Genomic DNA, 144179 nt, shown 5'->3' on the forward strand with positions numbered 1-144179 from the left:
CGGTTCCCACTTCATCAGGGCCGCATGTGCCCCTGGGCTCAGTAGGAACCCAAGTAACAACGGTAGCTGAATTGCAAGAGCAATGGCTGTTTACGGGTTGGTTTAAGGCGATCAAAGCTGCATAAAGTAAGCACTTAAATGGTGTTTAAATAAGCGATGTTTAAGCTACTTTAAGTTTTTCAAACCAGTTCTCTTCCAAAAGCTGATAAACAAGCTTAATAGCGGATTTTTCTGCTAAACAATCTGCTTCTCAACAGCCATAAACATCAAATCGTTTTACGGCTGCTTAAAGGTGTTAAAATGTAGAGTGGAAGCTTTCATTAGGCTCACAGCTTTCAAACTGCTTTAAGGCTGCTTAAAGGTGTTAAAGTGGCTTTACAAACTTCTACCAAGTTTTTTTTCGGCTCACAGCACACTTACTGTCAGATCATAGAATTTCGCAATTCGGCTGACAGCAAAAGTTTGTCAGTTATCGACATTATCGATTGCTTCACGCTAGGCGGGCTAAGCTTCAGGTGTAAAGATATTCTCACTGCCTGTTCTGCAGATGCAAATGGGGCGGATCATACGGTGAGTGCCTATGGATCAAAAGATTGCGGGTTCAATTCCCGGAAAAAAGACATGCATTTATTAGCTTAGCTTACTTACTTGAACGAATTAAAGTTATTCGAAACTAAAAATATCGCGTTCACGGCAAAATAAAAATGACGCGTTTCATTTTTTTAAATTTAAAGATAGATTTTTTTTGCTGCATAAAGGTTGATGAAGCGTTGATTAAGCGACTGGAAAAGCAGATTGCAAAACTATTTCTCGTTCTAAAAATAGAATTGACAGCATTGCGCAAATTCGCTATTTAAAAGCGCAAAAAAGTTTCTATTAAGCTTCATTGTAGCTTCGAAAGCAGCTATTAATTAGCCTGAAGCTTGATAAAATCACCAGATTTAGATGTTTAAGAGCTGAAAAAAGGTTTTTATTTCTAAACCTAAACCATAGATCAGCCACAGGTTGAATAAAATCAGCTATAAAAGCGTTTGATCAGCCTGAAATTGTTACTTGGGAATCCAACTCCTCTTTCTCGGGTAGCATTTTCACCTCGTATGCCAGAGTAGAGCAAGACTTGCCCGGATGATGTCCTGTGTTCGCCAGTACCCGGCCAGCGGACCTCGCTCAGTCCCAGGATTTCAAGCTTCAGGTGGCTAGCTTCCCTTGCAAGTTGAGCCAGCTTGCCCTGCTGGGCAAGAGTCAGTATATTCCATGTTCCGATTCGTGTCCGTGTTTTCATGCTAAAAGTAGTTGCCAATAATCAGAGAGATTTCTTTTTTCATTTTCGGTAACTTTTTTGTGTTTTGGTATAGTAGGCTGTTAACCTACCTGTTAGCATACGACAACCGAAGTTGCGTACCCCAGCCGGCAACTCGTGGAGGTGGAAATAGGAGTTAATGAACAGAGGTTATAGAATGCACATGTTCATCCTTTGCCAGCCACTAAGTCGATTGCGATTCAAAAATCGAATAATATCGTGAAAAAAAAAACAAGGGCGAGCATAATTTATTCATATAAAAGTCCTGAAATCCTCAATATAAATAAATTTGAATATTTCGATGTAAAAACGGCTAGCCATTACGCATCTTTCCACATGGGGGCGAAAATGTAGTACATACGGGGGACAAGATTGAATAAGGAGGGCGAAGATTAAAATATTTCTGAAGATTCTAAATACCTAATTTCAAAAATAGGACCTAACTTATTATATGAAGAAAACGGACATCTTGGACAAAATGATTGACCTCAAAACTTTTCTCTGAGTAATTTACATGTTTTCTTTCAATTCTGTTATTTATCTGAATTGAAAAATTAACTGGGTAAATCGTTAGAAATGTAAAACGAAAACGGGAAATTGGACTATTTCTTACCTGCCGCTTCTCCAGATTTTTATTTATGCGTGAAACGTTGAATTTTGGTGTTTACACTCAAGTTCTTTTTTTATACGGTTTGTTTTTTCGATTATTGGGAGCCGGGCAATTCTATGATTACTCCCTTATTACTCAATGCATTTGGGAGGGTCCCGGCATTCGTCACGTATTTTGTACATGGTGTCTAAGTTGCACCATTCTTGATTAATCGAAAAAACCGTGTAAAAAAAGACTTCAGCTTATAAAGCCAATTATAAATAAACTTTAATTTTAATGTATGCAGTGGAGTTGTATCTTTTATTTCTAGAAAGGTTCAGTTGGAAAAAAAAATCAGAAGAGAGCTATGAGCCCTATTTCCAGCTACTTCGTATTCCCACCTGCCCCGGGGTACCTTATCATGTTTTTGCAGATTAAATGAAAGTTTTTCTGGTTATCCAAATGATTTCGTGGTTATAAAAATCAAACATTATGGCGTAGTTCCTTACATTTAATTTCAACGAGTTCATATTTTATCCACATTTGACTTATATTTATCTTACATTACATAAATTGTAAGTGCTTATCGCTAGCTATATATCACAGTTAAAATAATTATGAAATAAATTCAATTATAGCCGTGAATGAAAAACCAGTGAAAATTTTTATTTGTCGGCGTTGTAAATTTGAAATTTAATGCAGCGTCGTGTCTTGGTTCATAGACATTGTGGGTGACAGAGAGAGAGTACTCGCAACTGGGTAACTACCAGCAATGGCCGATATATTTTTGCGGTCAAGTCGCATCAAGATATTTTCACAGCTTTTATTAAGGTGTGAATAATCATTTTCGCACTGTCTGGATTGTTGACGCATTGAGCTGCCTTGAACACTACTGGTTGTATTGTGTGCTGTGGCTGAGTGCGCACCTATGTTTTGAGTGTGAAACGATGGAGAGTTTTCGGCAGACCGTGTAGTACGACCTGATGCAATTGGAGTGGCAGGAATAAGTGATTCGAGACAAGATTTAGGAATTATTGGAGATGATGGTGACTTATCAAACCTAAGAAATTGCACATTCTTTTGCAAGAGGTATCGATCGTGGGACGTACTTTTGAAACAGAACGGTCGCCTGGTGAACTTATCATTCTCATCGGGATTTGCAACCGGTGAAACAACTCTAGGTGTGATCGGAGGTGAAGTACTGTAATACGAATGAAAAGTATAAGTCTTCGGTGATTCTCTGTCTGATGATAAATTATCAGAAGAGTACTCTGTGCTGTTATCTATTTGGTTATGCAATGTGCCCTTTTCGTCACGATCTTTTCCTTTTTTACGCCGTGGTGAATATTCCCTTCGTTTACGTGATCTACTGGGTCTGTTGGTTGATGATGGTCTACAACGATTATTATTCGAGCAATCGTGAACCAATACCAGAGGAGTTTCGACATGGAAACTATCGAACTGTCTTAGAGATTTTTCCAAATTATGGATTGTATCGTTTATTCTATTAGACTGAACTTCCGAGTCGTGATCACACAGTCCATCGATTGCTTTTATTGAGCTCTCAATCGAAGATAAAGTAGCAGATAAATTAGCATTCGATTGCTTGAGATAATCTATCGTTTTGATTGTAGTTATGTAATCATCTCCTAACTTGATTTTCCCGTCTTCGATTCTTTTGATAATTGCGTCAGTCTTGGAACTTTTGACTTCATCAGGCATTTTTATCGTTTTCAATAGCTCAGCTTGAGCGTTTTTTATTATGATAGCTTCGTTTTCATCTCGTGTTGATATATTTTCAAAACGATATGAAAAATCAGAAGACCTGCTCAATGAATCTGGCGATTCTACTTTCAATTGCAGCAACTCATTGATTTCGTGGCGGCTTTTTCTTTTCTCAGCATTACTTTCAGCAGCAGCTTTAAATCTAGCAAGTTGCTCATCGGTTTTTTTAATAATCTCCTCAGTTTTAGATGAACAGGAAACCGACATTACGTCGATAAATGCTAATTCATCGTCAAATTGACGACTAGGAAATATTTTTGTAATAAACGGACTTTCGATTTTAATGCGTGAGATTTGCTCTTCGGATTTTTTAATAACTTCCTCTGTTTTACTGCACGGTTTTCTTTCAGCATGCTCTGTTCCACTTGAAATTATATCTTCTGGTTTAAAATCAATTAAAGAGAGTCGTTTCTCTAGCCGCTCTAAAACTTTCTTGTCATGATTTTTGAATTTGGCCAATTGTTCTTCTCCTTTTTTTATTAATTCGTCTGTTTTAGATGCTGAAGAAGACCTAGTGTCTATTGCAGCGAAGGTCATATTAACTTCAAAATTTTCAGAAGATGGAAGCTCATACAGATTTGTGTCTGCTGTCGCGGATGTGGCCTTTGACTGTATATCCATATCTGGTTTGTGACTAACTGTATCCTTTGGGACTGATGACTCCATCGTTGTGCCCTGCATCATTGTCTCACTTGAAACATTGTTTGAAGGAACAGTTAATGGAGCAACATTATCTTCATTTTCGGTCAATGGAGATTCTTTTTCCCCTTTTGGCGTAACGATTTCTCGAAAATTGTCTTTCCGTACATAATATACATTTTGTTCTGGGGCTTTAAAGCGTGCAAGTTGCTCTTCTGTACGTTTAATCAAAAGATCCGTTTTGGATATGGTTTGGTTGGACATGTTATAACAATCAATACCTTCGTTGTATGTTCCTGCTTCTTCGTCGTTTTCTTGTGAAGCCTGCCCGATTATTGTCTTGTGATTTGTAATAACCTTCGCAACGTTTTCAATTCCTGAATTGATAGTTTGAAAATCAGATAACTGTGGACAAACTAAATTCGATGGTAACCGTGTCTGTTCGTTGGTAACTATTGCACAAGTAGTATTTATTATTCTAGAATTAGTACTATCTAGAGTCTTGTTGGTATGATCAATAATTTTAGATTGTGATGACACATCGGTTGTGCTTAAATCTTGGTATTTTCTCTCGTGCACGTCCACGCTCTGATTGTCACCACAATTAGTTTTTTCTTCCAGGCAGCTATTATCATTTCTGTTAGGTTTTCTTATAATGCGATCTAAAATTAGCGAGTTTTCTTTTATGATTTCTGACATTTTACTGCATTTATACGAGTTCAAATCGGCTGCAACCAAACCTTCTGAAGCGGATCTTTTGGCGATGTCTTCTTGGAGGATTTCATCGTTTTTGACTGGATCATCCATTGAAAAGGACTTTTCTTTCAAGAATTTCACTCTACTGGTAAAAAATCCATTGTCATCGTTTGGACTAGTTTTGGGTGACGGAGTCGTGGCATCTACTATCTGATATCTATGACCCTTATGAGTAACTGGAGACAGTTTAGACGGAATAGTTGAAATATCAGTATTTAATGGCAGAAGTGGTGCATCGCTGTGCAATGCAGTTCCTATTGGTAATTCTAACATAAATGATGCGGATATTGAGGACCTATTTGATGCGTTTGTAAAGCTATAATTATCTAGTTTAGATGTGTTGTCACTGTGATCCATTATGCTTTCAGTCGTGTTAGTTAAAGATTCACTAACTTTCCTTTCCTTAATCACATTTAAATCTAATTTATTTGGACGCTCAGCTGCATTGATTCTTTCAAAAAGCTGATTAGTCACTCCTTCCTCATTTACGTTGAACTCCATGTTGCTTCTAAGAACATCGCTAGAAGTTTCATTTGCTGCGTTGTTCTCCAAAGGTATATTGTTCAGATAGTCAGAATATTCCTTAATTGAAGATGGGGTCCTTAGTGGACTTATCGTAGACGTACTCACATAATGACATATGTCAGGTATTGGAGACAATTGGCTCGTACTTGTAATCGCAATTGAGAGTGATTTGTCTTTCGAAGGGCTAGGTAATACCAAATCGGGGTATCTATGCTTCACAATGTTGTTAGAACCATTGATTTCTTGTCTTTGATTGTTTGGACCGTGTTTGACATTATCCGAATTATTTTGTGACTCGGAAAAACTTTCTTCTGCAATATCCGATAGAGTTAGTCCAGCACTTGGAATATTAGGAAGATTTGAGCTGTCGTAGATCAACGCATCATCAGCGACCACAACCATTTGTTCTTCGTCAGGCACTTCTTGGATGCTATCTGGCGTTAGACGTCGTTTCATTGGAGAAGCTTCAAGAGAAGAAGCACTGAATAATTGGTTATCGTCATCGCACAGTGAAGTACTGGTACTCGAATCAACATCAGATTCTTCACTGTAGGAAGAGGATTCGCTAGGCCGTTTGACTCCAGTTTCAGATAAGTTACTAATAGCTGAAGACGCACTTAATGATTTGATCAACCTTGATGGTTCCCTAAAAACATAAACATTAAAAAAGGCATTTTAGGAAGAAAGTGACATACTGTTTTGCCAAATCAGAATCATCTTTTATCGCTGTTTTTTTATTATCCTTTGGCATATCTTTCCAATTAATGCTACCGCGTCGCTGTCTCTCATCCATGTCCTTCCAATGCAAAGTTTCGGTTATTTTAGGAGTACTCAATTTGGGTTGCTTACTTGTTTTGGGAATACGTGCGGGAGGTACAGCACCTTGAGGTGGACCCAACCGTTTCCCCTTACTACTTAGTATAGCATTTTTACCAAGCAAAAGCTGTTGTATCTGCTGTGAGCTGCTACCTTGAGGGCTGGTAGTAGGTTGTCTTGCTACCGCAGCAGTCAAGATAATATGAGCTTGTCTTTGGCGCTCTCGCAATTTGACATACTGTTTCTTTAATAGAGATATATCAAGATTGATTTTCTCTTTTCCTTCAGCAGAGTTGCGTATATTGGTTGTGAAACCCAAAGAAGCCCTTCTACCGGAACGAAGACCCCATGCAGTTGCAGTCACTGTTAGACGGGATTCTTCGTCTGATTCACATTCATCGTCAGAGTAAAATATCCTGAAAGAAGAATCTGTTTAAACAATTATTTTTCATTATTATATACCATGTAAACATGCCTAAGATTAGAAGATTCATTCAATTGGGTTATACAAGTCAAATGTTTTTCACGCAGATGCTCTAAATCCGTTATTGGCCCGATATCAACAATTCTTTGGATGAGTCCATTACAGTTGATAAGATTTCCGTTAACAAGTTCAGATGAAAGTGCGCCCATTTTACAATAGAAGTCATCAGCAGTTTTTGTTTGTAAAATGCGACTGCAATAAATATAATTACGAATGATTTTGAACATGTGTATCACAAAACTTTTTGTTTACCTCTCCAATAAGCCCCAAATTGCTAAAGCAGCTCGCAGTAAAACGTCACTACCCTCGATTAAAATCAAATCCCATATGCGCAGTACTGAAGGAATGGGTAAGCAGGTACAAAATAATGTTAAGAACCATTGCATCGTAAATACGTTGGTTAAAGGTGGTTCAAAAGCACATTCAGGTCCTTGTAACTTTTGTAAATGACGGGCCAATTTAGGTAGCTTTGTTCCTAATAGGTCACGAAACACTGCCATATCCGCTTGAAGCCCGCCGAGAGAACCGCAAAAGTAACCAGTCGGAAGTAGTCCTTCTATTAGAAAAATCATTACTTTCATGGAATCCACTTCGTTTCTATCCATAACCTGAAGAATCAATGCACCAAGCATATTGAATCCTTGGCAATAACCGACTTCTGGATTAAATCTCGAGTATCCTAGTAACACTCGCTTTAGTTTAGCCTGATTCAGCACACCGGATGGACCGGTACATAAACTAGACCCTGTTCGATGGAGATCCTATGAAAAAAGTGTAGATATTAGTTAGGTTTACTTCCTAAAAAACTATTTCATACCTTCACTATTTGAATACCTAGTTCTTCATCATCTTCACATGACTGCTCACTCAGATATTTTTTACTCTCTTCTTCCCAGTCAATTCCTTTCGCTTGTAGATAACGATCCGAGAGGGCCAGCCAAAGCTAAATAGAAAAAGATAAAAGATTTAGGATTATACTTTTTAAATAAGCCGTTATATATAACTATTTCACAGTGTAATCTTCCAGAAAATTAAAAGAAGTGTGTCTCTTCAATTTGAATGAAGCTTTCATGTTTTCGTTGTAGGGGGTTATTTACAAAGCTGAAAAGAATTTGTTTTAGAAAATCAAATCAACTGTAATTAATTGATCTATGCAAGAAACATGGACTCGGTTCCGTAGAAGGGTAACAACTTACAAGAAACCGGTGGGAAAAAGGTAATATTCTCGCGCAACATGTGAAAAGGGCCTATGTGATAAATTCTCTTCGTGTCGTCTCTCTAACGTTACTTCAAATTTTAAACCATTTGAATTTGCACGTCGCACAGAGGAGTAACTAGGGCAAAAAGCTGGCCAAAATGAGAAAAACAATTTTTTCGGTCTTCTAATATAATATTTATTTTTTTGTATGCTTAAAGAGATGCTGCACAAAGTACTCTTAGTCAAAACACGTAGAAACATACCTGTAAGTCTTGGCAGGTGTACAAACATTGACAATATTTGAAACATTTTTTTTGACAATCATCAAGCAGCATCTTAAGTAAGTAAGTAAGTAAGTAAGCATCCTAAAAGAAATGATCATTTGGTCAGATCTGAGATCAAATATTGCTAATTTTTCTTCACAGAATTACCGTGAAAGCACCTAATTCCGATCACCTAAGGCATGACTCATCTTTGAGTCCCCACTGAAGAATATAGCTTTGATATTTGTTTACACGGTATGTATCTTTAGCAAGTATTTTCAATTATGTTTCATGGAAAAATACTAAAAAGTCTAAATTATTTACCGAAAGTTAAAAAAATGCATCAAAAAATGATGTATCAGTGCACCCAATTCCGATCATCAATTATACGGGGTGATTCTAATTCCGGTCACAGGTGTATCTAATTCCGATCACGTCTTGATGAGCTGTTAAAGTATAAAACTATTGTCAACTCGTACTAAATGGATGTGAAATGTATTGCATTTATGTAGTTTGACGACAATCCCCCTACCAGTCATCTTCTGCTTGCGTTAATGATCATTATTATCATTAACTTAATATTCATAAAATTTGTGTACTCAAAAGCTCGACAAGCGGATTATGAAACTTTCCTTTTCTTTTATCTTTGTTAAACTGTTACAATAACAATAAAATTGGGCCACATTCGATGTTTTCATAAAGCTTTGGTCATAAATAATAGTAAAAATCCAATCAGAAAGGTTGTGTTCCAGACATGACCGCGTAGTTGGCGTACAACTACATGAGGCTGGTTTTCGCGAAGAAACCTCGAATATTAAAGAAACCTTTTACACCATATTGGTATATGTATAGCGTAAAATAGCGTAAAGTGAGAAAAAACAAGCAATATAATAATAATATAATCTTGCTGTATCGTATTTCTGGTAGGTGAGCTATTTTATGATATCAAAAACGAATATTTTTACCAGTGTCAAAATTGGAGTATTTCAGTATAGAAATCTGCCTCACGCATCCAGTTATTAACATAGTTCTAGGAGAAAACTTAAGTCCTCACAATAACATGTTATTGTTGTATTAAAAGAACACGTATTAATAAGATAGTTCATAACTGCGCTGTCGCTGTCGCCTGTTTGCAGCGTTAGAAAAGCAAAACGTCTGAGCCTCTCAGTTGGCCTCGAGGTACGGCACTGGTCTAATAACCCGATCAAATGAATGTGTCAAATTTATAACAGGATGAGTTCTAATTAATAAGTATTTTATAACATGTTCATCACATGTTCGAATCTCGACTGAAAGAGTCAAAGTCTTTGTAGCACTACAATTGTCCCGTACTCTTACAGGCTGCGAAGTCTGTCGTTTAAAAACAGAAGGTCAAAATTCCAAATCGGAATGTAGCACCTGGGCTATATACTGCGTTCTGTAGTAAGCAAAAAACACGCAAGTTTATTTGGCTTCTTTGTCTTGAATCAGCAGTAGCCACAAACTTAGTGTGTGTAATGGTCGTCCGTGCCTGGGAATCAAGACTATCATACGCAAAATGTATGGAAATTTTTTAGCTAGAAAGCTTTCGTTAATTTTCACTATTTAACGATTGGCAAACAATCTTTTCAAGAAAGCCATATAATTGCTGCATCGTTTATGATCAAAATCCGTTTTAATTTGGAAGAGCTATTAGCGTTCAAAATCTTTCATTCTTTCGTGACTGTGGCTTGACTCCAAATTTTGGTTGACACACTGCCGTAAGACGTAGTTCTACGTCAAAAAATTTCGATACTCCTACCATGTTATCATGTTGCAATTAATCCTAAAATCCAAATAGCAACTTTGTTAGCTTGCATTTTGCCAGTTTATAACTTTGATATAGTGATCGGAATTAGAAGCAGAAAAAAAATTGTGTTCATAATTCCGATCAATCACTTTAATGCAATAAATTCCGCAAATTTAGTATTTTTTCAGCCAAATTTGATATAGAACGGTTATATATGCTTGTATCTATTTATTATCATAGAATACCGGAGAAGGTAATATGTTTTCACGCTGCTATGATCTTAGCAAATTTGATCGTGCGCTTAGCACTTCGACTAAGAAAATATATTTTGATGGCGTATTTCGCTACTGCCTGTCGAATTTAATTTATTTTGAAGTGCATGATGCCCTAAAGGCAGTTATTTTTCAACAACTGACACATAAACACATAGCACAATAACTAAGCATGCTCATTTACTGCAGATTTTGGCTCAATGTTCTAAAAATTGACCATTTAGGTTGAGTGATCGGAATTAGGAGCTGATCGCAATTATGTGCGGTCACGGTAGGGTTTTGTTTTGTTTTCAATAAGTTATGAGACTTTGACCAGCTAGTTTACAAAATACAGTAAATTTTTTAAACAGCCAAAAAAAATGGTGTTCATCAAGCAGTGTGGGTGAAACCGGCACCCCATGGGGGTAAGACCGGCACCTAATTTTGTGAATCAATTTACTCGACAACTACTGAACTGATTTGTAAGCGGCCACTACCAAATGAAAAGTGATAATGTTCAATACGTTGTTACTGAATTTGGTTGAATTCGGTCAACGAGCTTCGAAGACATGGGCAAAACACGGAATACGAAACCATGAATACAAATATGAGAATGGAAGCAATCTAAACCCATCGTGTGGCACCGTGAATCACACCAGAATTTAATGACAAGCACAATGAAAGTCAAGTCATGGACCTAGAAATTTAATGATCAGATCCCGAGTACCGTAAACCTCCGGGAAAGCGGCTAGTTTTCTGATTTGTTATTCAGACGATAACCAAAAATACGCTATACGTACGGCAGCCATAATGAGGGTTTACCACAACATTAGATAATATCTTTTTTATTTATAAATGACTTTAAATAAGTTCAAGATGATTCAGGGCGAAATAAACGCAGAATGAGCGTTGCTGGCGACCTGCAAGTAGTCTGTCTTACCCAGTTCGATGGGTGCCGGTCTTACCCCCACAGCACATGTTTTTTTTTCAGAAGGCGGTTTTCATACATTTTCTATTCTAATTTATTTCTACTGAAATCATACTGATGTCAAAAAACGCTAGTAAGAATATGTAGAATCATGAAACTTACTTTGAAACTTCTTCTTAGAATTGAAGCTTAAAAACTACTCGCGAAAAGTTACATCGAGCTACGCTTCGGTGGCACTTGCGTTTGTTGTGTTTATTATTTTGATATTCGACGATTCATGATAAGCTCGAACTGTTTTAAAATATCTTAAATAATGACCATCTTAAATAAAACACCTAATATGTTCAGTGTTAAATAACACAATTAATTAAAGCTGTCTAGTAAAACTCTAGGGGCGCCGGTCTTACCCCCAGTGCCGGTCTTACCTGCATTACCCCTAAGTCTTGGCAGGTGTACAAACATTGACAATATTTGAAACATTTTTTTTGAAAATCATCAAGCATCAGGAAACGGATTCCACCAGAAGTAAACAAAAAGATTTACAAAGCATATTTATCAAAACATAGGTTCATCATAAGTAATTCTAACTGGGTTGTAGGAAGAAAATTTAAACTTTTGAAAATACGACTTGTTTTGAATAGTTTTGGCAACAAACAATCATTTCTTTTGCAATTTTATGCTTTTTCAATGGTAAAAAAGTTATCAAATCTTGTAGAATCTGGTCATATATTCTATGGATGAATAAATCTTTGTGGTATTCTGAACAAATCGGTACATAAAGCTCATCCGGAAACGTCCGGACTGACATTTGCGGCCCTTTTGAAAATGTATGTTTCACATTGTTTTCAAGAAAATATCGACAATTCGTATCTAGTTGCGTAGTATCTTTTGTGCACCTTGAAAACAATGGGCACACCAGCGACACTACATGTCTAGGGATTATGAGGTCTGTTCCCCAGACTACTTGAATCAACATTCCCGTTCAACAAAATTCGCTGACAAAAGTAGTAGGAAAGATGTTAGCTGGGTGACGGTAAAGTATGTTATAGTATGTGTGGCGTGATTCATATTCGATAAATTGCAGTAAAGAGGCCATATATCACAGATGAGACACCTGCGTTCGTTTCGCAGATTAGGATGTAAAATTTACTTAACCGTTAGATAAAGAACTCACAAGTGTCGTTTATTGTTGAAAAAAAAAAATTAGTGTACATTTGAAAACGGTACGTAATCGGCTGTTCGACGAAGCTTTCGCTTGACGTCGAAACAGGAGCGTTGTACGGCCGTCATGTCAACTTTGCGAATGCATCTCTTGATTCTACCAATCAACTGTTTGCAATTCGTGGCTCTCCAGTTATTTTTGTACACCAAGGAACTCAAAATCCCGAAGAAATCTTCGATTGGGCGCACTGAAACAGATTTTACAGGTCGTGGTTTTTGGGTAAAAATGGGATCGAATGGGTATTCAGGAACGATCGTGTTTTTTTTGGCGTAATGCGATGATGCTCTATCAGGCTAAAACACGTATTGTCCATCTGCATGATGTTTTTGTAGAAAAAGGATGAAAATTTTGTTCAAACATTCATCTGGTGCATCTTAATTGATAGCCAAACAAGAGGGCTTGTTGTTGAAGAAACGAGAAAGAGAACGATGATGTCCTTCTGCGTCCATAATTTTTGGTGGTCTGCCACTACATTGCTTGCGAATAGTTGTTGGGCATCTTAAGATATGGTAAACAGTCGAAGCCGCAACATATCCGGTTTTTAAATGTTGTACCGTAAACTTTTTCCCGAGATTTCTGTGGAAATTCGTAGAAGTGTACAACGCGCTCGCGGAATGCTTCTTGTTTTGACGCCGGTTTTAGGCGGGTTTTTGCGAAGAAACCTTGACTTGTCTTTCGCACCATACGCACCACCGTGACGTAAAACAGCGTTAAGTAAGGCCATTACAAATATTTTAAAAAGTTTTTGTCTCTCCGGTGTTGGGCCACTGGAGGGGGGGGGGGGCGAAAAAAACAAAGAGAATTTTTTAATCGAGCAAAAAAACCCGAATTAATTCACCTAGCGGCGTGACCTAGCCTTTCTAGTTCTACTGCCACAATAATCAATATTTAATTTCTCAGGATCATTAATAATTAACTTGACTATATTTTTAAATATCCGTTCTGTATTCCTCAAAATCCTTATTTGCCAGTAAAATTCACAACGTATTGCGTAGAATAATTATATTTTCTTTCCTTCGGTGCGTAAATACTTATAAGCGTCATTTATGTTACTTATTCAGTTTTATGATATTTACGTGATTTATAGAAACATAATGTAAACACAAAAGATAATTTTAACAGACTTATATCGAATACAGACTTATACAGAATATATATAGAAAATTAGAAATTAACCCTCTAACGGGTCTATAGACGGCCTTAACTTTCGGGCATCAGAGCCACATACGAAACTTGTTTTGAATTGACAATATGAAATATGTGTTCATAGCAGATTTTTTGATATTTTGTTATCAAAATTAGCACACGTTATAGCGGTTTAATATACGGTGCTTATGTGTTAAAGTTTGAATAACTTTTGAATGAACCGTCCGATTTTAAATAACTCGGTTTCGTTTGATAGATCTCAGCAGTAATTTTCAAATAATAATAAAATATGTGATGTTTTTCATTAAAATAATGCTTCTATGTTACATAAATATGTTTTGAATACTATTTTTTCAAATTTTTTTATGTTTGCAAGGCTCCTCTTTCATATGCAATCAATTTTGTTCAAATCGGTTAAGAGACCTATGAGATAATGAAGTCCCATATTTTTCGTATTTTTATACATAACTTTTGAACCAAAAGTCCGATTAGTCAATAGCGACCTATGGGACACCTAGACCTTTCATTTGACATTAAAAATCGGTCCAGCCATCCCGAGAAAAATGAGTGAGATTGAAAGCGTCTCATATACACACACATACACATACACATACACACACACACACACACACACACACACACACACACACACACACACACACACACACACACACGCACACGCACACATATACACACATACACACACACATACACACACACACACACACACACACACACACACAAACACACACACACACAAACACACACACACACACACACACACACACACACACACACACACACACACACACACACACACACACACACACACACACACACACACACACACACACACACACACACACACACACACACAAACACACACACACACCCAAACACACACACACACCCAAACACACACACACACCCAAACACACACACACACCCAAACACACACACACACCCAAACACACACACACACACACCCGGATGGTAAATGGTTGAATAATGCGCTCCAGAACTATCACGAAGTTCCACAGCCTCTTATTTAGCAACTCCTATCTCTACCTCCTCGTGGTACCATCCGGGATACGCTCCTTAGTGGAAATCGGACAACCGGTGGAAACTAGGGTCGTATGCGGACAGAGAAGGGGGCACTCATGCGAAGGCTGAGTGTAAACTCTCCGCCTGCAAATGACGGATCTCGGTAGAAGCATGTTCGATGAACCTGAAAATACCGAGAACCTGAGCAGAGGGTCCAAAGCCCCCAAAGGAGGATGGTTTTAATAGCTATTATCCATGGCTAAAAGTAAAAACATGAATGGATAAACCCCTAATCCAAGGTGTCATGCGACCCGTGCCGAGGGTGGGGTGGTGGGGGGGGTTCTATAAATACTCAGCCTCTAACGGAGCCTGTGGAGTACCAGAGCGCCCTCCACAGTAATCAGCCCTTACCGCATCATGAGGGGCTCTGATGTGGCGGACTTTTCTTTCCCCTCAACTCGTGGGATTCTTATGGAAGACAAAATCAAAAATATAACAAGTGTGGATACGGTGGAAAACCCGTTCGCTAGAGGAGGCATCCAGCGTTCTCCACCAAGGGTGGAGAAGGATGCAACTAGGAGCGCTAGTGTGGGTGGCAAAGGCAGCGGTATGCCTACCACGCCGGACACAGCGATGAACGGCCCAGCGCTTATCAGGGCGATGGAGAAAAATAGAGATGCTGTACCTAAAGTGGTAGCAGCGTCACAGCAGCTCGAGGTAATAATCGAGTTCACGTCAGGTCGCGGAAATTTCTCCAAGGACCTGAAGCAGAGCTTGCTCATGCTTCGGAGAACCTTGAATGCAGCGACCAAAACGCACAACGACCTCGTGGCGCGTGCAGGAGAGGCTAAGAAGGTGACCGTGAAGGCGTCGAAGGCAGTACAAACGGACGCTTGCCCGTTGACGGAGTGTCGTAACGCGGCCCAGGAGGCTACGGAAGGCGCTACCAGCAGCGGTAAGGCATCCGCTAAGCGCCCGAGACAGTCCCCGGGGGATAGCACCCCTGGCGGACCGAAAAAACGCCTGATCGGTAAAAGCCCTCAGGCTAGCGGGTTGGCAGAGCTAACCGATGAACCAGCGGGAAGCTCCAAGACAGGTGGCCCGTGGACCGAGGTTAGGGCCAAGAGAAAAGGCGGAGGAGGCTCCAGTAAAAAAACTGCTCCACCTAAACCGGCAAGAAAGCGAGCGAAGAAGGGCGACGCTCTTATCCTGAAAACCAACGGGTCGAAATACTCGGAGGTTCTGAAGGCCATGAGAGGAGACGCCCTACTCAAGGATCTGGGCGCGGACGTACGGAGCATCCGCCGCTCACGCACGGGCGATATGATCCTCGAGTTAAAGAAGGACGCCACAAAGAAGAGTTCCGCATACAAGCCAATAGCGGAAGGAGTGCTCGGGGACGGAGTGAAGGTACGTGCTCTCACACCAGAAGTGACTCTCCAGCTTAAGAACCTGGACGAGATCACCGAAGTGCGTGAGGTCGTACAAGCTCTCAAAGAGCAAAGTGGAGTGGTGGTGGCAACCGAGGCGGTTCGCCTACGCAAGGGTCCGGCCGGGACCCAGGTAGCCACCATACGACTTCCGCTGATTGACGGAAACAAAGCCCTGAAAGCTGCTAGGCTAAAAGTGGGGTGGTCGGTATGCCCACTGAGCGTGTCCAAGCAGTCGGAAGCTTGCTTCCGGTGTTTCGAGCACGGACATAAAGCCTGGAACTGCAAGGGGCCAGATAGGAGCCAGTTGTGCAGGAGATGTGGCAGTGCTGGCCATAAAGCAAAGGAGCCTCCTAAGTGCCTGATCTGCTCCGGTAAACGGGACGCAAAGCACGTAACGGGAGGTCCAAGGTGCCCGGCCGGTGCGCCGGCGACTAAGCCACGTTCATAGTGCAAGTGACACAACTCAACCTGAACCACTGCAGCACAGCTCAGCAGCTGTTACACCAAGCAGTTTCTGAGTCAGCAATGGACATTGCCATAGTCTCGGATCCATATCGCGTCCCTGCCGGAAACGGCAACTGGGTCTCGGATAGGTCTGCGACGGCGGCTATATGGACAACAAGCAGGTTCCCGGTTCAGGAGGTTGTGTCAACTGCAGACGAGGGATTTGCGGTTGCCAAAGTGGGTGGAGTGTTCTACTGCAGTTGTTATGCTCCGCCGAGTTGGTCGATCGAGCAGTTTACGCGGATGGTAGACCGAGTATCAGTTGTGCTGACTGGTTTAAGGCCGGTGGTTGTGGCGGGCGACTTTAACGCTTGGGCGGTAGAGTGGGGAAGTCGTCGCACGAACCATAGGGGTCGGATTCTGCTTGAAGCTCTGGCAAAGCTTAACGTAGATCTGGCCAACGTCGGCAACACAAGTACCTTCAGTAGGAACGGTGCGGAGTCTATCATCGACGTGACTTTCGGCAGTCCTGGTCTGATAGGAGACTGGCGGGTAGATAATGGCTATACTCACAGTGACCACCAGGCGGTCCGCTATGGTGTCGGTCAGATAACGAGGCGGCAGGCGGCGAGTAGGGCCAACACTCCAACCACCCGTGGATGGAAGACATCATACTTCGATCCCGAAGTATTTGTGGAAGCGATCCGGAGAGAGTGCGGTGATCGCGGTATGCCCGATCCGAACGCTGATCATTTGGTTGAGGTACTGTCGCGAGCATGTGACGCTACCATGCCTAGGAAAGGTCATCCTAGGTATGGCAGGTCACCGGCTTACTGGTGGACAGATGAAATTGCGGAACTCCGCGGAGCGTGCTTTCGTGCGAGGAGAATTATGCAAAGAGCTCGTTCGGATGAAAGCAGGGCTGAATGTCGAGTAGCACTCGTTGCTGCACGCGCAGCGCTTAAGAGCGGGATAAAAGCTAGTAAACGAGACTGCTTTGAAAGGTTATGTGCTAGTGCCAATGCGAACCCGTGGGGTGATGCCTACAGAGTCGTAATGGCAAAGAGCAAGGGTGTGATGGCGCCCGCTGAGCAATCGCCAGAGATGCTGGAGCGGATCATCGAGGGCCTCTTTCCGCGCCACGAGCCAAGGCCCTGGCCCCAGGCCGCTGAGTCGTCCCACGGCCGACGTTCCAGTATCTCAGACCATAGCGTAGGATGGTCGGCCTCCCAGCCGAACATCCAAAGTAACGTGGGCGACGGCGGTTTGGAGGTCGGGGAGGAAGTGATGGTTACGAACGAGGAACTCATTGATATCGCTAAATCCCTAAAGGTGAGCAAGGCACCGGGGCCAGACGGTATCCCGAATATGGCCATTAAAGCGGCTATTTTAGAGGCTCCCGAATTATTCGGGGCAGTAGTGAATAGATGCCTGGAAGCTGGCCACTTCCCGGACAGATGGAAGCGACAGAACCTGGTCCTATTGCCGAAGCCGGGAAAACCTCCGGGTGTCCCCTCGTCATATAGGCCGATCTGTCTACTCGATACTGCCGGCAAGGTGCTGGAGAGGGTTATCCTTAACAGACTCGCACAGTACACGGAGGGTACAAACGGTCTGTCAAGGAACCAATTCGGCTTCCGAAAAGGCAAATCTACGGTGGATGCCATCTTGTCTGTCACTAAGACAGCCGAGGTGGCAATCCAGCCCAAGAGGACAGGTATTCGTTATTGCGCAGTTGTCACGCTCGACGTGAGAAATGCGTTTAATAGCGCTAGCTGGGACTCCATAGCCAGCTCGCTTCGGAACGTCCAAGTGCCGGTGTCGCTGTACAGAATTCTGGAAAATTATTTCCAGAATCGTGTGCTATGCTACAACACGGAGGATGGTCAGAAATGCGTTCCAATCACCTCAGGGGTTCCGCAAGGTTCCATACTGGGCCCGGTGTTGTGGAACGTCATGTATGACGAGGTGTTGAAGCTAAAGTTTCCGGTAGGGGTGGCGATTGTCGGCTTTGCGGACGATATCACCTTGGAAGTCTACGGTGAATCTATCAGAGAGGTTGAGTTGACGGCTGCTCACTCTATAAGCATTGTTGAAGATTGGATGCGATCCAGGAAACTGGACCTAGCGCATCAAAAAACTGAGGTTATCGTGGTTAACAACCGCAAGTCGGTGCAGCAAGCAAATATCAGTGTCGGGGACTGCACTATTTCGTCAACGCGGTTCTTAAAACTCCTTGGAGTCATGGTCGACGACAAGCTCAAGTTCGGGAGCCACGTCGACTATGCCTGCAAGAAGGCTTCCACAGCTATTTCGGCATTGTCTCGTATGATGTCTAATAGCTCTGCGGTATATGGCAGCAAGCGAAGGCTTTTAGCCAACGTGGTCCAGTCCATACTCAGGTATGGCGGGCCGGTGTGGTCATCGGCGTTAGGTACCAAAAGCTATCTAGCCAAGCTGGAAAGCACCTATCGTCTCATGTGCTTAAGAGTGGCGAGTGCGTACCGCACAGTTTCACATGACGCAATCTGCGTCTTAGCGGGTATGATGCCTATTGGTATCATCATCAGCGAGGACGTAGAGTGCTTCAACCAACGTGGAACTAGAGGCATACGGAGTACCACAAGATCGGCCTCGATGATCACATGGCAGCGGGCATGGTCTGATTCCACAAAAGGCCGGTGGACACATAGACTTATCCCGGAACTATCCGGATGGGTCAACAGGCGTCATGGCGAAGTCAACTTCCACCTGACACAGATTCTGTCAGGGCATGGTTGTTTTAGACAGTATCTGCACAAATTTGGGCATGCGGAGTCCCCCGAGTGTCCTGAATGCGCGGACGTTGAGGAAACTGCAGAACATGCTTTCTTCATATGCCCTCGTTTCGAGGGCGTGAGAAGCAACATGATGGCAGTTAGCGGACAGGACACTACTCCGGATAACTTAGTCCAAAGGATGTGTTCTAGCTCGGACGTCTGGGGTGCGGTCAATGCGGCTGCTACCCAGATCGTACTTAAGCTACAAAATCGTTGGAAAGCCGATCAACGGCGAATAAACAGCCTAACTACCATAGTCCAGTAGTTATCTAAGAGCGTGCGTTAAGCACAATAGCCCCTCCCTGAAGTAATACCGATAAGGTGGTTCCAGGGGGGATTGAGGCTGGAGACTCGAGTAGGGTTTTAGTGGGTCTGGATCTCCACGATCTTCACGGGATACCAAACCCCACTCCCTGAGCTGTCTTTTCAGGTGTCTGATAGCAGATTTCCCTACTCGTTAAAAAAAAAAAAAAAAAAAAAAAACACACACACACACACACACACACACCCAAACACACACACACACACACACACACCCAAACACACACACACACACACACACACACACACACACACACACACACACACACACCCAAACACACACACACACACACACACACACACACACACACACACCCAAACACACACACACACACACACACACACACACACACACACACACACACACACCCAAACACACACACACACACACACACACACACACACACACACACACACACACACACCCAAACACACACACACACACCCAAACACACACACACACCCACCCAAACACACACACACACACACCCAAACACACACACACACACACCCAAACACACACCCACACACGCCCAAACACACACACACACACCCAAACACACACACACACACCCAAACACACACACACTCCCAAACACACACACACACACACACACACACACACACACACACACACACACACACACACACACACACACACACACACACACACACACACACACACACACACACACAGAAAATGCTCAGTTTTCGAATCTGAGACGAATGGTATATGACATTCGGCCCGAAGGACCTTCTTTCCATTTTCGGTTTTCCAAGTGGTTTCTATACCTTTAAGTATACTATATATTTATATAGTAGAAAGGCAAAACATGGATTTTAGGTATTTTTATTTTAAGTTTAAACGTGAAAACCAAATCTATTCTTGCTTTTAATATATACGTTGTTAATTTCCATGCAAAAGTCTACGAAGAAATTATTTTTTTGGCTGATTTTCGGAGATTCCGCTGTTTGAATTTTCATTTCATGCTAGAAGCGTTAACTCAACTCGTACGCTCATTTTTCAAGCTTTTCAGGCTGTAGAGCCCACAGACAATTGATTTTATAACAAAAACTTAGCTCATATCCTACAAATTATTCCTACAAATCACCCCCCCCCCCCCCCCCGATTTTTCAAGCCATTTTCCTAGGGGAGGGGGGTGACAAAAACTTTCAAAATGATTTGCAATGGCCTAAATAATAATGCCTAATAATTGTATTGTATTTTTCATATGTATTTTGTGTAATTTGTGATGCCAAAAACCAATATTTTTACCAGTGGCAGAATCGGAGTACAGCCTGAATCCGTTAATTAGGTGACGACTGCACTTCAGCTGATTCGCTAATTGGACCGTGACAGTTGTTTGAAATTTTTTAACTCAGAAGTTCAATAGAATTTTGACCTTCAAGTTGGAGCATGGCCCAACTAACGAACACCCAATTAACGAACCCTCACGCACCCAGCTATTAACAAAATTCTCTCGTTAATATCAAACACTATTCACATATATATATATATATATTGTGATGCTAACCTACAAGTTGAGAAATCCAAATTTTTGCAAGTCGATAACATTAGAACCACTACGGATCCCTTCTGCCTTGTCTTCTCCATCATTTTCGAAAGAATTGACTATTGAATAGTAAAGAATTGCAGGCAACTAACTGACGCAAAGCAGCAATTGAAACATTCAAAACTATTCTCGGATAAAAGATTCGCCGATTTTCCTCACTTTGAGAATTGCTGCGTTACTTCACATGCACAAATATCTCTTCAGCCGTGTTTTCTTGTAAGACAACAGTTCCGAAAAAAATCTTGCAGTACCTATTCTCTAGAGTGACTATATATATTATTTTTTTGCAAACATAACTTTATTTGTTCAATAATACATCACATTTCTGTAACCTTAATATTACATTTCACAATTTGGATATAGTCAACAATATTCGTTACAGCTATATAAATTCTAAAAGAAAATCTAAGCATCTACTGTCAGAATACTATTTGCGTCTAATAAAAAATTTATATAGATGATAAATAATTTTAGAGCTTTGTTTCTGATGACGGTTCTCGTATTTTTGAACTCAGGAATTAGAAAACTACAGAACGTTATTCGTTTTTGTAAAATTAATTCTAGCTTCGCTTGAAGATGTGTCCTAAGATGACTAATTCTAGAACATTTTGCAAATTTGTGCTCAAAATTTTCAGCTATGTTTCTACGATTGTTCATACAATGCTGACAGAAGGCATTATTTAACCGGTTTTGTCTAAATAACAATTCAGCATGAGAAATTTTTGATTTATCAACAAATAATACGTTGATTTTTCTAATGACGTTAAACATTTGCATCGTATATTGGTCCAGACCTTCCGCCATGCTACATTTGGTTTTTCCTCCATGATTTTAGCTGTTTTTGATTCTCCTCTGATTATGTTTAAAATGAGCGATGCTGATGGATTTGCTACTATATTTGCTAGCGTCCTATCCATTTAAGTTTTTAATTTTTTCAGTCTTCGTGTTTCGCGCTTCGTTCGCCTTATCGTCGTGTGACTTGTATCGTCAGAGAAATCAGAAGAGATAATACCTTCAGTTTCTGATACATCCATGGAGATATGTGATGCTGAATGTCCCGCAGAAGTCGGGTGCTTAAACGAGCTTCTGCTTACGCATGGAGAGCGACTACGCTTCTCAGCCTCACCTTTTTCTGGGTTCTCCCTCGGCTTGATTGTAGACTCATCAATAGTCTCGTTTTCAGTCCAACTGGTGCACGGAATCTCTCTATCCAACCTCTTTGCGTTTGTAGAAGTTTCTCTCGTTGGTGTGCTATCCAAAGCAGAAGATGCTGGGTTGCACGAGTTATCCAATGTTGATCCAGGAATAGATCGCGGAACTTGACCAGATGATCGCATATGTTCGGTTATCGGAGATTCTGCGATGTCGTGATTTGATTGCATTTGAATAGATGCCCTTCCATCACGGTTTACATTATTAATATTTGTCATAACAGGCGTGATTGGTTTATCCGTTATTCGTTTCTTGAGTGCCTCTGCATAGCTGTCTGCCCCGTTTTTTACTGCATTTAATCTGGCGTTCAGGTCAGTTTTCTGACCCATCAGCCTCTTATTTTCCACACATGAGATACCAATATGAGCCAAATTTGTACAGTGACGACACGTTTAAGGTTGGTTCCTATACGTTATGAGAGTTTGTTCACCATGTATTACAACAAAGGATTTTATGTGGCGACGCAAAATCAGCTTAACCACACGTATTCCTGTAGAGATGCCCTGGTAAGCAAATCCATTTCCCCATGTGAGCTCCTTAATGCTAACCACTTCTCCATATTGTCGCAAAAAAGCGATAACCTCGTCATTGCTAATATTCTCCAAAAGGTCATAAACTTTGACTTCCACTCCTCCATCCTCCATCACTAGTCTAATCTTTATCTTGGTGTTATTAACCGCCAACTCGTGTTTTTCATTGTGCGTTGCTACTACATCCTGGGCAATCTTTAATTCCGTACACTTAACAAATGCGCAATTTTGCGCATGACTCATTTGAAGACGTTTAATCTGCTCCAATTGTAGACCCAACTGAAGATGCACAAATTTGTGGATGTCCTCGAACGACGGTCTCTTTGGAAAGTTGGATAAGTCAATTTTGAAGGTGTTTTCGCGGGATTGACTTGAGCCATGTTTGATACTGTTGCCGAAATATACGACAAAAAGGAACGATCTGTCGCCAACCTAACTGACGCTAAAAATTACGAACTTTGAACCGCCCGAAGGTATTCCCGAACTATTACCTAAGAACACTTCGTAACAACTGCTCACCACGAAGGCTAAAAGCAGACTATATATAGAGTGGCGACAATGTCAAAATTGGAATGATAATTATCTGTCAGTGTCATTCCAATCGAGCAGACGACCAATCCAATGCGTATGCAAGAAAGAGAAAGAAAACAAGCATTGCTAGAGCATTGCATACTTTTGGGATGACATGTCGCCACTCTGTATATAGTCACTCTACTATTCTCAACTGCGAAAGCTAAAGAGATTTTTAATCCTATTCGCACTTACACGAAAACCAAATTGTCAAAACTTGCGTGAAAACAAAAGCAAAAATACTTCCTTCACTTTTTTCTCACGCAAAAGCTAAACAAATATTAGCAACTTCGTAGTCGCGAATGTGGATACAATCTGGCAAAAGGAAAGGATTGCTGCTCACTTTTCTGTGACGTTTCACCTTCAGGACATCAATTTGGACTAGATTCAATGTTTAAAAATAAACTAGGTTGAAAGCAAGGGGTGGTTTTATGCTTTAACAAAATTGTTTACTTTCAGGACATCAAACTGGACTAGGTTTGTCGCAGTTAGGATTGGGCAAAATTCCCGAAAGTATCGATAATCGAATATCAATATCAAATCCGCCGCTTTAACGATACCGTCGATATATCGTTCGTGAAGCATCGATATTAGATTTATCGATACTATTTAAGGCGGCATTCTGGGATTAGGAAATGCTACACAAACAAAGGGATTCATAACAATTAATCAATAAAAACAGCTCTGCCGGGCACATCTCTTTGTACGAAAAACTGCCCTCGTGCACCACCTGCTCAGATCCCTGTCACGACAGTTGTCAGCTGAAGCCGCTTCCGATAGTGGTGGTAATAGAGGTAAACAACAAATTTTGAAACAAAATTTAAACGAGATAACGCATGTATTTAATGCTGCGCAGTATGACGAAAGCAGCGTGTTGTTTCCCTTTTTTTGTTTATCGTAAAAAATAATTTTTTCTATCTTATGTTGCCGATAACACAAAAAAACGAACATCGTTCATTATCTACATCCTACATGCAACATATTTTCTGAACCATAAAACCCTATGATTGCGTAATTCTTACAGATGCTGTCAAAATCGAGCCAGCAAGGCTGGCTCAAACGGCTTCAAGAAAAATGTATGAGAATGACGTTCGTGCCAGGGATGTGCACCTGCTACAGCTGTTCGCGCCCGACTGCATCGTATGCTGCCCAGGAATCCACAAAAATATGATGGGTTGTACTCCCGATACATCTGGATGACCTGCCGAAGAGTAAATATTTGATCGGTAGTAGCATGGGCCTCCATAAAGCCCACCTGGTACTACCCTACGAACTCTCCTGCCACCCGGGATAGACGACGCAAGACAATCTGGGAGAGCACCCTGTTGGTGGCTTTGATCAGCGTTATGCTGCGGTAATTACAGCAATCTATCCAAGATGGGACAAGCCACACCCTCAATTCACTCGTCCGGCAGCCCTCAAACCTTCCAGTGATGTGTCGTTACTGGCGGTTCTTGGCCATTTCTGCAGAGTTCCGCCAGGAGTGGCTCCTTTCCGGTTCTAGCTCTTCTCGATCTCTGTCCCACCCCTGCCACTTTCACCGGTATTATGACGCGTAAAAAGCTGGAAAGTCTTTGTTAATGCTGTCAACGCCCACTCTCCACACTCTCTGTGCACTCTGGTCAGTTCTGAATTGCTGAAAATCGCGTATCGTATGCACTTCACGGAGAAAAATGTATGGCAAAAACAACCATATTTTAGGTTGCTTCAACCAGCTTTTCGCTTTGAAATTTGCGTAAATATATACTTGGTTACTTTGACAAACCGCGATGCTTGAAATTAACTAAAATATTAGGTTGTTTTTACTTTAGGAATTAACTTCAATTCAACAAATATTTGCTTGAAATAACCAGAATCTTGGTTGTTTGGTTTTGACAGTTGATATCTTTTAGGTAATATAAACTAAACTTTATAGTTTGATCTAAACAAATTTTAGCTAAAAACAAACTGATTAAATCTTTAAAGGCAAACATTGAAACGTTTGAAACAAACTAATAGTCTTTTGAAATAAACCTAAAATGAACGTTAAATGCAACCAAAAATGTTGTTTGCAACAACCAAGAAATTTATTGAAACAATTTTTGCGGTTTCAAACATACATACGCATTGCCATTGCAGTTCAAAACCGACAGTCTACCAACGGCATTCGGTTTTATTCTTGTTCTGTACGTCGCAAGTTGTGGGCTATATAGCGCATCGCTGTGCGATTACACCTCACCGCATCCGACTCAATTGCGACACACAGAACAAGAATAAAACCGAATATCGCAGGTCGATTACTACGGTGTTGAACTGCATCAGCAATATCTTATAACTGTATTTTCGGAAGACGAGACAATTTCATGAAAATAAAAAGTTATAAATTATCACTAGTTTTAAATTGATGTCAGCAACTGTCGCTGATGACCCAAATCGACTGCTCCGGCTTCCGGTCCACCTTGAAATCATTTGGGTACGTCAGCTTGTACGGGTTCTGGGCGCCGGGACTTCGAACGCCGTAAAACTAGACATCGGATGATAAAAAAAACATACGATAACCATCAGGATGAACTGGCGAAAGGGAAATCCCAAATATTCCATCCGATCAATGGAAGTTCAAGTCCAAATAGTTCAATTGCTGGTGAAAGGATTTTGAAATTGTATGAATAGTTGCTAATACTCTGGCTTTTGAACTCACACAAACTAAAAACGATGATGCCGAAACGCGACGCGTCGGCCACATAGGCAAAGGCATCGTTACACTGACCATCCTGGATGTCCACCGCCAGATTCATATCCAACGAGTCCTGCCTGACTTGATCCGGTAGCAGAACGTACGACAACAGCACCTTGTCGGTGTGGAGGTCGAAGGTCAAACAATTTGAGAGTACAAATTTGCTGCAGAATTGTTAGTGTGTCGATAACTCCGGCATCCAGAACCCACAGCTGATCGCATTTATCGACGTCAATTCAGTACAATGAAACCAACTTGCTACAGTCCGAGAATCCGATTGTGGGGAGTGGTGAAGACGCTCCAGTCCGGATGTGGACTACAAGGAGCGCTGGGATTTTCTATCGGTGACGGCATATAGGATAAAGTCGCAGGAACACCTGGATTCCAGCGGGGAGTAGTGATGAAGACGCGATTGACATATCGTTCCATGACGGAATATACATCCATCTGCATGACACCGAAAAGTCCTATGGCAAATCATGTAAGAAAACGTGACAAAACGGGTTGAATAATCTTTAATGAATGTTATTTTTTTCGGAACCTACCTCCGAGTATTCATACACGACCTAGGACCAACCATATTTCCCACAAGAGGTTTATTGTTTCAGTTTTCCTCTTGTGATGTGACGACGAACAGACCGCGAAAACGCTAGCGACGCGACGATCTACACGGCAAAAAATAATGACATCACCGCAATTTAAATTTTGGTTGGAATAAACATGTTTATGGTTGAAAATAAATAAACTTTTAGTTTGGGTCAACAGATATTTAATTTGAAACAATGCGAATTAATCCAGTTGAAATAATGTGTAAATGTCGTTACTTTCAACTAGATTTGTGGATTTAATGCAAACAAATTTCGATGTTAACGTAATCAAAACTTTAGTTTGGCTGCAATCAAATTTATGGTTGTTTTAAACTAGCCACATTTGTAAACGCAAACTAAGAACAAGTTTGAAAAAAGCAAACTTTTAGTTTGGATCAACTGATACTTAAATTGAAACAATGTGAATTAATAAAGTTGAAATAATGTGGAAAAGTCATTTCTTTCAAATAGATTAGAGAATTTAATTTAAACAAATTCCTATGTTTACGTAATCAAAAATGTAGTTTAGGCTTCAATTAAATTTATGGTTGTTTTAAACTAGCCACATTTTTCTCCGTGTTACTGTACAATAAGCGTTAAACATGTAAGTGACATTGTTCAAGGTTTTGCATAATAGTCAATTCTGATAAAGTAAATTTGAGAATTCAGCTTAGTAGATACCTGAAAAGAAAACAGCACCAGAAAAAATCCTTAAAATATTGCTTTCTTCAGCATTTCCTGGCCTAGTTTTAGCTTATACGTCGTAAGTATCGATGAAATATATCGAAATATCGGGTTTCCAGTACCGATACGGTATCGCCCAATACTAGTCGCAGTCCTAAGAAATCTTGTTAGGACGAGAGGGCTTGTTCACTCTTTCTGGCATACTTTCCAAGCACAGATATCAAATTAGTATAAGTCTAAACGTCGTGAAGAATCTTCGACCTATTGGGACGAGGGGGTTTTGTTACTTTTTGCCTTTCTACTATATAAATATATAGTATAAAGGTATAGAAATCACTTGGAAAACCGGAAATGGAAAGAAGGTCCTGCGGGCCGAATGTTATATACCATTCGACTCAGTTTCGAAAACTGAGCATTTTCTGTGTGTGTGTATGTATGTGTGTGTGTGCGTGTGTGTGTATGTGTGTGTGTGTGTGTGTGTGTGTGTGTGTGTGTGTGTGTGTGTGTGTGTGTGTGTGTGTGTGTGTGTGTGTGTGTGTGTGTGTGTGTGTGTGTGTGTGTGTGTGTGTGACGCTTTTAATCTCACTCACTTTTCTCGGAGATGGCTGGACCGATTTTAATGTTCTTAGTGTCAAATGAAAGGTCTAGGTGTCCCATTGGTCGCTATTGAATTTCATACTGATCGGACTTTTAGTTCAAAAGTTATGTATAAAAATACGAAAAATATGGGACTTCATTATCTCATAGGTCTCTTAACCGATTTGAACAAAATTGATTGCATAAGAAAGAGGAGCCTTGCAAACCCTTAACTTCCAAATTTCATGACGATTGGACTTGTAGTTTGAAAGTTACATAAAGAAATGTGAAAAAATAGTATTTAAAACAAATTTTGTAACATATAAGCATTAATTTAATGAAAAACATCACACATTTTATGATTATTTGAAAATTACTGCTGAGATCTATCAAACGAAACCGAGTTATTTAAAATAGGACGCTTCATTCAAAAGTTATTCAAACTTTAACACTTAAGCACCGTATATTAAACCGTCAAAACGTGTGAAATCAAAACATATCAATCAAATGTTGATTGTATTCAATGTATGAGATGTGTGTGATGTATGTGTGTATGTATGTATGTATGTATGTATGTATGTATGTATGTATGTATGTATGTATGTATGTATGTATGTATGTATGTGATGACAATTTGCAATTTTAAAATTTGCAATGAAATTCAAGAAAAGTGAAAAACATGTCAATTGTCTGAAGTTTTTGAAGCCTCTTAGTGGAATACGAACTCTGAAATTAAAGAAAAGAAAAAACTTTTACCGACTAAATTCCACTATTTAATATTTATTCGCGACAGATACGTATACGCTTTGAAATAAGACACTGATGAAGCCTGCACGTCGTAGGTGAACTACGTATCAGTTGCAAATAAATATTAAATAGTGGGATTCAATCGAAAAGTTTTTTCTTTTCTTCGATTTCAGATTTCAATTGTCATTTTCTTCACTTGCTGTTACTCACAATTGTACAAGAAAAGCAAAAAGCGAAGAAAAGCAGTTTATTTAACCATGTAGGTATAGTGGTGTATAGAATCAAAAATACTAGTGAGTTGATTTTTCCAAATAAATTTGTACAAATTCCAAACAAATTCTGCGCATCAATAGATGCTCTTTTCAATCAATAGATACTAGAGCTTAGAAATGTTATATGAAAAATAGGAAGTAAACGTTGCACGGTAGAAATTTTGTAAGATTTGTTTTCGTTAGTGATATTTTAAAGGACAGATGTCTTATGTCATGTATCATGTTTTAATAAATAAATCAAAAAAAGACAAGCACTGGGAATCATATCGATCGTATTTCCCATTCTCAAGCATGTTTATGGCGTAGCTTTGGCACTATTTTTCGACCTCATCTTGTTTTCCTAACCCTCTAACATTGTAAAAACGATGCGATCAAGCTAATGACTATCTTTTCATGAAAGTACATTCAAAAGAAGCTTAAGTTTTGATTTTCATGCAAAAATAATTATCTGAAGGAGCGCTAGCTAAGAAATAGTTCCATTTCTCGTTTTCATATCTAATGCTCTATTCAGTAATTTTTTTCTAATTCAGATATATTGCAAAATTGAAGCCAAGCAAACCAATAGTAAAATTTTGAGATCAATCATTTTGTTGTAGATATCCTTTTTCTTCAAAAGCGAAATATAATAATAATTTTTCTGAACTCTTGTTTTTCAAAGATGCTAACTTTTGAATGCATGGTATTAATATCAAAATATCAAAAAATCTGCTATGAACAAATACTTCATATTGTCAATTTCGTATGTGGCTCTGAAGCCCGAAAGTTAAGGCCGTCTGTAGACCCATTAGAGGGTTAATTTCTAATTTTCTATACATATTCATTCAAGTCTGTAAAAATTATCTTTTGTGTTTACATTATTTTTCTATAAATATTATAAAACTAAATAAGGTGTTCATCAAGTAACATAAATGACGCTTACATGTATTTACGCACCTAAGGAAAGAAAATATAATTATTCTACACAATACGTTGTGAATTTTACTGGCAAATAAGGATTTTGAGGAATACAGAACGGATATTTAAAAATATAGTCTAATATAACATCTATACATCTACAATTAAGTTCCTGACAAATTAAATAATGAATATTGTGGCAGTAGAAAGGCTAGGTCACGCCGCTAGGTGGATTAATTCGGGTTTTTTTCTAAACATATAGTAATCGAAATCACAACAAACAGATGGTGTATTGAACTGTCGTCCCTGCCTGTGGAGCAAGGTGATCACAAAAAAAATGTATGGTATATTTTGACCTTGAAACTGTTCGGTAATTTTTACTAATTAGTGATTGAAAAATAATGCTACAATAGAAATCTCATAATTGCTACATCTTTTATGAGTCGATCGGTATCTAAACCATGAAAATCCATTCATAACTGGCAGAGCTATTAGCGTTCAAAATCTTACATTCTTTCGTGACGCTGGGTTCAATCCAAATTTTGGATTGACACCCTGCAGTAAGACGTAGTTCTACGTCAAAATACTGACAGAAAGAGGATAGAAAGAGCTAACACATACACACTCTCATTTCTCCCTGAGCTCGTCTGTTGTTGAGTATTGGGGCCTGGAAAAAATTCCAAAATTTTCAAAATTAACTATTTTTACGTTTCACTTCATATTCGAACGACTTAATACATAAGAAAATAATTTTGGCCAGCTTTTTGCCCCAGTTACTCCTCAGTGCGTCGTGCAAACCAGCGGGGTTTAAATTAAAAAATGTTTAGATTAAAAACGGTCAAACGAACGGGGACCACGGTATATTAAAGTGTATGTATATATACCTTGCGGCGAAAATCCGGAGGCATTCCTCCGGGAAGTCGCGCTACCATTTTCATCGCATGTAGCCACTGGTTGAAATCAGACTGTGTATCCGGAATGCCCATTTTCTTAAGATTTTGATCTGACGATGATTGCGATGGTGGTGGTGGTGGTGGTGGAGAGACGTTTTTAGGAACTTCCTCGGAATCTGTGGATTATTAAAGAATTAGAATTCATGTAACATATGTTGTCAAATTTCTGTAAATAGTATTATACAGAGGTGGGCACCGCTAACCGAAATTTTAGCTTCGCCAACAGCTAATCCGCGAATTCAAAACGTTAGCTTCGATAACCGCTAACCGCTAAAGTAACCGAAAATTTAGCGATAGTTAACGCTAACCGCTAACCACTAAATTGGTTAGCAGCGCAAATTTGGCAATTTTGGCAAAAAAGAAAATCTTCTTTGCAAAGGTCCAAGATAAGGCATGTATCTGGAAAAAACATGAAATAATTCCCTGAAAAAAATTACAGGCGTTCATAAGAAAATGTTTTGAAGAACTTTGCCACAACGAAAATGAGAGAAATGGAAAAATTTCCATGAAGCAGGTTATAGTTTTTTCGATTTTTCTTTGGAGTTTTCTATCACTGTGGAAAATTTTGTAAAAGTTTTTTCCAAATAATATTTTATCCGGATTGCTAAAAAATTTTATTTATATTTTCATTTAAAAATATTCGCTTTATTGCATATTTCGCTCATTAGATATCAATTTTTAAAGTAGTAGGGCACGGGAGGGTATTTCCAGCATGCTAGTAAATTCGGCATATATTACCTTTTTTTGCTGCGCTTTCCCAAATAAAAACTTTGCCGCTATATAACAATACTGAAACGAATGTAGCACTCATAAGCTTTAATGTGTTATAACTATTTTCATAAAACCCGATTTAATCCACCTTTGTTATACTATCATATATGTCATTTGATATGGGCATTTTCAGCTAAAATATTATTTTTGATTTGTATTTGAATTTGTAATTTTCATAAAACTGACAGAGTCAAATTATATACACATCACTTTGAACTAAATTCTTATAAAAACTGTTTCTTAGGTCCAGCTGTTCTCAAGTTATTGAGATGTGAAATTTAAAAATTATCTATTAGAGTGCATGGAAACTGCTGCAGCACATGATCGCAGCGTGCCTTCCCGGACGACGAAGATTGGAGTACGTAGACATCAAACAACCAGTGCTCAATAGAATGTCGAAAATAAACAAGAACAAAATATTATGTTTAGCTACAAATTACATCTGCTTTATAAATAATTGTAGTAATCTAATAGACAACAATTCGCTGAAAGCTAGTCTAGAACTGTAAATACTAATTTAAATAAACATGACTAAACTATAAAAAAAATCTATTAGAGTCGACACATGCAGAGTATCCGATAACCGTGTAATCGACCTCCACGGATTTGAACCAAATTTTGTCAGATTGTTCATTTTAGGTCAGAAAACAAAAATCTCAAATTCGGCATAATTACATTTCAACCCAATTATTCTAAAGGATAAGCTTTCCAATAACACCAGTAACCGTTTCATGCAAAATAGACGCATTCAAGTGCATTTATGCCGCCGTAATAAGCGTAAGAGACGAGACGCAAAGAGAATGTCTCATTTGCACATTGGATTTTTTGAAATGTTGCTCGTCAAATATTAGGTTTAGAAAGAAACTATTTTCACATTCAAATTCCAATTTCAATCGAAAATAGTCGAGTAAAAAATGGCTTTTTTAGCGTTTTGAGCTGGAAATAATCATATAGAAATCCACGCGTCTTTGGAACTTAATTCAACTGTTTGTTAACGCTGTGCTAGCTATCATCTAGATAAACAATCTTCAGAGTGTATTTTAACCTATTAAATAACTTTGTAGAACATAAGCAATGAAAACAGCGTGTACAGAATTTTTAAGCAGAACTGATTTTAAAGTGGCAGTTAGCTTCGGGGTACAATGCTAGCCTAACAAGCCAGTCGTCGTATGTTCGAATCTCGACTGATCGGTGCCGCTATAGAGTTAATAGGATCTTTGCCATAGCCCCGTAATTTTCCTATACTCTAATAACCGGCTGCGAAGTCTATCGATAAAGAAGGGTCAAGTTCTGAAGGACGCTTACACCCTCGGCTTCGCTTTACTTAATTTTAAAGTGGTTTCTTTAAACAAATCATTAAATTTCGCAACCAGTAAGAGATAGATAGTTACTATATGCAGCAAAGTTGCTTATTTTAGTGTGTTCTACTATTTGTGTGAAGACACTTTTTTTTTTGGACGCGTTTAAAAAACAAAAATTTGTGTCACCCTGTTAATTTGTTTCACGGTCACCCTAAAAGTGTAAGAAAATGTGCTATATTTTATTAATTAACTGCTCGAAAGAAACACCGTTAGAAAAATTACACACTTTTACTATATTATTCTGTTTTTGAGGTTTAGTCCAATCAAAGGTTTGGTCATTAAAGTTTTCTTGAATAAATTTCATCAATCATTTTTAAATATCTTTTGACCAGTAGAACCAATCCTTATGAAATTTGGCAAATACATTTGCAGTGTTAAGACCTCTCGTTCAATACCAAAACAATTGAAACTAGATAAATTATCTTGGTTAAAATCGCTATAAAGTATTGTAAATTTTAACGCGTAACTTCAATTGCTCATAACTTTCAAACTAAAAGTCCAATCAAAAAACAATTCAATAGCAATCTATCCGGTTATATTACCTTTCAAATGAGACTAATAGCGCATAAATTGGTTTGGCCATCTCTGAGAAACAAGCGATAATTATTACCTTGTCAAAACACGTTTTTAAACATAACTTTTAAACTACTTGTTTGTTTTCAATAAAACTTCCTTCCAAATTTCATAATAGCAAGAGCTTTGGAGCTTTGGTACTAAGATCATCGAAATCGGTTGCGTGGTTCCGGAGAAAATCGTGTCACGTAGTTTTCACATTTTTGCTTATAACTTTTAAACGAAACATCAGACCACGAAACAGTTCAATAGCGATATACTAGGCAATAATACCTTTCAAATGAGACCAATAGCGCATAAATCGGTTCAGCCATATCCGAGAAACAGGCGATAGAAAATGAACTCTGCACACACACACACACACACGCACACACACGCACACACGCAAGCACACACACACACGCACACACACACACACACGCACACACACACACACGCACACACGCACACACACGCACACACACGCACACACACACACACACACACACACACACACACGCACAAACACACGCACACGCACACACACACACACACGCACACACACAAACACAAACACACACAAACACAAACACACACACGCACACACGCACACACACACACACGCACACACGCACACACACACACACACACACACACACACACGCACACACACACGCACACACACACACGCACACACACGCACACACACACACACACACACACACACACACACACACACACACACACACACACACACACACACACACACACACACACACACGGATGGTAAACGGTTGAATAATGCGCTCCAGAACTATCACGAAGTTCCACAGCCTCTTATTTAGCAACTCCTATCTCTACCTCCTCGTGGTGCCATCCGGGATACGCTCCTTAGTGGAAATCGGACAACCGGTGGAAACTAGGGTCGTATGCGGACAGAGAAGGGGGCACTCATGCGAAGGCTGAGTGTAAACTCTCCGCCTGCAAGTGACGGATCTCGGTAGAAGCATGTTTGATGAACCTGAAAATACCGAGAACCTGAGCAGAGGGTCCAAAGCCCCCAAAGGAGGATGGTTTTAATAGCTATTATCCATGGTTAAAAGTAAAAACATGAATGAACAAAGCCCTAATCCAAGGTGTCATGCGACCCGTGCCGAGGGATGAATGGTGGGGGGGGGGGGGTTCTATAAATACTCAGCCTCAAACGGAGCCTGTGGAGTACCAGAGCACCCTCCACAGTAATCAGCCCTTACCGCATCATGAGGGGCTCTGATGTGGCGGACTTTTCTTTCCCCTCAACTCGTGGGATTCTTATGGAAGACAAAATCAAAAATACAACAAGTGTGGATACGGTGGAAAACCCGTTCGCTAGAGGAGGCATCCAGCGTTCTCCACCAAGGGTGGAGAAGGATGCAACTAGGAGCGCTAGTGTGGGTGGTAAAGGCAGCGGTATGCCTACCACGCCGGACACAGCGATGAACGGCCCAGCGCTTATCAGGGCGATGGAGAAAAATAGAGACGCTGTACCTAAAGTGGTAGCAGCGTCACAGCAGCTCGATGTAATAATCGAGTTTACGTCAGGTCGCGGCAATTTCTCCAAGGACCTGAAGCAGAGCTTGCTCATGCTTCGGAGAACCTTGAATGCAGCGACCAAAACGCACAACGACCTCGTGGCGCGTGCAGGAGAGGCCAAGAAGGTGACCGTGAAGGCGTCGAAGGCAGTACAAACGGACGCTTGCCCGTTGACGGAGTGTCGTAACACGGCCCAGTAGGCTACGGAAAGCGCTACCAGCAGCGGTAAGGCATCCGCCAAGCGCCCGAGACAGTCCCCGGGGGATAGCACCCCTGGCGGACCGAAAAAACGCCTGATCGGTAAAAGCCCTCAGGCTAGCGGGTTGGCAGAGCTAACCGATGAACCAGCGGGAAGCTCCAAGACAGTTGGCCCGTGGACCGAGGTTAGGGCCAAGAGAAAAGGCGGAGGAGGCTCCAGTAAAAAACTGCTCCACCTAAACCGGCAAGAAAGCGAGCGAAGAACGGCGACGCTCTTATCCTGAAAACCGACGGGTCGAAATACTCGGAGGTTCTGAAGGCCATGAGAGGAGACGCCCTACTCAAGGATCTGGGCGCGGACGTACGGAGCATCCGCCGCTCACGCACGGGCGATATGATCCTCGAGTTAAAGAAGGACGCCACAAAGAAGAGTTCCGCATACAAGCCCATAGCGGAAGGAGTGCTCGGGGACGGAGTGCAGGTACGGGCTCTCACACCAGAAGTGACTCTCCAGCTTAAGAACCTGGACGAGATCACCGAAGTGCGTGAGGTCGTACAAGCTCTCGAAGAGCAAAGTGGAGTGGTGGTGGCAACCGAGGCGGTTCACCTACGCAAGGGTCCGGCCGGGACCCAGGTAGCCACCATACGACTTCCGCTGACTGACGGAAACAAAGCCCTGAAAGCTGCTAGGCTAAAAGTGGGGTGGTCGGTATGCCCACTGAGCGTGTCCAAGCAGTCGGAAGCTTGCTTCCGGTGTTTCGAGCACGGACATAAAGCCTGGAACTGCAAGAGGCCAGATAGGAGCCAGTTGTGCAGGAGATGTGGCAGTGCTGGCCATAAAGCAAAGGACTGTGCGGAGCCTCCCAAGTGCCTGATCTGTACCGGTAAACGGGACGCAAAGCACGTAACGGGAGATCCAAGGTGCCCGGCCGGTGTGCCGGCGACTAAGCCACGTTCATAGTGCAAGTGACACAACTCAACCTGAACCACTGCAGCACGGCTCAGCAGCTGTTACACCAAGCAGTTTCTGAGTCAGCAATGGACATTGCCATAGTCTCGGATCCATATCGCGTCCCTGCCGGAAACGGCAACTGGGTCTCGGATAGGTCTTCGACGGCGGCTATATGGACAACAAGCAGGTTCCCGGTTCAGGAGGTTGTGTCAACTGCAGACGAGGGATTTGCGGTTGCCAAAGTGGGTGGAGTGTTCTACTGCAGTTGTTATGCTCCGCCAAGTTGGTCTATCGAGCAGTTTACGCGGATGGTAGACCGAGTATCAGTTGTGCTGACTGGTTTAAGGCCGGTGGTTGTGGCGGGCGACTTTAACGCTTGGGCGGTAGAGTGGGGAAGTCGTCGCACGAACCATAGGGGTCGGATTCTGCTTGAAGCTCTGGCAAAGCTTAACGTAGATCTGGCCAACGTCGGCAACACAAGTACCTTCAGTAGGAACGGTGCGGAGTCTATCATCGACGTGACTTTCGGCAGTCCTGGTCTGATAGGAGACTGGAGGGTAGATAATGGCTACACTCACAGTGACCATCAGGCGGTCCGCTATGGTGTCGGTCAGATAACGAGGCGGCAGGCGGCGAGTAGGGCCAACACTCCAACCACCCGTGGATAGAAGACATCATACTCCGGATCGCTTCCACAAATACTTCGGGATCGAGTATTTGTGGAAGCGATCCGGAGAGAGTGCAGTGATCGCGGTATGCCCGATCCGAACGCTGATCATTTGGTTGAGGTACTGTCGCGAGCATGTGACGCTACCATGCCTAGGAAAGGTCGACCTAGGTATGGCATGTCACCGGCTTACTGGTGGACAGATGAAATTGCGGAACTCCGCGGAGCGTGCTTTCGTGCGAGGAGAATTATGCAAAGAGCTCGTTCGGATGAAAGCAGGGCTGAATGTCGAGTAGCACTTGTTGCTGCACGCGCAGCGCTTAAGAGCGGGATAAAAGCTAGTAAACGAGACTGCTTTGAAAGGTTATGTGCTAGTGCCAATGCGAACCCGTGGGGTGATGCCTACAGAGTCGTAATGGCAAAGACCAAGGGTGTGATGGCGCCCGCTGAGCAATCGCCAGAGATGCTGGAGCGGATCATCGAGGGCCTCTTGCCGCGCCACGAACCAAGGCCCTGGCCTCAGGCCGCTGAGTCGTCCCACGGCCGACGTTCCAGTATCTCAGACCATAGCGTAGGATGGTCGGCCTCCCAGCCGAACATCCAAAGTAACGTGGGCGACGACGGAGGTCGGGGAGCAAGGTTACAGAAAATGGCATCCTAGCATTCAAAACGAACAATCTTCCACGAACGCGTTCGGCAGTTTTCTTGTCCGTTTGCATTCGTGAACGAAGCGAGCGATGTCATCAGCGTGATTTTTCATGAGCGATCGGTGTTAGACGATTGCCACTGCTATTTTTCATTCTACTTTGTTCGTCTCCATTGGTTCGTTACGAGCCGATGCCGTCGGGTAGGAGTCTAGGAGTTCGCCTTCGCAGCAAATCGTTCATAATGAATAATCGGGACGAGCGCTCATCAAGATTGAAAAAGACTGAACGTTACGCCGGGGAAGCATTTCTGATTATTCTGGTTATTCGAATCAATCTAAACAATTCAATTATGCTACTAAATCGCATAAGAATTGAAAAAGGTATCGTGCCAAATTTTTATTTGAGTTATGCGTAAATTATTTAATTAATCCTCTAATGCCCACCACCGCCTTTTGGTGGCCTCCGCTAGATATAGCCGTAGGATTACGTCTTACCGCAGGGTAACAAAAAATAGTTTACGTCGGCATGATAGCTTTGTCGGACTTTTTAGGTATAATATTTTTGCAATTGTAGCAAAATCACTGATTAATTATATTTAGCCCATTTATGACCTATATTTATAAAAATTTTACATATCAAAATAGCGTCTAGATAATGGTAAAATAGGCAACACGCATTTGTTGTCAAATTAGAAATCCTACTGTACTCGTATTTATCAATGCAAATTTCCGTTAGATAAATGTCGTACTGCGTTATATATCGCACTTGTTAGTGTTAGCTGTAAATGTAATTTATTTTATCACTACCTAAATCTTAACGATTGTATTCAATGAGTCCATATTAATTAAACGAGCGAATTACTTTGAATTGTAACTTTTGCTATCTTAATAGTACATAGAAGCTGTTAATAAAATTCTTCAAGTAAACCAACACCTTTATTCTTTCGATTACGAATCTTTATCAGCAGTTAGGCCGTTACAAATTATTTTTCAATTCGATTAATCGAACGATTATGAACGATTAACGAGCATTATTCGGGCATTATTCGTACTCATTGAACTATTCGATTAATTCAACTACTCGTGCTGGCAGTATTCGATTAAAAATGATTCGAATATTCCACGTGTTATTCGATTAGTTGAATTAATCGAACGATTAACGGACATCACTAAATATGGCATTCAAAAACCTACAAGTGTTGTACAAAATGCAGCAGCGTGAGTAACCGAAGGTTAATAAAAATTGATGAAATTTATTCAAGAAACTTTATTGATGTCAATTAAAAAGAATGGCATTACAGAAATTTATGCGTAGTTCAAAAACCTTTAAACTCGACTTTTACTACGCAATGTATATGTTAAAGAATACTATTTCCTCTTACAACTTGTTTTTACTTGCACTTACTGAAATTAGTAACAACCAACTTACCCTTACTCAATAATTTCATGAAAAAAGGATCTATCAAAATTTATAGGTGCTGCTATTTTGTTCAAATTTTGTGAACTTATTCAATTTCCAAAAATTTTATGAAAACCAACGCACTACGCAACGTTAACCAATAGATGAATTATATACCGAAGACGTGTCGATTTCTATCTGAAAAAGCATGTAAGACCGTATAACAAAGGTTCCTTTTACCACTAGGTGGATTAAATCGGGTTTTTATCAAAAAACTAGAAGGATATACCTCTCAAATGAATTAAAGAGCTCGTTGGTAGCTATCATCAAAATTTTTTTAAAATGTTTGGAAAAAAGTGTCTCAATGTAGACGTCTCTCCCATACTGGTATGTTTAAATATCAATGGCCAAATATCCACTGAAAACATTTTAGTTCTTATTTCTCACCGAAAAGTCAAGAAGAATAACATATACAAATATGTATTTGTTACTAACATGTAAAGTAGTAATAAATGTATTCTCTACTTATAGCTGCTAAAGTCATAACATTATTAATTATCATAACATTATTAAAACAACATTCTTTTATTATGCTTCTAGTATTTCTGTCAATGTTAAAGTATTTACAGAGCGGCTCATTTAAAAACTAAGTACATATTTGAAAACTATTTGGCAATAAAAATAAAACACACGCGCAAACACGGTGATCTACTGTGTGTAATAAACAAATATCTATGTAGTTGACATCTGTTCTAAGGATGACTCATATAAAAAAAATTGTAATGATACTAAGGAAGCTCCTTTTGCCATTTTAAATATTTTAAATTAGAGTAACTTTTAATCAACTAACGTTTTCATAAATTGAACTACCGCCCTGATCTTTGCCCAACTGGTTGAAAGCTTGTGGAATACATTCCCGTATAAGCAATGCAATTCTTACATAAACATAATAGGGGTATTCACGTAGTGCTTGCTATGTTGCGTAAACGGTGTATCCCGTGTATATACTTCCGCTATTCGCATTACATTTCCGGTTTCTAAGGAGATGGAACTGTTATACGAGTAGCGACAGTATAAATACGCAATACGCCGTATATGTACGCAACACCGCAAGCGCTACGTGAATACCCCTAATACTTATCAATTGCAGCAGAGTACTGCACTTCTGCAGTATGCTAACCATTTATCACGCATCATTATTGCAGGCTCAAAATGCTTTGCTCAAGTTGAACCGTAAAAAGCGCCTGCAAAAGTAATCACTTCGATTATTCCCAAAAAATCGCAACGAACATTCATTTTGATCACTATACGGAAATTCCTCGCTAGCGAAGAGCAATCAGAAAGATCGAACACAACCCGCTTCGTAGAGTAATTATTACATGCACGAGCGACGTCTGTTCGGATTACGAACTGCCGCCGCAAAGAGAACAAACATTCGTGTTCGGTATAGGTTCGTATGCGAAAAAGAAGCTGTTCTCATGCGGTGTTACTGATTCAAGCATGATGGGAATCAGCTGTGATATATGCCTCTTAGTAAGGATCCGCAACCTTGTCGGGGAGGAAGTGACGGTTACGAACGAGGAACTCATTGATATAGCTAAATCCCTAAAGGTGAGCAAGGCACCGGGGCCAGACGGTATCCCGAATATGGCCATTAAAGCGGCTATTTTAGAGGCTCCCGAATTATTTGGGGCAGTAATGAATAGATGCCTGGAAGCTGGCCACTTCCCGGACAGATGGAAGCGACAGAACCTGGTCCTATTGCCGAAGCCGGGAAAACCTCCGGGTGTCCCCTCGTCATATAGGCCGATCTGTCTACTCGATACTGCCGGCAAGGTGCTGGAGAGGGTTATCCTTAACAGACTCGTACAGTACACGGAGGGTACAAACGGTCTGTCAAGGAACCAATTCGGCTTCCGAAAAGGCAAATCTACGGTGGATGCCATCTTGTCTGTCACTAAGACAGCCGAGGTGGCAATCCAGCCCAAGAGGACAGGTATTCGTTATTGCGCAGTTGTCACGCTCGACGTGAGAAATGCGTTTAATAGCGCTAGCTGGGACTCCATAGCCAGCTCGCTTCGGAACGTCCAAGTGCCGGTGTCGCTGTACAGAATTCTGGAAATTATTTCCAGAATCGTGTGCTATGCTACAACACGGAGGAGGGTCAGAAATGCGTTCCAATCACCTCAGGGGTTCCGCAAGGTTCCATACTGGGCCCGGTGTTGTGGAACGTCATGTATGATGAGGTGTTGAAGCTAAAGTTTCCGGTAGGGGTGGTGATTGTCGGCTTTGCGGACGATATCACCTTGGAAGTCTACGGTGAATCTATCAGAGAGGTTGAGTTGACGGCTGCCCACTCTATAAGCATTGTTGAAGATTGGATGCGATCCAGGAAACTGGACCTAGCGCATCATAAAACGGAGGTTATCGTGGTGAACAACCGCAAGTCGGTGCAGCAAGCAAATATCAGTGTCTGGGACTGCACTATTTCGTCAACGCGGTTCTTAAAACTCCTTGGAGTGATGGTCGACGACAAGCTCAAGTTCGGGAGCCACGTCGACTATGCCTGCAAGAAGGCTTCCACAGCTATTTCGGCATTGTCTCGTATGATGTCTAATAGCTCTGCGGTATATGGCAGCAAGCGAAGGCTTTTAGCCAACGTGGTCCAGTCCATACTCAGGTATGGCGGGCCGGTGTGGTCATCGGCGTTAGGTACCAAAAGCTATCTAGCCAAGCTGGAAAGCACCTATCGTCTCATGTGCTTAAGAGTGGCGAGTGCGTACCGCACAGTTTCACATGACGTAATCTGCGTCTTAGCGGGTATGATGCCTATTGGTATCATCATCAGCGAGAACGTAGAGTGCTTCAACCAATGTGGAACTAGAGGCATACGGAGTACCACAAGATCGGCCTCGATGATCACATGGCAACGGGCATGGTCTGATTCCACAAAAGGCCGGTGGACACATAGACTTATCCCGGAACTATCCGGATGGGTCAACAGGCGCCATGGCGAAGTCAACTTCCACCTGACACAGATTTTGTCAGGGCATGGTTGTTTTAGACAGTATCTGCACAAATTTGGGCATGCGGAGTGCCCCGAGTGTCCCGAATGCGCGGACGTTGAGGAAACTGCAGAACATGCTTTCTGCATATGCCCTCGTTTCGCGAGCGTGAGAAGCAACATGATGGCAGTTAGCGGACAGGACACTACTCCGGATAACTTAGTCCAAAGGATGTGTTCTAGCTCGGACGTCTGGGGTGCGGTCAATGCGGCTGCTACCCAGATCGTACTTGAGCTACAAAACCGCTGGAAAGCCGATCAACGGCGAATAAACAGCCTAACTACCATAGTCCAGTAGTTATCTAAGAGCGTGCGTTAAGCACAATAGCCTCTCCCTGAAGTAATACCGATAAGGTGGTTCCAGGGGGGATTGAGGCTGGAGACTCGAGTAGGGTTTTAGTGGGTCTGGATCCTCACGCCCCAGTAGGGGGGTCGGGATACCAAACCCCACTCCCTGAGTTGTCTTCTCAGGTGTCTGATAGCAGATTTCCCTACTCGTTAAAATAAAAAAAAAAAAAAAACGCACACACACACAGAGGATGGTAAATGGTTGAATAATGCGCTCCAGAACTACCACGAAGTTCCACAGCCTCTTATTTAGCAACTCCTATCTCTACCTCCTCGTGGTACCATCCGGGATACGCTCCTTGGTGGAAATCGGACAACCGGTGGAAACTAGGGTCGTATGCGGACAGAGAAGGGGGCACTCATGCGAAGGCTGAGTGTAAACTCTCCGCCTGCAAATGACGGATCTCGGTAGAAGCACGTTCGATGAACCTGAAAATACCGAGACCCTGAGCAGAGGGTCCAAAGCCCCCAAAGGAGGATGGTTTTAATAGCTATTATCCATGGCTAAAAGTAAAAACATGAATGGATAAACCCCTAATCAATCAGGTGTCATGCGACCCGTGCCGAGGGATGAATGGGGGGGGGGGTCTAAAAATACTCAGCCTCAAACGGAGCCTGTGGAGTACCAGAGCACCCTCCACAGTAATCAGCCCTTACCGCATCATGAGGGGCTCTGATGTGGCGGACTTTTCTTTCCCCTCAACTCGTGGGATTCTTATGGAAGACAAAATCAAAAATACAACAAGTGTGGATACGGTGGAAAACCCGTTCGCTAGAGGAGGCATCCAGCGTTCTCCACCAAGGGTGGAGAAGGATGCAACTAGGAGCGCTAGTGTGGGTGGTAAAGGCAGCGGTATGCCTACCACGCCGGACACAGCGATGAACGGCCCAGCGCTTATCAGGGCGATGGAGAAAAATAGAGACGCTGTACCTAAAGTGGTAGCAGCGTCACAGCAGCTCGATGTAATAATCGAGTTTACGTCAGGTCGCGGCAATTTCTCCAAGGACCTGAAGCAGAGCTTGCTCATGCTTCGGAGAACCTTGAATGCAGCGACCAAAACGCACAACGACCTCGTGGCGCGTGCAGGAGAGGCTAAGAAGGTGACCGTGAAGGCGTCGAAAGCAGTACAAACGGACGCTTGCTCGTTGACGGAGTGTCGTAACACGGCCCAGGAGGCTACGGAAAGCGCTACTAGCAGCGGTAAGGCATCCGCCAAGCGCCCGAGACAGTCCCCGGGGGATAGCACCCCTGGCGGACCGAAAAAACGCCTGATCGGTAAAAGCCCTCAGGCTAGCGGGTTGGCAGAGCTAACCGATGAACCAGCGGGAAGCTCCAAGACAGTTGGCCCGTGGACCGAGGTTAGGGCCAAGAGAAAAGGCGGAGGAGGCTCCAGTAAAAAAACTGCTCCACCTAAACCGGCAAGAAAGCGAGCGAAGAAGGGCGACGCTCTTATCCTGAAAACCGACGGGTCGAAATACTCGGAGGTTCTGAAGGCCATGAGAGGAGACGCCCTACTCAAGGATCTGGGCGCGGACGTACGGAGCATCCGCCGCTCACGCACGGGCGATATGATCCTCGAGTTAAAGAAGGACGCCACAAAGAAGAGTTCTGCATACAAGTCCATAGCGGAAGGAGTGCTCGGGGACGGAGTGCAGGTACATGCTCTCACACCAGAAGTGACTCTCCAGCTTAAGAACCTGGACGAGATCACCGAAGTGCGTGAGGTCGTACAAGCTCTCAAAGAGCAAAGTGGAGTGGTGGTGGAAACCGAGGCGGTTCACCTACGCAAGGGTGTGGCCGGGACCCAGGTAGCCACCATACGACTCCCGCTGACTGACGGAAACAAAGCCCTGAAAGCTGCTAGGCTAAAAGTGGGGTGATCGGTATGCCCACTGAGCGTGTCCAAGCAGTTGTAAGCTTGCTTCCGGTGTTTCGAGCACGGACATAAAGCCTGGAACTGCAAGGGGCCAGATAGGAGCCAGTTGTGCAGGAGATGTGGCAGTGCTGGCCATAAAGCAAAGGACTGCGCGGAGCCTCCCAAGTGCCTGATCTGTACCGGTAAACGGGACGCAAAGCACGTAACGGGAGGTCCAAGGTGCCCGGCCGGCGTGGCGACTAAGCCACGTTCATAGTGCAAGTGACACAACTCAACCTGAACCACTGCAGCACGGCTCAGCAGCTGTTACACCAAGTAGTTTCTGAGTCAGCAATGGACATTGCCATAGTCTCGGATCCATATCGCGTCCCTGCCGGAAACGGCAACTGGGTCTCGGATAGGTCTGCGACGGCGGCTATATGGACGACAAGCAGGTTCCCGGTTCAGGAGGTTGTGTCAACTGCAGACGAGGGATTTGCGGTTGCCAAAGTGGGTGGAGTGTTCTACTGCAGTTGTTATGCTCCGCCGAGTTGGTCTATCGAGCAGTTTACGCGGATGGTAGACCGAGTATCAGTTGTGCTGACTGGTTTAAGGCCGGTGGTGTGGGGGGCGACTTTAACGCTTGGGCGGTAGAGTTGGGAAGTCGTCGCACGAACCATAGGGGTCGGATTCTGCTTGAAGCTCTGGCAAAGCTTAACGTAGTGTAGCCGGCCCTGGTCGATCCCTATTCAGCGTGCAGCTTAAGCGCCACTCCGTAAGGGAGACTGCACGCCACGTTGTGTTTGCCCGGTGAGACTCCCCTTAGGGTCAGTCAAAGATTGCTAAATAGAAGGAATCAGGATCGAACCAGATAGGCTTACCTAAATTAAGTCACCAAAAACGGGTACACTACCCTTTTATCACCTAGCATAAATCTTCAATACCGAACGACACGAAACGAAAGCTCGCAGTAAGGAACACCAAAAGTTCAAAAGTTATCATCACTGGCAATGTCGCTATTTGCCACCAGACGGCGAAAGCATCTCATAAATGATTTGCCGTTCATTCAAACTTTGACGGCCGCAATAAACTCAAACTAAACGAAAACGAAATGACGTGAACACATTAGACCGCAACTAACTTCACTACAAGAACAACACGTTGTTTGACTATCCTAGGAAAAACATTTTATTAATTACGGAAAACGGTTTGTATTTTAAATTATTTGCTTTAATGCATGCATGCTTTTACGTGTTTATAGGTATTCATATTTGTGTTCTTATATTCTAGACCTAACTTCTATCATTGTGTGCGTTTTTCTCTCCCTACTGTGCTCTATCGACCCATGTGCTTTTTCGACTTCAACTTTCAATCAGCTGCTTCAAGATTTGATTCTGCAGTGACGTCACTGTTAATTTGAGACAATTCTGGTTGGGGCGGCGTTCATAATTTCGGTAACGCGTGCACGCGGTTACATGCCGACCCCAACCTCAAACTATATCAATGGAATCGTGATCACGGAAAAATGAACGGCTAACCTTATGAATTCACGTGCGCCGTACTATGGCGTATTTCTAGGATGCTCCCTTTAGACAATCAATGGAATAAATACGACTCACCAGAAGCTTTAACGGTGGCTGCTGTTTGTGGCTTACGAAGCGTCGGCTGCTGCTGCTAGGCGATCGCTACCGTCGGCTGCTGTGCGATCACAGGCGGTACGGCAAAAAATCTACGATGCGATGCTAGATGACTTCACAGGCGGGAACTAAACTGGGTGCTGGATGATTTTACCGATGGAGATTCAACTTTCGATTTTGCAGGTGGAATTAAAACTGCTTAGTGCCGCTTTCCGGGATTACTCGACCGGAAACGGCCACTAGCCTCACCGGAGGACTCCGATCCGTCCGATGCTTCAGAATGTGGATGTTGAGCGATCCACGTGTCGACCGGCAGAATAGCGTGCGCCGGGAATTCGTCCGAATTGTGCTGGATGCGTCTTTCGCTGTCCTTCCTTCTTCTCGTTCGTAGTGCTGTGGATGAAATTGTAGCCGTGCGGCTATTGTTCTAAGGTCATTAGCACATGCTCGGGTCAATGGCATTTTGAGCACATGTTACCTGCTAGCTTTTGGCGCACTCCAAAATTATCGCACACTACAATTTTTGAACACAACAAATTTGTTCGATCCTATTTAGCGAGAGAGATACAATAAAATTAGCACAAATCTAACACTATCACGTCACTTTACATACTTAATATAATTTAACGGAAAGGCGCGGACAACAGACTACGGTTAACACTTCCGAAATGCTTTACGGTCTAGGACGAAATGAACGATCATTTTGATCCTCAGATAAGGGAAGGTGACTTCATTTCCCGCTAACTTCGTCGGGTCAATTCGGGAATCTATGATCCTGCTAGCTGTTTCATTTTGACAACTCAACTTGGCTCTATCTGATTCTCTCCAACCTTTCTACGAAGCATCTTTCGTTGCTTCCCCTTCAGTTCTGTCTCAACGGATTTAAGAGTAGCTGCACGGGAGAGAAATTTTGGGGGTTTCGCCATTAGGCCGAAAACCGGTTCTACATTTTAGCGCAACGAATTTGTAGAACTATCTGAATAACTACGAATAATTTTTACTATATATAATTATTCGTATAACATCAGTGCAAGGCTCTTGCTATCTTAGATTTTCGTTTAACTATTGAAGTGCTATTTTAATTACGTATTACGAAACGATACTGCTACAGTAGATCTGGCCAACGTCGGCAACACAAGTACCTTCAGTAGGAACGGTGCGGAGTCTATCATCGACGTGACTTTCGGCAATCCTGGTCTGATAGGAGACTGGAGGGTAGATAATGGCTCACAGTGACCATCAGGCGGTCCGCTATGGTGTCGGTCAGATAACGAGGCGGCAGGCGGCAGGTAGGGCCAACACTCCAACCACCCGTGGATGGAAGACATCATACTTCGATCCCGAAGTATTTGTGGAAGCGATCCGGAGAGAGTGCGGTGATCGCGGTATGCCCGATCCGAACGCTGATCATTTGGTTGAGGTACTGTCGCGATCGTGTGACGCTACCATGCCTAGGAAAAGTCGACCTAGGTATGGCAGGTCACCGGCTTACTGGTGGACAGATGAAATTGCGGAACTCCGCGGAGCGTGCTTTCGTGCGAGGAGAATTATGCAAAGAGCTCGTTCGGATGAAGGCAGGGCTGAATGTCGAGTAGCACTTGCTGGTGCACGCGCAGCGCTTAAGAGCGGGATAAAAGCTAGTAAACGAGACTGCTTTGAAAGGTTATGTGCTAGTGCCAATGCGAACCCGTGGGGTGATGCCTACAGGGTCGTAATGGCAAAGACCAAGGGTGTGATGGCGCCCACTGAGCAATCGCCAGAGATGCTGGAGCGGATCATCGAGGGCCTCTTGCCGCGCCACGAACCAAGGCCCTGGCCCCAGGCCGCTGAGTCGTCCCACGGCCGACGTTCCAGTATCTCAGACCATAGCGTAGGATGGTCGGCCTCCCAGCCGAACATCCAAAGTAACGTGGGCGACGGCGGTTTGGAGGTCGGGGAGGAAGTGACGGTTACGAACGAGGAACTCATTGATATCGCTAAATCCCTAAAGGTGAGCAAGGCACCGGGGCCAGACGGTATCCCGAATATGGCCATTAAAGCGGCTATTTTAGAGGCTCCCGAATTATTCGGGGCAGTAATGAATAGATGCCTGGAAGCTGGCCACTTCCCGGACAGATGGAAGCGACAGAACCTGGTCCTATTGCCGAAGCCGGGAAAACCTCCGGGTGTCCCCTCGTCATATAGGCCGATCTGTCTACTCGATACTGCCGGCAAGGTGCTGGAGAGGGTTATCCTTAACAGACTCGTACAGTACACGGAGGGTACAAACGGTCTGTCAAGGAACCAATTCGGCTTCCGAAAAGGCAAATCTACGGTGGATGCCATCTTGTCTGTCACTAAGACAGCCGAGGTGGCAATCCAGCCCAAGAGGACAGGTATTCGTTATTGCGCAGTTGTCACGCTCGACGTGAGAAATGCGTTTAATAGCGCTAGCTGGGACTCCATAGCCAGCTCGCTTCGGAACGTCCAAGTGCCGGTGTCGCTGTACAGAATTCTGGAAATTATTTCCAGAATCGTGTGCTATGCTACAACACGGAGGAGGGTCAGAAATGCGTTCCAATCACCTCAGGGGTTCCGCAAGGTTCCATACTGGGCCCGGTGTTGTGGAACGTCATGTATGATGAGGTGTTGAAGCTAAAGTTTCCGGTAGGGGTGGTGATTGTCGGCTTTGCGGACGATATCACCTTGGAAGTCTACGGTGAATCTATCAGAGAGGTTGAGTTGACGGCTGCCCACTCTATAAGCATTGTTGAAGATTGGATGCGATCCAGGAAACTGGACCTAGCGCATCATAAAACGGAGGTTATCGTGGTTAACAACCGCAAGTCGGTGCAGCAAGCAAATATCAGTGTCGGGGACTGCACTATTTCGTCAACGCGGTTCTTAAAATTCCTTGGAGTCATGGTCGACGACAAGCTCAAGTTCGGGAGCCACGTCGACTATGCCTGCAAGAAGGCTTCCACAGCTATTTCGGCATTGTCTCGTATGATGTCTAATAGCTCTGCGGTATATGGCAGCAAGCGAAGGCTTTTAGCCAACGTGGTCCAGTCCATACTCAGGTATGGCGGGCCGGTGTGGTAATCGGCGTTAGGTACCAAAAGCTATCTAGCCAAGCTGGAAAGCACCTATCGTCTCATGTGCTTAAGAGTGGCGAGTGCGTACCGCACAGTTTCACATGACGCAATCTGCGTCTTAGCGGGTATGATGCCTATTGGTATCATCATCAGCGAGGACGTAGAGTGCTTCAACCAACGTGGAACTAGAGGCATACGGAGTACCACAAGATCGGCCTCGATGATCACATGGCAGCGGGCATGGTCTGATTCCACAAAAGGCCGGTGGACACATAGACTTATCCCGGAACTATCCGGATGGGTCAACAGGCGTCATGGCGAAGTCAACTTCCACCTGACACAGATTCTGTCAGGGCATGGTTGTTTTAGACAGTATCTGCACAAATTTGGGCATGCGGAGTCCCCCGAGTGTCCTGAATGCGCGGACGTTGAGGAAACTGCAGAACATGCTTTCTTCATATGCCCTCGTTTCGAGGGCGCGAGAAGCAACATGATGGCAGTTAGCGGACAGGACACTACTCCGGATAACTTAGTCCAAAGGATGTGTTCTAGCTCGGACGTCTGGGGTGCGGTCAATGCGGCTGCTACCCAGATCGTACTTAAGCTACAAAATCGTTGGAAAGCCGATCAAAGGCGAATAAACAGCCTAACTACCATAGTCCAGTAGTTATCTCAGAGCGTGCGTTAAGCACAATAGCCCCTCCCTGAAGTAATACCGATAAGGTGGTTCCAGGGGGGATTGAGGCTGGAGACTCGAGTAGGGTTTTAGTGGGTCTGGATCTCCACGATCTTCACGGGATACCAAACCCCACTCCCTGAGCTGTCTTTTCAGGTGTCTGATAGCAGATTTCCCTACTCGTTAAAAAAAAAAAAAAAAAAAAACACACACACACACACACACACACACACACACACACACACACACACACACACACACACACACACACACACACACACACACACACACACACACACACACACACACACACACACACACACACACACACACACACACACACACACACACACACACACACACACACACACACACACACACACACACACACACACACACACACACACACACACACACACACACACAGACACACACACACAGACACACACACACAGACACACACACACAGACACACACACACACACACACACACACACACACACACACACACACACACACACACACACACACACACACACACACACACACACAGAAATTGCTCAGTTCGTCGAGCTCTATCGATTGGTATATGTGATTCGGCCCTCCGGGCCTCGGATCAACTTCGTGTTTTTCGACCAATTTCTAAACCTTTGTTATTATCTATACCTATAAAGAAGGATTTCTGTCTGTCTGTCTGTCTGTCTGTCTGTCTGTCTGTCTGTCTGTCTGTCTGTCTGTCTGTCTGTCTGTCTGTCTGTCTGTCTGTCTGTCTGTCTGTCTGTCTGTCTGTCTGTCTGTCTGTCTGTCTGTCTGTCTGTCTGTCTGTCTGTCTGTCTGTCTGTCTGTCTGTCTGTCTGTCTGTCTGTCTGTCTGTCTGTCTGTCTGTCTGTCTGTCTGTCTGTCTGTCTGTCTGTCTGTCTGTCTGTCTGTCTGTCTGTCTGTCTGTCTGTCTGTCTGTCTGTCTGTCTGTCTGTCTGTCTGTCTGTCTGTCTGTCTGTCTGTCTGTCTGTCTGTCTGTCTGTCTGTCTGTCTGTCTGTCTGTCTGTCTGTCTGTCTGTCTGTCTGTCTGTCTGTCTGTCTGTCTGTCTGTCTGTCTGTCTGTCTGTCTGTCTGTCTGTCTGTCTGTCTGTCTGTCTGTCTGTCTGTCTGTCTGTCTGTCTGTCTGTCTGTCTGTCTGTCTGTCTGTCTGTCTGTCTGTCTGTCTGTCTGTCTGTCTGTCTGTCTGTCTGTCTGTCTGTCTGTCTGTCTGTCTGTCTGTCTGTCTGTCTGTCTGTCTGTCTGTCTGTCTGTCTGTCTGTCTGTCTGTCTGTCTGTCTGTCTGTCTGTCTGTCTGTCTGTCTGTCTGTCTGTCTGTCTGTCTGTCTGTCTGTCTGTCTGTCTGTCTGTCTGTCTGTCTGTCTGTCTGTCTGTCTGTCTGTCTGTCTGTCTGTCTGTCTGTCTGTCTGTCTGTCTGTCTGTCTGTCTGTCTGTCTGTCTGTCTGTCTGTCTGTCTGTCTGTCTGTCTGTCTGTCTGTCTGTCTGTCTGTCTGTCTGTCTGTCTGTCTGTCTGTCTGTCTGTCTGTCTGTCTGTCTGTCTGTCTGTCTGTCTGTCTGTCTGTCTGTCTGTCTGTCTGTCTGTCTGTCTGTCTGTCTGTCTGTCTGTCTGTCTGTCTGTCTGTCTGTCTGTCTGTCTGTCTGTCTGTCTGTCTGTCTGTCTGTCTGTCTGTCTGTCTGTCTGTCTGTCTGTCTGTCTGTCTGTCTGTCTGTCTGTCTGTCTGTCTGTCTGTCTGTCTGTCTGTCTGTCTGTCTGTCTGTCTGTCTGTCTGTCTGTCTGTCTGTCTGTCTGTCTGTCTGTCTGTCTGTCTGTCTGTCTGTCTGTCTGTCTGTCTGTCTGTCTGTCTGTCTGTCTGTCTGTCTGTCTGTCTGTCTGTCTGTCTGTCTGTCTGTCTGTCTGTCTGTCTGTCTGTCTGTCTGTCTGTCTGTCTGTCTGTCTGTCTGTCTGTCTGTCTGTCTGTCTGTCTGTCTGTCTGTCTGTCTGTCTGTCTGTCTGTCTGTCTGTCTGTCTGTCTGTCTGTCTGTCTGTCTGTCTGTCTGTCTGTCTGTCTGTCTGTCTGTCTGTCTGTCTGTCTGTCTGTCTGTCTGTCTGTCTGTCTGTCTGTCTGTCTGTCTGTCTGTCTGTCTGTCTGTCTGTCTGTCTGTCTGTCTGTCTGTCTGTCTGTCTGTCTGTCTGTCTGTCTGTCTGTCTGTCTGTCTGTCTGTCTGTCTGTCTGTCTGTCTGTCTGTCTGTCTGTCTGTCTGTCTGTCTGTCTGTCTGTCTGTCTGTCTGTCTGTCTGTCTGTCTGTCTGTCTGTCTGTCTGTCTGTCTGTCTGTCTGTCTGTCTGTCTGTCTGTCTGTCTGTCTGTCTGTCTGTCTGTCTGTCTGTCTGTCTGTCTGTCTGTCTGTCTGTCTGTCTGTCTGTCTGTCTGTCTGTCTGTCTGTCTGTCTGTCTGTCTGTCTGTCTGTCTGTCTGTCTGTCTGTCTGTCTGTCTGTCTGTCTGTCTGTCTGTCTGTCTGTCTGTCTGTCTGTCTGTCTGTCTGTCTGTCTGTCTGTCTGTCTGTCTGTCTGTCTGTCTGTCTGTCTGTCTGTCTGTCTGTCTGTCTGTCTGTCTGTCTGTCTGTCTGTCTGTCTGTCTGTCTGTCTGTCTGTCTGTCTGTCTGTCTGTCTGTCTGTCTGTCTGTCTGTCTGTCTGTCTGTCTGTCTGTCTGTCTGTCTGTCTGTCTGTCTGTCTGTCTGTCTGTCTGTCTGTCTGTCTGTCTGTCTGTCTGTCTGTCTGTCTGTCTGTCTGTCTGTCTGTCTGTCTGTCTGTCTGTCTGTCTGTCTGTCTGTCTGTCTGTCTGTCTGTCTGTCTGTCTGTCTGTCTGTCTGTCTGTCTGTCTGTCTGTCTGTCTGTCTGTCTGTCTGTCTGTCTGTCTGTCTGTCTGTCTGTCTGTCTGTCTGTCTGTCTGTCTGTCTGTCTGTCTGTCTGTCTGTCTGTCTGTCTGTCTGTCTGTCTGTCTGTCTGTCTGTCTGTCTGTCTGTCTGTCTGTCTGTCTGCGGCATGTGAATTTATTCTATGGTAAATTGAGACCCCTCTCCTCTTTATAAGGGGAATTATAACTCCTCTCCCCTTTAAGAGGGGGGGCTTCCATACAAATTTCCTCATAACTCGAGAACTAATCGAGCAAATGGAACCGAATTTGGCATGTGTGTGTTTTTGGAGACAAAATTTTTTTCTCTGATGAATTGGGACCCCTCCCCACTTTAGGAGGTGGGGCTCCTATACAAACGAAATACAAATTTCCTCATAACTCTAGAACTAATCATGCGAATGGAACCAAATTTAGCATGTGGGTGTTTTTGTAGGCAAGAATATTTTCTATGGTGAATTAGGACCCCTCCCCACTTTAGGAGGGGGCTCCTATACAAATGAAAAACAAATTTCCTCATAACTCGAGAACTAAACAAGCAAATGGAACTAAATTTGACAAGTAAGTGGTTTTGGAGGCAAGCTTTTTTCTATTCACCGTGAGACCCCTCTTCTCTTTAGAAAACGAGTTATGACCCATCTCCCCTTTAAGAGGGTGGACTTCTATACAAATGAAATGCAAATTTCCTCTTATCTCGAGAACTAATCAAGCAAATGGAATCAAATTTGGCATGTGGGAGTTTTAGATGGCAGAAATTTTTTCCATGGTGAATTACGACTTCGTCCTGTTTTAAGAGGGGGGCTCCCATACAAATGAAATACAAATTTCCTTAGAATTTGAGTACTAATCAAGCCAATGGAACCAAATTTAGCATGTAGGAGATTTTTGAGTCTTGAATTTATTTTATGATAGTTCAGACTCACCCCTGCGGTAGGGGGATATGGACTCTCATACAAATAAAACAGACATTTTTGCGAAACTCAAAAACTAATCGAACTCGAGAAATTCGAGACTCCATAAAACATTAATCAATAACAAGACCACAAAAACTATGTATAGTAACACTAGATCATTCAGGACGAGACGGCCGCGAGTGTTGCCGGCGACCCGCCGTCGGAAGCGCCGCCCACTGTGGGGAGGCAACTCCCCGCAGAAATCACTACTGTCTAGGTTTAATTTATTTATATCCTTTAATTCTACTACTGTGTGTACTGTGCCACAGTAGTAGAATTAAAGGATATAAATAACTTTTTGTTTTCTTCTTTTTTATTGTTTCAGGTATTCTACTAAGACGCTCAAATAAACATTAGTTAATTAGGTTTATTTATTTTCCTAGGTCTACCTGGGTTTCCTGGAACGAGCGACAGCGAGTAAGGAGAGGATCGCGAAATGGTACTTTCCACTAAAACGTTTTCCGTGAAATTGTACATTCCGCTTAAGGTTTTTCGCAAAATGATATTCGGCGAAATGTTGTACAATCATGGCGAATATTACTATCCGCTTTCTGGCTATGCAATGAGGGGACAGGGGAGTTGTTTTCTACTTTACTGTGAGGAAAAATTGCAAATTTGTATATTAAACTACCCATTCCTGGTAACTAATAAGCATTATCGTAAGCAGCAAATCAGCGTATCTGGCATTTTATACTGCACGTTATTGTATGTTAGCTTTTTGACTGCATAGGTGTTGTAAATTGGCATCCAAAATTGTATTCAAATTCTTCGTGTCGGTAATTAGCTGTAAATTAGCATTGTCAGCACTATAAGAAAGTTATCAGTAAAGTTGCTGTATATTTTGCCAAAATAGCATTTAAGTAGCATTTAAGGCGACTTAAATGCTTATTACCTTATATTTGAATAGCATTTTTTTTTTTGTCGGAAGATTTGACCACTGCGACCATTATTTTGATCTATTGTGGTATACTTCTTCTTTTGTCTAGGTATTAGTTGCCGACATAACACTATTGATGGAAGTGTTTGTCATTGTCAATTCATACCTCTTCTCCCAGTCCGGCATTGAACTTCTTATGAAGTTTATTACCTGATTGGGATTTGCAGACCAGACTTCGAAAGGCTCCATTGTTCCTTTACCGAAGATTCTTAGTCTGCGAAGAGTTAGTGCACTGCACTGGCAGAGCAGATGTTCTGCGGTTTCGCTTTCGCATTCGCAGAGTTGGCAAGTATCATTGTCCAGCCTACCAATCGTTTTGAGATGGCGTTTGCTCGGACAGTGACCGGTAAATAGTCCTATTATTATGCTTAGTTCGGTTTTCTTCAAATTAAGCAATGATAGGCTTTTTTTACGGTCTGGCTGTATAAAGCGCTTAGACTGTCTTAGTCCTGTAGAGGATTTCCAATTTTCCTCTATTGTTTTGTGTTCCCATGCCCGAAGTTCGGATTTAAGCGCGCTTGGAGACACACCACAGAACGGTTCTGGACCGATAAAGTCCGTAGATGAACCCTGCCTCGCTAAAGTATCGGCTTTTTCATTTCCTTCCACTCCGCAATGGCCAGGAACCCAGTAAAGGTTTACTTGATTCTTTTCCGTCAGTTGCATCAGTGAGAGGATACACTCCCATACTAGCTTTGAATTACAAGTACAAGCTTTAAGTGCTTTAAGCGCTGCTTGGCTGTCAGAAAAAATACATATGTTAGCATATCTATAGTTTCTAACCAGGCAGACACGTGTACATTCGTAGATTGCATATATTTCAGCCTGGAATACTGTGGGCCAGTGTCCCATTGGTATTGAAATATTTATACCTGGGCCTGTGATGCCAGCTCCAGTAGAGCTATTCATTTTTGACCCATCTGTATAGAAAACGACAGAGCCCTGGCGGATACTCGGGCCTCCTTGTTCCCAAGTATCCCGTCCGGTTTCTATTATTTTGAAAGGCTTTACGAAGTTTGTCTTTGTTTCCATCCAATCTTCGTTGTTGATTATAAGCTTGCTTAGCTGAAAGTTTTTGAGGATTGACAGCTGGCCACTTATATCTCCATCACTAACTAGTTTGTGACGTGTTATTTTTAGTGCATGTTTCTCCGCCTCCAACTGTATTACCTGATGGAGGGGTAAGAGGTGCAAGATTGCGTCTAAGGCTTTTGATGGTGAGCTTTTGACTGCACCGGTAATTAAATTACACGCTAGCCTTTGTAGTTTGCCTAATTTTAATTGAGTGGTCCTTTCTTTTACCTTTGGCCACCATACGAGTGAGGCATATGTTAGTCTTGGTCTGATAATGGCTAGGTATAACCAATGAATCATACTTGGCCTCAGACCCCATTTTCTACCGATAGTTTTGCTACACACCCAAAAAGCACTTTTGGCTTTACCAATTACATATTCAATGTGTGCGTTCCAGTTTAATTTGTGGTCCAAAACTACACCTAAGTGTTTTGTCTCAGTTGAAAATTGTAAAACTGTTTCACCCAGTTTTAGGCTGGTAATAGAATACCTTTTTCTGCGGGTGAAGGGAATTATGGTAGTTTTAGAAGGGTTGATGTTCAATCCTTCTTGTGTACACCATTTTATTGTGTAGTTTAGAGCAAACTGCATTCTTTCGCCTACTGTACTATCGAATTTTCCCCTCACGAGAATCACAACATCATCGGCAAATCCGACTACTTCAAATCCCTGTTCGGTCAGGTTTTTGAGCAGTTCGTCTACGACTAATGACCACAGCAGAGGCGATAAGACTCCACCTTGCGGGCATCCTTTTGTTGTTTTCCTGGTAAGTGTTGTATTTCCAAGTACTGCAGTTATTTCACGGCTACTCAGCATTGTTTGGATCCAATTTGATGTGTATTTATCGAACCCGTGTTTTTTCATTGCTTTCAGCATTGACTGGTGGGATACATTATCAAAAGCTCCCTCTATATCTAGAAATGCAGTAAGTGCAATTTCTTTCGCTTCTAAAGATTTTTCGATTTTTGTAGTAAGCATGTGTAATGCGTCTACAGTGGAAACGTTGCTACGATACGCGAATTGGTATTTACTTAGGGGGGCGGTCTTAATGTACAGCGTTTTGACGTGAAGATCAATAAGTTTTTCCATAGTTTTCAGCATTATGGATGTCAGGCTGATTGGTCTAAAGGCTTTAGGAAGTGTTGTATCCCGCTTCCCGGCCTTTGGAATAAAAACTACTCTGGTTTTTCTCCAGCTTGTAGGTATGTAGTTTAGTGTTAAACTGGCCCTGAATATCTCCGTGATGAATGGAATTATTACCATTTTGCATTGTTGGAGCATTATTGGTAGAATTCCATCCAGTCCCGGCGACTTGTAGGGTTCGAAGGAGTTAATTGCCCATTCAACTTTCGATTCTGTAAAGATATTGTAGGCTATATGGCAGGCGTTTGCGCTAGCATTGTTCTGACCAGCGCTTTCACCGCGTAAGTCCTGAAATTCCTCTGCAAGAATTGTCCGCGATCCTGGGAAATGTTTCTCCATCATAACACTCAATGTTTCTAAAGAATCATTCGTAAAAGTACCATTGTCTTGTTTTATTCTTCCTAGTCCGTTTGTGTGGTCCTTAGAAAGGGTTTTTTGTACTCTCGCGACAGTCGGAGTGTTTTCAATGCGTTCACACATTAGTCTCCATCCCCTTCTACGCGATTTCCTTATTTCTCTGTTATACTCTGTTAATGATTTCTTGTAGGAGTCCCAGTCAGAAGTTAACTTGGCTTTGTTAAACAACTTCCTTGTTAACTTTCGAAGCTTCTCCAGTTTTTTGTTCCACCAAGGCGCGTCTTTGTTAGAAGTTCGCGTCCTTATTGGACAACTTTGGTTAAAAAGGGCTATGATTTTATTATTAAACATTTGCGAAGAATCTTCCAGTTCGTTGACTGTCTGAATTTTGCTTTTGAATGCATCTTCGTCGCGTAAAAGTCTAGAATAAAAAAGGTCCCAGTTTGTCTTTTTAGAGTCTCTATAGGTTTCCGTCACTAAATTCCCTGCGTTGTAATCAAATATAATTTGTTTATGATCTGATAAGGAGGTTTCATCAGATACATGCCAATTTTCAATATTTTCAGATAGTTTAGAGCTAGATAGGGTAATATCTAACACTTCTTGCCTGACTGCATTTATAAAAGTTGGTTCATTACCTCGATTACATATTTCAACGTTGTTAGATAATATATACTCAAAAAGGCACTCACCTCTTTTGTTTATGTCTGTACTACCCCATACAGTATGATGGGCGTTCGCGTCGCACCCAATGATGAACTGCTTGTTGTTGCGTTTACAGTGTTCTATAAACTCCATCACTTCTCTAGGAGGGGCTTCTTCTGATTCTCCCGGAAAGTATGCTGAGGCCACCATTATTTCGGTTTTTCCTCGCGTCGTTGGCAGTTCTATTTGTACAGCTACTATATCTCTTCTGATGAACTCTGTAATTGGCGTAAAGTTGATGTTAGTTCTTACCAAAATAGCAGATCTAGGTGCTGGCTCGGAGTCATCATAAAGTAGCTTACCAGATTTTGTTGAAAGTCCTAGAACTTTAGTTTTATTTACCCATGGCTCTTGCAGCAAGGCCACGTGTATATTTTCATTGGTGAACTTGCGGCAAAGGATTCCACTTGCCCCTTTGGCGTGGTGCAAGTTCACTTGAATGAATTTAATTATTCTGCTCATTGTTGCTAGTTTTACTTGCAGGGGGCTTCTTTCGCTCCCCCTGATCTCGATCATTTCCACGGGTTTTGTTCGAGTCCGAATTTTTCCGAGTTTGCTGCAGTACTCGTTCGTCTCTTGGCATCTCTCGTTTCTCGCGCTCAGTACACTCAGTATTGAGCTCTCGATTCCAGGGATTTCCTGCCCTTATCTTCCGTGGATATATTTGACCAAATTTATAATTTAGTTCGTATTTCCAATCGGCGATTTTTCTAGCAGAAGCTTCGTCCACCGAAAGGATTAGATGAACGTGATTCCTGATGGGCTTTCTCTTTAAGACCCTCCAAGCGTCCGTGACAATATCGAATGGTTGAGTTGTCATTTGTGCTACTTTTTGGAAAGAAAGCAGCCATGATTTCTGGTTTAGGGATGGATTTGCTGTCTACGACTATTAGCTCAGCTGTTTCCCATGGCCTGAGGTCCGGCACAACTTTTTTCAACCACTCCGCCGTATCCTGGTCTAGGCAGTCTATTACCATGAACCCGGATTTATATCTACAGTTGGTGAATTTGGGTTTAAATACCTCTTTCCTCTGCTCTACCACCTTGGCTAAGATGGTCTCTTCAATTAGCTCCATCTTTGCCGTCGATAGCTCAGACTCAGGGTAGTTTTTGGGCAGCAGTCCGACCTTGAATTGGTTTAGGACATTGGAGTAGGTTGGAGGCGTTTTAGTTTTACTCGTCGGGCCGTTTTTGGACCCTGCAGAGCTTCTAATCACCGCCATCCTACTATTCACTGATTTCTTCTGAGGTGTAGCGGTTTAAAGGCATTCTCTCTTCCGTTTTGGATTAGGTTTACCTTCACTACAGTTAGAAGTATCAAACTGCCTCGGTCTTTTGACTGTTTGGTTCTGATTCGCTTCAGGCGTTTTGACTGCAAGTAGTCGGGCCTCTGCTTCATCGTGCCCTTCTTCTAGCAATCGCTTAAACCGTTTGCGCTGAGAACCATTCAGTCTTTTAGCAAATTGTCTACTGTGAGAAGCTTTGCCTGCACTCTCTTGTGTCGGTGCCGACTCCTCACGGTTTATTTCCCGAAATACTGTTATGGCTTGTGTCATTTCTTCTCCCTGAATGACGCCATCAGAACGGGATTTCGGTTCGTCGTACTCAACTTTAGGCGAGTTCAATATCGACGATGTGCACGAGGCAATGTCTTCGAGTGAACTGCTTTGAAGTTGGTCGACTATTGTTTCAGTTTCCATTTTTTCCGCCATACTGAAATTACTGAATTAAATTCCTAAAAACAAATAATAGAAAGCGCATTAAATCGATTAAAATTTGTTTATTTCAAATTTTTAATGAATCGATATGAAATTTATCGATTATTGATAACTTTCATATCGATTATCGATATATCGATATTGCCCTATAATAAGTATTGCCCAATGTTTGGCTGCACTGTCAGATTCTGTGTGTGAGCTTTCCACAACAGACCAGCTGATTGGAAACGAGCATTACGGTAACTGTTCGGCGTTGGCATATTTATTTGCATAAACATGAATGTAATTCACAGTTGGCACTGCATGATTTCACTTACGTACCTTTATGTTTATTCACGTTTACCGCAAATATCTACCTTCGCACTTCAGCTCCTTGGTAATGTTGCGTTTTGCAGCTAGGTTTGCTGAAGGAGAACACACACCCATACACTGACACTGCACTTGGGCTTTGTTGCGTTGCTCTTTGTTGGAAGCTAACACTTCAGAGCAATTTTAATTAGCACTACACGACCTAAATCACTCAAATTATTTATTTGTTCGCGTACCGTGAACTTATTCTTCCGTATAGATCACTCGCGAACAATTTTGAGCGGTAACGCACTTTAAATTACGGCTATTTAATCGGACGATTGTTTACACCAGTTTAAAGCTTAAGAAGTGTTGCCAATTTTTTTGAATTGAATAGCATTGGTGATGCTTATTGGTTACCTGGGATGCTTTCACAGTTACGTAACTGCCAAAATGAATCATTTAAGGTTGAACTCCTCAGAAACTTGCAAAACTCGAGATTGTGACAAAGATCATTTGAGATTCATGATTTATGTACCACACAGGTTAATTTGTGGCAATACGTGGTTTGTCGGGTCAGCTAGTTTCATATATAATCATATTATGATTTATCTGCAATCCCCAAAACATTCTGCAACATAGTGGTCTAATATAGTCCTCTATAAAATGAGCTTTGGTGAAAATAATATCAAATTACGCTCGCTTTGGTGCTCGAAAACAAAGTAGGCCCAATAACTATAAGCTTACTGATAATAGCATCCCAATTCCAAGCGTAATAGGGTAACCAACCTATTTTGGATCCTATCAGCAGCTGTACATAATTTGGACACTTCCATTTGATTTTGCTGTAAGTGTCCAAATTATGTACATCGGCGGATGGGGTCCAAAATACGTTGGTTATCTTACTTAGGAATCGAAAATCCAGATTGCTAACCAGATTTATTGTAGTCAGGCCTTCAGAAAAATAGAACTGAGGTTTAGGTTTCTCATGAGTTGAATTTGTTTCATTTAGAAGCTTTCGTATGTAATCAAACAGTCCTGTGTCGCGCTAAAGACCAGGCCAGACGTATAGTTACACAAAAGCATATTCAGAAATGTACAAGGTGCTCCACCTTTTATGTCGGTATGTAAACGCTGTATAACTTTCACATTTACCAACCGATTTCTTTCATTAGATATGTTTTGGAAACGCCATTTCAGTACAATTTTCACTATGTGGGCCGGGACTTGCGCCAAAACCATCATTGGTCCATATTTTTTCAAAGAAAATGAAACTGTCGATGGAAATCGATATCGGTGGATGTTGGCTCATTATGTCTGCCCACGAATGCGCGAAAAAGGTCTAGAAGGTTTCAACAGGACGGTGCACCATTCCACACTGCGAATTCAACAATTCAATTTCTGCTACGAAAATTTCCGGGACGTCCGGTGTCAAAAAAAGGGATATTGACTGGCCACCCAGATCACCTGATTTAACCCCCCCGGACTTCTTTTTGTGGGGTTATCTGAAAAGCAAGGTTTACGCCAACCAGCCACAAACTATTGACGAGCTCAAGGCAAATATTTGTACGGAAATCGACGCTATAACACCCGAGATGCTCAAAAAGGTAATGGAAAACGCGGAAAAAAGGAGTTAATTTGTAATTTCTAATAAAGGTGGTCCCTTAATTGATATTGTTTTCAAAAACTAAACCAAGAAAATTTTAAGGAACCAAACTAAATAAAAATGCATTACTAATAGAAATCGGTTGTTTTTTCTTAAAGTTATTCAATGTTTTCATACCGACATAAAAGGTGGAGCACCCTGTACTGGTGACGATTTATTCATGAACTGAAGGTAATGAAATATATCTGCTTGATAATCATATATTGTAATATTGTATATAAATGCAACTTGAATACTACCGTTCATACTGGTGGATTGCTCATCAACACAGATAAGCAATATTTTTATTGGTGGTAACTATTCCTATTATATGGCAGCACTACGATTTGATGTTAGATGACATCCTCCATTTCACTGTTGGTACTAATTTAATCACTGTCTAACTATTCAGCGCAAGTAAAAAGGTTTTAATGAATAAACTCCATTGCATTCCTTCATTGGTTTGGTATAATTATCAACTTGCACATTTTTCACTAAAAAGCGGTGGTTATGAAAGATTAACATTACATTTCACTCGTTTTATCGTCCAAATACTGCAACTAACAATTGTAGAAATGAAAAGAAGTACATTTTGTCACAAGGACATTTTTTCTATGTACATATGTTCGTTTGTATCCACAAAATAGTTTGTTTGCTACTGTTCAGCTTTGACGGCGAGCCACGATAGTGCACGACTAATGTAAACAAAACTGTACTGTCTTCGTCACGCAGCTGATTTCGTCATTCTAATTTTGCTACTTAATCCATTCACTCATATACCAGCAATTGTAAACTACGTTTGTCACATAGTAGATAACAAGACTCTCACCTGAACACGAATTCAATGAAAGTAGAAAGATCGATAATTATAGATTCAGAACGAAAATTTTTTGCTCATGCTTTATGCAATCAAATAATTTCTTGTATCTCAAACAAGGATTTAGAGTACACTGAGATTTTTTTAGCAGTAGTGCGAGTATGTTTCTGTTTCTCGGTAAACCAACAATGTAAGCGTTTAATTTTTGTGGCACACTAATGATATAAGTACCTACTCATTTAGCCGTCGCGATGCGATTATATTCTTAGAATGTTCCAAATGTAGTTTACTGACTGTCTGCAATTATATTCTTCTTGCGACCACTGTCTTCTCAACAAAAAAAAGGCTGATAGAGCTTATGCTTACTTTTACAGTAGAATGATCTTGAAACACGTCATAGCCTAATTGATTGTAATGCTACACTGACAAACAAACTAACTCCAATGTGTTTCCAACAACTATACCACATGAGATGTCAAAAACTCCTTATCAATGATCTTATTCTTCTCGCCATCCAAAATAGGATTATAGGATGATTTTTTTGTTTTGAAAAATAGTAGTGTCTGGTTCAGTTCATTGTGACGTCAGGATTGTATGATAGATTCCAAATAGTCGAAATATGTTTTTATCAATTTAGAAATATCATTTCATTTTACATCAAAACAATCAAATTTCCTAGGGCGCATGCACCAATTATACGTACAATTTACATTGATTTGCTGACTCGAATTGAACGTATGTTTCATAGTAAGTTGGTCTGTTGATTATCGCGAATTTAAACTAGCCAAGAAACCAATATCAATATATGACATTGCTGAATCGACTTTTCGAAATCATGATTTGGTCATCATTACTCATTACCCATTTTATATGCACATTTATGCACCATCAGGACAGTATTTAACACTCTGTTTACTATATAAACACAAGTTTGTATTGTTGATTTGTATCATTTCCACTGGAATGTCCTTTGGAAAAATTGGTCATGAAGTTATGTACTAACTAAAGCTTGAAAGAAACTGTGTGTGACTATTGTGGTATAAAGTCAAACACTCTTGCGGAAAATGCAAAATGTGGCTTACGAATTATACTTACATCAAGTTGTCATTGCCATTTTTAAGGTGGTAGTGTAATAAAATTAGACAAAGATTTTTCTTCTGCATTTCCAACATTTAAACTTTTTGGCAACTTTTTCCGAGAATTTTCCCCGTCAACAGTTCGAAAAGAGTATGACAAATAATACGAAAATATTGAATGAATATTTATATTATTTATGTTTAACATACTAATTACTAGTATTTTTCATTTTGAGCGTGTCAGTCAGCTAAGTCAAAGCTTTTGTTAAGAACAATTCGAGTTTCTAATTCATATCCAATATAGCAAAGAATAGCTATTTTGGTTTCTAAAATTAAAGAAAAGAAAAAACTTTTTCAAAATTAAATTCTACTATTAATATTTATTCGCGACAGATACGTATTTCGCCTTAGCCTTGCAGGCTTCATCAGTGATTCATCTGTTTGATTTGGTTTATGGTAAATGTGTAAGGCAGTAGTGGCCACTGTATAAGCATAATGCGGGCTAAATCAGATCTCCTCAATTGATCCGCGGACCGAAATGACTTCTGATATTAATAAATTCAACCTATAGTTCCCGTCTACCATCCATCAAACCAGTCCGCGGGCCGCAAGGACCATATTCAAGACCCGCACACGGCCCGCGGGCCGCAGTTTGACCATCACCGGTGTGCACATACTGTAAAACAGTTACTGTAACAGTTATTGATAACATAATATTGTAAATAAAAAACGCTTGATCTACCCTAAAAAACGTTCAACGAGGTGAACACAGATAGGCCTATTACAAGTAGCCAAGCATGCGCAATAAATACCATCAATGGAATATTGGTGGGTGAGAGATGATATGCACTGAAAACAGAGTGTCTTCGAAAATAAGTTCGCTAGCACACAGTTCTGACATTCATCTCTGCAGCTTGAAGTAGGGGAAAAAGTACAAGGGTCCATGTCTAGTGGCACGGGCGCAGGCTTGAAGTAGGACTACGAATATAGCGCAATACGTCTCCCAATGCTAAAACCGGTGATTTTTTTATGAATTTCATATATAGATGCTCAAGTTGCGCATTAAAGAAGTGTGTTCTTACATGTGATACATGTTGGTGCAGAATTGGGGAATTATTTCAAACAGTTTCGAGTAGATGCAGATTATATTTTGCAAAAATCTGGCATCTCTGGTTCCGCTAGGCAGCTTTATACACATGTGTATGTGATACGATTGGTTTTGGGAAGGTTGGGAACACGATTACGATTCTGCCTGGACTGGCACTGGACCGCTGGCATCTGTATTTTATTTCGTGATGCCGTAATTTACAGCAATTTATCATTACGCCATGAAGGTCATCTGTGGTGTGCTGGAAATGGCAAGGTCGCAGAAGTTTTACTATTTTCGCAGCTACATAATAAACAAGCAAAGTAAAGAATGAATACGGATAGAATGTAATAAGTAAAGTAAAGAATGAATAAGTAAAGAATGAATCATTCGTAAGCAAAATTCTGCACCAGTCTGGTAGCTTTGTTTTAAAAAACTCTTAAATGTTGTAAACAGGACCGGAACGTCTACCCATTAAAGCGTCCGATGTCTATTTGATAATTCTAAAGATGGTTATTCAGTTATTTATGCGGAAGTCAAATTCATGTTTTTGAAAATTAAAACTAAAATGTTAAAAAATTATTTGCTATGTGAGTAACTGGAATTAATTGCAGTTTACAATCCGAATAAGTTCTTTAATGTTCACGTCAAAATAAGCTTCTAACAGACGTTTGTTTAACGTGAGAATTGATTCATTGATAATAATCAGTATGCTATTACCTGAAAAGTTGAATCGAGAATCAGTGAGCAAAATCTTCATAAACAGATGTTTGTCGTCCTGAAAAGGACGGGTTTTTTGACAATCAACTCGATAGTTGGAAATCTGCCTACTTTTCGGTCTTCTTAGGCAAGAGAACAGCCTGAATGTTCGAAAGAACACCTCCTTGAGCAATGGTGCACCGGAAAGGAGTTTGTTCAATTCTTCGTCATTACGGATGGCCAAATGCAGATGACGGGGGATGATTCTGGTCTTCTTGTTGTCACGGGCCGCATTTCCTGCCAATTCCAAAACTTCAGCTGCCAAATACTCCATCACGGCAGCCAGATAGACGGGTGGCTCCAGCACTAACACGCTCAGCATAGTTGCCCTTCCTAAGTAGACGGTGAATATGACCTACTGGAAATTGGAGCCCAGCACGAGATGAACGAGACTTTGCCTTTCACTTAACTTTTCCACCTTTACCGCGTCCAGACATGATTAGAATTTGTGTTTCGACTCGATGTTTACAGTAAACTCGAACAGCGTCTAAATAATGCCGTTCACCGACTTACCTCTTGTTATATATTTGAGCAAGCGACAAGAATCGACAATAAGGCCGTGCTACGTAGGTAATGGAATAGCAGAATAGGAAAAAAGGGTGGAGCTACTGAAGCGTGCTTTGTTCAAATAAAAAGCGCTGCCTCACCGCGCATGCATCATTTTCAAGTAAGCAAGCAAACGTGGATCGACAGGGATGGCACGGCAGACGGCACAGTTGTGTGTGGTTTTGCTCTTTTGACTGTGGCTGGCTGCCGGGTGAGTTCGCCAAGTCAGGCAGTTTGTCAGGCTTCTGTAACTATACAACAATCAGCCCTTTTCAGGGCCAAATATATAAATGGAGATGCAATTCGATTTTCTCACTAAACGCTTCGTCTCGAATTACGAAGTGGCGCAGTTTTCTTTTCAAAGGATTTTGTCAGGTAATGTGGCTTTTCCGTTTCATGCATTCCAGAAAAAATCACGAAATGGCATTATTTTGCATATGTAGGTAGGTATATAATCAGTTGTATTCACTAAAGTCACTAAAGTGTATTCACTGAAGGATAGTAAGTCGAAACGTCCGCTGAAAGCATCATAGTTTTTATTTTCACCGAAAAAATCAACAAAATTGATATATATGTATTCACTAAAGTTCATTTAAAAGTATGTTATATAGTACAGGACAATTATTCAGTAACTTTTTTTCTGCTCATTAACGAGCGCTTTTATTGAAGAAACTGTTGGAAATTGGTGTGGAACTTTTATATTTGATAATTTGGCTGAACTATAATGGTCTTTTCGACTCCATAATGGATCTGTTGTGGGAAAGTTGCAGGTAAGAAGGCAACTTATCAAAACATAATGAACAAAATGAAACCGTGAATGCTTGCATCTGTTTGTTCATTTGTTACAATAACCTGATGCTTTTAATATGAGTTCGCAATATTTGTCGTAATACAAATAGTCATTAGAGAATATGATAAACAACAATGGTCCTAAATTGCTGCCTTGTGGGATACCTGAGGGATTATGAAATTCATCTGATTCCGTTGATCCCAATTTGACGTACAGTCGGCGATTAGTCAGATACGACTCGAACCAGTGAACTAGGTTTGATGACACACCCAGACGATTGAGTTTAGCAAGCAGAATACGGTGGTTGACTCTATCAAAGGCTGCTTTAAGGTCGGTGTATATCGCGTCGACTTGAAGTCCTTCATCCATGGAGGTGAGGCACAGTGATGAGAACTGAACTAGGTTGGTAACGGTAGATCTACCAGGAAAGAATCCGTGTTGTTCCGGGGAAATGTAAGACTTTGCAGCTTTAAAAAGTTCTTTGTTTACCAATATTTCAAAAAGTTTAGATGCGGCACATAAAGAGGTTACTCCACGGTAGTTAAAAATATTGCATTTATCACCCGTTTTCAGCACCGGGAACATCACTGATTTCTTCCAGCATTCTGGGAAACCTGCTTGTGTAAGGGACAGATTAAAAATTATTCTTAAAGGCGCGCAGAGAACGCAGATATGAAACCGTACTTTGTTTGAAGCTTCCAGTTTCTGTAGATCAAGCATCGTCTTCATGTCATGGCACTGACAACCAGTGGAAAGGTCGCAAAAAGCGATAGGAAGAAGAAGAAGCCACGCCGCTAGGAGAGCTACGCTATTTTCTTTCGTTTATTGACTACCGCTCAGTCAAGCATATCAAGTTATAGTGAGTGTGGCTCTGGCTGCCGGGTGAGTTTGCCATGCGCGCGCCGTCTCGGAACGTACCGAAACAGTCACCAAAGTACAAATACTCATAGTAAATGTATCTGGTCAGGTTTCTGTAACTATCCAACAATTAGCCCTTTTTAGGGCCAAATATATAAATGAAGATGCAATTCGATTTTCTTACTAAACGCTTAGTCTTGAATTACGAAGTGGCGCAGTTTGCTTTTCAGAGGATTTTGCCATGTAATACAGTTTAAACATGACTGGAGGGCTCGTACGCGCATACTTGATAAACTTGCAATTTGCCTTGTTCACTTTAAAATGAGGAAAAATGTGAGAAAAATCAATTTAACTGCTTCGCATACTTATTCAGTAGTTCTTAAAAGAACAGATTGTTTTCTACCAGATACTAGTAATGCAAATCAAGTAAATTTACATCTGGGCAGCAGCTTTTTCGGGCCACTTTCTCCGCTGGAACGACTTCTTTTGGCTTTGGGGCTTTCGGTGCCTTTGCTGCGGTTTTCATTGGCTTAGTACATTTTTGTTCGGGGGCAGCCGCATATTTACTCCAGTAGTACAGCTTTAATCGGAGCCGCCTTTGCAGCAGTTAGTAAAGTTAATTTGTTATCGTCCGTTTTATCAACCTTGAACGAATCGGAAACGCCTGCTCTCTTTGTTTGGACCAGCTTTTCGACCTTTTCGACAGCTACCTAATTTCAAAACCTTTTTCACGAATGTGGCCAACCTTGAAACGTCACAATTGTGGCTCGCGGCGATTTACTTGAAGACGGCTTGCAGCGAGGATCCGTTGATTATACAGGGTATTGATAGCAGCGAAACCTATATCGTTCGCTGGCAGATGAGTCGATGGCTTCTTGGGTTTATTGGCGTCTCGCTCGGTGAATTTGGATGTCTTCGATGTCGTATTCCGGAGAAGCAGCAAGCAGCAACAGCTGAAGCCCAACAATTTTCGAACGGATTCTATCATAGGGCATAAGCTAAATACAATCAAAGGGATCTTATACCATAGCTCATCTCGTATATATTTCTGTCATCTGTGCTTGGGAAGCATTGACGTGGGGAGGCAAAAAAATGAAAATATTGAATTAATGAATGTTCGTCTAATAATTTCTTAATTATTACACGTCTGTTAGGGAAACATGTGATAAACTGTGTTGTAATAGATTTTTTGAAAAATTTCCAATCGATTGATACCAATATCTCTAGAATCTATTGAGGGATGACTGAGTTATAAGCGTGCAAACCATAACCACTTTTCGTTACATGTTCCCTTTTCGTTTTTCTAAAGTGCACCCCAATATAGAAATCAAAGAAGTAGTCCTACTTCAAAACGTGCACAGTGTCACACATAGGTATTCGAACAAAAACAAAGTCATATATTTTTGAAAATAAAGGCTGAATTTCGAATTTTACTTTTAGAAGTTGTTTTCCCATAGATACAGAACGCAACAATCATTGCTCTATTGAATCGCCTTTTGCCTGGATAACAAGCCTCAATCTTCAATCGCTTTTAAAGTCGTTACATGCGGAACGCACTACTTTCATCGGAATATCATCCCATATCTTGTTGATAACTAATTAAAATTTATCCAAATTATGATATTTATAATCCTTGAGCTTCTGCTGCATGTACCGCCATATACAAAAATACAGTGGGTTCCAATCAGGAGAATTTGGAGGCCATTCCTCTTTCGATATGAAATCCGTCGGATTGGCTTTGCACCACGTCTTCATAAGATTTGTAGTGTGAGCTGGAGTTCCAACGTGAGGTATCAAATTTTATTCTAAGACAATTTTCAGACAGTATTTTGCATTAAGTTTCACATCCTTGTCAATAAATAATAGAGGAAATTTCCCTTTCTTTGAAATGCCTCCCCATACCAGGAACGTTGATGAATTTTGGTATCGTGGTACATTCCGTTTGTGCTTTGGAACGTCAACGATCGAAACCGACCACAACCGATAATTCAACAACTTCTCATCACTTCTGAATCACCATGCCGACGGAGCAGCACCCAAGTAACAATTCTTAAGCCACTTGGTTTTATTTGAATTTTATAACGGTTTTATTGCGGTAATAATCATTACCTCTGGTTTTATTGTGGTATTGCGTAATACCAAAAGGATACGAGTCCAAACACACTTATAGCTAGCTAGAAAATCATAATAAAACTGTTAATAAAGCAAATTTATTGTGGTTGCTTATATTACCCTGTTATAACTTGTCGGTTACACCACGTCTCTTATAAACTTATCATACGTGTGGCGTATCAATACAATAAGGAGCACCAATCGAAATTGATCTTATTGCGGCTGTTTGTCAAAACGCAATAAATCTGTTAGTTATATAGAGCTATTTGAACGGTAACACCATGACCAATCAGATTTATTGCTGCTATTATGAAGAATATTAGAGTTCAACACCGAAATCATATTTTTATGCGAGGCCAAATTGCCATATTAGTATCCTGTTTTAGCTCACAAAGAAAAATTTATCAAAACAAAGTGTTTTGCAGAGAGAAAGTTATTATCATTTGGTTTTCCTGTCACAGGAAGCAACTAAATTGATTTTGCTAGAAATTGACATTCACTGACTGAATGCAAGGATACCACGATGTAAGACATCCTCGTTATAAAACAACCTCGATATAAGACAATTCGATATAAGATAATTTTAACCTCGGTATAAGACAATTCCCTTTGACATACAGTCAACCAAAAAAGTATTCGGACAGCAACGCATAAAATTTCCTTTTAGTAATTTTGCACAGTATTTTTGCAAAGAATGGTAACACATATTTTTTAAAACAATGTTTAACTAAAGCATATTTAGATGCACAACAAAAATTCGGGGAAAAGCGTTCCGTTTTGAAGATAGGGTACATATAGTTTGAATTGCTCAAAAATGCAGCCAAAAAAGTATTCGGACAGTTAACTATTAGTTGAAACATATGTCCTTTCTCGCTCAACTACTACCTTGTAGGACCATTTACATTCTTGATGACCTGTTTTAATCTGTTAGGGATAAAATTAACAATTTTTCAAATATCCCTCTGTGAATTGCTGACCATTTTTTTTTACAAGAGCTCGGTTTAAGTCATTGTGAAAAGAAATCGAATGATTTCTCATTTAGAAATGAAATTATCTAAAGAGATGTTCAAAAGGGTTCAACTCTAGACAGAATGCTGATGTTTCGATAGCGCAATGACAATTGTATAGTGCCTGCCGCTTACAATTATCGACAGTATGTTTAGATTCAACATCCCGGTACAATATATATGTACCACACAATTACAATTTTGCTTTAATTTCACCTAAAATTGTTCAGATAGTTGAGTTTACATTTAGTTCTATCCAAAAATATATATCTTTGCTGCCTCGGAGCTTTCCATGTACCCCAACAAGGTACGACATCAACAACTCCTATGCAAGAATAACTAAAAGAGAAGGGCTACAAGAGAAAAATCACTCGTCAGCAAGTAAACATGCAATGCGGTTAGTGTCATACCTTGTTGGGATGCATGCAAAGTTCCGAGGTAGCAAAGATATGTATTTTTGGATAGAACTAAGTGTAAACTCAATTATCTGAACAATTTTAGGTGAAATTAAAGCAAAATTGTAATTGTGCGGTACATACATATTGTACCGGGATGTTGAATCTAAATATACTGTCGATAATTGTAAGTGGTAGGCACCAGACAATTGTCCTAGAGCTATCGAAACATCAGTATTCAGTCTAGATTTGAACCCTTTTGAACATCTTTTTAGATAATTTCATTTCTAAATGAGAAATCATTCGATTTCTTATCACAATGACTTAAACCGAGCACTTGTAAAAAAATGGTCAGCATTTCACAGAGGGATATTTGAAAAATTACTAATTTCATCCCTAACAGATTAAAACAGGTCATCAAGAATGTAAATGGTCCTACAAGGTAGTATTTGAACGAGAAAGGACATTTGTTTCAACTAATAGTTAACTCTCCGAATGCTTTTTTGGCTGCATTTTTGAGCAATTCAAACTATATGTACCCTATCTTCAAAACGGAAAGCTTTTCCCCGAATTTTTGTTGTGCATCTAAATATGCTTTAGTTAAACATTGTTTTAAAAAATATGTGTTACCATTTTTTGCAAAAATACTGTGCAAAATTACTAAAAGAAAGTTTTATGCGCTGCTGTCCGAATACTTTTTTGGTTGACTGTAGCTGGTAACGATACCAGAGTTAATTTTCCATTCCAAAATCGGCGCCATGAAGATGTTCATTATTTCAAAATAACCCTACAAATTGTAAAAAAACTAATAGCTCAAACAATAATAAATAGTTCAAAACACGTAAACACACAACACAGCGCGAAATTGGCGACCGCTTATGCAAATTTCTTTGAAAAAATCATGTTTCGAAATAACACAATTTCGATATAAAACAACTTTTTGAAATTATAAATTGTGTTATATCGAGGTATACCTGTATATTTATTTTGTTAAAATGACCAGTTTTCGAAAATTGCATAATTTGGAATGCGCGTTGATTTTATTCGCCTATCATGTCAATATGCATGATCAAATTTTATGCGCATAAGGATTGTTCGTGACAAAATTTGGACACCCCTAAACACACACAGCTTCGGAAATACATTAACAATGAGTGAAATATTTTGCAGAATGGTAGACGTATGTCTGTTCTTTCTGAAAATATTACACTAGTTTATATTACAAGCGCTCAGCGTAAAATGGCGTCGAAAGAAGAGCAGGTGCGAAAATCAATTGTGTGCTGTCGCAATGAAAATCCGGATCTCTCGTTAAGAAAATTTGCCAAAAAGCTTGGATTTCCTCCAAGCACTGTTGACAGAGTTTTAAAATCGTTCGATACTCGCTTGACAACTGCTAGGAAGAAGGGAAGTGGAACAAAAACTGATCTGAGGAACCACCACAAGGATGCGAAGGTAAAACAAATATTACGGAGGAGACCAGATCTTTCTGTACGTACAATTGCTCGTAAAATAAAATTGTCGCCAACATTCGTGCACATTTCTAAGCAACGACAAGGCATGAAGTCTTTCAAGGTGAGGACTGTGTCAAACCGTAATGATAAACAAAATACGACGGCCAAAACACGCACTCGTAAGCTTTATCGCGAATATTTAACGAAGTTTCCATGCGTTATAATGGACAATTAAATGTGTGTCCTAGAAGACTTTAAACAGCTTCCTGGTATGTCTTTTTACACTGCCATGAAACGGAATGGCGTTGCAGAGCATTTTAGGACAAAGAAGAAAGCCAAATTTCCCAAAAAAATATTTAGTATGGCAGGCCACATGCAGCTGTGGTCAAGCAAGCAAAAGTTACATCAGTACGGGAACGGTTAACAAGGAAATATACCGTGAAGTATGCCTGCAGAAACGATTGTTACCGTTCCTACACAGCCATGATGTACCCTCGCTGTTTTGGTCTGATTTGACATCCCTACGCCAAAGATGTGTCAAAGAAGGAGGTGAATCCACCTAACTTTCCAGAGTTACGCCCCATCGAGCGGTATTGGGCTTTGGTGAAGAGAAAGCTGTCCCAGCACAAACAACAAGCAACAACTATAGATAAATTTCGAAAATCTTGGACAAACGCAGCTAAATTGGTTGCCAACAAGTCTGCACTGACCCTCATGGCAAGAGTAAACTCCAAAGTTCGCCAATTTTTCATGCAGACCAAATAAATAATGTTAATTTGTTTGATAATTAGTAACGATACACACATAAATGATATAAAATTGTTTCATGGATTAAACTTTTAGCAAATTTGTTTTATTGCAAAAATGAGGTGTCCAGATTTTGTCACGAACAAGCCTTATGCAGCAAATCAATATAAACTGCTAAAATTTATTAATTATTCTATGGGATATTTTATTATGGTTGCTGCAAAACAAATCGATCAGGATTATCTGACAGTAAAACTTTAACTTTTCTGCTGACGGATATATTTTCAAGTTAACAAAGTTGGCGGACGAATTTAGCTATTTAGCAAACTGTATTCTTTATAGCTTTGTAGCGAAAAGCTTCGCTAAATTATGGCGGTAGCTGCCAAGCAGCGAAAAGCATAATCGGTTTTATTGCTGCTTTCAGCAGAGCGTGATAAGACTACTTCAGCTTATGACCTGATTCTTATAGAGGTCATGAAAACCTTCTGAAGAGTGGGTAGTTTTATAGCGGTCATCACAAAGTTGTGGTGGAGCTCAAAGTTTAATTAGTGTTTTTATGGAATTGGTCATGAAAACCACTAGTGGAACGTAATAAAACTTAAAATTGTAACTTGTGCAGCTTGCATCCGTTATTCCATGGATTTTACGTTTTGCCTTTCTACTTTATAGATTCCTCTGAAAAAGAAGAAATAAATCATCGAAACTGTCGGATGTAGAGCCCAAAAAAAAAAATAAAAAACAAACATACAATAAGTTTCTACTACATAAATATACTAGCTGACCCGACAAACTTCGTATTGCCACAAAATAAACTGTGTTGTACATAAATCGTGAATCTCGGATGACCTTTGTCACAATCTTGAGTTTTGCAAGTTTCTGGGGAGCTCATGAGTGTTTTAATATACAAATTTTCCTCACAGTAAAGTCGAAAACAACTCCCTCTATTGCTAAGCCTGATAAAATAAAGCGGATAGCATTTAAATATTCGCCATCATTACAAACCATTTCGCCGAATACCATTTTGCGGAACACCAATTCTCGGTTGACCATAACGCGGAATATAGAGTTTCGAAGAACACCATTTCGCGAAAAACCTTACGCGGGATGTACCATTTCATGGAAAATCTTTTCGTAGAAAGTACCATTTCGCAGGGGTGACCCAACTGAAGACAAGTAATAGAGGTCAGTAGATCTAAGAAAATAAATAAACCTACATAGATGATCTCTACGGGGGGCTGCCCCCCGCAGTGGCCGGCGCTTCCGACGGCAGGTCGCCGGTAACACTCGCGGCCTATGGCCGCCTCGCGCAAAATTATCTAATAATACTATTGATAGTTTTTGGTGGTCTTGTTATTGATCAATGCTTTATGAAAGGGTCTAAAATTTCTCGAGTTCGATTAGTTTTTGAGTTACGCAAAAATTTCTATTTTAGTTGTATGTTAGTCCTTATCCCCCTACCACAGGGGTGAGGGGTCTCAAACCATCATTAAAAAAAATCTTGCCTCCAAAACCCCTCACATGCCTAATTTGGTTCCATTTGCTTCTTGATTACTTCTTGAGTTATGAGAAAATTTTTATTTCATTTGCATGGGAACCCCCCTCCTAAAAAGGTAAGGGGTCCTAATTCATTATAGAAAAAATGCATGCCTCCAAAAACACCCACATGCCAAATATGGTTTAATTTGATTAAGTAATTCTCGAGTTATGAGGAAATTTGTATTTCATTTGTATAGGAGTCCCCCTCCTAAAGTAGGGAGAGGTTTCAATTCACCATAGAAAAAATTCTTGTCTCCAAAAACACCCACATGTCAAATTTGGTTCCATTTGCTTGATTAGTTCTCGAGTTATGAGGAAATTTGTATTTCATTTGTCAGGAAGTCCCCTCTCTTAAAAGGGAGAGGCGTCATTATTCCCCTCCTAAAGAGGGAAGGGGTCTCAATTCACCATAGAAAAAAATTGCCTGCAAAAACACCCACATGCTAAATTTGGTTCCATTTGCTTGATTAGTTCTCGAGTTATGAGGAAATTTATATTTCTTTTGTATGGGAGCCCCCCTCCTAAAAAGGTAAGGAGTCTCAATTCATCATAGAAAAAATTCATGCCTCCAAAACCACCCACATGCTAGAGGTGGGCAAAACGACTCTTTTGTGTGAGCGGTTCTGAACCGTTCGTTTGCAGCTGCGAACCGATTCAAATGAGCGGCTCATAGCTCACAGTTCGTTGTTCGGCAGGTTGACAGTTCGGAAAATTACGATTCCCGAACCAAACTTCGTGTCGTCTTCGGGTGCGTTTGAGGAACCGTGGTTCTTTTTCAAGAGCCGTTCGTTTGAACGCTCTGTTTTGTGAACCGGTTCATTTGAACGGCTCGTGACCCGTTCGCCCATCCCTACCACATGCCAAATATGGTTCCATTTGATTAATTAGTTTTCGAGTTATGAGGAAATTTGTATTTCATTTGTATAGGAGCCCCCCCTCCTAAAGTGGGGGAAAAAATTCTTTTCTCCAAAACACCCACATGTAAAATTTTGTTCCATTTGCTTGGTTAGTTCTCGAGTTATGCAGAAATGTGTTTCATTTGCATGGGAGCCCTCCCTCTTAGGGGGGAGGAGTCTCTAACCATCATAAGAACCTTTCCTGGCCCCAATACCCCTACATGCAAATTTTCACGCCGATCGGTTCAGTAGTTTTCGATTCTATAAGGAACATACGGACAGACAGACAGAAATCCATTTTTATAGGTATAGATTTGTATGGGAGCCCCCCCGCTTAGGGGGGAGGGGTCTTTTGCCATCGAGAGAACCTTCACTGGCCCCAAAAACCCCTACATGCAAGTTTTCACGCTGATAGGTTCAGTAGTTTTCGATTCTAAAAGGAACATAGAGACAGACAGACAGAAATCCATTTTTGTAGGTATAGATTTGTATGGAAGCCCCCCCTCTTAGTGGGATGAGGGATCTTTAACCATCATAAGAACCTTCCCTAGCACCAAAAGCCCCTACATGCAAATTTTCACTCCAATCGGTTCAGTAGTTTTCGATTCTATAAGGAACATAGAGCAGTCAGAAATCCATTTTTATAGGCATAGATTTGTATGGGAGCCCCCTCCCAAGTCGCTACGGTTAATACGGCCCAACCCATGTCGCTACGGTTAATAAGGGGGATTGTGCAGACTTCTTTTGACCAGCGCCTCTATGGTTCAAAGGTACACGGGTACCAGCGAGCCACACGCCCTGGCAGGTGTTGTGGATTCAAATCTGGTTATAATCTCTGATTATAGCTTGGTTCGACCCGTGCACCTTCCAGCATTAGACAAAATATAGGAGTCACAACGACAACTTGTTAAGCCTAGCTACCTATTACCCCCCCCCCCTTCCTTTCCACTCTTTCCCCTCCATTCCCAAAAAATCCTTCTTCATTACTTTCCCTTACCGTCCCTTTCATCAATTGTAGAATCATCGTTTCAAAAAAATATTAAGATTGAAAATGTTATTGAGTTGATTTTCTCAATTTTGTGGATGGTTGCATTGAAAACGACAAGCGCTGAAAAATTATCATATTTCCCAACCTCAAGCATGCTTATGGAGCTACTTTTGCACTATTTCTTTGATTTTCATCTCGTTTCCTTAACCCTCTAATGGGCAACATTGTAAAAATCCTGTGATCAACTGAAGTTTTAGGAGCGTCTTAGTAGAATACAAAACTTGGAATTAAATTAAAAAGAAATTTTTCCAGTTATGTTCTATTATGTACTACTACTAATAAATAGTAGAATTAAATGGAAAGTTTTCTTTTTCATTTAATTTTAGGCTTTGATCAAGCTAATGATTATTTTTTCATGAAAATACATACAAAAGAAGCTCTAGGTTTGTTTTTTTATGCAAAAATAATAATCGGAAGAAATGCCAGCTAAGGAAAGCCTAATGTCTCTGTTCAGTTTTTTATATCTAGTGCTCTACCCAGTTATGTTTTCATTTTAGATATATTACATAATTGAATTCATGCATTTAAAACACTCATAGAAAAATTTTGAAGTCAATCTTTTTGTTCTAGATATCCTTTTTTCAAACGTAAAAAAGGAAATATTCGCGCAATAATTGTTTTCATAATTATTCAGAATTCTTGTTTTTGAAAGATGATAACGGAATGTTGTGGTAAAAACATCAAGAAATCTATACTATACACACATTTTGTTCATGAACAGACTTTCGCATTGGCCTTTTATCCCAATGCCCTTCTGGCATACAAAAAGAAACATGAACATTTCTCATTTCCATATTGTTAATTTGGAACACATTTTCCATATTGTTAATTCAAAACAAGCTTCCTATTCCTTCCTGTAACTCCAATAGCTAAGGCTGTCTACAGATCTTTTGTGCTTACATAGGGTACGGGAGGGTATTTGCAGCACGCTACTAAATTCGGCATACATTACCTTTTTTGCCTGCGCTTGCCCAAATAAAAACTTTGCCGCTATATAACAATACTGATACGAATATAGCACTCATAAGCTTTGTGTGTGTGTGTGTGTGTGTGTGTGTGTGTGTGTGTGTGTGTGTGTGTGTGTGTGTGTGTGTGTGTGTGTGTGTGTGTGTGTGTGTGTGTGTGTGTGTGTGTGTGTGTGTGTGTGTGTGTGTGTGTGTGTGTGTGTGTGTGTGTGTGTGTGTGTGTGTGTGTGTGTGTGTGTGTGTGTGTGTGTGTGTGTGTGTGTGTGTGTGTGTGTGTGTGTGTGTGTGTGTGTGTGTGTGTGTGTGTGTGTGTGTGTGTGTGTGTGTGTGTGTGTGTGTGTGTGTGTGTGCGTGTGTGCGTGTGTGCGTGTGTGTGTGTGTGCGTGGGTGTGTGCGTGGGTGTGTGTGTGTGTGTGCGTGTGTGTGTGCGCGTGTGTGTGTGTGTGTGTGTGTGCGTGTGTGTGTGTGTGTGTGTGTGCGTGTGTGTGTGTGTGTGCGTGTGTGTGTGTGTGTGCGTGTGTGTGTGTGTGTGCGTGTGTGTGTGTGTGTGTGGCTATTATCACTACGACCAGCATTTTGATCTATTGTGATCTTATCCAGGTGTTGTTCCGCACTTCGTTGTTATAGCAGTATCGCTATACCACAGAGAACAGACATCCAAGCGAAAGGTCCCCACTTGGATAAAACTTATGTCAAATTAGTTGGGAAACTATGGTGTCGCTAAAGGCGCATAAAATTCTACACTAAACTCACAACTGCTAGCTTCTGGCGCTAGCATAAAGCATATAGTCCATATATACTAGCGTTAGAGGAGCCAAAAGTTGTCAGTGTGCAAATCAAAAGAATCATTTAGTTGGCAAACTATAGTGGTGGTGTCGCTAGCATATTAGGTGATTTCAATTTGAAATTTTTTTGAAATGTCTGTTCTCTGTGGCTATACAGTGAGCGAACTGCTTTTATTATCCGTGCTTAAAGTGTCGGTGTGTTTTCACCCCTTTTTCCCTCTACGCTTCTTACTACTTTTCAACCAATCTAGCTCTAGAGCCAGGAAGTGCGGAGACTAGTTACAATTTGTCCTTGGACAAGAGGCTTCATTCGCACCTCGAGCAAGTATCATTCTTATAACCAGTCCCGGCTAAAGGCTTCATGGTCGGTAAAGCAGAGTTCAGCACATCGTGAGGGTGTGTATGTGTGTATGTATGTGTTCCTTACTACTTATGCATTACCAATCTCGTTCATAGAACCAGGAAGCGGATCAAGCTATAATTTGCCCTTGAACAAGAGGCTTCATTCGCACCTCAAGCAAGTACCACTCTTATAATTTGCCCTGGCAAGAGGCTTTCATTGTTAGTAAATGCAGAATGCAGTAGGAAGGATGTGGAGGGGCCTGAGAACCCATGCTAAAGTCACTTAACATCGAATGGTCTGATTCTACTAAGATTCGTCTGATTCTTGTCAAGGCAGACTCGGTAACCTTGCGGCTACAGGGCCCCCACTCATAAGCTTTAATGTGTTGTTTTTTTTATTTATTTATTTATTTATTTACTTGTTTCATGGAGCAGGGAAAAGCCCAGTGGAGTATAACTCCTTTCAAGCATTTCCTCCAACGGGCGCAAAACCTGCTCATCTTTTCATGCGTATAATTTACATTGACACATTCCAGTGAGCCATGTGCTCTTTTAAGGAAGTGCCTTATATTCATTCACGAATCACGATCACGACTTATTCTAACTGATAATAACAATAATAATAATAATAATACGAGTGGTATTGGCAGATTGCATTGATGTTCGGTAGTGTGTGGCTGATGACTGCTGCGTTGTGTGGCGGCGGTGTTTGGCGGTGGTGGCGTTGGGTAGCAGCGCAAGGTGAGTTAAAATAGGTGATCTAGTTTTCACAGTTTGTAGAACAGAAGTGCGCGGAAGGATTGGTTAGCAACCATCGACGTTGTTTATCCATTCAACAGTTTCCGCTTTGAAAATTTCGGTGATCGTCAAGGGTAACCAGCGGGGGTGAAAAACAAATTTGAACATCAAAAAACCTCTCTTGACTAACCTTGTAGCAGCGGTGTTTGGTGGTGGTGGCGTTGGGTGGCGGATTGCAGGAGGCGGGTACCTAGGCGGTAGGGCGGTGAGAGACGAGAAGAAAAATACAAACAAGTATGAGTGGAGTTCTCACAATTAACAAAGATATTGAGAGATCCTTTGCTTCATGCCTTTTCTTACGCATGCTTTAAAGCTTTTTAAACTGGAAGACATCTTGTATGTTTCTGGTAGAGCATTGTATAAGCTGCATCCTTTGAAGCTAAACTTCTTCCTGCCGAATTCTGTGTAGGGCCTGGCTAGTTGAAAGTTTCCCATTTGACGTGTAACTCGGTGTTGTTGAATTCTTAATAGAGTCATGTTGTGATGCAGCATAGAATCGGTCGCAATTTTACGCATTTGAACTAATACTTGCAGTTCGTGCAGTGCTAATATTGGCAGAACTGGATCTTTCAGATCAGAGTACAGCAAGGATGAGGAGTACAACTGGGGCTTTCGATAAACCACTTTAAGACAGCGGTTCTGTAACACCTGCAGTTCATGTAAGTTAGCTCTGCTTGCAAGACCCCAATTTGCGACCAGGTATTGTAGTCTAGAATGCACTAATGAAAAATATAGCCTTTTTAACCAGAATGTAGGCACAAAAGTGGATATTTTCCTTAAAACTCCGCACAGTGAACTAAGTTTCACTTTTAGTGATGCAATGTGGCCGGACCAACTCATTGTACTATCCAGTGTTAAGCCCAGAAATTGATACTGATTAACCTCTTCAATGGTATGATTACAAATTGCAATTGGTGGGTGTGCAGTAACACGTCGTCGAGGTGAGCGGATCAGCATGTATTTTGTTTTTGTCAAGTTCAATGATAGTACATTTGAGTTGAAATATTCGATCAGAATATGAATGTCCTGCTTAATCTGTTGTTGAATCAACTCGCAGTTATCACCTTGGTAAAATACGGAGGTATCATCGGCAAAAAGTCGAATTTTCCCATGCAGTTTGAGTTTGCAGATGTCGTTTATGAACAGCAAAAATAGTACTGAGCCCAAATTACTGCCTTGTGGTACACCAGTCGTTATTGGACGAAGCTGACTGTCATGGTTGCCAATAGTCACGTATTGTTTTCGATCAGCTAAGTAGCTACGGATCAATGAACTCGCAACTCCTCTAATTCCGTAATATTCCAACTTTTTTACAAGAAGTTCATGATCTATCGTATCAAACGCTTTTTTAAGATCAATAAACAAAGCCCCTACTAGTTTTCTCTTATCAAGGGAATCGTAAATATCGTCCACAAGTTCACAAGATGCCGATAGGGTATTGGAACCCTGCCGAAAGCCATACTGGTGAGCGTAAAACAAGTGAAGATGATTGGCATAGCTTGTAATCCTCGTTACCATAAGTTTCTCAATCAATTTATCAAGCACGGATAAGGTAGAGATCGGGCGATAGTTAGAAAGCTTCGTTCCTTCGAATCACCAGATTTAAAAACAGGAACAACCCGGGCTGTTTTGAGGCACTCAGGATACACTCCAGTAGAGATCATCTCATTAAAGACTTCTACTAACAACCGGGCGAAAAAGTCGTGATGCTGCTTAACGAATGTTACCGGAATTCTATCTGGACCACCTGCTTTCTTCGAATCCATTTTGCTTATCAGTAGTATAACTTCGTTCGTTGTAGTTGGGTTAAAAAACATAGACCTTTGCTGAGTTACCAAGGTGCCAAATTTTTGTATATTGCGGTCACTATTGATTCCAGAGGCTAAATTTTTACCAATGTTACAGAAAAACTCGTTAAATGCTTGACAAATAAGACTTGTATCATTTTTTCGCAGTCCATTTTTATCAAGTACAATCTGATCATTGCTGCCTTGCTGTTTCCCTAGGATTCCATTGATGAATTTCCAAGCTTTCTTTTGATTTTGGCCTCCCAATAATCTACGATAGTATTCTCTTTTACAATCTGCTTTTTTCTTGTTCAATAACGTGGATACATGTGCTACCAACTGTGCCACTCTATTATCAGCTGGATTTCGCCTCATTTTTGCAAGCATGTTCTCTTTGATACGAATTAGTCTCCACAAGTCTAGTGTCATCCAGGGACACTGCCCTTTGATTTTAGCCTGAATTGTTACTGTTTTAGTGCAACGATTTAAACATTGTTTATAGCTGTCCAAAACAAGACAATCTTTGATTTGGTGTCATTGATTCAGGTAGATTGCTCATGGATGACCGAAACATTTCATTCAAGCTTTGATGGTTGATAATATTCTTCTGCAGGTGTTGGTTGGATATAATACGGGAGAAGCAAAATGAGGAGAGGATCGCACAGTGATCGCTTAGATCATTATGAATTGTTTCGTTACTGACTACATCTGCAAGCGAATCGCTACACACAACATGGTCGAGGATATTCCCACTCGCAGGTCGGGTGACATTAGTGTTCGTTACGTGTGTATTAAATGAAGCAAGCAGACGTGTATATTCTCGAACAATATTATTAGACGATAGATTAATTGGGATGTTCATATCACCAACTATAACAGAGCTGTGACCTTTTTTAATACACGATAAAATATCTTCGATTTCATTTAAAAATCGCCTGGCCTCAAATGCTGGCGGGCGATAAAGTGCATGGATATCTATTTGTTTTCCATGTGAAGATATTCGGCAATGAATATGGTGAAAGCCATCAAATGTTCTATTTATACATACATCAGCGCTCAAGTCATTTCTGACAAACATGGCAAGACCTCCGTGAGAATCATTACGGCACGAGAATACACCCCTGAACCCGTAAAGGCTAAATAACTGAGTTCGGTCTGATTTTAACCACGTCTCACATAAAACAACATCTATTCTGTTCTTGTATCGATCCAGTAACTCTTTCACACAGTCGAATTTCGTTATGTCGTTCATGCCACGGATATTAAGTTGGATTATTCTTAATGAAGATTTTATGTTCAACACATCTTTATTTCGCACCCATTCCTCAATACAATTATATAATTTATTTTGATACATTAGATAAAACTATAAACAATCAGCTGCAGATATAACATGAATACATTCTTACTGTCGCCGCTTCGGTGAAGGAGATGATATAGCAGTAGAGTGTAACATCGATGAATCTAGTTGTCTTTTCTTGTTTGCATTTCCGAGTGCCTTCAAATCCTCGATACAACGTATAGGGGAAACAAGGGAGACTTGATCCCCATTTTGTTTTATGTATATTTCTCAAAAGTCCACTAGAACAAAACCCTGGGTTTTCAATTTTTCGACAGTTTACAATACAGCTTACTGCCTACAATTTATCAGTTAGTGATACGTAGCGCTAATCAAAAGATATGGGATATTTTGGAAAGTACAGAAAATTGTACATATTCAAAATATGCGGGAGACTTGATCCCCAGTTTAGGCACAATTGATCCATTTACAAATATATATTTTTAAAGCTCAACTTTCATTTGGAAGTTTTATTAAAATAGGCCTAGTTCATGTAGTATCATTATTTAGTGTACAACAGCTTAATTCAAAAATATAAAAAGTATTTAGAAATCGTTAAGTCCATCGATCTGTAAAAGTATAGCTTTGGACATATTTTATAATCTGCGACGAGAACTTTTTCGTTGGGTTTGAATTTTTGAAGCATTATATTTTTCCTGTTTAATAATCAGAGCAGCCTCCAGCTTCAATTTCGTTAGTGCATCTGTAAGGATGTGTATCTCCTCGTTTTCCTACTCTTCGCATATTTTTACGTGGCGATGCCTTTGGAAATGGTTTTATATCTACAGGTGTTTAGATAATTGTATTGTTCGGAATCATCGGGTACCAATGATTAATAGAATTCTTCAAAGAAGATGAGTTGTTTTGTTTAGATAAATACTTCCGTCCGAGCGGTCTTTCTTCTTCCTTGTAAAATGCACGGGTTGCTCCTCCATAGTCCGGTTGCTAAATGATCTTTTCAGAAGCATTTTTTCGTTTTCTCACATATCGCTTAAGTGTCATTACATTCAAGTTGAACATTTTTGCAGTCGTTCTGACCGGATCTCCGGACTATTCGTGATTTTTACATGACGAATGTTTACGATATGAAGAATTGTTCACTTTATTATTTACGACATAACGGATTCCAAGCTCTTCAGTTCCTAATAAAAGGATCAAGTGTCACTGAAATTATGTGGATCAAGTGTACCTGTCGTAGTAAGTTTTACTGAAAATTAATTTTGTAAAATATATACAAGTTTTATTGCAAAATGTATATAGTATCAATGAATACACATGTTTAGCTAATTTTTTGTTTGAAAAGCAATTAAAAAATTTCAAGACAGTTCTCCGTAGCCAAAAAGTTGGACTTCACTAAAAAAAGAAGTATAGAGAATTATTCCGTTGCAAATCTTATTATATTATATTTTCCTTGCAATGTAAAAATTTATTACATTTTTGTTTTGCAATTTTGTTACTTGAATGAAATGTACAACTTTATTTTTTTCTGCATAAAAAAAACATTGTATTTACTGAGAAACAATGAATGGATCAAGTGTCCCAAGGGATCAAGTCTACCTGGTCTCCCCTAAGCTCAATTTTGGAATTCTCGTTCTTTTTAGCCAGAATCGCACCGTTCCTACCAGGCCATATAAACTTCCAGTCTGCCTGCAGGAGAACTTCTTTTGCCTCTTTGAGAAGATTCATACCGTGAGAGGTGAGTTCATCTCGTAAAACCACTTTGTTGTCCACACCAGTAAATAATGGATCGAGCGCTGAAGCCAATAATTGGCCATGACTCTTTTTCCGGTAAAAAAGTTGCTCCTTGAATTGTTCCTCTGAAAAAATCACTTTGATTGGTTGAGTCTTAGTGCGTCCATTTGATTCCTTCGAAATCAGTCGTTTTGCGTCGACGATAGCGGAATTGGGTAAGTCGTATCCCAGAGAGGCAGCTAATTTGCTAATGACCTGTGGCAACATTTCATTTTTTGTTGTTGGTATTCCCAAAATTATAGCGTTTTTTGTTAATGTAGTTCTGTTGATTCGATCAACTTCTAACTCCAGTTTGTTTACTTTAGCACTGACTAGGCGATGGCCGTTTTGCAATGAATCGACGCTAGCTTTCAATTCAGTATGCTCAATTTTGATTGATTTAACTTCACTCAGCAAGGTATCCAATTGTCCAGAAAGAAATTCCTGAAATTTTTCCATTTCTCCAACTGTATTTTTAACTGCTTTCATCTCGTTCTTTGTTTCGCGCACCTCGCTCAACAATATCTGGATTTCCTTCAACACTTGGGATTCCATGCTTGATCTGGTGGTTCTCAGGTAAAAATCGTTACACTCCAGTGAACAAAAATACGGTTGCTCGCGTAATTTCCTCACAGCGTTTCCTATTACATTTTTGCACTTAAAATGTTCGGCCTTATGACAATAAATGCATTCGATGAACTTCCTATGATCTTTTTCCTCCTTTTGGCAGATAACACAAATGATCGAGTCGTCACTCATGATAATCGCGATTATTGGGTTTACAGGGCATATAATGAATTCACAGTGACAAGAAGCAATTTCAGCAGTTTGCTGAATAGCTTTTATTCATGCATTCATGCAAGTGATTATATTGTTTACATGCGTTATCATGCGTTACCTTGCAGATGATAATAGATAGCAAATGGACTTGTGGAATATAATTTTTGGTTTTCCGAATTTATAACCCAATCGATTGGCCAATTTCTCGGATAATAGCTACGAAACACCTTTTATCAGCAGTATCCTTCAGAACTATACTTCGAGGCGGAAATCAGCAGTTTCTTCTATTATTGCACAATTTAGTCGTAAGCAGATTTTATATGATCACTTCCACTCGATCAGTGTTACTATTTTCATAAAAATGTAAGTAATTTGCTAAATTTTATTCAATAAACATCAAAACCACCGGTTTTCTTTGGCACGTAATCAGGCTGAAAAAACCAGCAGTAATCGCTTACGCGTATCCGCTCTTGATGATGGTTTGGAAAACACACAATTATGATCACATTTACTTAACTTCAATTACTTATTCTAGAAACTAAACAGCTGTGAATATGGTATCACAGAACAATTCAACTTCTTTTTATCACGTAAGAACACAAAAATTCCCCTCTGATATGAAAATATAAATCAATTTTCATTCACTAGCAATCTGCAGCATTTTGCTTTAAATTTCAGCATATGGTGCTCGATTTACACTACTACCAATGTATGAGGCCTGAAACGCCTGAAATACTTCTATCGTGTTGACAAAGCTAGTATTTGAGAGACAATCACGCGCTTCTGGTGCTAGTGTATATGAATGATTCAATGATACACTAGCGCCAGCAGCAAGCTGTTGTCCCTGCAAAACTAGTTATCTTCAATGAGCCCGGAATATGGGCAATAGCGACACGTTATCGATCGGTCTCCCTTTTGTTCAGTTTTTAAAAAGCATTTAATCCCTGTGCAGGCTATTTCGGCCGGTCTGATTTAAAAAACACAGACACTACTATAGAAAATGGGCTCAATATAGCCGCAGCGACATCATCATTTCTTGCGACTGTTACTCAAATTCAGTAGCATTTCATTAAGACCAAAATACACGCCGATATCCAGTAAATATTATTCTATCAACTGGTATAAAAATCTTGTCTCGAATGAATATAGTTTCAACTTAATTCCTGAATATTGTTTAGACTACCGCTTAATGGGCTGGAAATACCCTCCATGCTTAAATCACTTAAATTTTATAAACAAGAAGGTGTTGATAAAGTAAATTGTATGACGCTTACAAATATTTACACACCCTAGGAAAGTAAATATAATTATTTCACGCAGTACATTCTTGTGAACTTTACTGTTAAATAAGGATTTTGAGGACTAAGGAACTGATATTTAAGAATTTAGTCAACTTAATTATAGATGTTCCTAAGAATATAAAAAAAATTATTGTTGCAGTAGAAAGGCTAAGTCACACCGCTAGGTGGATTAATTCGGGTTTTTTGAATGCTTTCATATGCAGATCCATTTTCAAAATTCGACGAAGAGTTTTCCTTTTGATATTCAGCTCAGCTGCCATTTTCAGTGCGGTCGAATTCGTTTTCGAACAACCTTTTTGAACTCTGCAGTTCTAACACTTCTTTTTTTTTGGTTTTCAAATCTTCTTTTTACGCATGTAGCACCGTTCAACAATTTATTTATTATCAACGACCGTAACTCAAACTGACGACAATAGCTGAACATAAGAACGACGCAAAGAAAAAGGATGCGAAAACCGGACTAGCACAGCACCAGGGATGGAAAAAAATCGCTTCTAGCGATCAAGATCATGGGAGCGATCAGATTCAGATTCATTGACATCACTACTTGTAAGCGACAAACACTTTGTCGCGATCCGTACAGATTATGACAAATCTCATATCAGATCAAGTTCATCGTATGATTGCGTTGAGAAATATAACAGATACAGACGATTGGTTGTGTGCATCGTATGAATTGCAATACAAACAACATGTGTGACCTTTTTAATCGCAGCTAGGTAAAATGTAACACTTTGATCGACTGCTGAGATTGTTTAGAGAACAAAATCTTGTGATCAACGCTAAGGATTCACTGTTTGTCATGATCTGCACGGATCGTGATCTGTGCGTGTGGCGATAAATCACAGATTTTATCAAAATCTCTGATCTTCCATCCCAGCACAGCACACTATCCCGAGCGGACACATGTTCAACTTTGATAATACACGCATACTAGAAAGAGTGGAGAGGAGCAGCAGAGAAACCGCGGAGATGTTCCACATAAAGATACTGGGGGAAGAAAAAACAGTAAACCTACAGCGTGAATGTGGATAGAGATGGTCGGGTTTCATATTTTCCATGCCCGAACCCGACCCGAGCCCGAAAATTTTTTTGCTGTCAAACCCGAACCCGACCCGAACCCGAATTTTTATTTTCTGTCAAATCCGAGCCCGACCCGAACCCGAAATTTTATTTTCAGTCAAACCCAAACCCGACCCGAACCCGGATTTATTTTTTTCGCTAAGCCCGAACCCGACTTGAACCCGAATTTTTTTTTCGGCTAAACCAAAATCCGATTCGAACCCGAATTTTTATATTATGTTAAATTTGATCCCACCCTAAACTTGAAATTTATATTAATTTTTATAAAACTCACACCTCGATTTAAATCTCGGAAGTTTTCTTTTCGTATTCTATATAGCGTTCGAGCTCTAATATTCATTTGAAATTATAGGTTTTTATCACCCTTCTCTTTCTTTTGGAACTGAATTGAAAATTCAAAAAAATTAAAGTATACACTAGAATCGTTTCTATTACTTTTCGCGGGAATATCTCTTAAGTTCTCTATGGAACCTGTAAAAAGCGGAAAGAAAAATTTACATGAAATATTATTTTGAAATACTTGGATCTTGTTTCATTATGTTACACCGGTATCTAATAGCCGAAAGCTAGTTCTTAGTCTAAAGCACTAGCACCTTAGTTTAAAGGTAGCAAACATAAAAGGGATTGATTTTAACACTAAACATATCGACTTCACTCTACAAATATTCGCGAGAAGACCGGAAATCCCGCGATCCCCCTTCCCGGCAGAGCTGCCATAAATACAGATATTTGTGCATGCATAAATTTGGGACTACCGTTTTCTCCGGAGTATTTTATTTTCTCGATCTAATTTTTAAAAAAACATAAATAGTTTATAAAGTACTTTAAAATTCAGGAACATTAGTTAGAGCCAGAAATCACAGCTACTGAAATAATTGATGGGTCCCAAATTTATGCATGCACAAATATCTGTATTTGTGGCAGCTCTGCTTCATGATGGTATGTTCAGTGTTCATGAACAGTTCAGACAACTAAACTTACAACTATTCCGAGGCACGAAACTTTTTTAAAATTGGAGTAGAAACCAATAATTTATGATAGCCGACAATTTTAGTCTTCTGTCAGTCCACCCTATCACTAGTTTGGGCGCAGTTATGACATGATCCAACTAACGAATTCTGGCGAATTCTGGAATATATAACTTTTGGTCTAAACTCGATCTAAAACCATTGGCGGAACTAGCGCTCATTCCTAGGGGGGGCTATAGCCCTCGGAATTTTTTTCAACCATTTTATTTCGTCGGCATATTAAAATTTAATGCACATTAATGCCTGGAATCTTATAACAGTCATGCAAATAAACTTTACTCTGAAGTTTTTCGTGCCTATAGTTATCTAACTATTGGTTTTTCAAAAATTAAAAAACTTAGTCAATTTTTCTAGGGGGGGCTAAATCTTTTCTAGGGAGGGCTTAGCCCCCCCTAGCCCCCCCCCCCCCCCTAGTTCCGCCAATGTCTAAAACTGAAAACACTAAACCGTCTAAAATGCAACCAGTCCAGTGTAGCTGATATCTGAGTCATGCTAAATATCATTAAAGTGGAGATGGTTCGGTTTCTCATTACCCAAACCCGAAACCCGGACTTATTTTTTCCGCTAAGCCCGAACCCGACCCGAACCCGAATATTTTTTTTTGGCCAAACCCGAACCCGACACCTGGTGAATGTGTCAAACCCGAACCCGACCCGAACCCGACGGGTTCGGGTTTTTTTCGGGTTTCGGGTCTGAAAACCCGAGACCCGACCATCTCTAAATGTGGAACGTTCAACGCAATGTATAACGGTCCGGTTACTAAGCTGCGGCAGTGTGAACAATGCAAGCAGGCAATGGTTACTCGTCGGCAGCGGACGCAGCATTAGCAATGTGCGATCGGATCAATTTCGTGTTTTTCGACCAATTTTTAAACCTTTGTTATAGTATAACAAAGGTAAAAATTGGTCGAAAAACACGAAATTGATCCTTGGCCCGGAGGGCCAAGTCACATATACCAATCGATAGGGTTCAACGATTTGAGCAATGTCTGTGTGTGTGTTGGTATGTATGTATGTAATGATTTTTTCTATCGCATGTTTCTCAGAGATGGCTGAACCGAATCGTTTGCTATTACTTTTGTTTGAAAGGTATTATTGTCTAGTAGATCACTATTCAGTTGTTTCGTGATACGACGTTTCGTTTAAAAGTTATAAGCAAAAATGTGAAAAATGCGTGACACGGGTTTCTCCGGAACTACATGACCGATTTCAACGATCTTAGTATCAAATGAAAGCCCTTATTAAAACTAAATTGTTCAGGAATTTTTAATTGAAAACAAACAAGCAGTTTAAAAGTGATGCTTAAAAACCCTGTTTTGATAAGGTAATAATTATCGCCTGTTTCTTAGAGATGACCAAACCGATTTATGCGTTATTAGTCTCATTTGAAAGATAATATATTCTAATAGATCACTATTGAATAATTTTTTGATTGAACGATTAATTTGAAAGTTACGAGCAACTGTATGCACCACACCTAAATTAACAAAAATTAATTCAGATTTTAACCAAGATAATTAACCTAATTTCAATTTTTTTTCCATGTTGGGTATTTTTATCACTGCGACCATTTGTTTGATCTATTGTGACATATTCCCCGTTTTATTATAGCTATGTTGTCAAGATGACGCACCACTAGCAGAAGTGATTGTCATTGTTTGACTAATAGCATTTGTCCAGCCCGGTGATGCACTTCGGATGAAGTGCACTACTGCGCTGGGAGTTGTTCTCCAAATATCAGAGGGTTCTAACAGCCCTCTTTCGAAGAACCTTAATCTTTTATTGACAATTGCCGGACATCGGCATAACAGGTGTTCCGAGTCTTCTTTTTCTATGCCGCAGAAGCGACATATATCATCATGAAGTTTTCCCATTTGCTTCAGATGATAGCGGCTCGGACAATGTCCTGTCATAAGACCAGTATAAATGCTTAGATCTTTCTTCAAAAGCTCCAGTATTTTGCGAGTAATTGAAACGTTGGAGAGATGAAACGTTTCGACTGCCTAGCATTGAAAGTGTTATTCCAATTTGATTCCACTTTCATACATTCCCATGCTTTTAGCTCCATTTTTAAAGCAGAAGCAGATAAGCAACAGAAGGGCTCAAGTCCTACAAATTGATGAGATGATCCGAGTCTTGCTAGTGCATCAGCTCTCTCATTTCCATCAATTCCACAGTGACCTGGGACCCAGTACAAGTTGACTTGGTTACGACGAGACAATTTTTGGAGTGATTGAATACATTCCCAGACAAGTTTTGATGTGCATGTCGCCGACTTTAGAGCGTTTAGAGCTGCTTGGCTGTCGGACATGATGCATATATTTGAATGTTTATAGTTCCTGCGCAAGCACACAGTCGTACATTGTAGAATTGCTTGTATTTCAGCTTGGAATACAGTTGGCCATCTGCCCATAGAAATTGACATGTCTATTCTTGGGCCAGTGACTCCTGCTCCCACTTGATTGTCCATTTTTGAACCATCTGTATAGAAAACTGTCAGCCTGGACGAATATCGGGACCACCATCTTCCCAGGAATCACGTCTAGGCTCAAATACACGAAATATTCGGTTGAAGTTGTATTTTTTCTCCATCCAATCTTCATTACTGGTTACAAGAGGATTTATACTAATAGTTTTTAGAATACTGAGATGACCTGTTAAGTCCCCTTCAAAAAGGTTCTTTGATCTTTTGATCCTCAGAGCACTTTTTTCAGCTTCTAATTGTATAAACTGATGCAATGGAAGTATATAGAGTAAAGCATCCAATGCCTTCGAAGGTGTACTTCTCATTGCACCTGTTATTGAGAGAGTGGCTAGCCTTTGAAGTTTTTCCAGCTTTATTTGGGTAGTTTTCTCTTTCGTTTTTGGCCACCAGACCAACGAAGCATAGGTAATCCTGGGTCTGACAATGGCCGAATAGATCCAATGGATCATCTTCGGTTTCAGTCCCCATTGCTTACCAAACGTTCTTTTACATATCCATAGAGCATTTGTTGCTTTGTTTACTGCTTGCTCTAGATGTGTGTTCCAACTGAGTTTTCTGTCAAGAAATACTCCAAGATATTTAACAGTGTCTGAAAGTTTTAAAAGTGTTCCTTTCAATCTGATGTTATTTAATATAAATTTTTTCCTTCTCGTAAATGGTATGATAGTAGTTTTATTGGCATTTATGCTGAGACCCTGCCTATCACACCATGATGAAATCAAATTTAAAGCCATTTGCATTCGGTCAGCGATAATAGAATCAAATTTTCCTCGAACAATTATGACTATATCATCTGCGAAGCCAATTATTTCTAAGCCTAGCGCCGTCAACTTTTGAAGAAGATCATCAACTATTAAAGACCACAGTAGAGGTGATATTACGCCTCCTTGTGGGCAACCTTTTACTGCTCTAATGCTTATAGATGAGCTTCCAAGGCTTGCTGATATCTCCCTTTTTGATAACATTTCGCTAATCCAGTCGATAATGGATATATCGAAACCACGTTTCGTCATAGCCGTAATCATTGAATTATGAGATGAATTATCAAATGCGCCTTCTATGTCAAGGAAGGCACCTAGTGAAATTTCTTTCGCTTCAAAAGACTTTTCTAGTTTTTTTACAACAGTTTGTACTGCTGCTATTGAAGATTTGCATTCTTGATATGCGAATTGATATTCGCTCAAAGGATCTTTGGCTAAATATGATGATTTTATATGCTCATCAATTATTTTTTCCATTGTTTTTAACACAACGGACGATAAGCATATCGGCCTGAAGGATTTTGGTGAAGTCTTATCCTTCTTATTAGCCTTCGGAATGAACGTGACCCGTACTTGTCGCCATACTGCTGGTATATGACCTAGTATCAGGCTTGATTGAAAAAGGTTTGTTAGAATAGGTGTTAAAAACGCCTTGCCCTTCTGTAGTAGTACAGGAAAAATTCCATCCCTACCCGGTGATTTGAAGGGTTCAAAAGTGTCAATCGCCCATTCAACCTTGCTTCTTGTAAAAATTTTTTTGGCCAAAGTACAAGCATCATTCCTGTTTCTATCTAACCCAGTCATTTCACTCGCTATTTCGAAAATATCTATCCTGGTTTCAAGATTTACAGTTCTCAATGCCAGTGCACTTTGGTCTCCGCATGTATTAATGATTGAACAGGGAAAATGTGTTCTCATCATTAACTCTAATGTTTCCTTAGTTGAGTTAGTAAAAGAGCCATCCTCTTTTTTCAAAGTACCTAACCCATTAGAATGATCTTTAGCGAGGATTTTCTGCAATCTAGCAGTTGCTGGAGTATTTTCAATGTTTTCACATGTGTGCCTCCAGTGAATCCTCTTTGATCTTCGTATTTCCCTATTATAGGCAGTGAGAGTTTGTTTATACTCCTCCCACTGTTGTGTTCTTTTTGCCCGGTTAAATAATTTCCGAGTTTTCTTTCTAAATTTCTCCAAAGTTTTGTTCCACCAAGGTACATCTCTATTCGTAGAGCGTTCCTTTGCAGGACAGCTTTCGTGATAAGCTTGTTGGATCAGGTTTGAAAGTTGTTTTGAGTTGTCCTCAAGTTCTTTACATGTCCTTGAGCAGCCTTTCAAGTTCTTGACTCCAACCTTCAGTTTCAAATTATACTGATCCCAGTTTGTTTTCCTGGGATCTCTTATAATTTCCTTAAGTTGCTGATTGGCTTCGTAATCAAACATGATTTGCTTGTGATCGGACAAAGATTCTTCATCCGATACGTGCCAATTTTTTATTTTATCAGTCATCGTTGGACTGCATAGTGTTAAGTCAAGTACTTCTTGCCTTATTGCGTTTACAAAAGTTGGCTCTTCCCCTTTATTGCATATATCTATATCATTTGATGATATATAGTCTAAAAGGAGTTCACCTCTGTTATTGGTATTTGTGCTGGCCCAAACAGTGTGATGGGCGTTTGCATCACATCCAATTACAAGTGCTTTGTTTTGTTTCTTGCAGTAAGAAACCAAATTTACCACTTCTGGTGGAGGTACTTCACCCAAATCTTCTGAAAAATATGCAGATGCTACGCAAATTTCAGTCGTGCCATGGGTCGTTGGAACCTCCATCATTATTGCTGTGAGATCTTTTGTAATCAATTCTGTAATTGGAAAACTTTTTTTGTTTTCACTTACTAAAATGGCAGCTCTTGGCGTGAGCTCACCTTCGGCGTAAATCAATTTACACGACTTTGTAGGAATTCCTTGTATCCTACCTTTATAGGTCCAGGGCTCCTGGATCAGTGCTACATCCAGGTTGCTTTCTGTGAATCTTCTACAAAGTACAGCAGTTGCTCCCTTTGCATGGTGAAGATTCACCTGGACAAATTTAACATTTTTTCTTTGTAATTTTATATGATTTGTGGTACGACCGGGCTGTTTTGGGTTTAGTCCTGCACCGTTGACACAACTGGGTCCTGGGATTTGACTGATTATATCAGCATCGCCAGTTTCCTCTTGGGTCTTATCGATGTCAGGGTCCCTCCTGAGTGCTGATCCCCCACTTGATTTGTTATTTATATTTATATTAAAAGTTTTATTGATTGTTTCCATCTCAATGGTCTTAATTTGCTGGGAGAAAGAATCAGCTGTCCGTTACCAGCTTAGAACAGAGGGAGCAAATTACTGCACGGGGTGCCCTGGTACCATGCAGGCTCCGTTCGACCTTGGGAGACTTAATTAGACCCCCCCAAGCATTCATCCTTAGGCACGGGTCGCGTTACACCGAGGATTGGGGTCCTCCTCCGCAATTTACTCAGAATGCAGCATGCTCCAATGTTGCTTGCTACATTGGGAGCAAACGTTTTTTTACAAGATTTGCCGCGGAAGAGACTCGGTGCAGATCTAGATGGATCCATCACGTGTTTGTCATGGAGCCATCCAGCGCTGCACACCGAAAGACAAATCTCAACACTCCTCCTTTATCCTGGCTTGTGACAGACAGTTTGGGTCCCGATCCAATTTCTCCATCACTTGTTCACTCTTTTTATGGAGTCACACGTGCTAGTTCATCAGCGTGGTCCCTCACTGGCGGAGTTAATTTCAATTATTTTAATATCAAACGAGAGGTTTTGACACTACGAATATATATGCAAAATTTCAAAAGAATTGGGTTACCGGTCAAAAGTTATTAACCCTCGAACACTCGCGCCAACTTTTGTAACGCAGTTACTCGCGCGCACAATAGCCCCAAACCATAAACAAAAGAAAACGTGTGCACTAGAGTTTTCCCACTAAAAGTGAAATAAATAAAATATTTTTCTTCAGTGTCAATATAACACATTGATGTGTTCTGCAAAGTTATAGAGCATATTATTGCAAGATATTTTGCTGAAGACAGTAACCTTCTATCTCTGCAGCGAAGATAGAAAAATCTTATTTATTGTACATGAATTTGTAAAATCAGTTTTTATATTTTTGCTCTTTTTGTAATTGTTGTATGACTTTTTCAAGTACTACAAAATTGTACAAATAGTAAAAATACACAACTTTGCTGAAAATAGTATACCTGTATGTTTGCTTGTTTAGGAACTGTAGAACTTTGATTATAAAGAATACCCTAATTTTGATTCCGAATTACTCGACTACCAGCAGACGGATACATTTTAAACATTTTACATTTGCTGATAGTTTTGCTGCATACATTTTCCCAACAATTTAAATTATTATGACATTATATTATTATTATTATTATTATTATGACATTTTGCGTACAATAAGTTTGTTGAAGAATATACGTTAGTTAAACAACGTTTTGTAACTTTATAACAATATGGCGTTGAAAAACCTACACGTGTTGTACAAAATATAACAGTGTGAGTAACTGAAGGTTAATAAAAATTGATGAAAATTATTCAAGAAAACTCTATTGATGTGATTCAAATAGAATGGCATTACAGGAAACTATGCATAGCTCAAAAACCTATAAACTAGACCTTTACTAGACAATTTATATGTTAAAGAATAAGATTTCCTCTTACAACTTACTTTTATTTGCACTTACTCAGGTTAATAACAACTTACTTCTCCTTACTCAGCAATTTCATGAAAAAAGGATCTATCAAAATTTAAAAGTGTTCCTATTTTGTTCAAACTTTGTAAACTTATTCAATTTTCAAAAATTTTTATGTAAACCAACGTACTACGTAACGATAACCAATAGATGAATTATGTTCCGAAGACGTGTCGATTTCTATCTCAAATAGCAAGTAAGACCGTATAACAAAGGTTCCTTTCACCACTAAGTGGATTAAATCGGGTTTTTTCTAATGTCGATGTAGTTAAATTCGCAAGTTACCGTCGCGAGCCTGGAATGCAAAATCATGCTTATATGTGACCAGTTGAGCCCGAATCTTACGATCCGGAAAATATGTCTTTCTGACAAGCTCCCGTCTCACACCTCCACGAGTCATATGATACCAAACGAGGCGTAGCCTGGGCAATGTTGTCTAACTGACAATAGCGAAGTGAGGAGATGCGACTCGAATACTGGCGCGGTAAGCATAGCATGGCGGTAGAGGGAATGCTTCGTCAAACGCGAGCGTCTGTTCACCAAGGGGGTGCGGCTCAAACAGCGTCTGTTCTCTATGTTTGGGGCGGCTGATTATTATACTCGTCCTCGTGCCAGCAGGGTCTCTAAACAGTGCTGTGCATGAAAATAGGGATCGGAACAATCGGCGTCGACCTACGCGACGAAATAAGGACTACGATTGGAAACTCGGGTCATGGAATTGCAAATCGCTCGGCTTCCCGGATTGCGATAGGATAATCTATAATGAACTACATCCCCGAAACTTCGAAGTCGTAGCATTGCATGAACTTTGCTGGACAGGACAGAAGGTATGGAAAAGCGGGCATCGAGCGGCTACTTTCTACCAGAGCTGTGGCACCACCAATGAGCTGGAAACCGGTTTTATAGCACTGGGAGAGATGCGCCAGCTTGTGATTGGTTGGCAACCGATCAACGCAAGGATGTGCAAGTTGAGGATTACTCCGGTTTAAGGAATTTACCAAACATGAAATTTTCCTGAATGTTGGCCCACTAGTAGGTGAACATTCGCTCGTACTCAGAATTTTCCCAGAACCCGGCAGTTCTGGGAAAAGCAAGAGTTTTCCTCAGTACTGGCGATATATGCACGACTTAGGTCACTTGTACGTAGATTGCTCCGGTTTAAGGAATTTACCAAACATGAAATTTTCCTGAATGTTGGCCCACTAGTAAGTGAACATTCGCTCGTACTCAGAATTTTCCCAGAACCCGGCAGTTCTGGGAAAAGCAAGAGTTTTCCTCAGTACTGGCGATATATGCACGACTTAGGTCACTTGTACATAGATTGCTCCGGTTTAAGGAATTTACCAAACATGAAATTTTCCTGAATGTTGGCCCACTAGTAGGTGAACATTCGCTCGTACTCAGAATTTTCCCAGAACCCGGCAGTTCTGGGAAAAGCGAGAGTTTTTCACTTAGTGCCATAACTATATGAATTACCCTGCAACTCCGATTGTTAAGAAAAAACCCGATTTAATCCACCCAGTGGTGAAAGGAACCTTTGTTATACGGTCTTACTTGCTATTTGAGATAGAAATCGACACGTCTTCGGAACATAATTCATCTATTGGTTATCGTTGCGTAGTGCGTTGGTTTACATAAAATTTTTGAAAATTGAATAAGTTAACAATATTTGAACAAAATAGGAACACTTTTAAATTTTGATACATCCTTTTTTCATGAAATTGCTGAGTAAGGATAAGTAAGTTGTTATTAATCTGAGTTATTAGTTTATAGGTTTTTGAACTATGCATAGTTTCCTGTAATGCCATTCTATTTAAATCACATGAATAGAGTTTTCTTGAATAATTTTCATCAATTTTTATTAACTCAAGCTGTTGTATTTTATACAACACGTGTAGGTTTTTCAACGCCATATTGTTATAAAGTTACAAATCGTTGTTTAACTAACGTATATTCTTCAACAAACTTATTGTGAGCAAAATATCATAATTATTCAATGCATTAATAATTTAAATTGTTGGGAAAATTTATGCAGCAAAACTATCAGCAAATTTAAAATGTTTAAAATGTATCCGTCTGCTGGTAGTCGAGTGATTCGGAGTCAAAATTAGGGTATTCTTTATAATCAAAGTTCTACGGTTCCTAAACAAGCAAACATACAGGTATACTATTTTCAGCAAAGTTGTGTATTTTTACTATTTGTACAAATTTGTAGTACATGAAAAAGTCATACAACAATTACAAAAAGAGGAAAAATAGAAAAACTGGTTTTACAAATTCATATACAATAAATAAGATATTTCTATCTTCTCTGCAGAGATAGAAGGGTACTATCTTTACTAAAATTTCTTGTAATAATATGCTCTACAACTTTGCAGAACACATCAATGTGTTATATTGACACTGAAGAAAAATATTTTTTATATTTCATTGTTAGGGGGATTAATCAAAATTTAAATTCCACCAGACGATAGAGCTTTCAATTTCAAGAAACTCTTCCAAAGGTTCGATGAACCTAAAACCAAGTTTTCCCAGTCAAAACTCTAGTGCACACGTTTTCTTTGGTTTGGGGCTATTGTGCGCGCGAGTAACTGTGTTACAAAAGTTGGCGCGAGTGTTCGAGGGTTAATATCTTTTAACCGGTAAAACCAATTCTTATGAAATTTTGCATATATATTCGTGGTGTCAAAACCTCTCGTTTGATATTAAAATAATTGAAATTAGGTAAATTATGTAGGTTAAAATCATTATAAATTATTGTTAATTTTGGTGTGGTGTATACGGTTGCTCATAACTTTCGAATTAAACGTCCAATCAAAAAACCATTCAATAGTGATCTATTAGGATATATTATCTTTCAAATGAGACTAATAGCTTATAAATCGGTTTGGCCATCTCTCAGAAACAGGCGATAATTATTACCTTGTCAAAACAGGTTTTTTAAGCATAACTTTTAAACTACTTGTTTGTATTCAATTGAAAATTCCTGAACAATTTAGCTTTAATAAGGGCTTTCATTTGATACTAAGATCGTTGAAATCGGTCATGTATTTCCGAAGAAATCAGTGTCACGTATTTTTCACATTTTTGCTTATAACTTTTAAACGAAATGTCGTATCACGAAACAACTCAATAGTGATCAACTAGACAATAACACCTTTCAAACAAAAGTAATAGCGAACTGTTCGGTTCAGCCATCTCTGAGAAACAGGCGATAGAAAAAATCATTACATACATACACACACCCACACACACACACACAGACATTGCTCAAATCGTCGAACCCTATCGATTGGTATATGTGACTTGGCCCTCCGGGCCTCGGATCAATTTCGTGTTTTTCGACCAATTTTTAAACCTTTGTTATAGTATAACAAAGGTAAAAATGATGTTTTGATTTATTCGTAATGTACCAGATAATTTATTTTCGGTATTCCGCCCTCGAATTTTCTCGCTTTTCTTGCGTGCAAGTCGCTAAATTGATTTTTCCTGCGTATTTCGTTTTTAGCTTGCATGCAATTTGCTTGCGCGGTTAAATGCGCAAGCAACTTGCATGCAAGTTGCTTGCGCAAAACTTGCTTGCGCATTTAACCGCGATCAACGTAAGTGTGGTAGATGGTAATCACCTAACACAATCATTTCTCGCGTAACTTTTCAAAAGGAACGAGATTTTATCACGATCGTTGGCCATCACAGGCAGTTGCTGTATGCATGCTGGGTGTCGCTCGTAAAGCACGGGGTCAGAATTTGGAAGTAGATATACTGCACAAATAAAAATGTTACCATCGTTCAGTTCAATCCGAACTGCCGTTTGCTCTAACACATCGGCTTGTATGAAAATAATAGATGTTGTTTTCAATTCGGTTTTTACTCCAATTAGTACTCCACCACCTCGTTGGTGTTGGCTGGTGACAGGGCTACGATCGCAACGAAAGAGTGTGTAGTTATCAGTTAACTCCGAGTCGAGAATATTATTTTTCAACCAAATTTCGGTAAAAACTATAATGTCATAGTCAATGTTCGTCGAGTGTCGGGGCTACTGCAATCAGCTGATATTGTTTTGCAAGTTTTGTTGTGCTCCGTTGTGTATTCATTTGTTAAAGTGTCGTTACTGCAGGAAATCACCAGTCGGACGGTTCGCGAACGAAAATTATTTCTTGGCGATGATCTTAAATCGGAGTCGAATTCTCTGAAAAGTATTCCCTTTTGCCATGTAGAGCTTTGTAAAGCCAAATCTTTCAGGTGAAAAGCAATGCCGACTTCAACGGGAAATTAGCAGTCAACAACTTTTCGTCGGAGAGCACAATTTTGGAAGCAGTTTTTGGGCCCAAACGCGGAGTTTTGTTCGTAAAATTGTAAATACTGCATTCTTCTTGCGAATCTAAACACTTCAAATATATTTTCATGAACAGAATTTTTGTTTCAAACAAAAAAACTGCTTTTGAATTTGGCAGAATCGATGACGACTAATTTCACCTTAAACGAAACAAAGGTGAGTTCACCAAGATTTTTACCTTTGAGAACAAGCCTCATAACATCCACAGTCTCATCAGTGTTGAGATTCAGCTTAACAAGGTCCGTGATTTCATTAACTGTTGCTTCAGTAGTGAAGCCAGACAGATAGAGATGAAATGTTTTCTCCCTTTGTACAACGGCTAGCGGGACAGAAACATCAGCAGCAATCTCTTTCGTTCCTTCGAGCTTATTTACCGTAGCAATGTTATTGTCAGAGTTGTCGTCTTCTTCTTGCATACGGCGGCGTTTTCGTGTGGCCTGCGATGTGACAAACTGCTCATATTGAGCTTGTGTTTGTGTATCAAGTGTAAGGTTGTGTTGTAATATGGCGTTTATTTTGACTGTGTTTTACTGAATTTCGCTGCTGAGTTCACGTAACACTTTATTATGCTCTTCATTGATGAGTTGCAGTATTGTGTTACTAGATGACATAGCTTTGCGAAAATTAGCATTAAGCATTAAGCATTATCGACATTAAGTTAGGGCAAGCTTTGCACATCCAGAAAAAGTGGGACGATTTGTTGATAAGATCGTGCGTCGCTGGAGTTTGACTGACGCAAATAAGATGGAACGACGACTTGCAGAAGCCATTACAGACAATTGCATCGGCACTCAGCAGTTCATTGGCACATGAGCCGCAGATATTATTTGCCTTCATTGTGTTCAAACGATCCAAATGATTTTCAGCAAAAAACACTCAATTGTATCACAAAATACAGCTCACGCGATAGAACTCCAGGATATTCCGATGCAGCAGTTAACGCAGTACCGTCAAACGGGGTAACTTGCAACAGCGGGCTAACATGCAACAACGCTATATCGATCCTATTTATTGTACTTTTTGATTTGTTATTTCAATTTTTAATCTATATCAGTCACTGAATCTTGTTGTTAACACTGCCTATAATCGCATATCAGTCCCATATGCATTTTCATCGTTTTTGAGTTAAAAATCAGATTCTCTCTTTTTCTTGCTTTACTATCAATTAAGAATACAAAAAAGTCGTTTTTATTCCAAAAAGTTAGAAAAAAATATGAGGCCAGATTGTCCCATCTTAAAAATAATCGCATATCAGTCCCGCCAAATGTTTTTCCTGAGTATATGGTCATATTTTTTCTTCAATCCATATAAACAATATATAGTGTTGTTTTTATACCTTTTATTATTAAAAATCATCAGTTCAACAATGAATACAAGGGTGCGTCAAAGAAATTCCACAAAAAAAAAAAATAAATTTTAGGTAGATTCTGAAACTGAAACTTTTCTGGTAGTTCGTTCCAGAAAGGCTTCTGGGCTTCGTCAATCAGAGGAATAATCGTCTTGAGCAATGCTTCTTTCCATGAGGTATCAATTCCCTGTGGATGATCTGCTCGCTTCAAATGATCATTTAAATTGAAATCATCAGAAGAGATCACTTTCAGTTGCTTAGCTGTAAATAGCATGCAGCTCTTTTCATCGCTGGCGTCTTCCGTTATGTCACTACTGTAAAAAAATTGGTAACTTCCCTTTTTCAATACCACTCTGCGAATGTGGTCAATGTACGGGCGCGGTTTAATTTTATTCAGCGTGTATTGCGAAACGCTGAAAACGTTAGGGAAGAAATTGTCCGGCAGCATATCCAAGACTTCAACCTTAGACTTAGCCTTTTCAACGACGGCCTTGAAGTCGGAGTAGGTAATGGGTGGACGTCTTCGCATTCCTCCTTCCACAGCAGCATGGAAGCTGTCTGCGGACATAAAAGTGTGCCCGGATTCAAAATACTTGAGAACCACTTCCTTCAACTGAACAGTTTCTGAATTGATCAGAACGATTAGATGAAGGAAGAGGTTCCAGTTTTTGTTCTGGGCAGCACAGTTATCGAGCCATAGAACTAGTCTTTCCATGCCACTCAATCTTCCGACGACACGGTGGAAGCATCCAATGATGTTGTTCGATGAGCGACCACTTACTGCTTCATTCCATAAACAAGCGATGACTGGAATGGACGGTGTATACTTCCCTACGGGAGCGAAGGTCTCGTTAAATGCGATCAACCTTTGTGCGAAAACCACAGTTTTAAGGCCATCCAATCTAGGTAATTGCACAACCTGTTATAAATTATAATGAGATATTATTGAACTATTTGAGTTACGAATTTATCGTAACACAAATACCTTCTGGAGATCGACTGCTAGAACGACATTTTCAGGTATCACCTTGTCTCCGTCTTCCCGATATGCTTTTCGCGAAATGTTTGCCAATCGCAAATGTTCAGCGTATTGTTCACAAATTCGACAATGTTCACCCGCATTCTCGTTCGAAGTTGTATGGCTGGGCTGCTTTTGGTGCTGTGTGGATATTATGCACGATTCACACTGTTCGTGACCGAGCTTCACTAAGGATATGTTCATATCCTTCAGAACACGACAATAAAACGCATAGGAGACACCCGGGTCCTGCGTTTTGTTATAATTCTCATGCATAGATTTCTCACTTAAATCCGCTGGAAGGTATAGCCGGTTCGGTGCATGAGCGCGTCGTTAGTGCTTTCTGAGTTTCTGAGTGCTGCGAACGTATTTTCCTCTTTTAGGTGCTCTTGACGTGTCATCTACGTCGATATTGGTATCGTCGTCGTTCACCATTCGATAAACAATATTCCTGGATGGATAGTAATAAAGCTGAATTAAGGTTTTGTAAGCAATTAATGAAGTTAAATAAGTTTACCCGCATTGATCATCATATCCAATAGTATTTATAAAAAACTTTCGACATACTCGAATGAACTCATTGCTGCCAGTAGTGCGAATATGGAAATTATAAGAATGCATTTTGCTTGGGTCATTTGGAGAGTTGTCTGGTTACTGATGAACGCACAACCCGTTCCCGAATATAGCTTCGTTGACCGACGACGTCAAGTTCCCAAAACTCCCGATGTACTGCCAATCGATCATCCTTAGCTACAAGCTTAGTGCATTGTTTTTTGCAGCGAGAATCAATCAACTTGATAGCGTGTGCATTTCGGCGTTTCTCAGCGGTTTCGTGTTTTCGGATTTCTTTTTTCGTCCTCTTCTTGCCACATTTCGAATTTGTCCCCCTGCTGGATTTTGCATCATCATCGCCTCCATCGTCAAAGAAACTTCCATCCGAATCATAGTGTAAAAAACAGTTCCGTGTCTCCAATGGTCTTGCAATATCCGGAAAGATGTAACGTGTAACTCGTTCCTGTGACATGGAAACTGTTCCCCAGCACCACTTTCTAAGTCAAAGCCCTCAAAGTCTTCTTCTAAATCAACACTTTTATCGTCGCTGCCGTAAAACTTTTAAATTAAATCCATATTTAATTAAACGGAATAAATCGAAATGATCAACAAATCGCAAAAATTAGTCAAATCAAAACAAATCACGTACGCGCACAGTTAATGGCAGCGAAAAAACACAACTACTTCCACACAGAGCGGCTGTGGCTGAGAAGAGCTGTGACTGGTATGCGATTATTTTGCTACTCGACCGCATAAATAATCGCATGTCAGTCTCAATTTTATTTTTCGATGCAATTTTCACGAAAATTGCTGTGTTTTGATAAAGAAGTTATGATACAGGTCTATTTCATTATATCATATCGAAAAACTAGGAATAAACCATACTCAACAGGTAAAATAGCCAAAACAAGAAACATACCATTAAGCGCTGTTTTATCGACTCGATGATTTTGCAGGTGGGACTGATATGCGATTATAGGCAGAACAGTTCAAAGAAGCCTTAGATACTGTTGTGTTGATTTTTAGCTGTTTTGGTGATTTTAAAAAAATCCCACAAGATGGTGTCAAATTCATCGACACTGTTTCGGTTCTGGAAATAAGAATTATAGGTTTGAAAATAACTGAAACCTCCAGTGGTGAAAACGTGGTTCAATACTTTCAAGAGAAATGTATGTTCATAATTAATTTTTCTTTATTAAAAACAACAGAAAAGACAGCTTTTTCAATAATTTTCGAAGATTTTCTCAGAGATTTAATGAAGCAACGATGTGTTTCAATGTTATTTGCTTTGACAACACTGTACTGAGTCGGACCGTGCGTACTGCTATGTTTACCTCTTTCGTTCTCCCACTATCCTTATGAACAGCGAGTGAGACGTCAAACTCGCAGTTTCCCATAAGAACACTAGAGAATAAAAGAGACGACGAATACCGTTTTCGTTTAATTTTGCATCAAGCAAAACTAAAGCACACCTGAAGAGTGTAAGATACTTTCGGTAAGTCGGAAATATGCCAGTTTTTCTCCAGATATACTGAAAATGGGCATAGAAGAGGCCGAAAAGAAAATATTCTTTGTGAGAGAAATCGACCAGTAATATGATAGTGTTTAATTACAATCACCTGAAGCGTAATGAACATTCATATATTACGTTATCAAGATATCGATGATTTTTAACTCCCGTGCTAAACTTCGTGACGCGATTTTACATAAACATGTAATGCGTTGTTGCACAACTCTCGCTCCACTAATTGTGTTACGTAATATGTGATCGGTCCTTAAAAAAGGCAGCTATATCGAATTCAGACAAGGAATATCCACTGCATGAATAATATAAAAAGTTTAATTCGTAATTTCCGTTACAGGGCTTATAAATTATTTTTAGCAACGTGACATAGGACATTTATGCGTATATTCATAGTAAAAGCATTAAAAATCGCAAGTCGGATTATCATATGCATATTCAAGTCAAAACAGACTCATACAAATCATTAAATTCGTTCAATTTCCAAAAAATATTCCTTGTTGCAAGTTACTCCGTTTAAGCGGTTACTAGTAACAAATTAGTTAAAAAATTCTACAACAGCCAATATTGATCGGGTATTTTTTCTCAATATGTGAAATTGTTCTATCCTAGACCTAATAACTTTGTATTAATTAAAAGTCCTCAAATGTACTACAGATAAGTTTTTACTTGCACTCATAATTGAGAACTGTTGCAAGTTACCCCGTTTGACGGTACTCGACGAGATGAGTTAAGCATATAAAACAGCGGTAAAACGTGAAAAAATACAAAATTGGTACGGACTCAATACAAGAAACAACTGATTTGTTTACCTTACGATAGAAGAATTTTTTCTTGCGTACTTTCTAAGCACAGATACCAAATTGATAGAATTTTAAATATCGTTAAGAATTTTCGACCCGTTGGGACGAGGGGGTTTTGTCACTCTTTTTTTTAAAGCAGAACTACGTTTTGGTGTTCTATATTGGGGCGCATTTTAAAAATACGAGAAATAAACAGGTAACGAAAAGGGGTTACGATATGCACTCTTAAAGAGTTGCCCAAATCAAATTGCATCACGGAAAAAGTGCTGTAGAAAATTATCCATTGGGTATTTTCTCTTGAAAATTTGGGTAAATGTGGTTTAGAGTGTATTGTTTACACTGTATTTTTATTGCTTTCAGTTTTTTGAAAATTGGAAAATATGGCATCACCCGAAAGTAACGTCACGAATTGATTTTACGCAAGCACCTGGAAAATCCTGAACTCTCTCATCGGGGCATCGGAAAACAACTCGGAATCGTGCAGTCAACGGTGAGACGTTACTACGAAACTCTAAGCATCGAATGAAAGGAGAAATGCGGTCAGAATGGATTAGTGATCAGGATCAAAAGCGTGTCGTGAAAGAGTTTAAGCGGAATCTCAGGGGTGTGGCCAAAAAGTTGAATCTGTCCAAGTCTTTCGATCAAAGTTTGATGTTTCGAAGGAAGTTAGGAGGCAGAAATTTACAGAGCAAGTTTGCCAAGAAATACATGATGTGACCAGCGAGGCGAGCGAGCATCAAGGAGTGTCTACAGAAGCGTCTGCTTCCTCTGTAAAAGCAATACGAGGGCCCTACGATCTTTTAGCCGGATCTAGCTTCGTGCCATTATTCAAAGGATGTCATGAAGTGGTACAAAGCAAACGGGGTACATTGGTAATCTCCTCAAGCAGTGTCTATTGCCCTTGATTCAGGCACTTCCGCTATTCTGCGCTTTCAACTTATACTCCGCCAAATGTCGTCAGCAAAGGTGCGTATGTCCTCAGTGAGTATGGTCTGTCTGCTTAATAGGAAGTTTGTACACTGTCAACACTTTTCTTCTATTATTTCAATTTACATCAGTTACTTTTATGTTAACCCGAAGGGAATCTATCAATTCACGGGAAAGCTGACGTGCAACCGCATTATGCCCGCTTTTCCATGTGAAATCACCGGAGTGGATTACGCTGGTCTCATTACCGTCAAGCTAGGACGCTATAAGCCGAGCACATAGAAGGATACATCGTCTTATTCAACATCCACGTAGATCCAATTTCAAGCTTTTAACTGAAAATAATTCCCCATTTCCTAAATAAACTCCTTACGGTTAGGCTATGTCAGATTTTTGCTTGTAAACCCGGGGGGGGGGGGGGGGGCGGGCCCATGGGTTATGACATTGAAGTTGAATTAAATAAATATGCCAAAAGCTTGCTTGGATGTATTACACCGCATGTGAGATATATTACCTCACGTAGACCAGACGAGAATCACAAAATTAAGATGCCGCTAATCGATATTTTGTAGTATTTGTATTCTCAATGCTAACTGAAATAAATAGTTGCCATTAATTTTTAACCTTAATACTAACATGTACTCGTAGTTTTTGCGTTAAACTGAGGAAATACGATAGAGATATGTAAATCTATTTATTTTCTTTATGGGGGCTCATTATACCACTTTCTCCTGTTCATTTCAAATCAAGTGAAAAGTACAGATGAAGCAATGCAACGTACTTTAACAAATCTGAATAAATTCATTGTATATCACAATAACTGTGATCAATGGCGGTATTTAAGGAGAAATTCCGAAACATTCCACATTGGTATAAGTGACCAGTAAATTTATGTGATTTGGGGAAATACCTGCAATGAAAAGAAAAAATGAAAATAGATTCTTCAGCATTAGAGGAGTAACCAGAATTAAAACACGATAAAATCTATCATGAATTTTAAATTGAATTCATGTAAAATGCCGCCATTTAAAACAATGAAAATTAAGTAATCAAACAGCCTAATTATATTGCAATACATCATCGTTCAATTCTGATACTATTATATACCATTTATTTTTTTTTGTATGCCAAAATGACATTGGGTTGAAAAACCACTGCCACTATATGGTTGGTGTTAAATCAGACCGGATCAAGTCGCGAAATTTAAAAGAATGAGTTAATGACAGCAAACGATCAAGAATTTTCTAAGCTATATTTTACTCTAATCAGACCACAAAAGTTATGAGATGATTACGAACAATTGTTAGCTAAAAACCATACAGAGCAGCAAACTTTGAACACGTTTTTCTCGAAATAAGAATTTTGTCACTTGGCTTGGTCTGACATAACAGCGACCATATAATGTATTATCTGGTATTATTTTATTACTTATGTGGAACTGTATGTGGACATGGTGTGAAATATCCGTATTCAGAATTTGATGTTCTGTAAATAGGGTTCTGGTTTTCTCTTTGGCTTCCATAGCCTTTGAATAAGTCTGGAAATAAACTGAAATATATCAAAAAGATCTAAATATATATAAACATGAGCCAGCCATACTTACATGAAGTCTTTAAACGATTGCTAAGGCACAGATCTTTATATACATCAATTGTGCTGACAGTGTGTTCTGCAATCTTATGATTTTCGCTATCCATTTTCCACCACATAGATTTTGTATATTCTATATTACTTGAAAAATTTTCACTTCAGATCAAATACAAACATGTAAAGAAATAGCGTGAAAATTTCTTCTCCACTGGTATGACTTGTATGAACAAACTTCGACAAACAAGGCTAACCCAACCCATAGCAACGGACATCCATGCACTACAAACAATCCGCACTGGCGATGCACATAGGTATATTAGGCTCAACAAATTTACCAAAACTCAAATTGGTTTATTTGGTGGAGGTTGTAAAAAATGTGGACAAAAATATGTTTGCTGTCATGAAAAGACTGTTATCGTCTCTCTCCATCATGCAAAAGATTTAATCAATACATAAGGGTAAACGGGGTAACAACGCCCGCCGGGGTAAAACCGCCCACCATGGTTTTACAGGACCTTGCTCAAATTGGTGTTAAATGATGATGACAGTCATATTACTGAATGCGTACGCAATATTTTACAATACCTTGTACGGCAATATCGTATAAACTATCGGAGAAATAAATAAAAATAGATTTTTCGTTATAATCGTTTCGTTTTTTATAACTTTGTTCCCGCAGAACTTAGGGTTTATTTTATTCAAAACGTTAAAGCTTTTAGTAAATCGAACCCATATCGCATCTCTGATCCTGTCTTCATCCGACAGTACCTAAATTAGGTAACTGTTCATGCAGTTTTGTTGAAATAAATAGTGAAATGTGTAAATCGGTCATTTGGGGGTAAAACCGCCCACAACGAACGGCGCAAGACCGTCGTGCAAAATGCTAGTGCGATAAGGAGATTTTTAAAATAATTGCATAGTTTGGACCAAAGAAACTCAGATTTACATAAAACAATATAAATGTACTTAGTTTGTAGCTGGTAGACTGCTGGAAAAATCTAAATCGCCAATTTTCCCTGCGGGCGCTATGGACATTTTCTTGTTTTCTCGGATATAGCTTTTTTCAATAATTCCTCCCTCTTGGAACAAATATCATGGAATAAACATATTTTTTATGAAAATATAGCAAATTATCTTAGCAATGGAAAAATAATATGTATCTGCTTTATCAATCAGAACAATTTGAAATGTCAAAAAATGACCCACCGGATCAATTGCAGGAACTTTAATACCCATATTGCTATATTTTATCTTAGATCCTCTCTAGTCCTTAAAGATTGACTCCAGGATGCCTAACCCGATCCATCTTGTTGTCTAAGGAAACTACACGGAATCAATTTCAAGACTGTTCGTACCTATATTACTGATATTCTTCCAATACGAGTGGTTGCCGGACACTTTTTCGAACTTGCGAATCTCGTGGAACCATGTATTGTTTGATAGCAAACTGATTCAATTTGTTTAAATTAGATAAATTCACGAATCCAATGCCACCAGGTTCATTCAAATCGGTTGAATATTGTTAAAGTTATACGCTATGGCGGTTTACCCCGTTAGTGGGCGTGTTTCACCCCGCATGGAAAAAAACTCTATTTTTTTGGACATGTTTCCAAATCGCAATAAAAAATAGAAAATCATTACTGATATTTATGTTTTTATTTTTTACATGTAGGTGATAGATCAATTGTTCATTTAAAGCAGATAAATTAGAAATTGAGCTACAACTTTTTTTTATACAGGTTGTAAAGTTTATCATGTTTCCTAATTTATTCGTGTACAGCAATGCAGCTGTTGCTATGCATCAAAGGCTTATGCGCACTCTGCCGGTAGGTGATGAGTTTACTGAAAGCTTCGCGTAAAACTTACACAGTGAGTTCCACCAGAAGATCTCATTTAGAATTTTGCGCGCATTGGCAAATTCCTTATCATGCGTTAATTTGTGTCCTTCTGCAATTTTCGCCTTGTAACAATAGGTGTTGATTGCCGGAGTTACGATAAAAGCAACTAATAAAAGTTGCATATGAAAGAGGGAGATCGCATGACAAAAAGTTTCCGAAGTGGAAATGAGTTGGAAACTCAGATGTGGAATTGATCGGTCAGGATTAAGAATAATCGCGAGCCACGAATCAATTTTGTGCGAACTTTTATTCGAGGCGGTTCGATAGCTAGTTTAGCTAGAAAAGATCTAGGGAGTTCTAACTGAAGTGCCATTGTCAAGTGCCACGTGCTTGAATGGTAAAAGTAAGTGAAATATTAGTCTCTAGTTGGCACTAGATTTCTTAAATATTAGTTTAGCTTACAGAATAAGAACGTGCAATAGTGCCTATGAACGCTTAATTTAAAGCGAATTGGTTAATACACACACTAGGTAAGGCGAGAGTCGTCTAATTGAGAATTAGAATAAGACTTTATAATTATTCTGTGTGGTGAACAGAAAACCTACTGTTCACGTAGGTTTTTTTCTAGGCTGAAATTGTATACGAGCACCGATTGTACAGCGTAAAAAGGGCCACCCTAGAACTTCATCTCGCCGCGGCCAGGCGTATCAGAACCACCCGCTGAAATTCCTCCGCACGACACTCACGGAAGTTCAAAAGTAGGACGATTTCCCGTAACACCACCCAACGTGGTTTGAAAGCTTGAGTTTCGATCATCATCCGTCGTCGAAACCCTCTCCGTAGACGCGAACCAACGTCGTTCATGTAGCGTCTGCGCAGATCATCGCATCGTGAACTCCATCGGTCATCATTTGTCATCCCCGGCACGCATTAGCTACGGTCGTAGCCCTCGCTAGCTGCGCAGCTTTGAGAGTAATCCTGGAGTAATCAGAACCGTACGTCGGAACGTTGCGAAATGGTTTCGGAGAATTGCTGGTGGCAAAAGCCACAGAGTTATGTTGGAGATAGCATGTAAGTGCACAAATGTAAACCCCTCATGAACAGGTTGTGACGTCACGAATAGGTAGATTAGGCCTTTGTAAACTCGATGAATATAAGGTATCAACAACGCTAAAACGTTTTTACAGAACGCTCGGTAAAGTTTCGCTCCATTTTTATTCGTGTTAGTCCGTTTAGTTTACCTTCCCATGCATTTTGTTTTGCGAACATCTCTTTGCGCGGAGTAAATTCGGTAATTTTGTGCGATGTCGGATTTTTGCCTTTGCTTTGGGAAGTCTGAATGATATCGGGTGTTTGAGCTTTTGAAAACCCGCCCTAAGAAGAGAGCCTCAGCCGGGCCCTTCGAACATGCCTCAGTAGCCTCTCCCAACAGGAGAGTGGCGCTTAAGCTGCTGATGGTATCGCAGCTCAAGTCATTTCGTTACATTTTGGCGCCCAACGTGGGGCACGAAATTTGAAAGCTTGCCTGAGATTTGAAAGCATATAGTTTGGTTTTAGTGACATTTGAAAAAAAAAATAGAATATTCAGTCGGTATACATAAATTTGGTAGTAAACTTGGCTTAATTTTAGGATAGGAAAACTAGGGTATCGTATTTGGGTATTTTCAGCAATTTAGAACGTAGTGTAGAGTTTCTTAGATTAAATACTTATTACATCAGATCATTATTACAAACCTTAATATTCTACACAACATGAACTACTATAGAATTAATGCAAGTGACCTCGAAGAAAAGGAGATTGATTATGAATTGAGAATTCGTTCCAAGCCAGTAAACGAATCTCTCGAAGTTAAGCGTAGAACCTTACGTCATCTCTTAAGGGAAGATGAGTCTTTAAATGAGGTTCATGTATCGGCTTATACGTTAGCTTCCGACTATGAAATAATTCCGTTAAAATTGAAACAGATTGAACATACGTTGTCTCACATTCTCGTTCCTAGTTGTCTTTCAAGACTGGTGCATTATCATAAAAGGATTCGTCGATATATCGCAACGAATCAAAATGAGCAGAACAATCAATCCATACTTTTGGATTTGATTTCTCGTTTAGCAGCAGATTACTTCTCAGTAAACCTACAGGAGGCAGCCAAATCTCCTCCTTCCAGGCAAAAGTTTAACGTGGAAAATCGAAACATCGACGCGACCGCCATACCTTCTGGTCCGGACGAGAATAATCGTCACCTTCAACCTTCGGAAAAACCGATTCTCAATTCGGTTAATGCAGTTTGGAACCCGGTAAATTCTCATGATAACGCTGTCATACGAGAGCCTTATACGGATGAAGATGGAGCTGTTGGGGGGAATTTAGCCAATCAACCTACCAGGGTAGACAAGAATCCTCAACCCTCTTTGGGAGCAATTCCGAAGCGAGCAGAGAACGTCCGTCGAGGCACTCAAATTCCACCGGCGCACAAAGGTATAGAATCACCATTCGTCTGGATGCCGCAAACCCAGGATCAACGTCTGGTTGGATATATTATTCCACCCCTGGTTCAGCCAGAACCCTCATCATATAGTACATCAGCAGAAGTTCCGGCTATCACATCAGCCAGTGTCGGCTCTTCGGTTTGGAATCGACGGTCTCCAGGTGTTCGACTAGAAAACCCAATCAATACGCGTCCCGGACAGAATCGAACATTTACATCAATCGCTTTGCACGCGGAACCAAATGTTCATCGAACCAAACGGTCAACGGAAGTTAACTCAGATGAGTATGTTCATGCTTCTGAAATAGAAGCGTATATTAAATCGTACTTGGACAGATTACTAAGGGCCGACCCCCGATACCCGTTGATGCAAGAGCCCCTGGTGAATCAACTTGTGGAACAGATGGAAAACCTTAATATCAGAGATACCGAGATGCTGCAGATATCGCAAGGACCTAATATGCCCACTCAGCAATCATCGTTTTCGCAACCGCCGTTCGTAGACTCGCAACTTAGCGGTGCGAGATTGACAGGAAATGGCGATCAGCCATCAGCGTTTAATATTTCACCTGATACTAACCCTCGACGAACGTCAGCGGGAGAACCAAGGATGCAGTCAATCAATGACCAGTTTGGATCCAACCTTGGCTATCGTGATCCTCATTCTCCTTATTTTCGCCGATTACCGCACCAACAGTGCAACATTATAGAGAAATGGCCAAAATTCAGTGGCAATACGAACCTCGTGCCTGTCACCGATTTCTTACGACAAATTGACATTTTGTGCCGTTCTTATGCAATCAGCAAACAAGAGCTTAGAACCCATGCACATTTGTTATTTAGAGACGGTGCATATACTTGGTATACGACATACGAGGAAAAATTTAATTCCTGGGAGACGTTAGAAGCATACTTGAAAATGAGGTATGATAATCCTAATCGTGATCGGATAATCCGTGAAGAACTGAGATATCGAAAACAACGACCTAGCGAGCTTTTCAGTGTGTTCCTCACTGACATTGAAATGCTAGCACAGCGAATGAACCGTAAAATGACCGAACGGGAGAAGTTTGATTTGATTGTTGATAATATGAAAGTGAGTTACAAACGAAGATTGGCACTGGAACCAATATACTCGGTCGAACATCTAGCCCAATTATGCTTCAAGTTCGACGCGTTAGAATCCAACTTGTATTCCGCCAGTGGTACAACGAAGTCTGTTCACCAAATCAGTGTGGATACTGAAGAAGAGATCGAGGAAAATGAACCTGTACCAGAGCCGATTTGTGCCATACACAAGGTTAACCGAGTCGACCGAGATACCCGAGCGGCCGAAAGTAATCGAGAACCTTCGGTGACCCGAAAGTTCAGCAGTTCGACTGTGCAATGCTGGAACTGTCATAAGGTCGGACACATGTGGAGGGACTGTGATCAAAGAAAATGCATTTTTTGTCACATTTGTGGGCATATGGACACTACGGCTTTTAAGTGCCCGAACAATCATAACTTAACGTTGCAAGAGAGTGAGAACCCAAAAAACGAATAAGGGAGGAGAGTAAGGGGAGTCTGCAATCCTCTACAAATTCAGTCGAGATTCCCACAGTTATTTATAAACCTTTCAGCTCTATTTACTCGATTAACACAGCACCTAATCGATGCCCGCACATTAAAGTGAACATCTTAAGTGAAGAAATTGATGCCCTTGCTGACACCGGTGCGAGTGTGTCGATAATTAATTCGGTCGATTTGCTCCAACGGCTTGGATTTCAGATCTATCCCGTTAACATGAAAATTGTAACAGCAGATGGCACAGCCTATCGATGTCTGGGTTACGCCAATCTGCCACTGTCGATTGATACGATGACCCACGTGATACCAGTCCTCGTGGTACCAGAACTGAAAAGGGATCTCATTCTTGGAGTTGATTTTCTTGAAAAGTTCGGATATCGACTGGTAGGACCGTCATCGAGTTCAGAAATCGATCATCACATTCATTCACTTGATCTGACCTTTATTGATGATTATTTTGCGGAAAAGGAGGAAAATTTCTGCTTTGTGATATGTCCAGCTTCCCACTCCGAAGGGCGAGAGGAACAACAATCGATAGTTGATGAGAGTCTGGAGATTCCCACCATCGAAATACCTCAATCTTCATTAACAAGTTTAAATGATTTGCAAACGGAACATAAACTGACGGATAAAGAACGGAAAGCATTATATGACGCGGTCCAACAGCTGCCCGCGACTAAAGAGGGTGCTTTAGGTAGGACTCATTTGATCAAACATACAATCGAATTGGTTCCTGGTGCGACACCGAAACGATTCCCAATGTATCGATGGTCACCGCCGATTGAAGAGGTGATCGATGTTGAGGTGGATCGAATGAAACATTTAGGCGTTATTGAGGAGTGTCCAGGTCCAGTTGATTTTTTGAACCCGTTACTGCCCGTTAAAAAAACCAACGGTAAATGGCGCATCTGTCTGGATTCCCGACGATTGAACCAATTTACTAAAAAGGATGATTACCCGTTTCCAAATATGATGGGGATCCTGCAACGAATCCAGAAGTCAAAATATTTCAGTGTGATCGATTTGTCGGAGTCATACTACCAGGTGCCATTGGAGCGTTATTCTAGAGATAAAACTGCATTTCGGACAAATAAGGGTTTGTATCGCTTTGTGGTGATGCCCTTTGGACTCACAAACGCGCCCGCTACAATGGCCCGATTGATGGCGAAAGTGTTGGGCCATGACTTGGAACCCAAAGTTTACGTCTATTTAGACGACATAATTATTATGTCAAACGCTTTAGAAGAACATTGTGCCCTAATCCAGAAAGTAGCTGAACGGTTACAGCTGGCTAGTTTAACGATTAATCTCGCAAAAAGTAAATTTTGCCAGAAAACTATTCGTTATCTTGGATATGTTCTCTCCGAAGAAGGATTAGCCATGGACGTAGGCAAGATCCAACCCATCTTGGACTACCCGACGCCGAAAACTATAAAAGACATCCGTCGACTTTTGGGACTTGCTGGGTTTTATCAAAAATTTATCCTTAATTACTCAGAAATAACGACACCCATCACCAACCTGTTGAAGAAAGATCGGAAAAAGTTCTCATGGACCGAGGATGCAGAGATTGCGTTAGGCAAGCTAAAACAGCATTAGTTTCCGCACCCATTTTGGCTAACCCCGATTTTCGATTACCCTTCGTAATCGAAACGGATAGTTCGGATTTGGCGATAGGAGCGGTGTTAGTCCAAATTCAGCAAGCAGAGCGGAAAACGATTGCCTACTTCTCGAAAAAACTTTCCAGCACGCAACGTCGTTACAGCGCCACGGAACGCGAATGTTTGGCGGTTCTCATGAGTATAGAACATTTTAAACATTTCGTGGAGGGATCGCAATTTATAGTCCAGACTGATGCGATGAGCCTGACGTTTTTACAAAGCATGTCCATCGAATCGAAGTCTCCTAGAATCGCACGATGGGCCTTGAAGCTGTCGAAATATGATATGTTGTTACAATATAAGAAAGGATCTGAAAATATCCCGGCCGATGCGCTTTCACGGTCGATTTATACCTTGGACATCGCTTTACCTGACCCGTATATAACACAGTTGAAAAATATGATCGAAAAAGTTCCTCAGCGTTACCCAGATTTCCGAATATCAGAGGGGAAAGTTTATAAGTTCATCACTAATACCACCCTAATGGAAGACCTCGGATACCGATGGAAACTCGTTGTTCCACTGGCTGATAGACGGGATATTATAAGAAAAATTCACTGTGAAGCTCATTTGGGATTTTTAAAAACACTAGCAAAGGTTCGCGAACAATATTACTGGCCTAAGATGTCCTCGGACGTGAAGCAATTTTGCCATGGTTGCAATGTATGCAAAGAGTCTAAAGTCCCGAATCAAAAAGTGGTGCCGGTCTGTGGTAAGCCGAAACTGTGTTCGCGACCTTGGGAGATGATTTCTTTGGATTTTTTGGGACCATATCCCCGATCGAAACAAGGAAACATTTGGCTCCTCGTAGTGTGTGATTTCTTTTCGAAATTCGTTATGGTGCAATGTATGAGAGCTGCAACGGCACCCGCCGTGTGCTTGTTCGTTGAGAATCTCGTATTCAATCTTTTTGGAGCGCCAGCGTTCTGTATCACTGATAACGCAACAGTCTTCAAATCAGCATTATTCAGAAGTCTGTTGGAAAAGTACAAGGTCACGCATTGGAATTTGGCCGTCTATCACCCCGGTCCAAATCCCACCGAACGAGTAAATCGTATAATCGTTACCGCCATCCGTTGTTCCCTTAATCGACAGAAGGATCACCGTGCGTGGGATGAATCCGTTCACCAAATCGCTCAGGCTATCCGAACCAATGTACATGATAGCACTGGCTTCACTCCATTCTTCATAAATTTTGGACGCAATATGGTTAGTTGCGGTCAGGAATACGACCTGCTACGCAAAACTGATGATGAGTCAAAAATTACACCGGTGCAATTAAGCGAGAATATGAAAAATCTATACAACGTAGTGCGACAGAATTTGATGAAAGCGTATCAACGCTACTCTTCTTCCTATAACACCCGCGCCAATAAAAAGCATCACTTTACAGAGGGAGATATAGTGTTCAAAAAAAATGTTCACTTGTCTGATAAAAGCCGCGATTTTGTTGGGAAGTTTTCCAACAAGTACAGTAAGGTTCGTGTGCGCGAAGTTTTGGGAACAAACACGTATGTTTTAGAAAATCTGGACGGAAATCGGATTCAAGGCTGCTATCATGGATCATTCCTAAAGAAAGCATAAATTATTTTCAAGCTATGACGGTGTACGGGCTTGCGTACACATCAACAAGATCTAATACAACATACTCCCAAGAGGTTCACTGCAATCCATCCGGCGTTTAAGATGTCAACTATTTGTTTCCTTGCGCCGTGATGTGAAAAATAAAGCCAAAACCATTTTCCAAGCTATGACGGTGTACGGGCTTGCGTACACATAAACAAGATCTAATACAACATACTCCCAAGAGGTTCACTGCAATCCATCCGGCGTTTAAGATGTCAACTATTTGTTTCCTTGCGCCGTGATGTGAAAAATAAAACCAAAACCATTTTCAAAGCTATGACGGTGTACGGATTAACGTGCACATAAACAAAATTTAGCATAAAATACTCAACAGAGGCACTACTGCAATCCATCCGGCGTTTAAGATGTCAATTAATTGTTCCCTTGCGTCGCGATGTTGAGAACTAAGCAAAATATGATTTCAGTTATGACGGTGCACACTTCGGTTGCACATAAACAAAACAAAAAAACACTCTTTAGAGGAATCAGTGATCGATCATTCAAAAGCCTGTACTTGCCATCTTAGCTGAAATGAATTTGATCGTTCATGTGTTGTCCTAAAGTTAAGAAACCAAAAGAAATAGATTAGTTTTAGAAAGATAAGATACTTACGTTAGACTGATACAGCCAATACCACATTTTTTGCAGATCAGTGTCGAACGATCTTCAGTTAGAGGTTTTTCGATTACAATAGAAAGATCGCTTGAGGAGAACTCGCTTAGTAGCAATGTTCCACACTCAAGTCCAGCTGAACAATAATGATTCTGAAATTCTGATTGCTGCTTCGGTAGAGAAAAAAACGATTGTGTAAAAGCGGTCGGTCTCTGTTAGTGTAGTGGTCAGGTGAACTGATTCGATGTTTTCTCTAAAAGATTCTGGGCTGAGCTTTAATCGTGAGTATTCAATGCGGGACATTGAGTGTAGGTAGGATAGATACAGTGAGTGTACAGATCAAAGCTTTCCAATTGTTATTGGAGTGATAGGGATAGGTAAGCCGCAAGTTGCATTCTCAGAGATGTCTGAGGTTATAGGTCGGAGAAAATTAGTTGGTAATTTATCAGATATGTCTGATGTCATTGGGGATTAGATTTGAAATTTATCCGCGGGGAAGGATTTAAGTGAGTACGATCAGTAAAGAAACAGAATCGGTTAGAGAAAACTTCAGTCAGTTTCGAGGAAAAAAAATCATCAGCTCGGTTAGTTTACGATAGTGGAATAAGAGAATAAGCCGAACTACAAAATTAAGACCGTTAGAAGTTACTAAACCTGAAAATTGCTAAAACCAAACGTAAATTTTCGGTGTAAAAATTTTGAAATTTTCATTTCAAAATTTTTACAACTTTGCAGTGGCGAATGTAAAGTTTATCATGTTTCCTAATTTATTCGTGTACAGCAATGCAGCTGTTGCTATGCATCAAAGGCTTATGCGTACTCTGCCGGTAGGTGATGAGTTTACTGAAAGCTTCGCGTAAAACTTACACAGTGAGTTCCACCAGAAGATCTCATTTAGAATTTTGCGCGCATTGGCAAATTCCTTATCATGCGTTAATTTGTGTCCTTCTGCAATTTTCGCCTTGTAACAATAGGTGTTGATTGCCGGAGTTACGATAAAAGCAACTAATAAAAGTTGCATATGAAAGAGGGAGATCGCATGACAAAAAGTTTCCGAAGTGGAAATGAGTTGGAAACTCAGATGTGGAATTGATCGGTCAGGATTAAGAATAATCGTGAGCCACGAATCAATTTTGTGCGAACTTTTATTCGAGGCGGTTCGATAGCTAGTTTAGCTAGAAAAGATCTAGGGAGTTCTAACTGAAGTGCCATTGTCAAGTGCCACGTGCTTGAATGGTAAAAGTAAGTGAAATATTAGTCTCTAGTTGGCACTAGATTTCTTAAATATTAGTTTAGCTTACAGAATAAGAACGTGCAATAGTGCCTATGAACGCTTAATTTAAAGCGAATTGGTTAATACACACACTAGGTAAGGCGAGAGTCGTCTAATTGAGAATTAGAATAAGACTTTATAATTATTCTGTGTGGTGAACAGAAAACCTACTGTTCACGTAGGTTTTTTTCTAGGCTGAAATTGTATACGAGCACCGATTGTACAGCGTAAAAAGGGCCACCCTAGAACTTCATCTCGCCGCGGCCAGGCGTATCAGAACCACCCGCTGAAATTCCTCCGCACGACACTCACGGAAGTTCAAAAGTAGGACGATTTCCCGTAACACCACCCAACGTGGTTTGAAAGCTTGAGTTTCGATCATCATCCGTCGTCGAAACCCTCTCCGTAGACGCGAACCAACGTCGTTCATGTAGCGTCTGCGCAGATCATCGCATCGTGAACTCCATCGGTCATCATTTGTCATCCCCGGCACGCATTAGCTACGGTCGTAGCCCTCGCTAGCTGCGCAGCTTTGAGAGTAATCCTGGAGTAATCAGAACCGTACGTCGGAACGTTGCGAAATGGTTTCGGAGAATTGCTGGTGGCAAAAGCCACAGAGTTATGTTGGAGATAGCATGTAAGTGCACAAATGTAAACCCCTCATGAACAGGTTGTGACGTCACGAATAGGTAGATTAGGCCTTTGTAAACTCGATGAATATAAGGTATCAACAACGCTAAAACGTTTTTACAGAACGCTCGGTAAAGTTTCGCTTCATTTTTATTCGTGTTAGTCCGTTTAGTTTACCTTCCCATGCATTTTGTTTTGCGAACATCTCTTTGCGCGGAGTAAATTCGGTAATTTTGTGCGATGTCGGATTTTTGCCTTTGCTTTGGGAAGTCTGAATGATATCGGGTGTTTGAGCTTTTGAAAACCCGCCCTAAGAAGAGAGCCTCAGCCGGGCCCTTCGAACATGCCTCAGTAGCCTCTCCCAACAGGAGAGTGGCGCTTAAGCTGCTGATGGTATCGCAGCTCAAGTCATTTCGTTACAAGGTGGTTTTGCTTAGGCCCCGTCTTGCCCCGCCTACCCATACCACAGATTTCATAAACAACACAGAACTTTAAACCAAAAAGCATATAATCCATAGAAGGCCATTGCAAATTATTTTGAAAGTTTTTGTTTCCTCCCCCCACTCTTTGAAATTGGTAAAAAATAATTTGTTGGATTTAAGTTAATTTTTTTTATAAAATCGATTGTCTGTGGGCTCTATACTCAAAAGAACTCGAAAAATTAGTGTACGAAGTGTTAACGCTTCTAACACGAAACAGAAATGGAAATTCGAACGATGGAATTTCTGAAAACCTACAAAAAAATTTCTTTCGATTTTGTCTTTATTTTTGTAGGTTTCTGCATGGAAAATAATAACGCATATATACAAAGCAAGAATAGATATAGTTTTCATGTTTTAACTTGCTTAAAAATGCTTAAAATGCATTTTTTGTCGATTAAAATAATTGCTTTGTTTTTTTCGCTCCCTCTTCAGTTACCCAACACGGAAAGGACATAAACTTTATAAAATATTTGTAATGGCCTAACTGCGATTTATCGTTGTCGGAACTAGGGCTATGTCATCCGTTTGAGAGAAATTTAGCCTCCCCTCGAAAAATCGACTAGGTTAGTCTACTATGGTGTTGGCCGACCCTATTCGACCGACGCGCGTCTGATAACGATCGACCGACCAACTGATCTGCCAAAAGCAATCGACAAACGATCGATGGAGTGGTGACAAGATAAACTGTCATCGAGCCGGTAAGTGAAAGAAAGGAACAGGGATACCAGACTTGCAGATTTGTCTGCAAATTCCAGATTTTTGGAACGGTCTTGTAGATCATTAGAAATTTGCAGATATTTGCAGTTGACTATATGACTTTTATTGTTTTGGTGCAGATTTTTGTTCGAAGCCCTTTAAACTTTCACAGACTTCCTAAAAAAGTGTGCAGACTTTCGCAGATTATTTTCAAACCAGTAAATTCGAGTAGCCGGAAAACTGCTCGATTTTTTCGGTTTTCGAGCAGTTCCAGACATTTTTTTTAGAAAATATGGCATCTCTGGAAAGGAAAGAAAATTTTGTACAACCATAAAGGCAACAGTGGTAAATAATACAGTTGTTCCAATATTTGCCTATTCTATACTAAAATTATTGCTTATCAGAATCTTAAAATTATAGTAAAAGCTATTTGATCTACAAGGTAACTTGAATTTAGATTTGTTTCGGCTATTTTGCTTGCTGTTTCGGTTATAATTGCTTATATCTTAATCTAGCTTACATATACATTTGTTGGAAAATGAATTAACTTAGCCTAACGCTAACCTATGTACAAGCGGTAAGAGTTGATTATTTCTATACTACAGTTACTTAAAATTAAATACTAAACCTACTTTACAGCTAGAACAAACTTAAAACAAACAAGAAACAACACCGAAAGGTCAAATGTTACTAGGGGAAAATAAACGTGAGTCAAAAACGCTACATTAATGTAATACAGCATGCACACAATTACGACACGATCACGATTACATCACATTATGCTACATATATTACGGATTAAAATTGTTCTATATATTCTATACATTAAAACTATACACATTAGCGCCGTACACAATGTCAAACGAACATCTAAGCTATGTAATTAATGTAATTGTAATTGCTTTCTGCTTCACAGGAAAATTATAACCTCCCAAATACACAGTATAACTTGTTTACGGCTTGGAGATTATAACTTCGGAAGAATTCCCCCTTTCGGTTGTCGCGTTCGCAACAAATTATAATTTTCGTTTATTCGCAAACGATATTGGATATGCCTGGCCGTGGTAGTGATAAAAGCTCATCATGTGGTGCAAGTGGTGGAAAAAAGAGTGATCCGGATGAAAGTGTGGTAGAGGTGAATACCATGGAAAGAGCGAGGTCGACCGCAAAAAAAGCGTTGATAGATGATAGATGCCAAGTCTGCGAGGGACCAGAAACCAACCAAATGGTGCAGTGTGACGAGTGTGATGTATGGTGCCACTTCTCTTGCGTAGGTGTCACGCAGCAAGTCGAGGACCAAAGCTGGATCTGTATGAAATGCCAATCTGCTAAAATCCAGCAATCAATCTTGACTGCAAACCCGAATCGTTTACAAACACCAGCTGTTTCAAAGGAAGCTACAGGCAGTAAACTATCCGTAGACGGTCAACGTATTGTTATTGTTCGTGAAGACTGCACTGCAAATGCAAAACGTTTAGAGCAAGTATCGAAATTGTCACACCGTTCGTCAAGATCCATTCTGAAATTACAGTTAATGCAGTTGGAGGAAGAAGGAGCCTTTGAAGAGCAGGAAGCAAGGAAGCATCGTGAGTATATGAAGCAGAAGTACAAGTTACTGGAGCAGATGACGGAAAAATCAGTTTCTCAAGGCTCGAAATCAGGTTCGAGTGTTTCCGAAAGTAGAGTAGAGAACTGGGTTGATAATGTCAACGTCGCCATGAAAGATCTAGCATATGAACCAGTGGGGCATTCGAGCACTAACCATGCCGATCCTTCTAATCAGAAGCTTATACACAGAAGCAAATTGGGCCAGATTCATCCGCGACCAGATAATCCGAACAGTACACCTATCTACGGGTTCAAAACACCTGCAATTACATTAAGCGCATGTAATAATGCTCCACCCGTTGCTCCACCCGTCGTTTTACCCGTTGCTTCACCTGGTGCTCGGTCAGTTACTCTTCCTGCGGCACCAGTTTTGTTTCTGCATCGTAAATCAGAGCCCTATCTGTACAACTAGCCGAATACTTTCCACGAACTGTCAAAAGAGCAAATTGCTGCCCGCCAGGTCGTACCTAGAGACCTTCCAACTTTCTTCGGTAATTCTGAGGAATGGCCTGTTTTTATTTCGATGTTCCACAGTACTACCGCTATGTGGCACCTTTCTCACGAAGAGAACATCATCCGATTACAGAAAAGCCTGCGGGGCAAAGCGTACGACGCGGTTAACAGTCGTCTTATGCATCCGTCAAACGTGCCAGGCATACTAAAGATACTGCAGATGCTGTGCGGCCAGCCAGAAGCCATCATACACTCTCTCATCAGAAAGATCAACGCACTTCCACCTGTAAGAGAGGATAAACCCGAAACATTGGTGGATTTCGCAGTTAATGTCCAGAATTTTTGCGCAACAGTCGATGCTTGTTTACTAGAGGAATATATGTATAACGTATCTCTGCTTCATCAACTGGTCAACAAACTGCCACAATCGATTAAATTGGATTGGGCACGGTATCGCTATACTCTTCCAAGGGCCAATTTGGCGACTTTTGGAGAGTGGATGTACTCTCTTGCAGAAACCGCAAGCATACTAACAGTTCCCCCGTTAATTCAAGATGTCAAGCCATTAGCCATCCAAGGCGAAAGCAAAAGAACCAGCATGTTCCTTCATACACACTCCGAATCGCCTGACACGGAGTCTAACGTAAAACAGAAATCCCACATCGATATCTGCCCAGTATGCGACGGCAGTTGCTAGTCCGCGTCTAGCTGCCACCGCTTCCTCGGTCTCTCCCGGGACTCAAGATGGGCTGCAGAAAGAGAATTTGACCTTTCCCGCAGATGTCTCTGCCGACAACATGGCCAATGCAGTGCAAAACCTTGCAGAAAAGACGGCTGTTCTTATTTCAATCACGAGTTGCTACATAACGACAAAAAACTGCAGTCGTTCACGAATGTTCCAATACAGGAATCTTCTCCATCTCCAAATGAGAGCTTCAGTTCCGCACAAGGGTGCAATACACATCACTTTAACCCTAATGCTGCGTTGTTCAAATATGTCCCAGTCATTCTGCAAGGAAAACATGGCGCAGTGCGCGTCTATCAGGGGCGGACTGGGAGCCAAAGGGCCCACCGGGCCTTTGAGATTAGGGGCCCCAGTTTGCACAATTCTCGTGATAGTAAATTAACACAAAAAACGACATCTGCTCCAAAGACATCAGCGTTACAAGGACAGTAAATCGAATGAATATGGGCTCTATTTTGTAAGTCATGTCGTGCAATTCGACTCGACTCAGGTACTGCCGAGTGTCGAGTATCGGGAGAACGGGCAGCATAGCGGTTCGAGGCTCGAAACAAAACAAACTCAGTCGTTATTAGGACCGAGTTACCAGCTTTTAGTGTGTGCGTCATATTAGCGGTTCACGGTACTTTAGTTTGCACGCATTTTTCTTCAACCCAATCTTCGCTACTTTGAGTTTTAGTTTGTTCAGCCACCAGCACAGATGCTGTTTTATCGAAAATATCCATTTCATTGATAAAGCAGATGAACTAACTAGATTTGCTGAAGATTGTGCCTGTGTGTTGCTCCTTTCATAACATCCTGTAACGGCATGTTGAACAGCCCACATGAGGGACCATCACCTTGATAAAGTCCCCTGCGAGGTTAGAATTGCCATGATTTTACGGTCGATGGTATCATACGCAACTTTGAAATCAATGAAATAATTGTGCGTTGAATTCTGTATTCATGGACTTTTTGGAGGATCTGCCGCATCTGAATATTTGATTTGATTTGCGTGATGAATGATAGGATGTCAATAGTTCAATGTATATGAGTAGCTTACTGCGTCTACACATCAGAACAGAACAGTTTATAGTGCAGGCGATTCACGAGCCGAGTGATAGCTATCCCTGGGATTAAACTCTTGGATTCTCCTATAAGAATCCTGCTTCTATAAGCAAGGTATTCTGTGCGAATCCTCTGTAGAATTTCTTCACACGATTCCAATGTGAGGAATGCCCGAGACTCTGCGCGAAGCTTTTTGTTTCGTCTTGGTAGAGCTGCGGAAAAAAGAAACCACCGTCTAAAAACGCCAGTACGAAGATCACGTGCTCGCCAGTCCAGAGGAGAGGTTCGTCAGCAACGACACACGGAGTTTCTACAAAACGGTAAGGTGCAAGAATTTTGCCATGCCTGTGATGTGCAATGATAGTGCTGGCAATCTGCTTACTGACAAAACGACGGTAGCAGCCAGGTGGAAGAGTATTTCCAGACGCTGTTGAATACAGAAGTAAACACGAAGATCAGCAGGTACAGGATCAGAATTTTGAGCGACGGCCAAACTGTGGAGCCACCAATACAGGAGGAGGTCAAAAGAGCAATCAGTGAGTCGAAAACGGTAAGGTTGCTGTAAAGGATGGTATCCTGGCTGAACTTCTAAAAACGGAGAGCGAGCAGCTGTACGAAACAATTCGCCACCTCATTGTCAGGAACAGAATACATATGGGAGGAAAATAAATATCGGAGGAGTGGTTGATTGGCCTCATTTCCCATAAATTTAAAAACGGACATCGACTTGAGAGTAAAAACTATCGAGGCATTACGTTGCTCAATTTTGCCTATAAGGTGCTCTCCCTATCCCTAACCGGACTGAGTCCGTTAGCTGACTTCTTCGTCGGTGAGTATCAAGCTGGTTTTCATGAGGGTCGCTTCACGATGGATCAGATATTCACCCTGCGTCTAGTAACTGACGAGTTCCGGGAGTACAACTTGCAGACTCATCATATCTTTATGGATTTCAAGGCGGCATACGATTCAGTCATGAAATGAGCTGTGACAGTGATGGCTAGGACATGATTTTCCCGCAGGACTAGTTACGTTGATTCGTGTGACGCTGGATGTGTAAAAATTATGAGTCAGAATAGCAAATGAGACCTCACGTACATTTTGATTTTGCGGATGACGTCGATATCACCGAAATCAAAAATAGAGCAGTGAAATAAGCCTTTAGGTCATTTATTGAGAAATTGGGACTTACCATTAACACCGTCAAAACGAAGTACATGGCGTGGAAATCCAAATGGTGTTGGTGTCGAAGAGGAACTGAATATATTTTGGAATGCTCGTGACATGTGACAACAATGTAAGTCGCAAAATAAAACGACTAATTGCAGCTGCGAATTGGCCTTTACGCAAGCATTACATTTTGTAGCTGAAGTTCCATAGCTTGCAAATTCGCATAAAACTGACGCTCTAGAGAACACTAATCCTCTCGGTGGTCCTTTACGGACACGAATCATGGACGCTAAAAGAAGCTGATCGACGAATCCTTAGGGTTTTAGCGTAAAATTTGGCAAAACCCAAAATGGAGTGTAGCGCAGACGCTACCAGACCTGAACCACGAGCTATATTAAGAATGCAAATATGCTGTTATAATGAAGATAGTACAGTGTGGCAGTCTACGCTGGGCTGGTCACCCAAGTAGCACTTGTAACTAATCATAAAAATAAAAAAAAATACAAAAAGGTTGCACAGCAGTTACATTTAGGATACTTGTAACGAGTTAGGTTACATAAAATTAAAAATAGTTACTTTTTAGTTTTCTAGTGACAAAAATCTCAAAAAGTTACCAGGTAGTTACCAAATGACCAAATTGAAACCTTTTTTTCGAACTGTCATCAACTTGCTGGTCGCAAAACAGTTAATTTTCCGTTACGAGCAGTTACGAAGTCAAAAAAAGTCGGCTAGTAACATTTTCGCAACAATTTGTTCACTGTTCCTTGTAAACACAACGGATTAAGGAAAAACTAGACCTGAAGAATATTGCTAATGGTAAAGATAAACAATTGGTACACGGGTTGTGAAATGCTCTTGTAAATGCGTTTATTTACTTAATTGATGGTACTTGGAATCTTCTCCGCCCAGACATTGGTATTAAGTAAACAAATGATGATTATTCTCAAACGTCAAAACGATCAAGTTACATCGAAACGAAACCGGCAATGAAAATAGGTTACAGTGTAACTTAGAAATCACGACATAAGAAATAAGTGACTACAACAGATTTAATATTGGTTACCGTATAACCGATACCGTAACCAGGTCGAAGGCTAAGGTTACGTACAACTAGAATGTAACTGAAATGTAACCTTCTATGATTAACACTGGTGGTAACTGTTTTATTCAAACTGAAACTATTCTTTGATATTAAATTAACACTTTCTTTTCACAACAATCACTAAAAATACCTTTTCCCGATATCAACAATGTGAACAATGAACAATGGCTGCTTAAAATCATTTCATGCAATATGCCGAAAACGATACAAAACTTCAAGGACGATGGTGGAGTAGTTAGAACCAAAGGCAAAATGGCTATGAATTTTACTGTGATAGAAGTGATAGCGAAAACAACTTGATTTTTAATGGTTTCTAGGTGAATGCTCCACTAATTCATTATTGCTAAGAATAAATTTAAAAAATCAAAAAATTAAAATTTAAATTTTTATATTTGATTTACAAAACATCAATTTTTCAAAGAAGTAAGTAACGAAAAGCTATATTAAATAAGAGCGCGTGAATTTTTCAAAGCTAGAATCATGCATTTCACCATAAATTTGAAACTGCATTAAAATTTGTGTTGAAATAATAATTTATACACTCTTCTATATTCAACAGTTAATTTTACTGCTTGACGTTGACAGCCATAGATTGAAATAATAAACCTGCTACATTTTCGCTATGCAATAAAAGTTACAAGATAACTAATTTGCCACCAATTGAAAGTCAATTTACAGTTTATGTGTAACTTCAATAGTAACCATTTTGTAACTATACATGTTACATATTGGTTATTGAGTAACTGTTAATGCAACCAGATTTAGTTACATAAGTTGCGCTATTTCGGTTACACAACTGTTATATTTTAGGTTACTGTAACCGAAGTTTTACATTTAAATTTGTCGCATATCAGCCGCTGCGACTCAATTGTGACAACGTGTGCTACTTGGGCACGTGTCTAGAATGCCCGACGAAAGAGTAGCCAAAATTATTTTAAGCAGAGAATCAAGAAGAGGCCGTAGACTTCGGAGTAGACATCGCACTTCGCACTGATAGATGTGCGCTATCGAGGATGATGCACATTCAGCTGGTGTTCGAGGGGTTTGAAGAAAGGAAGCTCAGGATTGAGTACTGTAGGACCATAATTCATTCGGCGCAGGATCGATAACGGACCGTCGCCACTGAAGTAAACTGAGTATGGAGCTTAAGCCGACAGTTCAATATCTGCGGATGAAATACTAATTCTACTTTTAAATACTCAGAATTGAAGCTGGTAATATTTTCGGAGCTTGGACCCCAACAGCTCAACTTAAGTGATTTCATCAATCATGGGGCCCCAGCAATCGAACATTCGTGAGTCATAGAAAAAGTTTAATTGAAAGAGAAATTTTGGTTTAAAGTTCGGTGCCCCAATATTCTCATTTGAAGCTGAATTTTCAATCATCAAATCGGTTGATTCATAAATCATGGGGCCCCAGCAATCGAACATAGTCATAGAAAAAGTTTAATTGAAAGAGAAATTTTGGTTTAAAGGTCAGGGCCCCAACAGTCTCATTTGAAGCTGAATTTTCAATCATCAAATCGGTTGATTCATAAATCATGGGGCCCCAGCAATCGAATCATCAAATCGGTTGATTGCATAAATCATGGGGCCCCAGCAATCGAACATTCGTGAGTCATAGAAAAAGTTTAATTGAAAGAGAAATTTTGGTTTAAAGGTCAGGGCCCCAACAGTCTCATTTGAAGCTGAATTTTCAATCATCAAATCGGTTGATTCATAAATCATGGGGCCCCAGCAATCGAACATCGAACAAAAAGTTTAATTGAAAGAGACATTTTGGTTTAAAGGTCATGGCCCCAACAGTCTCATTTGAAGCTGAATTTTCAATCATCAAATCGGTTGATTTCATAAATCATGGGGCTCCAGCCATCGAACATTCGTGAGTCGTAGAAAGAGTTTAACTGAAATAAAAATTTTAGAAAATCTCATTTTGTGTAACGACGAAATTTTTACTGGGGCCCACCGGGCATTTGCCCGGTTGCCCGGTGGGCCAGTCCGCCCCTGGCGTCTATGCTTTCTTAGACAAAGGATCAGCAGTGACATTGCTAGAACAAGAAATTGCTGATCAATTGAAGCTGGAGGGAAATATCATTCCATTGAGTCTCCGTTGGACGGGTGGTACAGATCATCACGAAAATAATTCTCGTGTGGTGGACGTGGAAATCACTGGAACACAGAAGGAAGCTCAACAATACAATCTCACTGGAGTTCGTACCATAGAGGAGTTGCTTCTCCCGTATCAGTCTCTCGACATGGCTGAGATGACTCACCGCTACGCACACCTTCGCAACTTACCGATACAATCGTACACGAACGTCCGCCCACAAATCCTCATAGGACTGAACCACGCTTCAGTCAGCCTGGTACTAAAGAGTAAAGAAGGTACGTTGGACCAGCCAATCGGAGTACAAACCCGTCTAGGATGGACCATTTGTGGTGGATGGAACAACAGTGATGATGCCCATTTCGTCCATTACGCCTACCACGTAGGCGATTCTAGTACCCAAGCCGAGGAGAATCTGCACCAAGCGGTTAAAGACTATTCCTCTTGAGACAGCTCTGGAGTTTTTAGAGCAGACAACAGTCTATCGTCTACTGTAGACCAACGAACACTCTCGCTTCTGAAAACTTGTACTACATTTAATAAAAGCCGTTTTGAAATTGGTTTTTGGTCAGGCTGCGACAAAATTCGTCTTTCAAACAACAAGGATACAGCTCTACCTCCCAAAAACTTAGAATTTTATGCGGCCGCAGGATATGAAGAATACGCGGATGAAATCTCTCCATGGATCGCCGAAAACGGAGTCATCCATAGTAGGATTGCAGCTTGCAACTATGCACCTAAGAGAAACCCTTCAATCCTCCCACGCTTTCACCAGAGAACCACTCTAATCATTTATCACTATCATACAAAATTCCACCACCAAACCTAGGAGACCGTTGCAAATGAACTTCGAATCCAACTTGCCACAGTACGAAAGAAACTACCTGCTATCTGCTTCTTGAAGAAGTCTTACGACAAAGCTCTGCGAAACCAACCTGCCTTGGTAGAGAAGACCATCAACAACCGCCTTTCAACTCACGTTCCTATCGACGACGACTGGTATCCGGCGCCAACTTCGCACGACTTACTTTTGGGGTCATCAAATGGACACACACAACTTCTTCCTTTGAACGATACTGGGATCGCACTTTGACAGTACTGGGTTTCCGAGAAGAGATGGCTAACCAACCCGGTAACAATGTGACAGCTCCCATACTAATCAAACGTACCTAAAACTGCTGGTTCATGGTTCACGACAGATGTTTGAAAGCGGCGTAAATATCGAAGAAATAGTTTATTATTATTTGTTTTGGCAAAAAATCCCTTGTGTATATAAGATCTGAATTGGTTTATTATTTCAATAGAGTATTTTACGAACTGACAACATTATGTCAAGTATCAAAACGTTTCCGTGGTAATGACAATAGCAGCATAACTGGTTCTTCTGTCATAATAACATGCTCTATTTGGTTCTGTCATGTAACAGAGTGTTTTTTGTACAACTGCAACGATCTCTATTGCTTGGATATACTCTTGAATTTTGCTTAACTTGTTCTGTTAACGACAAAATCGATCCAGCAATCATGAAAGAGCATTTCATTTTGAATTGCGCAGCGGATAACTTTCAGTGAAACACGCAATATTTAAATACTTTAGAGCAGACAACTCGTACACAAGAGTGACAATCTTGTAATAAATACCGCTTTTTATCTTGTAAACAAATCAATCCAACAACCCACCAAGCATTCAAACAGTTTTACCGAAAACATGAAACAATGCTGAAATAATCAATATGCACTTTTCAAATCGTTGTCCAGACAGCTTTTTGCGTTCACATTTAACGTAACAAAAATTAACATTTCCTTTGGAAATCGAAGGTGCGTCAATTTTGACCGGCAAGTAAAAACGATCGTCGCGACATTTTTGACACTGGCGGGTGTTATGGGAAACTGTTAATAACTGTCACTTTGTTACGGGGTAGTGGCTAACAGACATCATAGCAATAGCTCTAGGGGACGTAGTTGTCATCGCTTTTCCTAATCTGCCAAAGAACTGTTGGTTGAAAGGAAGAGTCAGAAAACCGCCCCAGCAATGATGACAGTGTCCGTTCGGCTAAAGTCAGGACGATGAACGACATTTATGAACTCCGGTGGCGGAGTTGGTAGTATTGGACGTCCGATGCGAAGAAGAGCATGCCAGCGAAGACGCTGGCGCACCCGGGGGAGTTTTGGCCGACCCTATTCGACCGATGCGCATCTGACAACCGATCGACCGACCAACTGATCTGCCAAAAGAGATCGACAAACGATCGATGGAGCGGTGGCAAGATAAACTGTCATCGAGCCGGTGAGTGAAAGAAAGGAAAGAAAATTTTGTACAACCAAAAAGGCAACAGTGGTAAATAATACAGTTGTTCCAATATTTGCCTATTCTATACTAAAATTATTGCTTATCAGAATCTTAAAATTATAGTAAAAGCTATTTGATCTACAAGGTAACTTGAATTTAGATTTGTTTCGGCTATTTTGCTTGCTGTTTCGGTTATAATTGCTTATATCTTAATCTAGCTTACATATACATTTGTTGGAAAATGAATTAACTTAGCCTAACGCTAACCTATGTACAAGCGGTAAGAGTTGATTATTTCTATACTACAGTTACTTAAAATTAAATACTAAACCTACTTTACAGCTAGAACAAACTTAAAACAAACAAGAAACAACACCGAAAGGTCAAACGTTACTAGGGGAAAATAAACGTGAGTCAAAAACGCTACATTAATGTAATACAGCATGCACACAATTACGACACGATCACAACACATTATGCTACATATATTACGGATTAAAATTGTTCTATATATTCTATACATTAAAACTATACACATTAGCGCCGTACACAATGTCAAACGAACATCTAAGCTATGTAATTAATGTAATTGTAATTGCTTCCTGCTTCACAGGAAAATTATAACCTCCCAAATACACAGTATAACTTGTTTACGGCTTGGACATTATAACTTCGGAAGAATTCCTCCTTCCGGTTGTCGCGTTCGCAATATGTGGATTTACTATGGACGGATTTCACGCCAACTCGTCCATGGAGTTGGCAGCACCCTCTCAGAATTCAATGAAACTTTGTGTGTGTGAAGAGTTCATGTAAATAAGCAAGTTTGCATACTTAGTTTTTCCAAAATTGGTCTAGACTAACTTTTGGAAATGGCCCAATTTTTTTTCTATTTTTCAATAACAAATATATCTCGAAAACTTTTGGACCTACCAAAAAAATGATTTAATAATGTTCCGTAATGTTCCGGTGGAATTTCGGGGAAGCGTAAACATTCTGATAGCAGTCCAGCTTCAGCTTCAGAGCTGTAATTATATTTGTTAAGACCATTGCAAATAATTTTAAAAGTTGTTGTCACCCCTCCCCCACCCCCCTTGGAAATTGGCTTGAAGAATCGGGTTGCAAAAAATAATTTGTAGAATATGAGTTAATTTTTATTCAAAAAATCAATTGTCTGCGAGTTCTTCAGCCTGAAAAATGAGTGGACGAGTTGAGTTAATGCAGGAATGGAAATTCGAACAACGGAATTTCCGAAAATCGGCCGACAAATTTTTCTTTCATTTTTGTCTTTTTTCGTAGTTTTTTGCATGGAAAATAATAACGTATATTTTAAAAGCAAGAATAGATTCGGTTTTCACGTTTGAACTTTAAGTAAAAATGCCTAAAATCAATATTTTTTTTTGCTCGAATAAAAAAATCTCTGTTTTTTCGCCCCCCCTTCAGTGGCCCAACACCGGAAGAACAAAAATTTTATAAAATATTTGTAATAGCCTAACTTGGTATTTATTTTGTATAAAGTTATGCTTACATTTTCGTATGCTTCTCACAATTTAGCCCGAAACTCTGTTCCAGAACGTGAAAGATATATTACACTGATTCCGTCCTAATTTTAATAAATTCATGTTTAGCTTTTACAATTTTCATATTTAGGATAAGACTATAGCTTTATAACATGTACAGTAGAGATTTGTATAACGCGGATTTGTAGAACGCGGATTTCTATAGCGCGGGTACCACGATATTTCTATAACGCGGTTTTCCGCGTATAACAAATACACGTAGCATATGGATATTGAGTTAATTGGGGCTAAACTCGAATTTTGAGCGATTTTGAACAGATACGACCGTGGTGTCTTTTAAGAAGTTGTAGGGCATATAACAGTTGACTCTCTAAGTGATATATGGAAACCACAAAGTTACGGGTTGACCTGCTGGAGGTTCCGGAATATCCGTTGAAATTTTCGTATTGGTAAAGTTGGTTAAAATTTCTAAAATATTTTTGAAGTCTGGTTAATTGATACAAATTTTAAAAAAAGTAATAAATTAGTGATCTTAGGAAGCCGTAAGGTGGTCCTCCGGAAAATATAGAATATATTATGAATATTTTCAGTGTAATTTGACTACACTAGAAGTATAATTTCGACTATTTGTGACTCAATTTGGCCATTGGATGGTTCACCGGGAGAAAATTCAAAGTTTACCTGAAATTGGTCACTAGCACTGCAAATGTTTTTAATTTATAACAGATCAAAATGAAATGGAATATCAGCAATCCTCAACTAAATAGTCCGCTCATGACACGACGTGGCCGCCAAAACGTTCACTGGAAAATTAGGATTTGCCGTCAAAGTGAACAATAAATGAAAATTCATAGAACATTTCGGATTTAGAAACAGAAATTATGCAAATACTGCAAATGTTCGCTGACAAATAAACGAAGTTATTTCGCAAGTTTGTTGAAATTACCAATTTCGCTAGTGTAATTTGATAGATGTGGTATAGTAAACTGAACTACCGGTAACATTTACTATACTTACAAATCTAATAGTGAATACATCAACTTTTGTATAAGCTCTTCACCAGGTATTGTGCTCTTCTGGGAAAATTTTAACAGAAATCTAACCATCGTAGTTAGCCATGGCCATTCCGTAATCCGCGTTGACGGTATCTAATATTTGTATGGGTTTTGCCTGAGAAAAAGTGAGAGAGAAGTATTATTGGTTTTGTGTTCACCTTTTCCTGGACAATTTAGAATGGGGCTCTTGTAAGAGCGAACAGGCTACGAAAATTTGGTTGCTTTCGTCAGCGCGATAAGCAGTTCGATGCCCTTGATCATCAATTTTATATTATTTATTGTCGGATCTTTCGATGCATTTCATAGTGGCCAGGTTGAGTCACAAACCGCTGAATTTATATTCCTATTTCACATTGTTCAATTCGAGGTTGAACGAACATAATTCCGAACTCAAAGAACAATTTTCGCTCGTTGACCACTTTTACGGATGTTCCGGATTTGTCGGAGAATCGCATGATGGCTTCTCATTAGCACGGATTGTTTACTTTACTTATATTACGCCAAATAATAAACCATAGGGACTTTAAAAAGAATTTGGAAGCTATTAGAAGACTTCACAGAAATGAAAATTTACCGGATGTTCCGGAAGCTCTGGAAGACCAAGAGGGGATTTTTTCTGTCTCACCAAGCATCTGTAAGATGGAAAAATATATACTTGATATCTTTCCCAAAGGAACCATGGTCGTATTGATTCAAAATTTCGTAAAATTCGGGTATAGCCCCAATTAACTCCATTTCCATATGCTACGTGTAGGGGAAGGGCGGTAAAGACGGACACTGCGGGAAAGACGGACACTTGTCATATTTCATAAACAATAATTTTTTGAAGCAAATCAATGATGGGAAATGTTTCTATAGATTGAATTAACACTTTTGAAAAAAACTGCCGATTTTTAGCAGCGTAACTGACAAATTATTAAGCAAAACAAAGAAAAAATGCGTATATACGCTAACCGATGTAATTTTGTGCGTGAAGAAAATAGCTGGTAAATCGTTAAAAAACAACATGTTCATGCTAAACCGACGACATTGCGTTAGTTTGATCTTTCACTGAATATCCATTGGAAACCTAGTGAATTTTTGAATATTCAGTAAAAAGTTATTGAAGTTTGAAAAAATTGTATCCAAGTCGGGAAAGACGGACACCCAACGGTAGGGAAAGACGGACACACAGATTTTGAACAAAATGGGTTCACAACAACGCCCAACAACGATTTAACATTGCAAATACTTTCATATTATATATGTAAAAGTAACCAGAAGTCATATAACAGTTGGAATGAGCCAACTTTTAGAAACGATTAATTCGTCACCAATTAAAATATTGAAGGGAACCATTCTATTTTCTCGCTCAAAGGGGGGATCGGGAAGGGGGTTTCCCAAACCAATTCTTTCCTAAATACATTATGAAATATGTTAATCTTTCTTAATACTGATAATTCAACGACGCGTGGCACCTTTTTGCGAGTGTCCGTCTTTCCCATATCAAGTGTCCGTCTTTCCCGCCCATGCGCAGAAACTCTGATTTATACATGATGTTTATAATATTAAAAAATGCATAAATTTTGGAAGAAATTTTCCAGCACACGTTGTAACTTTATTAGACAGAGACTTAAAGGTTCAGTTTATACGAAAATTGGGATCAATACAGTTATATTTGAGTAGATATTGAGTCTTTACCTTAAGGTGTCCGTCTTTACCGCCCTTCCCCTACTTGTATAACGCGCTTCTTATAACGCGGTCCCAATTACCCGCGTTATACAAATATCGACTGTACTTACAATTAAGAATCAGTTTTAATTAATTAGAATATACCCAACCGTACTAATAGTAGACGTAAATATCTGTAACAATTATAGGTTAAGCTTTCGTGCATGTACAATTACTTGAGAGTCGCAAATAACCTGTTTTAAAGGTATTTTAATCACCTGATACCCCCAGATGCGCCTATTTAGTATAACAATCAGACTTTAAGTTTTAATAGAAGTAGATTTTAAGTTTTAATAATCTTCGAGTTAGTAACTAAGAGCAATTTTAAGCCCGCACTATTGTACTCAACCGTTTTAATAGCCACGTTGTCACTTTATGCTCCTGCAGTAAAGAGACATGGCCGGCTATGCTCTCCCTGACATGCGCTCTGACAGATGCTCGGAACTCACTCAGTGACAACGTCACAACGAGAGTGCCCTGTGGTATCGTAACAGGTAACTTATAGAGAATGTTCTGAAATTTCATAAAAAATACTGAAAAAAAACTAAAAATAAATTTCTACACTGAAAAAAGCGAATTTTAAAAATTAAAACTCGATTTTCCAAAAAACGCCATCTCAGAAATTTATGAAAATTTTTTTAAAGGTACCCAATTATGTGGCCTACAAATCTACCATACATCGCAAGATGGTCAAAGGGAAGGGAAAAAAGTTTGCCTAACAAAAACTTTTTCAAGTCCTTACCAGAAAAATGATATTTTAGTATTTCAAAAAATTTAATGTGACTATGTGAAAAACTCATCATTTTGGTAATAAGTTTCTTTATATCCTTAGCTAATGAAAAATAGTTGCCTGTTGCCTGTTACATGTTGTCTGTTGTTTGTCTCCTGTTACCTGTTGCTTGTCTCCTGTTTCCTGTTACCTGTTGCTTGTTCACTCTTGCCTGTTGCATGTTGCCTGTTTCCTGTTGCCTGTTGCTTGTTGCTTGTCTCCTGCTTTTTTGTCTGTTGCCTATTGCATGTTGCTTGTCTCCTGTTGCCTGTTGCATGTCTCCTGTTGCCTGTTTTATGTTGCCTGTTGCATGTTTCCTGTTGCCTGATGCATGTTTCCTGTTGCATGTTGCCTGTTGTTTATCTCCTGTTCCTGTTGCTTGCCTCCTGTTGCCTGTTGCATGTTGCCTGTTGCATGTTGTCTGTTGCCTGTCGCCTGTTTCCTGTTGTCTGCTGCATGTTGTCGGTTTCCTGTTGCATGTTGCCTGGTGCTTGTCTCCTGTTGCCTGTTGCATGCTGTCTGTTGCATGTTGTTTGTTGCTTGTTGCCTGTTGCCTGTCGCCTGCTGCTTGTTGCATGTTGCTTGTTGCCAGTTGCCTATTGTTTGTCTCCTATTTCCTGCTACCTGTTTCCTGTTGTATGTTGCCTGTTACCGGTTCGCGCAGCTTGGCTCCTTTTTTCTGTTGCATGTTGCCTGTTGCTGGTCTCCTGCTTCCTGTTGCTTGTCTCTTGTTTCCTCTTGCAACAAGAAACAGGAAGCAGGCGACAGGCAACGGGCAATAGGAAACAGGCAGCATGCAACAAGCATCAGGGAACAGGCGACAGGTTACAGGAGACAAGCAACAGGCAAGCAAACAGGCAACAAGCAACATGATACAGACAACAGGCAACAAGCAACAGGCAACAGGCGACAGGCAACAGGAGAAAAGCAACAGGCAACAAGCAAAAGACAGCAGGCGACAGGCAACAGGCAGCAGGAAACAGGCAACAAGATACAGGGGACAAACAACAGGAAACAGGGGACAAACAACAGGCAACATGCAACACGCAGCAGGCAACAAGCAACAGACAACTGGCGACAGGCAACAGGCGACGGGTAACAGGCAATAGGGAACAAGCAACAGGTTACAGGAAACAAGCAACAGGAAACATGCAACATGCAGGAGGCAACATGTAACAGGCAACATGCAGCAGCCAACAGGCAGCAGGAAACAGGAGACAAACAACAGGCAGGCAAAAAAAACAAAAAGATATTTTTAATCACGCAAAAATATCAGATTTTTAGGAATTTTTACTTTAAACTTCACGTTTAGTCGCGAAACCCGATTCTATTCTTGTTTTTCATAAACAGGGATACCTTGATATAAGACAACCTCGTTATAAAACAACCTCGATATAAGACAATTCGATATAAGACAATTCCCTTCGACATAGCTGGTAACGATACCAGAGTTAATTTTCCATTCCAAAATCGGCGCCATGAAGATTCATTATTTCAAAATAACCCTACAAATTGTAAAAACCTAATAGCTCAAACAATAATAGATAGTTCAAAACACGTAAACACATAACGCAGCGCGAAATTGGCGACCCCTTATGCAAATTTCTTTGAAAAAATCATGTTTGGATATAACACAATTTCGATATAAGACTTTTTGAAATTATATATCGTGTTATATTGAGGTATCCCTGTATACGTTATTATTTTCCATGCAGAAACCTTCCAAAATAGAGTTAAAATCGAAAGAATTTTTTTTACCGATTTTCGGAAATTACATTATTTGTACTTCCACTATTGTTTCGTGTTCGAAGCGTTAACACTCCGTACACTCTTTTTTCTAGTTCTTTAGGCTGTAAAACCCACAGGCCATCACAAATATTTTTAGTGTTTGTCCTTCCGATGCTAGACAACTCAAGGGGGGGGGGGGGGGGGGGTACGAAAAAACAGATTTTTTAATCACGCAAAAAAAATTAAGATTTGTGGGAATTTTTGCTTGAAGTTTAATCATGGAACTCGAATTTATTCTTGCTTTTGATAAATACGTTGTTATTTTCCATACAAAAACCTTCCAAAAGAGATTCAAAATCAAAAAACATTTTTTGTCGGTTTTCGGAAGCTACTTTAAGCCAATGCAAATCATTTTTAAAGTTTTTGTCACCCCCCCTTGGAAATTGGCTTGAAAAATCGGGGGGCAGAAAAATAAAAAGATCCAAAAAGATTTTCTTTCGTTTTTGTTTTTTTTTCGTAGATTTTTGCATAGAAAATAATAACGTATATATTATAAGCTAGAATAGATTCGGTTTTCACGTTTAAACTTTAAATAAAAATTCTTAAACCCAAGTTTTTTTTGCTTGATTAAAAAATTCACTTTGCTTTTTTTCGCTCCCCCGTTCAGTGACCGAACACCGGAAGGGCAAAAACTTTATAAAATATTTGTTATGGCCTTACTTGTACTTCCATTTTTGTTTCGTGCTAGAAGCGTTAGTACACTCGTTTTTCGAGTTCTTTAGGCAGTAAAACCCACAGCTAATTGATTTTTTACCCAAGTTTAACAATTTTTTTGCCCCCGAGTTTTAGAACCAATTTTGAAGGGTGAGGGGACAAAAACTTTAAAAATAATTTGCAATGACCTAATTATCGCTCAATAAAATAACCCAATTATTTTTTTCCTTTTTAATGTTTTAATGTAATATCGCCCGGGTGTTTGCTGTATGACTTGCACTGCATTTCTTTTTGCTATAATCGCTATTGAGTGAGCGATATGCTTATTGAATTTTTTATGCGTGCTTGCGTGTATTGGGGTTTGCCCTTCCTTCAAAGCTTGATCTACTTTACCCACTTATTCCTCGCTGCCAGCACTATCCCATATTACAGCCGTCCCTGGCAAGGACTCATTCGTACCTCTGACCAGTACACTTAACTATAGGATGGAAATTTGCATTGTCAATAGGTGTCAGGGGGTAAATATAGAATTCAGCACGAAGGAAGGGTAAATGGAGGGGCCTGAAAATAAACCCATGCTGAAGTCACTTGGCATCGAATGGCTTGATTCTACTAAGATTCGAACCCACGACCACTCGCTTGTCAAAGCAAACTCGGTAACCTTGCGGCTACGGAGCCCCCCCTATGTGTATTATAAAATCAGATTACAAGATTCAAATAGGATGGGGTGCAATTGTTAGTCATATTGCTTTTACCTAAAATTAAAAAAGAAGAAAACTTATCCAATTTAATTGTACTATGTATATTTTATTCACCTACGACTTGCAGGTTTCCTCAGTGTCTGTTTTCGAACAGAGTTCGAATGCTAGGTTTCATATTCTACTAAGACGCTCCAAAAACTTCAGTCATAGTGCTTTTATTGGTCCTATTTTCACTACTTTCATCCATATCTGCAATGAATGGCTATATCATCCATATTTTAAGCGCACTTTGATTGAAACATAGATGAAACTTACACTTAGGTTAGAAAAACTCCGAGATAATTGTTTATCATTGCAGATATAGATGATTGTAGTGAAGATAGAACCAATAATATAGGCAGTAGGACTAATAATGGAGCCCTCACCCTAAACCATCTAAATTACTCACAGAAAAATTAGGAGGTCAACCATTTTTTTCTAGATATTCTTTTTCTTCAAAAGTATAATTGGCTAATGAAATTTTTTTTCGCAATTTACCTGAATTTCTGTTTTTAAATGATGATAACTCTTAAACGCAAGGTCAAAATGTTGTAATGTTGTTGCCAAAATGACAAGAAATCTTTATGTTTTTTATTCAAAACAAATTTCGCCGGGAGCTTTACAACTATTAAAGCAAAGGCTGTGTACAAAAATCAACGAACGCTAACAATACCTTTCAAACCTTTTTGGCCAATTTCTAAACCTGTTTTATAGTATATCAAAGGAAAAAATTAGTAAGTACACAATCTGCGTAAAATGTCTATGAATAAATCAATATAATTTCCGGGGCATGCGCAATATTCATCATGTTTAAAGCTTTTGAGACTAGATTCTGTACCTCATAGTAGGTCACAATTTATTTTAACTTCCGATATTATTTATCTAACCCTGAGCTAGTAGAGAAATTTATAAAAAAAATAAGTTAAATCGAGTTTTCCTTGCATTCGATATTCTCTGGGAAATAATTTTACAGAAAGATAAAAGCTCTCAATCAGTACACGTAATAGAATAAAAAGAAGCTAAGGAGTGTATTTGAGCTGAGTGGCTTTTAGCAGCCATTGATAAATAACTCGGTTGTATTTCGCGTATACCGTGTGTGTGTGTGTGTGTGTGAGGAATTGATCCTGTACCGAGGACTGACGACTGAAAGCTTCTCATTCTAGTTTGGTTCGGTAGCAAAGTGAAGTGAGGTTTTTACAGAGCAATTTTTTCGCTGTGGATTAACAGTATATGGAATATTTTACAGATAAATATCAATAAAATAATCCAGTAATTCAAGGATTATTCTGAACTGTGCAGAGTTAAGGTAAGAGAGAAAAAATTTATTATTGAACTGTTTTTTCGAATTCGTTCATTTGATTCAACTTTTTTTTAAATTTGAATTAGAATAATATTAGATGGGTGACAGTGAATAGTACAATTTACTGAGTATTGTAAAAAGTCGAACAGAGTAGTCATTTAATAGAAGAAAATATAGAATAGAATTAAAACTAATAACATATATGTGTATATCTCCGATAGTTTGAATGGGTGCCCATAAGATCATCTACGTTTGGTATACGTACATGTGACGTCTGGAGCATTGCTCTTCCAAGAGGGGGGTTTTCTGCTAGCACCACCATACGATTGTTGCATTGATTTTCGTTTCGTTCAGTCAGCCTCAATGCGAAATTAGTGTTTTAATCCAAAAACTTTAACATTGCTTTCAGTTGAGAAAGCTTACGACTTCGAAGAATTAAATCAAACTAATATTATAAAAGCTCAAGCTGGATGACCCGAAACTATGAAATTCACGACGCCCATATGAACTCGATGGTATTGATTTTCGGTTATTCGGATGCTCCATCATATATTTGAATTTGGTGTTACGTAGGAACGCCTTCTTGTTGCTCACTTTTTCTGAGAAGAAGAAAATTTTGGAAAATTCAGTGCAGCGATACATTAGGAGCCTAAAATATAACTTCAAAGAGATGGTTTTAGTATTCAATATACGTTATGCATATTTCCTGTTTGATTTAGCAATTCTATGACTAAAGTTCCTTTATTGAGCGTCTTACTAGAAAGAAAGAAGCATTTTTGTTCGGGGCAAACTCTACTAGCTATTTTATTATTCTGACATCACAAAATAACTAGTAGGCTGTAACCGGAAAAAGCAAATCTATGTGATCGCGATAACCACAAAACTGACGGATATGCCTTTTCTGATTCTAATTTGTGATGGTTGTGCTAGTCAAACTAAGCCATTTTCCCACTCCAACTCCTATATCAATGCATGAAAATTATCGTAAATATCTCTTAACAAATTCGAATTCGTAAATAAGGCCTAATAAAGCGCGCGCAACTTGATATTCTATCGTATATAATGCTACTAGCTGACAACCATACGATTTTCAGTACAAAGTTGTATAGCTACATGTAGCTAATCGCGTTTAATCGGATCTTATCGTATTGAAATACTTATATAAGTGTATTGCTCAAAATTATTCCTCAGTGCGTATATCGCTTCCAAAATGGTACGGATACGCGGCTCGAATACGATTTTGTTAGATACATATCAGTACGTAACTCTTATTTGCAATCTAATCTATAGCTATAAAAATGGATTTCTGTCTGTCTGTCTGTCCCTATGTTCCTTATAGAATCGAAAACTACTGAACCGATCGGCGTGAAAATTTGCATGTAGAGATTTTTGGGGCCAAGGAAGGTTCTCTCGATGGCGAAAGACCCCTCCCCCCACTAAGAGGGGGGGCTCCCATATAAATCTATGCCTATAAAAATGGATTTCTGTCTGCTCTATGTTGCTTATAGAATCGAAAACTACTGAACCGATCGGCGTGAAAATTTGCATATAGGGGTTTTTGGGGCCAGGAAAGGTTCTTATGATGGATAGAGACCCCTCCCCCCACTAAGAGGGGAGGCTCTTATACAAATCTATACCTATAAAAATGGATTTCTGTCTGTTTGCCCGCATGTTCCTTATAGATTCGAAGACTACTGAACCGATGGGAGTGAAAATTTGCATATAGGGGTTTTTGGTGCCAGGGAAGGTTCTTATGATGATTGGAGACCTCTCCCCCCACCAAGAGGGGGGCTCCCATACAAATGAAACACAAATTTCTGCATAATTCGAGAACTAATCAAGCAAATGGAACGAAATTTTACATGTGGGTGTTTTTGGAGACAATAATGTTTTCTATGGTGAATTGAAACCTCTCCCCACTTTAGGAGAGGAGCTCCTACACAAATGAAATACAAATTTCCTCATAACTCGAGAACTAATTAATCAAATGGAACCATATTTGGCATGTGAGTGTTTTTGGAGGCATGATTTTTTTCTATGATGAATTAGGACCCCTTACCTTTTTAGGAGGGGGGGGGGGCTCCCATACAAATGAAATACAAATTTCCTCATAACTCGAGAACTAATCAAGCAAATTGAACCAAATTTTGCGTATGGGGGCTTTTGGAGGAAGGAATTTTTTAATGATGGTTTGAAACCCCTCACCCCTGTGATAGGGGAATAAGGACTCTCATACAAATAAAACAGAAATTTTTGCGTAAATCAAAAACTAATCGAACTCGAGAAATTTTAGACTCTTTCATAAAACATTAATCAATAACAAGACCACAAAAAACTATCAATAGTAACATTAGATAATTCAGCGCGAGACGGCCACAGGCCGCGAGTGTTGCCGGCGACCTGCCGTCGGAAATGCCGGCCACTGCGGGGGCAGCCCCCCGTATAGATCACCTCTATCTAGATTTATTTATTTTCCTAGATCTACTGACCTCTATTACTTGTCTTCAGATGGGTCACCCCTGCGAATTGGTACTTTCTACGAAAAGATTTTCCGTGAAATGGTACATCCCGCGTAAGGTTTTTCGCAAAATGGTATTCTGCGAAACTTGCAAAACTCGAGATTGTGACAAAGGTCATCCGAGATTCACGATTTATGTACAACACAGATTAATTTGTGGCAATACGAAGTTTGTCGGGTCAGCTAGTCTATGCCTATAAAAATGGATTTCTGTCTGCTCTATGTTCCTTATAGAATCGAAGACTACTGAACCGATCGGAGTGAAAATTTGCATATAGGGGCTTTTGGTGCCAGGGAAGGTTCTTATGATGGTGAGAGATTCTCCTTTCACTAAGAGGGGGACTCCCATACAAATGAATCAAAAAATTCTGCATAACTCGAGAACTAATCAAGCAAATGGAACAAAATTTTACATGTGGGTGTTTTTGGGTACAACAATATTTTCTATGGTGAGTTGAAACCCCTCCCCACTCAAGAACTAATGAATCGAATGGAACCATATGTGGCATGTGGGTGTTTTTGGAGGCGTGAATTTTTTCTATGATGAATTAGAACCCCTTACCTTTTTGGGAGGGGGGGGGGCTCCAATACAAATGAAATACAAATTTCCTCATAACTCTAGAACTAATCAAGCAAACGGAACAAAATATGACATGTGGGTGTTTTTGGAGACAAGAATGTTTTCTATGGTGAATTGAAACCTCTCCCCGCTTCAGGAGGGGGGGGGGGGGGGCTCCTACACAAATGACTTACAAATTTCCTCATAACTCGAGAACTAATTAGTCAAATGGAACCATATTTGGCGTATGGGTGTTTTAGAGGCATGAATTTTTTCTATGATAAATTAGGACCCCTCTCGCTTTTTAGGAGGGGGGGGGGCTCTCATACAAATGAAATGCAAATTTCCTCATAACTCGAGAAGTAATCAAGGAAATGGAACCGAATTTGGCATGTGGAGGGATTTGAAGGCAGGAATTTTCTGACATAGGACTACGTCTTTGTTTA

The 144179-nt window shown here is 40.3% G+C and overlaps 3 protein-coding genes across 3 annotated transcripts; 1 reads left to right on the forward strand and 2 right to left on the reverse strand.

The window, feature by feature from the left end:
* Window positions 1–2474: 2474 nt before the first annotated feature.
* Window positions 2475–62717, reverse strand: LOC128738353 (uncharacterized). The gene is made up of 8 exons (XM_053833446.1): window positions 62615–62717; window positions 61823–62391; window positions 30975–31159; window positions 7712–7837; window positions 7147–7655; window positions 6886–7086; window positions 6290–6826; window positions 2475–6240 (listed from the first exon to the last, which is right to left on the reverse strand). Exons 2-8 carry the CDS (start codon window positions 61827–61829, stop codon window positions 2583–2585), a joined length of 5223 nt encoding a protein of 1740 aa, XP_053689421.1. The 5' UTR covers window positions 61830–62391; window positions 62615–62717; the 3' UTR covers window positions 2475–2582.
* A 44230-nt stretch (window positions 62718–106947) lies between these two features.
* LOC128745812 (piercer of microtubule wall 2 protein) lies at window positions 106948–107855 on the reverse strand. The gene is made up of 3 exons (XM_053842884.1): window positions 107750–107855; window positions 107575–107683; window positions 106948–107056 (listed from the first exon to the last, which is right to left on the reverse strand). The coding sequence occupies exons 1-3, from the start codon at window positions 107853–107855 to the stop codon at window positions 106948–106950; spliced, it is 324 nt and encodes a 107-aa protein (XP_053698859.1).
* An 8272-nt stretch (window positions 107856–116127) lies between these two features.
* LOC128745813 (uncharacterized protein K02A2.6-like) lies at window positions 116128–116874 on the forward strand. Its single transcript, XM_053842885.1, has one exon. It carries the CDS (start codon window positions 116128–116130, stop codon window positions 116872–116874), a length of 747 nt encoding a protein of 248 aa, XP_053698860.1.
* The last annotated feature ends 27305 nt before the right edge of the window (window positions 116875–144179 follow it).

The sequence above is a fragment of the Sabethes cyaneus genome, chromosome 1 (assembly GCF_943734655.1).
Source record: "Sabethes cyaneus chromosome 1, idSabCyanKW18_F2, whole genome shotgun sequence".
Classification (NCBI taxonomy): Eukaryota; Metazoa; Arthropoda; class Insecta; order Diptera; family Culicidae; genus Sabethes; species Sabethes cyaneus.

Coding starts and splice junctions, on each gene's coding strand:
- LOC128738353 (XM_053833446.1), bottom strand. Junction 7,087..7,146: donor ATTTGGGGCTTATTGGAGAG/GTAAACAAAAAG, acceptor TATTTATTGCAG/TCGCATTTTACAAACAAAAA. Junction 6,241..6,289: donor GATTCTGATTTGGCAAAACA/GTATGTCACTTT, acceptor TTATGTTTTTAG/GGAACCATCAAGGTTGATCA.
- LOC128745813 (XM_053842885.1), top strand. CDS start 116,128: ATGGTGCAATGTATGAGAGCTGCAACGGCACCCGCCGTGTGCTTGTTC.
- LOC128745812 (XM_053842884.1), bottom strand. CDS start 107,855: ATGTGGTGGAAAATGGATAGCGAAAATCATAAGATTGCAGAACACACT. Junction 107,684..107,749: donor CAATCGTTTAAAGACTTCAT/GTAAGTATGGCT, acceptor GTTTATTTCCAG/ACTTATTCAAAGGCTATGGA. Junction 107,057..107,574: donor CCACATACAGTTCCACATAA/GTAATAAAATAA, acceptor TTTTCATTGCAG/GTATTTCCCCAAATCACATA.